Source organism: Eupeodes corollae, chromosome 2 (assembly GCF_945859685.1).
Source record: "Eupeodes corollae chromosome 2, idEupCoro1.1, whole genome shotgun sequence".
NCBI lineage: Eukaryota > Metazoa > Arthropoda > Insecta > Diptera > Syrphidae > Eupeodes > Eupeodes corollae.
Genome location: NC_079148.1, coordinates 83,527,845 through 83,644,236, shown reverse-complemented (window position 1 = coordinate 83,644,236; position 116,392 = coordinate 83,527,845). Strand labels below are relative to the sequence as shown.

The 116,392-nt window shown below is 33.1% G+C and overlaps 6 protein-coding genes and 2 long non-coding RNA genes across 11 annotated transcripts; 5 read left to right on the top strand and 3 right to left on the bottom strand.

Annotated features, from left to right (window-relative positions):
• Positions 1-242: 242 nt before the first annotated feature.
• Positions 243-32,270, bottom strand: LOC129944564 (sodium/potassium/calcium exchanger 3). 3 transcript variants are annotated; one of them, XM_056054090.1, is made up of 8 exons: positions 32,138-32,270; positions 5,606-5,779; positions 5,362-5,549; positions 5,112-5,298; positions 3,872-3,952; positions 1,211-1,588; positions 1,044-1,145; positions 243-972 (listed from the first exon to the last, which is right to left on the bottom strand). In XM_056054090.1, exons 1-8 carry the CDS (start codon positions 32,178-32,180, stop codon positions 635-637), a joined length of 1,491 nt encoding a protein of 496 aa, XP_055910065.1. In that variant the 5' UTR covers positions 32,181-32,270; the 3' UTR covers positions 243-634. The 3 variants fall into 3 exon arrangements, with proteins under 3 accessions (XP_055910065.1, XP_055910067.1, XP_055910066.1); XM_056054092.1 differs by lacking the exon at positions 32,138-32,270 and adding an exon at positions 30,794-30,918; XM_056054091.1 differs by lacking the exon at positions 3,872-3,952.
• On the top strand, positions 32,097-68,717 carry LOC129944568 (uncharacterized). Of its 2 annotated transcripts, none has more exons than XR_008781460.1 (4): positions 32,097-32,230; positions 32,325-32,828; positions 68,360-68,470; positions 68,529-68,549. XR_008781460.1 is itself a non-coding variant. In XM_056054095.1 (4 exons), the coding sequence occupies exons 1-4, from the start codon at positions 67,766-67,768 to the stop codon at positions 68,662-68,664; spliced, it is 618 nt and encodes a 205-aa protein (XP_055910070.1). In that variant the 5' UTR covers positions 67,738-67,765; the 3' UTR covers positions 68,665-68,717. The 2 variants fall into 2 exon arrangements, 1 of the variants encoding a protein (XP_055910070.1); XM_056054095.1 differs by lacking the exons at positions 32,097-32,230; positions 32,325-32,828 and adding exons at positions 67,738-67,918; positions 67,988-68,205 and having other exon boundaries at positions 68,529-68,717.
• Positions 35,352-38,805, bottom strand: LOC129944566 (uncharacterized). Its single transcript, XM_056054093.1, has 5 exons — positions 38,526-38,805; positions 38,354-38,464; positions 37,688-37,995; positions 36,263-36,373; positions 35,352-35,553 (listed from the first exon to the last, which is right to left on the bottom strand). Exons 1-5 carry the CDS (start codon positions 38,613-38,615, stop codon positions 35,388-35,390), a joined length of 786 nt encoding a protein of 261 aa, XP_055910068.1. The 5' UTR covers positions 38,616-38,805; the 3' UTR covers positions 35,352-35,387.
• Positions 42,580-43,600, bottom strand: LOC129944567 (uncharacterized). Its single transcript, XM_056054094.1, has 4 exons — positions 43,372-43,600; positions 43,185-43,304; positions 42,884-43,119; positions 42,580-42,831 (listed from the first exon to the last, which is right to left on the bottom strand). Exons 1-4 carry the CDS (start codon positions 43,504-43,506, stop codon positions 42,696-42,698), a joined length of 627 nt encoding a protein of 208 aa, XP_055910069.1. The 5' UTR covers positions 43,507-43,600; the 3' UTR covers positions 42,580-42,695.
• Positions 68,718-74,783: 6,066 nt separating the features above from the next.
• LOC129945090 (uncharacterized) lies at positions 74,784-75,257 on the top strand. Its single transcript, XM_056054748.1, has one exon. It carries the CDS (start codon positions 74,784-74,786, stop codon positions 75,255-75,257), a length of 474 nt encoding a protein of 157 aa, XP_055910723.1.
• A 9,004-nt stretch (positions 75,258-84,261) lies between these two features.
• Positions 84,262-90,466, top strand: LOC129945498 (heat shock protein 60A). The gene is made up of 3 exons (XM_056055283.1): positions 84,262-84,422; positions 88,185-89,555; positions 89,617-90,466. Exons 2-3 carry the CDS (start codon positions 88,185-88,187, stop codon positions 89,965-89,967), a joined length of 1,722 nt encoding a protein of 573 aa, XP_055911258.1. The 5' UTR covers positions 84,262-84,422; the 3' UTR covers positions 89,968-90,466.
• A 3,821-nt stretch (positions 90,467-94,287) lies between these two features.
• Positions 94,288-96,312, top strand: LOC129947242 (uncharacterized). Its single transcript, XR_008781698.1, has 4 exons — positions 94,288-94,334; positions 94,397-94,504; positions 95,020-95,581; positions 95,652-96,312. It is a non-coding gene; the product is annotated as an uncharacterized LOC129947242 (long non-coding RNA).
• Positions 96,313-97,178: 866 nt separating this feature from the next.
• LOC129948083 (uncharacterized) lies at positions 97,179-98,357 on the top strand. Its single transcript, XR_008781831.1, has 3 exons — positions 97,179-97,649; positions 97,719-98,157; positions 98,219-98,357. It is a non-coding gene; the product is annotated as an uncharacterized LOC129948083 (long non-coding RNA).
• The last annotated feature ends 18,035 nt before the right edge of the window (positions 98,358-116,392 follow it).

The following is a 116,392-nucleotide window of genomic DNA, read 5'->3' as shown; positions in this document are numbered from 1 at the left end:
AAACCAACACTTATTGGTAATAATCATCGAAATCATTGTTACTAACGTCAGTCTCTTTTATATGATTTAGAAGATGAACTTGAAATTGTGCGTATATATAATTTCCTTTCATAGTTAAAAGCTTAAGATCACCTTCACACAATAACTCATATCCGTTATGACTCTATACAGGCAAGAAGTTACTAAATTATGTTACGTCGTAAGCTTTCAACATGTTTTTGTATTATTACTCTTAAATGCAGTTTTGTTTGTTTTTTCCATTTTTTATTTTTTGCTTCACAAAAAATATGTGATAAAAATATTTACATTTTACAATCTTCTTTTTACTGCCTTATCAATTTTATATGTATTGTTCTATTCTATGTGTATTTAAAGTTGTAATTGGTTTACACTGATATACAAAAATCAATAATTACAACTACATATTATATTATAAACAAACCAACAACAACAAAAAGAAACTAAAATAACAGAAAGTAGAAATAAAAAGTAAGGATGCATAGAATTGATAAGGCCTTAACTATTGAGAACTAATCTAAAAAAAAAAAAATTAACATCTCAATACCAAATAAAACGAACAAACAAAAATTTTGTTCTACAGAATGCTTATTAAATGAAGGCCAAATTATGAGCTTTAAGTTCGTCCACAAGTTGGCAGATTCACTCGGAAGAAAACGTTTAATTCTATTAATGAGGCAAACACTAAAAATACCAAATACATGACGAGGCATGCCATTCCCACTTTCTTGTCCAGTTTAAATTTGTTACACGAAAATGTTATGTATAGCAAAAATAATGTTGATAGAAGTGTAATAGCTGAATATTCTAATCCTGCCGAATTGATTCCGACGAAATTTTGACCTGGTTGTATTGGAAAGAAGACAGCTTTGATGAGCCATGGAACACCAAGGCATAGCAGAATGTCAAATGTATTTGAGCCGATTGAATTACATATTCCCATTGAGCCATGTCCTGAAAATGTATACAAAAACGCCAAAATTTTCTAGGCAAATTGGTCTCTCAAAACCTAGCCACAAACTCACCTCGCTTGGCTACAATCACACTTGAAACTGCTTCTGGGACACTAGTGCCTGCTGCCAAAAATGTTATTCCCATTACTGAGTCGGGAATCTTTAACGTATCACCTTAAAGCAAATTAAAATTTGTCAAGAAAACTATAAAATATGAAACAAACCCCAATTTTTGTTACCAATTATAGTTATCATCCAAGCAACAACATATGACAGCGATCCAATCCAAACAATGCACATCATAAAAGTTACTGGAAATATTTTGCTGTTTTTCGCTCGTTTGCAATCGGGTATTGCAATATAAAACAAAAGATGTATTGGCCAAATAATAAGCCAGGTAAATTGGGCAAAGCAGCTCTTGCCCTTAGGCCAGTGAATCAATGAGTAACGCTCTTCCTCTTCTTCTTCTTGAGATGATTCTACTTCTGATACTTCAACTGTTGAAATTTGGTTTGATGTTTGACCGGAAGTTGGTTGTAATTTTGGCGGTTCATTGTTGACACCACCGTTCAGTTGAATAGTTGATATGTTGTGGCAAATGCGGTTTTCAACGATTTCTAAAATAAAGTTTATATTGTACAGTAAATACACAAACATGTATTTATTTTATTTTCAATTTGTGCTCTTGATATAATTACTATGATTTATTAAACGAGAAGAAGCTATAATTACTGCGCTTATTAGACATCATTAGTCATATTTATAAACACCGCACATAGGCCTAAAGTTACACTGTTTCTCTTCTTAACTTCAACATATTACTTATGAAGGTTATGTTTCGGTTAAGAGGCTGCTTAAAGTAACATTATCTGACAATAAAACATTGTACCTATATTGGCTCCAAAGATCTAAATAAACGCTACTATCTATATAAGTGGGTGCACCAATAGCTTAGCTTTTTGATGCTTACTGCAAAACATTTGTTGTACTTAGTTTATTAAATTTAATTACTTTTTCAACAAATTCAACTAATTATAATAAACAATTATATATGTATGTACATATATATAGGATGTTCTGTAACGGATGGAGAACTGAATGAATGAAAGATCAGGTCATGGCCTAACAGAATATTGTTAACTTGTTTGTACCATATCTACCGTTTTTCGATTCACGACTGTTTTCATGAAATTAAAATATATATAATATACTCTCAAAAATATTTAACTTAAAAATCACCAGTAGTCATTGTGCATTTGTCCAAGAACTAGTTTTTTAGTCGATATAAACGCTTATTATTTATGTCGTAAGTCGCATACTTATGAGAATATAGCAAATATTTGATTGAATACTTTATTTTAGAATGTATTGTCTTTTATCAAGATGCATAACATGAATAGTTAAGTTAAATAATTTCTAATGTTGAACCATTAAGGTTTTATACATATTAACATTTGTTTAGTTTAATAGTGCTATGTTTATTTATAGGTTTAAAATTGATATTATAAACAGAAGCAATGCATTGGTGTTCAAAACAATAAGAGTGAATTAATTAATTTGTTTTTTCCATAATTTAGGGGGTTGTTATTCTTATTATATCTTTTGGATTAAAAACCTTAAGGCAAAGGAAATGTACCGACAAATATTCGAAACTGTTTTATGTGAATAGATTTAAAGAAAAGATAACCTCTTAGTTCTTGAAAACGACGGTAATGCAACAAGTACTGAAGTGTTTAGATGATCAATGGTCTTATATTCTTGAAAATGTTGAACAGTTTATTTTGTTTTAGCCTTATATTTAGAAAAGATCCGATTAACTCTTATTTGTTAAGATATAGAACTGAAAACAGTTTTCCTTTTATATCGACACTTGCCAGATTTCTTTGATCAAATATCGCAATTTATTTTTGTCACAAAATAAAAAAAAATATTGCAAACCCGCAAACTAAAATTTACATACATACATACGTACACATGTATGTGTCTAGAAAAAACATAAACACAATAAAAAAGATTTGAAGGCATCAAGCTTATTTGGGATTGACTGAAAGTTAGTAAAGCAAATTTGGAATTAATCCTAATGCACTAAAAATATCTAAGATTTAATTTTTGAGCTTTTAACGACTCTTCGATTTTATTACGTTCATGTACGAAAAAAGTTATTCTACTGTAAGAGCTCTTATAGAAAAAACCTTGGATGGATCAAATAAAGATAAAAATAAAATCTCGTGATTTGCGATACAAGGGTGTATATGGAAACCGTGATTACAACTTGGCAATGACATGAATTTATGCTTTTTGAAGAAATGTTTTTTTTGTGTGTTAAGCGCACACTCTATGGGATATGAATATTCTTATAATGATTAAACACAGTGTGAGCTATTAGGAAGTGAGGATGGAATTAGAAAGGAGATACCGATGCATATTGTTTTCGAATGTATGCACATATTGCACATTATAGTGAGTGAGAACAATTGAGTCAACAACAATTGGAGCACCTGCTCCAATAAAAAAGACCTACTTGCATCGACGGAAAAACACACTAAGCAGCGTTTTTGCCGACTTCATACATATATGTGATCACACCACAAAAGATGGTTTGTGATGCACATATACTTAGAACTGAAAGCTGTTCAGTCTTCTTGGTGCAAGTACCACCAATGCATGGCCATGTATAGTAGCATTGGGGGACAGTAGACAACATTGAGTTTTTAAAACTATAAGTTCTACACGGTTTTTCATTCCCCATTGGACAATTTCACTCTTATTATATTGTAAACCACTACATATGTACATACATATATAGTTTAATATATTTTAATTGAATGTTTGTATAGTGCGTGTTCCTGTTATATAATTATGAATGTAATGTTTGTATGTTTCATGTTCATATGTTTAACCTGGGTCCTTTTCATTGCTTGCTTTTATCTGTATACTGCTGTTTGAAGATCTACTGCGTGTTCTTGCGTGTTCGACACCACCTGCATACATAGAATTTCTAGTGTTAAACGCATATGTTTTTAAGAATGTTGGAAAAAAGGCAAGAGTACGATAACTCAGGGACAAAATTGTATAACGGATTTTTTTAGAACAGTTAAAAGCAAGCATTTTTTACTATGTCTCCAATTGAACAAATTATTACTTAAAATGGAAAAAAAAAGTTACAAAATAACGATAATACTTACAATTAAGTATTATACGTTTTTTAAAGCCAAAATTCTGTTGTAATAACCAGTTTTAAAATCAAGTCAAAACTATGCATGAAAAAAAAATAATTTTAAACTCAAAATTTGAGTAAGAAAACGTTTTAAAAAAATTTCAATTTCAATATTTCATAATATTTTTTTTTGTATAATTTGCTGCTCTTATTAATTTTCAATCAAAAACTGAAAACTAGATGATTTAATGTCTTTTAGTTTTTGAGAAAAATGATAGTAACCACATTTTCTATGTTAATTTATTTATTTTTTTTTTGCTTGAGTAGTGAAAGCAACGGTGGGGTGTGTGCGAGTTAGGGTGTATGCAAAAGTGGGTGTGTGTGAATTAGGATGCACGCAACAGTGGGGTGTGTATGGGGGCATGATGCCCCCTGAAACTCACCCGATTGGGCTCACAATAGGATTTGAGATGGGTGCAAGGTGGCGTGGGTGCAAAGTTTCTTTGGCATTTAAATAAGCTGGATTTAAGAAATAATAGTTTTTTGGTAATTTTCAATTTTCTCAAGAACTAGAAGACATAAAATAAATTAGAGCAATGATAAAGTTTTAAAAAAATACATTTTAAACCTTTTTTTTTGTTGCCTAAGTTTTAAGTTTAAAATATTTTTTTTCAAAAACAATGACTTGAATTAAAAACAAGCTAATAGGCAAAAGAGTTGCCTTTAAAAAATGTATACAACTAAGTTGTATTCCCATTATTTTGTAATTATTTTTTTCCATTTAGCGTACATATTTTTTTAAATTGGTCCTACCGCCTAGGGGGGAGATAGACTGCCCTCCCCCCTTCTATAGAAAAAAAATCTTGTTTTTAACTGTTCTATACAAATCCCGCCATTTAACTTTGCCGTCTGAGTTATCGTACTCTCCCCTAAAAAAATATAAAATATTTCTGTTTGACATTATAAAAAAGACCATTACAAACCTTTTGCACACTTTTGAAATGTTTTATCGAAATACATAACTGCCAAATAAACTGCGTACAATGATACCAGTATGAGAGCTTCATACCATTCTACTCGTTCATCGTGCATTACACAAATTAAAATGGCCACTGTGATTCCATAAGCAATACTATCTCTGGTTAGTGGCCACCAATCTAGAGGTATCGTCTTTTTGAATAAACAAATTATATTTGAATATTAAGTTTTTAAAATACTGAAATATAAACTTACCATTCCCGCCCCAATACCACAACACGCTGCAACAGCTAATATATTGAAGACTGCTGAACCAACAATAGTTCCAACTCCAATATCACCTTCTGTGATAAATGTACCTATTACATTGACAAACAATTCTGGGGCGGATGTTGCAGCTGCCATAAAAGTTGCTCCCGCAACATCATTTGACATATTAAGCGCTAAAAAAAATGTGGAAGTAAATCACAATTTTTTCTTCTTAGTGAATTCAACAAACCCGCGCAGATTTTTTCGACTGCAGGTACGAAATATTCATCACATACTACAGCTAATGCTAGAAATAAATATAAACTGGCTATCACATGAAGTACTACAGCACCGGACTGTCTTTGCGCCTCTGTAAACAAATCTCTGGGGAAATCATCTATGGCGGGTTGTGTACAGTTTATTTCTATAACAAAAATAAAAATTATTTCTAAATATGGAATAATTATTATAGCTTTATAAAAATAGAATAATAATTAAGGATACGTGTTTTTATTACTATCAAAATATATACATACATACTACGCCATACAAAAAATCTTTCAAGCAACCAAATCTAGCGCGAAATCACAAATTTGTCGATTGTTCAGGGTCTTTTTATTTATTTATGTATGAACTTTTTCGTTTTGCTTTAATATCTTTTTTGAAGCTTAGTATGCCTTCATAAAGCTTAAAGGGCATTGTAATTTGTATTTATGAGGAACAATTTTAATCATTGCCTTTTTCATACTTTCTAAGGTTTTTTTTAAACAATTGGGGGCCAGTTATATGTATGTAGCTATCATTGAAATAAATCAGTAAATTTTTTTGAATGTAATTGTGATCAGAAATTCAAAGTACATATGTACTGATCTATCGGAAATCCCCCAACAAATTTTTTTTGGAAAAAAATTTCACTTCGCAGTTGTTGTTCGCTTAAAATGTTGTTTTTTCTTTTCTCCTTCTTCGGGAAAGAAATTAATTTGCCTGAGTCGCTTCTTCTTGTATGCCTTAAAGTGAGACGAATCGTTCCGTTGATTTGGTTTCAATTTCACACCAATGTTAGATTTCCGTCAGAAAAATATGTCGGTTACATTTCAATCAGAAAAAGTTTTACAATAACAGAAATGTTCAATGATCGCTATAAACAACCTGTCAACAAATATCAATGATTGGTATGTATGTATTTTTACTATATTTAATATAAATTTATTAAATTGTTATAACAAGTGCAAATATTACATTTCAAATAAGCTCAACGAAGTGTGCTCAAAAGTTATAGCTAGTATTTTCGCTATTCTTTATGTAATAAAAAACATGTTTGCATGTAAAATTGTATATTTTATTTAATTATTAACTTTGATAAAACTGCACTTATAACATTTTTTTTTAAATAAACACTGCGCTTTCTTGTTCGTTTTTCCAAATCCTTACAGCCTTTTGCGTTGTTCCTTCTCTTAGTTCCAAATTCAGGTAGGCTGAAAAAATAATTGTTGGGTATTTAATCATATACTTTTTATTATTATTATTCAATGCCTTTTCGAAAAATGATAGTATTTTACCATAACATTTAATATAGTCATAATAAGTTAAGGCAAATGGAAATAAGCCCAGAAAAATAAATAATATACAATGTAAATATGAAAAATATTTTATTCCGTATATAGAAGTTTGTTGAAAAAGACCCCTCCCCCCTAATTCTTAACATCAATTCCTTGTAATTTTTTTTTATCGAATAATCGGAATATTTTATGTTAAAGAAAAAAGTGGACATTTTAAAGTCGTATCACGCTAAGTGATTCCAATCTGAACGCGTGTTGTCTATATTTTATTTAAATATAAATAATTTGCAAACTTTCTGTTTGCTTACCTTAGTTGCAATACAGACGGTTGTATCATAGTCTATTTGTCAAATATTTCAAAAAATAACGAAGCTTGCAGTACCCAAGGCGTAATGATTAGTGCGTTGGATGTCATGCCAAAGGTCTTCGTTTCAATCCCCGCCTTTGCAACTAATAATTTTTGCTTGCACGAGTACTGGCTCTTGCTTAAAACTATACGTCCCCTTAATCTTTGGCAACAGTACTCGCACACAGGAATGGTTTAGAGTTGTAAGCCCGAGTTCTCAATGGATTGTTGTTGCACCTAATATTATATAAATATGTTATAAATAATTTTGTTATAAAGAACTGCAACTATAGCCCGAAGTAAATATTATTGTAAATTTTTAGTAGTAGATATTTTGTGTATTTTTTTTCTTGTAAACAAAATTGTTAGCAAAAATATTTTAAATGAAGTCAAAATATTCGATGTGAAAAAAAATATTTGTTTGAATACTTTGCGTAGTTTTCTATTAATCAATTTTAACGAACTAAAACAGTTGTAAAGAGTGATTTTTTAGCTATTATCTTTTTGGCAACATTGGTTTAAACAGCTGACGCAGATTTTGTGTTTTGTGTCAATGTCAAACATCTTCAGTTTGGTCTATAATTTAACCATGAACCGTGTTACAAACCAACAACGCTTGAAAATTATTGCATTTTATTATCAAAATGCGTGCTCTGTTAAGAAAGTTAATCGCGCGCTTCTTCCATTTTGTGGTGAATTTAAACGACCAGCTGAAGCGGCTATTCGAACTATTGCAACTAAATTTCGCACCAAATTTACATTATTGGACATTAAACCACCAACACGCTTACGTACATTGCGAACTGAAGAAAATATCGCAGCTGTATCGGCCAGTGTTAATATTGACCATCAATTATCGATTCGTCGCCCGTTCGCAGCAATTGGGCCTCTGCTACTCAACAACGTGGAAAATTTTGCGGAAGGATTTAGGTGCGATGCCTTCCAAAATACATAGTACCCGTGGCATGATGGTTAGTGCGTTGGACTGTGGTGGCTTCAATCGGCACTTCATATTGGGTAGTCGGGATGGAGTTTTAGGCCTTGGCCGGCTTACATACTTGTTTTATAGTTTCAGGGTTTAGTTTTTAAGTAGAATAGGCACGGTGGCACAAAAAGAAATAGAAACAAAAAATACAAAACAGAAAAAAAAATACAAAAAAATAAAAAAAAACATTAAAAAAACATGGAATAAAAAAATAAACAAAAGTCAACAAAATATGAAAAACAAAAATGTAAGAAAGTAAGATTTGCTGCTGTGGTTGTTCTAGTTTTAAGTAGTTTATAGGTAGAATAGGTAGTTTAAGTTAGCTTTAAGTTTTATTTAAGGACCTAAGGCGCTCGTGCCACCTTGATTTAAAAAAAATTATTTTCGCGGGTACTTCCTCTTGCTAGGAATTGACAAATCCTTCAAGAGTAATTCTTGTCATGAAAAAGTGCTTTCTCAAACTAGCCGTTCGGATTCGGCCTAAAATTGTAGGTCCCTTCCATTTCTGACAACAGTACTCGCAGACTGGAATGGTTGAGAGTTGTAAGTCACTAGGCCCTGGTTCACAACGGACTGTTGCGCCACATAATTTATTTATTTTATGCCTTCCAAAATACAGCGGGTGCAAGAATTGAAGCCGAACGTCCTACTGCAACGTAAACTTTTTGGTGAATGGGCTCTTGGAAAGTTGGCCGAAGATCCACTTTTTTAACGAAATATTGTGTTCAGCGACGAAGCTCATTTTTGGCTAAATGGGTACGTAAATAAGTAGAATTGTCGATTTTGGAGTGCATATATCAGCCAGAAGCATAACAGGGCCGTACTTCTTCAAAAATTATGCGAATCGTGACGTAACTGTGAATGGTGAGTACTACCGTGAGATAATACCCAACTTTTTTTTGCCCAAAAAAATGCCAAACAGCACCCGCATCACTGGACTTATTGAGAGGCGAGTTCGGTGAACATATTATTTCATGTTCGGGACCGATTAATAGTACCTGTAGCGTGATGGTTAGTGCGTTGGACTGTCATGCAAGGGGTCCCTTCCATATCTGACAACATTACTTTCACACAGGAATGGTTGAGAGTTGTAAGTCACTAGGCCCTAGTTCTTGTTGTAGTAGTTGCGCGACCTAATTAATTTTAATTTATTTTATGACCGATCAATAGGCCGACTATATCGTGCGATTTAACGTCTTTAGACTATTTTTTGTGGGTTTTGTTAAAGCAAGCCCGCTTCAATTGATGCATTGAAAGACAACATTGAAGCATTTATTCTTGAGATACCGGCCTAATAATTGGAAAGAATATTTCAAAATTGGACTTAGCGGATGGATTATTTGAGCCATAGTCAAGTTCAACATTTGCATGAAATAATCTTCAAGCATTAAATTATATGGACCGTACTATCGATTCAAATAAAGATTTCATTTATTTTTCTGAATTGTATGTATTTTTTTTTTTGAAAAAAAAAACTTTCCTACAGCTTTTTAAAAATCACCCTTTACAAAAAATTTGAATCAAAAAACAGTTTTTAATAGTGTTTCTTAAAAATATTTTTTTTTAAAACAAAACTTGAAATCGAATATTTCTTAAATTTTAGCCAGAAACGCCAAGAAAAATTTCAAAACATTCAATTTAAGAAATCAGATCGATTCATGAGTTCCTGAAAATTTCAAAAACGGGGGCATACTTTTGGAGATATACAAATATATACTTCTTTTTATTGAAAGAAGCTAAGCTAAGAAAAACCAATTTAGAGAAAATATCAAACATATCTATCGGTTAGTTTTTTGAGTAAATCTAGTTTTCAATTTCTTACCAATAAATTTGTATGAGGACTATTATATTTTTGATCTTAAAAACAAATGGAGAGAACACATAACTTAAAACCTTAGCTTCCAAGATTCAACTAAATCGACCTAATGTTTCAGGCTGTGGGGTCGAGAACAGACACACGGGGCCCATATTTTTCGACTTCTGTACCAACGTTATGATATGTTTTATTAAAATCTCGAGTTCGAAAATTTGTACGAATGCAAAAATTGAAATATATTATATGTGTTTTCTGTACTTCCTAAGTAAAAATACTGCTCTCACGAGTTTCGAAAAAAAATTACTTGTTTACGTTAATATTGAGAAATTAAAACATTATTATTATGTACTGTTATACCTGTTGAAATTTCCCATCTCATGAATCAGTTGTATGATGATTTTGCAAAGAACAAATCTTTGTCTTTTCGATACAGTTTAAATCATTTTAGCATATTACTGAATTTCTGAAAATTATCATTAGTCTTTATTTGATTGCAAATCCGAACTTCGAATTTTAACTACATTTATGTATCTGCTCAAATTTTGATATTGAATAAATTTGAACAAAATTGGTACAATAGAATTTCTTAGAGGATTCCTTACAAAAACAAAAAAAAGTTCCAAACCTTTTTGCCTTTTTATTTGAAATGTGTGGTGTGTAGTGAGGTTCACACACCTTGATTTGCAAATCGATTATTTATAGATCCTTATCAAAGAGCTTCCGAAGTTCTGGCTTATACAATTAAATGTATTTAAAAACCGACCTGAAAAAGAAGCATGGGAAACATTACTAAGTAAATATAAAGATGTGTAAGCACATGAATAAAAAATGTATAGTTCTTAATTTATGATGTATGACTAAGTTAGTTTTGGCAAACTTTTATTTGACATTCATTTTCTAACGAATGAACATACTACAATTGCAGGAAATGCTGTTATTTTTGGCACATTGACTGACTAGGAAGAAGGTGGAAATAAAAATCAATGCCAAAAGAACTCTCTCATGACGCTGGGTTCTCGATTCATTAAGAATTTCGTCCAATAATGTTTGAATGCATTAAACAATTTCAACAAGAATTGTCTTATAAATGTACAGCTTCTTATATGAACTGTATACCGCTTACGTTTTCACACAAAGTATACCGCTTACGTTTTCAAACAAACCTAAATATTTGGGTCTCATCTTGGATTAAAAATTAAGCTGGAATCCAAAAATTCATGAGTCCTAAAGCAGGGAAACCCTCCCACGTTAACCCTAAAGATCTACGACCAATCAGCCTATCATCTTTCTTTCTTAAAACCTTGGAAAGATTGATTAAAATTTACATCAGACATAACTTAAAACCATGTCTCATTTCCATAGCTCAACATGCTTACTCTAAGGGAAAATCAGTAGAATCAGCACTTCATTCGCTGGTACGTATTATTGAATATTCCCTCGAATACAAAGAATATAACTTAGTAGCGTTCAATAGAAGGAGCTTTAAACAACGTCAGTTACCAGGCGATCACAACAGCAATGGATAAGCTGAAATTAGAGAAATCACTCATAGATCTTATAAGTCTCATGCTCAAAAGTAGGACAGTAACTTCTAGCATGAGAAGTTATACTACCACCAGTTCGGTGAATCGAGGCACCCCCAAGTTGGGGTCCTTTCGCTTCTTTTATGGAACATGGTAGTAAACGACCTACTTACATCATTGGAAGCAGAGAGGAAGCAGAGGGTGATTGTCTATGCTGACGACGTTGCAATATCCGTGGCTTGGACGTCAATACACATAAAACAAAATTAATACTCTTTTCGAGACCATATAAGATTTCTCAGATTAGCCCACCCAATTAGCTAAATATTTAGGCCTCATTTTAGACAAAAAAAAAATAAATTGGAAGGCATATATTGATGAAAGAGTAAAAAAGGCTACTGTAGCGCTTTTAACTTGTAAAAAGGCCATAGGATCAAAATGGGGCTTCTCCCCAAAAATACCATACTGGCTATACACTTCGGTAATCAGATCGATACTCATTTATGGAACAGTAACAATACTGGACATACTACTATTCCAGACAGTTTTAGATCTATCGCAGACTATACCACCCCAAAAATGGTATTCGGTAAAAGCTTCCATGTGTCCATCCCTTCAAGATCCTTCTGGGAAGACGATGCGGTACACTTCTACACAGGCGGTTCAAAGACCGATCACGGAGTTGGAAGTGGTATCTATTCGTAACAACTGAATCTCAGTCTATACTTTAGACTTCCCAATCAATGTAGTGTATTCGAGGCAGAAGTAATGGCGATTAAGGAAGCACTATCCTGGCTCATAGCAAACGTTATATCTTGCAAGGATATACAAATCTTCTCAGACAGCCAAGGCGCTCTTAAATCTCTCGTCTGTCTCCACAAGCTCTAGACTTAAAACGGTCAAAAGGCTTGATATCCCTGAGCAGACAAAGTATAAGCTCTGCAATTGGAGTAATAACAAGACACTGCCTACTAGGAAGACATGCTCTGAGGCTAGGGGTCTACACAAATGACTTTTGTAATAGCTGCATGGACGAGGAGGAAGAGGAAACAGTCCAACACCTTCTATGTACATGTCCAGCACTCTCCATTAGAAGGAATTACTTTCTCGGTAATCAATTCTTCGATAATGCCAGTGAACTGGTAACGATTGACACAAAACGTCTCTCTAACTTTATTAAAAGTACGAAATGGTTTGTTTAAGTTCATTACTCTCCCATAAATAAACTCATTAGTGGTATCACAATGGACCCTTGGGGTCTACGTGCATCAATGACATCTGGACAGCCACTCCAACCTAACCTAACCTAATATTCATGAGGGAGTTAAAACAGCCACTGTGGTTTTATTCTCTTGAAAAAAGCCTTTAGTAATAAACGGGGTCTACAAACCCATATTACACACTAGCTACACATCTCGGTTATAAGACAAATACTTGCATATGGAGTAGCAGAAGGACTGCGCTCTACAAAGCAACAAATCGTGACAAGCTCAGTAAAGTCCAACAATCTGCTTAAATATGAGTGGACCAAGAAACAAATGTGCACCCTACTTTATCCGCTGCAATTGATGTTCTGTTCCATCTTTTACCGTAAGATATTTTCAGCAAACAACCGGCCACTAGCACAGCCATTCAACTCAAAGCCTCTTCACAGTGGAACAATAATAACATATAATGTAACGTCGACTACATAACCCGTCATCCACAATTCACCAAAAACTGTCTCTCATTTATTCTTCCCAACCAGTGTCTTAACGTCTTACTTTCAATGTTCATGTCCTGTCCACTCACAAAGACAAAGACTCCCCCTTGGAGACTTTTACTACAATGATTTTCACTACAGTGATCTAAAAAATTCCGACATCTATTGTCTCGAACGCTTTGAAGCCACCTCTAACTGGTTCACAACGGACCAACTATTGGTTTGAGTGTGTTGGTTTTCCAGTCAATAACCTAACCTGTAATGATATGAAGGAAATAAAAAAACATTTTCCAAATAATATTCAACCAGAAATTATATACTAAAGTCTCCAAAAATTGGTAGGAATGTCTGGTCATAATGTAAAAAAACGTACGTAACACCTGGATCACAATGCTCGTTTACAATGAATATGTACATATATGCACTATTTTTTAATTCTTTTTGTTTGCAGCTTGGTTTGCTTTTATTTTGACGGCGTTCATGTATTACTACAATATCCTACTGTATACATAACACGTATTAATAAGTTGCTTTCATGGGCTTAAACAAAACTGTGGCAATATTCTGAACGAAGATCTCAAAAGGATTTTGGGTGTTCGGTAAACAAGTAAGTTTAACTTGTAATTTACAAGAAGAACAAACAAAACAAAATATTTGCTGATTCTCTGATAATTTTTTGAAAAGTTACCTATTGCTTTACATACGAGTATGATGAAAAAGTAAAAACCTTCTTTATCAAAATTTCCTTCACATTCAAGGACTTCTCATACAAACCAAAGCTAATGTACAACATTCTCGAACAATAACATGATTGTGATTCAAACGCCGCCGCCCGCCGCCCGTTGGTGGTGCAATTCTTTTCGTTATCAAGAATACTTTCACTGGTTATCTGATTGACGACTTTCGATCAACAGACATCGAAATACTATGCTTGAAAATTAAAATGGCAACACGACATTTATTTATTGTATTTGCATATACCTCCAAGCACTAAACAACTGTATAGAAAGTATTTATATCCTTTTGGAACCTGAAGACGAAGTACTGGTTGTTGGTGGTTTTAATTTACCAGTTTATCAATTTGAATCTCAATTGGATTCAAATTGACGACGATAACTTCTACTGCTTCTGCTTTTATTAACAGATGACATGTCTTCTTGTGGCTTAAGTCAACTTAACGGTGTGAAGAACCGTTTTGGAAAAATACTCGATCTGGTTTTCTTCTCCGAAATCATATGCTCGAAAGCAGCTGTGATTTCTTCTGCTGTCAAACTTGTGGACGAAGATCGCCATAATCCTGCGCTAGACATAGCACTTTATTTAAACATGGCTATGGCTCATGTGCTATCTAATAACAACAAACTAAAATTTAACTTAAGCAGATGTTATTTCGAAAACCTTATTAACTTATTATGTACGATCAATTGGGATCACTTATTTTATAACTTAAATATTGACGATATGTGTAACATTTTTTATTTAACTCTTTTTGACTGTTTCTACAAAGTGATTCCATTTAAAAAGAATCGAAATAACTTGAGTGTTTCACCACGGTTTGATTCTCACGTTAAAAACTTAAAAAACGAAAAGAACAAAGCTTGGATAAAAAAAAGAACTGATGACGATTATAGGACGTTCATTATAATAAAACAAATTTACACTGACTACTCTTACATGTTCAAATGGTAGACATGTGCATTCAAGAGGACACAAGCGTCCACAGGTTTTTCTCAAAACCCACCACTGTCTATCAACTCCTACTCTCACCTCCCCGCGGTGAACATCGGGTGCCTAGTACCTCAACTGGAGATTGGGTTCCAACCCCAGTGGAAAGTTGTTGGGGGCAGCAAACGAGAGAGGGGGGAGAGGTGTTTCCACTACGGCACCTCTCCTTATCCAGGCGGCAGCGGGGGAATTCTCGAGATAGAATCAACGGTGGCGTCTACAGTTCCAGTAAGGTTGAACTACTTAGTGAACACCTTATAGGGCTTCTTCGACATATTCGGAGCCCAGGCCTGTAAGGAGCGGTTTATCCGGCTCCCCTTCCTTGGAGTTATACTAAGGACCTGGCCCTCCAGGTTGGGGGTTGTGCCGTCGGGGTGACTTCCTGGCCACGTAACAATACCTTAAGTTTCGAAGTACCAACAAGCCTCGGATATGGACGGATTCACTGTTGACAACCCACGCAAACGAAATAAGGACAACGAATTTCCGATATGTACGTGGAATGTTAGGTCCCTTAACAGACCACGTGCAGCTGAACAATTAGCGGAAGCCCTGAACTGCTGCAAGGCAGATATTACAGCCATCCAAGAAGTGCGATGGGATGGACCGGGCAAACGCTGTTCACGCATGTCAATATCCACAAGAGGACATGGAAATCTCCTGATCAATCAACCGTCAACCAGATTGACCACATTGCGATCGACGCACGACACTTCTCCAGTATCCAGGATATCCGAACATTCCGAGAGGCCAACATTGACTCGGACCACTACCTCGTTGTAGCCAAGGTACGGCTACGGATATCCCGATCCAAGCCAAAACAAGGAAGTACTGTGAGAAGATTCGTCGTTAGACGGCTACAATCGCAAGAGACTGCCATGTCCTTTTCCGATCGAGTCTCTAGTAACCTCTTAAGGAGTCCTTTGCTTCCTGCATTAAGTATTGAAAACCAGTGGCAACATTGCCTTTCAGCCATCAGAGATGCCTTCTCTGAAGTGCTAGGTTTCACACGGCCACCACAGCGAAACCCCTGGTTTGACGACGAATGCCGGCAAGTGCACGCAGCGAAACAAGAGGCATACAAAACGGCGCTGCACAAAAGGACTAGAGCTGCTCGCGAGCTCTACGAGCAGAAGAGGAGAGAGGAACACCGGCTTCTTAGATGGAAAAAATGAGAGCATGAGAAGCGCGCGATAGAGGAGATAGAGGGATGTCACAACAGGAATGAGGTTCGTAAATTTTACCAAAAGGTAAAAAAAACCTCCCAAGTGTACCAGCCACGAACCGAAGCCTGTAAAGACGATCAGGGGAACATCGTAGTAGAACCGCAGTCGATGCTGAGAATATGGAAAGATCACTTCTCCAAATTATATAACGGCGACGACGAACCGAATTCCGCTGTAAGGGAGACAGAACCACTCAACCTCGGCGACGCAGATCAACAATTTCGCCTACCCGACCTTGGCGAAGTGAAGATAGCTATATCTAAACTTAAGTCAAACAAAGCTGCTGGAGCTGAGCATCGCTGCCGAACTATTCAAAGCAGCAGGCGATGACTTGGTATGGAGCATGCACCAACTCATCTGCAAAATATGGTCGGAAGAAAGCATGCCCGATGAGTGGAATCTCAGCATAGTGTGCCCGATATATAAGAAAGGAGACCCTCTAAACTGCGCCAACTACAGAGGCATCAGTCTCCTTAACATTGCGTATAAGATCCTCTCTGCCGTATTATGTGAACGTCTGAAGCCATTCGTCAACAACCTGATTGGTCCTTATCAGTGTGGCTTCAGACCAGGAAATTCCACTATCTACCAAATATTCACACAACGGCAGATCTTGGAAAAAACCCAGGAGCTTCGAATCGATACCCACCATCTCTTTATCGATTTTAAAGCCGCGTATGACAGCATCTATAGGGAAGAGCTCTACCGAGCAATGTCTAGTTTTGGCATCCCTGTCAAACTTATCCGTTTGTGCAGAATGATGATGGAGAATGCACTCTGCTCTATCAAGGTCGGAAAAGATCTTACCGATGCATTTGATGTCAAAAAAGGTTTTAGACAAGGCGATGCACTGTCATGCGACTTCTTCAACATCGTTCTGGAAATAATTGTGCAAAACTCAACCGTCAACACTAGAGGCACAATCTTCCAAAGGTCCACCCAATTACTCGGATACGCAGATGATATTGACATAATTGGAAGATCAAAGCGTGATGTCAGTGGAGCGTTTTTGAGCATTGCGACGGAAGCGAAGAAGATGGGTTTAGTGGTCAATGAGGGCAAGACCAAGTATATGCTGTCATCAAAAAAGGACACTGAACGACGACGTCTTGGACAAAACGTCACCATGGACAGCTATAACTTTGAGGTAGTTAAGGACTTTGTCTACCTAGGCACCGCTATTAATGCAAACAACGACACCAGCGCTGAAATCAAACGAAGAATAACTCCTGCAAATCGCTGCTTCTTTGGACTTAGAAGGCAATTGAGAAGTAAAGTCCTTTCTCGAGCATGTAAAATCACCATCTATAAGACACTCATCATCCCGGTTCTCATTTATGGCGCTGAGGCCTGGACCCTGTCAAAGAAAGATGAGATCGTCTTAGGATGCTTCGAGAGAAAAATTCTTCGGGTGATTTTTGGTCCCGTACGCATAGATATAGAATGGAGAAGAAGATATCACGACGAACTGTACGGGCTGTACAGCGACACTGACCTAGTTAGCAGATTTAAAGTCTAACGGCTTAGATGGCTAGGTCATGTAGAGCGGATGGACATCAACGTTCCAGCCCGGAAGGTCTTCGAATCCAATCCAGAGGGACGGCGCAGTAGAGGAAGACCGCGACTCAGGTGGCGCACCCAGGTGGGGGAAGACCTCAACCAACTTGGCGTGCGAAACCGGAGACAGCTAGCTAGGGACCGAGCTGGCTGGAGACGCTTGTTGGTTGAGGCCCAGGTCCGCCCCGGACTGTAGCGCCACCTTAAATAAATAAAAAAAAATACTCTAACATCCTTTATGATGGCTACATTCGAAAAATTGAATTAATAATCCTGATAGTTTTTGAAAATTCGTTAATAGTAAGAAGAAAGCACGTGGGTACCCTAAATTAATGACTGATTCGACATCAAATAGTAATGAGCTCAGAATAATTACGAACGTGTTTGCAAACTACTTCAAAGATGCTTTTATATATAATAATACTATAATTTTTACTAACACATCTACCATTGTTTTAAATTTCCCCCACTTACTAATCTGTTTCACTTTACGTCCTTTTGTTTGGATTTTTTTGAAAAACGGGAACAAGTAGATTGTATCTTTACTGATTTCAGCAAGGCCTTTCACAAATTGTGTCATCAAATATTACTTTTAAAACTATCACAGCAATTTCACGACTATTTCATAACCTGAATGTCCTCTTATTTGCAGGATAGACCTCATAGTGTTAAATTTCATAATGAATGTTCAAGTTAATTTGTTGTGAATTCTGGTGTCCCCAGAGTGGTCACCTTGGTCCTATTTATTTATTTATAAATTAATTGGTTTCGATCATACAAGATTCGTCTGTTCTAATATATGTTTATGCTGATGACATCCTATTTATATATTTATAAATTAATTGGTTTCGATCATACAAGATTCGTCTGTTCTAATATATGTATATGCTGATGACACTAAAACAGAAAAAAATAAACTCTACATCTGACTGTCTTTTCTTGCAAGAAGACTTAATATTATTCAGGGAATGGTGCAATAATAATCGTCTTTTTTTAAATATTGACAAATGTAAAACCATGATTCTTACGCGTAAAAAAAATCCAATCGTTTTTAGTTACACGTTTTATTCTTGTCCTCTAAGTGCCTTTGGTGTTGTCTTAGATCCTAAACTAACGTTTAATGAACATATTAACTTCATAGTTAAAAAAGCAAATAGAGTTCTAAGTTTCCGATACCCATATGTTCGAAAATTACTTTTTGTTTCATTTGTGAGACCAGTCCTGGAATATGCCTGTACAGTTGGGTCACCTTACCATTCAGAAAAGATTTTTGCGTTTTTGTCTACGATACCTTCCGTGGTTTCATGATATTCATACATTACCACCTTATTCACAAAGACTGTCTCACATAAATCTTCCTTCTTTGGCTTTCATTGGACGTACTTGCAGTTTTGTTTTATTGTTGGAATAATAAACTTACAAATTTCATCACCATCAGTTCTTGGTAGTTTAAACTTTAGTTTTAGTTGTTCATGCATAAGACTCCAGAAACCATTGAATACTAATTTTAGCAGATCAACCTATGGTGTACATAGCCCCTTAAATCAATTGATTGAAATCTATAGTAAATTTCACCCTTGTATTAATTCACCAAATGAATACAATAAAAAGTATAAATTGGAAATTAATATTTTTCAACGGTTTAGTTTAAGTTTTAAGTTTTTTAGTATATATTATATTAATTAGAATTGTTAACGTTAGTATTTAACGAATTATAAATAAATAAACAAATTGACAACTGTGGTGCAAACTCTATGCACGCGTATGTAGTGTGAATTAATACATAGATGGATGCCCTGAACGGAAAATAAAAATGCGTATTATATTATATCCTGCACAGTAGTGACTGGGTCAGTAAAAAAGCAACAACAATTGTACTCATTTAGATAAACAATTTCTCAATGTGAATTTCTGAATACTGACTCATAGTTTATAGATGAGCTGCAACCATAGCCTCCTAACAAGCTTGTTTCTCACTTAATTTACTGCTAAAGTATCTTTGGTGTTTGCGAATTCTACAATTTAATATGGGAAAAATTAGTATGATGGATGGATTATTGAAACCATTGTAAGATCTCCATACCAAAACGGAAATTGTAATATAATTGTTCGATAACAATCACAGACTTTACATAATGATACATAATGATTTTGTTTGTAGTGATGGAATATTGTTTTAAATTTAATGTCGCTATTGTCTCTGTGAACTTATGAATTGAATTACTTTAAAATAAATCGTTTTTTTATAATTTTAATTCTTTTTACACCTCTGAAATTGCGGAAAACAATACAATTATATCCTAACGCACGCACAAAATACAAAACATAATTAATATTTAACTTAAACTATTAGAAAACAATGATTTGAATCTCATTTTATTTAGATTTAAATCGATCGATGAAGAGTGTAGGTTATATAAAATTCTCATTCGACTTAAAGCTTCATTCTCCACATAAGTTCTATGGAAGTCCATATGTATAAAATAAAATGTACGCAGGTGATGAGCTTCGCCTCGGTTATTCAAATGTATACAAGAAATTAAATAAGGTGCATTAATTTCACTATTGACTAGTTGAAGAAGAAATATTTAGTCATTAATAACACGCTTTCGATGGAGAGATTGCATTTGAAGAAGCTGTATGCGATGGTATTATGATCATCCCAAGGAAGACTTCTAAGGGCAAATGGAATGAAATTATGTTTCCTATGAATTTCGTAATAGGGAGTCCATACTTGTTAAGCATATTCAATATGGGGACGAACATGGCAATTGTACAAAGAATGAGTAACATAACAATGAACTCCTTTGCCCAGCGTTTTATAATACCAAACAAATAACGTGCTTTATTCAGCCTAATCACGAATTTCATCGTATTTGGAAACTTCTATAAATCCCGAAAATAAAATAGTTAGTAGTGAAAAATCTCATACAATTTTGTATGTATTACGAAACGATTTTGCTATGAGATTTTTCGAAAATCGTTAAAGTTTCCGATTAAGATGGAATTCGTGAAAGGTTGACAATAAAATGAATGGTTTTGTAAATTCTTAGTTGAAATTAATGAAAGAAATTAACACCTTAGTCTTTACAAGTGAGGACGCGACAGAGTTTTTCCTGCGAAATGCAATAATCAAATACACTTTTGATTCGTTTTTAAGCAAACGTTATCATTGAAGGGTTGAAGGAAAGGCTAATTTTCCCACACATTCGACAGATTTTCTGTAAATTCCTTATAACTTTTTTTAAAATGCATTTTTTAACGAGAATTCACGCCTCTTAATCTTGCTAAGCTTATATTTTCGGGTCTGCGCAAGGAAATATCAGGGTTTCTTTTGAGAAGTCCACGAACCCGATCGATACCAGCTTTTTTTCGAGCAACCATGAACTAGGAACTTAAATAATATTTTTTGTTGCATATTCAAAAGCAAACTTTCGAGCCATTGAATACGAAAATCCATCCAATCTGATATTTGGAAAACACTTCGCCGGCTGAATGCTTAAATGCTCCATATACAAAAAAATTATTCCTCAGAAAACGAATTTAAAGGTTTGAATTGAAACATAATTTCGTGATTTTTCATTTGAAAATTTCGACCTTTGAATTTTTTTATAAAAACAAAAAAAGTTTAGAAAAAGTCAAAAATGTATAGAGAACCCTTTCCCTTGGTTTTGTACCTTTTTTGTTTTTATCCATTTTAGTAAAAACAAAAAAAAAATGCTTGAATATTATCGATAAAAACCTTATTAGGAATACTCTAAATGCATTTATAAAGTTTGTGAAGCTGAAGATATAGAAATAGTCTTATTAAAAATATTTTGTTTCCCTTATTTTTATCCTTTTTTTTTAATATTAAAAAAAAAAATATTATGGCCTTTTTTGAGAAATTATCCTTATACAAGCAGATATTACTTCAGCCTGAAAACTATCAAAACCAGAATTGAAGCGTCGAAAAATAATCAATAAATATTTAATTAATTATGGACAGCATTTTTTGGGTTTTTAATTAATGTTTGTATTTAAATTTTATTTCAAAAATGATTTAGAAAAAAAACTAATAATAAATAAGTGATCTCGAAAATGTTACTTCTATTTATACTTTTCCAGCTGATTGTACTTTTGTCCATGGATATAGGGCACATAAGCAGGAAAAATATCACTTGGTTTCAATAGATTGTGAGAGGTTACATGCTCTATATGCCATCTCATGTGGATATGAGGAATTTAAGCATTAAGCGTCTGTTTTTAAAACTTTAATAGAAAAACTGCCCCACTTCGTACAAATTTTGGATATACGGCAAATAAGCACGAACGGAACCGAAAATATGTGGTCTATGGAGCAAAACTGGTTTCTGTAACTTTATTAATAATAGAGATAGAGCAACGGGAATAGCGCCAAACGAAAGAGAACATACGGCGACTTGTTGGGTCGTATATTTGGAGTTGAATGTTGTACTGTGGTGGGAATCGCTGGACTCGGTATTTGGATTCAGTTTCTTAAGTGTGGAAATAAGTGTCGTACGTTTCAAGTCCTTTTTCCGAGCCGCTGACGTGGGTGTCTCTATTTTGCTTAAAATTTCTTCGAGCAGTTTGAAGATTTTTTTCATCGATATCGCAGCGATCAGTCTTCTTCTTATATGAGCGAACCATTCTAAAAAAATTACAGAAATAACATGGGTCACATTCGACTATTGTCATAAGTTCCCCATGTGCTATCGTCCAAAGTGCCCCACACTTAGTTTTTTTTTAAATTAAATTTTTTTGAAGACTTCTAAACATAAATTTAAGAAAATAAACCCACATTTACTTTTGATAATACACTACAACTTGAATTTGGACACCTTTTAAATTCCATTATCACAAAATCAAATATTGCTTACCTCGTGTCTGAGCAACGTTACAAAAAATCACTTGAATATGAAAAAAATACTCTAGACACCACAGCAGTCGAAAGAGAACTGTAAAAATTGGTATATGATGGGAGAGAACAATGTGACCAACAATACCATTGAAATTTTGATTTAAATATCAACTCTCTTCTCACAATTGTAAAAGTCGTATGTGCCCCACCGTCGAAAGTGCCCCACCCTACCCTATAGTAATATGAGCTTAAGGGGTTCAGCTAAAGCATTTCTACACTTTTGTAATACTATCGGGGAATACCATCGGGACCGGCTGAACAATCATCATTAAACACAGATAGAAGATTAAATACCGTACCCCTGTATCACAGGGATATGACTACAGCTAGTTTGCGAAAAGGAGTAAAGATTATGAAATGAAATGAATAATGGAGTATATCTCCATTAACTACTTCAGGGCTTTTAACAAATGACTCACAGAAATTGGTTGCTAAAGTTGTAAAGTGAAGATAACTAGATTCTGTAGGATTTGTAGGATTAAATAAATATTTATCAATATTAGTGATTAATGATCTAGATTCAAGAACGAACTTCAAAAGAAAATAATACATACATACATACATCGAGAATTCGATTTTTTGAGTTTTTAATACAACTTGCTTGCTTTATTGAGAAAAGATAGATGCATTCTTTAACTAAAGTCTCTGATTGCCCTTTATTAGTATTGCAATAGAATCGAAGAACTTATTTAATAGATGAAAAGAAGCTTTTTGCTTGCTGATCTTAGCACACCTAATAGATGAACTACAAGATGTGCTCTTGGTAGAAACTATATCTTGTGGGATTGTAACGGCATCCAGACGAGATATACTAACTTATTAATGTTGGTTTATTCTTATTTGGTTTTGTTTCATTTAAATTGTATTTTTTTATTATTTTGGAGTTCATTTAAATTAAATTATCTTAATGAACCAATCATGCCAGATATATTTTTAATACCAACAAGTAATAATTTTTCATTCTAAAAAGTAAAGTGGGCGTTAAAATTAAATAAAAAATACTTTAGTGCATGGTGAAATTTAATAAGTCAATTATTTCACTAATATCAAAACAATATTGAATTGAGCTACGTTTTTCGCGTTTTGTACTAATTAGCAATCAGCATATTTGACTTCTGCTGATAATCGTTGAGATATAATGAAAAATCTTTTTATTACATTTATTATCCTTAAATCAATCATTATGTGTAACGAAATTGTATTCAAATTAAAACACGGCATTGCATTTTAAAACAGAATGATTTAAAATTTAATACAGAAACATTAAAACTATATTAATGTTAATTTTTTGTTTAATGTTTTTAAAAACGTATAAATACTTGAACTTTGACTTTATTAAATTAATTTAATATGCATTTTGTATTCGCTTTTTAACTCTTGCGATGCATTTAATTTTATAACTATTAATTTTTTAAATATTAAAAAGTTCGAAAACATTTTTAACCATGTACATAAAACAATTTTCTTCAATTTATGTGTAATTATTTTAATTTGGACCATAAACACAAGTACGTCCGTCTATTGATTTATGCATGCAAGATACAAATATTTGGATTTATGTATGTATGTTTGTGTATAAATATGTATGTGTGTAAATATATGTATGCCTTAGATTCGTGTTGACAAGAGGCTAAGTAAATTAAAATAGACGCAAACTCTGGTAAATAAGATAATTATATGACTGCGGATGTTCCAGTCGGATTTTATGTGAGTTTTTTTTGTTGCCTGTGTTATAAATTTTTGTTTGAAATTTAATTTTTCAATAAACTAATTAAAAATTTATCACAGAAAAGCGGCATACGTTTGATTAATTTAATCAATTAATTTGTTCTGATGGTTTTAAAAATATGTACATATGTATGTATATACAGTTTCGGTAATAAAAGCTACTGAAATTAAACTCGAAATATTTTTAACAGATAAAATATTTATGTAGTAAATGTTTTATGGACATATGAAAGCAAAATTGTGTTGTGTGTTGGAAGAGGTTCTTGTATAAAAAATTATTAAACATACTTCATCTTAATTGTCCCGTTTTTATAGCTAAGAAATCCACAAACACACCAATCTATAAAAAGACCGAAAATTGTCTTCCGAGTAGTCAATCGCTTCGAATCACTATACAGAAATTAGTAATGTGGCATTAAATGTATGGAGACTTGGAGACTAATTCACATGTCTGTAATGTGAAGCTATGCGGTTACCAAACACCTGCAATTGTTATTCAATCCATTAATGAACAAATAAGTAATCATAGCTCTATAGCAGTCACCAAAGAAGATATTAAAAAAGTACGGAATAAAACCAAAAGTAAGCTTAGTTACTAAAAACAATTTATTGATATCTATAATATGAATGCTTTCAAGGACAATTTATTGAAAGTGGTAATTATTCTGGTCAAACAACACCGAAGAGCCAATTGAAACTCAAAATTACCTCCGACCCTAATAAATAAAAACAAAAACCTGGGCTGCGACCCACACTGATTACATTCCATCCCGTCTTTGCTAAAAGTTTTGTAGGTTTCGTGTTTTGATAAAAGAGTATACAATATTTTGAATATGATGAAATAGTTTGATTTCAAAATCTATTTTTGTAGAAAGCCATTTTTTACCAATTTTAGTAGTATATTTATTTCTTATATAAACAATTATAAATTGGATGATTGAAATTAATTTAAAGTCAATATCTATTGTTCACAGGACATCTCGAATCGAACATCAATTTGTTTATGAAATGTGCGTACTATTTTTGTAGATTTAATTTTCTTACGAAAAGTTGAAAATTTACTGAATGCTCAAAATCTTACTAGATGTCAAAAACGTTATTCTTTACTGCACAAAATTATTTTCGAGATAAAATAATTTTTCGTTCGTAAGATATGCGAGGTGACAAATATTTTTTTTAGTTTCTTACATTTATAAAAAAAAAAACAGTTAGTTGGAATTTTTTCCAAAAATATACTAGTTTGGTAGCACATTATAATATATAGGTATAATACAAAATTCAATTCAACTCGCTTGGGTTATTTCGTGAGATATTTTGGGTAAACTAAAATGTTCACCTTTTTTTTAAACTGTTATGGTAAAAAATCCGTCTACGCATTTTTTTGAGAGTCCTTTCTGTATCTTTCTTCATTATTAGCTGTATAACAACATTTGTTTGAATTCGAAATCTGTATTGGTCTTTAAGCTATGGACGACGAAAAAAACGTCGGGAACGTAAGGACATACTGTCCAAGGTTCAATCGCTGCAAGAAATTGACAAATCCTCCTAGAGTAATTCTTGTTATTAAAATAACTCGTACACTGGAATGGTTGAGAGTTGTAAGTCACTAGACCCTAGTTGTTACGGTTCAAATCTGATATCCACAACATAGACACTGGTGTGCCCCAGAGAAGCTTCGAAAACCGAATGTTGTCGCAAAAGCGTAATCCTTCCCCAATGCCCCTATCCATGGATGGTACTTGCATCAAGGAAACTGAACAGCTTTCAGTTTTATATATGTGCATCTTGTGAAGTGATCACATATTTGACATGGCCAATTTTTTTGGTTTTATCTGACGATGTAAGAAGTTTTGTACCTTTTCCAATCTGCATAGAATTTCTAAGGTTTTTATTCGTCCAAAACTCGAGTATGCGCCTAATTTCGGAGGTACTGTCAAGTAAAAGGATTCTTTTTAAGCCGTACTACTCTTATGTGGAATTATTTACCAGGCTCAATATTTCCCACGCATTACAATGTGCAGGCATTCAAAATCAATTTAAATCGGTGTTTTCATATATATGAAAAATGTATATTGACATATTGTATATATATATGTAATGCACAATATAAAAATAAAAAAGATCTTACGTGGATACGGTGCTATTTTTTGTCTGCCAAAATTTGTAAACCTATTTTTTATATTATTACTAGCTGACCCGGTCACTTGTTGCTGTGGCTAACGTTTTTTGTCATAGTAGGTAGTCACGGTAGGAGAACATCAAGCATGGGCAACACCATGCTTTTTTACTAATAGATGTAATGTGTAAACAAACATGGCGACCTTCATGATTAATTTTCAACTACCGTTACCCATTATACAAATATACTGGTTTGAGATTTAAAGGGGAAGGACTTTGAACACAATTGAGCAAAGATTTTGTAGAATTGATGCAAAGCAAACATCAATATAAAAAAAAAATGTATTGTTATTTTTACTCAAGTTTGTAAAAAATGAGTAGGTATATGACAAGGATTTTATTAAATAAGATGTGACAGTTAAACTTATAAATGAGCTAAGGTTAGGTTAGGTTAACGTGGCTGCGGATTAAAAAAAAAAATCCACACACTTAGGCCAAGAGAAAGGCCCGTTGTGATACTACATGAATCTAGAGAATTACTTCTAACTAGTCGAACCATTTTGAGCTTTTTATAAAGCGAAGAAGATATTTGATATCCTTTTTAGCTAGTTCACTGGGATTATCAAAAGAGTAGTCCCCCAGATGAAGTTTGCGTCTGAGTGAAAGAGCAGGGCAAGTGCATAAGAGATGAGAGATTGTTTCCTCTTCTTCTTCGTCCATACAGCTCCTACAGAAGTCATTTGAGGCTACGCCAAGTCGTATTGCGTGTCTGCCTATAATGCGCTAATATGAATTCTGCTTTGAGATAACAAGTCTTTAGAGCGCTTTAGGTCCAGTGAAGGCCATATGAGTTTTGTGGCTGCGCATGTTGGTAAGCTAGAATTTGCTATCGCAAAAGCTGTTTCTTTTAGCATAAGTTTACATTATCGGTATACCTATCTTCTCCCTTTCAGGTGAAATAGGTATGACGGTTCCATTTTTAGCGAGTTCATCGGCTCTACAATTACCTGGGATGTGTCTGTGGCCCGGCACCCAACAGAGGTAAATGTTAAATTGCTGCGCCATCTACATAAGAGACGATCGACAATCGAGGGCCGTTAAAGATTTGGTCGAGACACCGTCAAGGGATTTGATAGCAGCTTGACTCTCAGAGAAGATGCGAATATCAGAAGTTGATACCACGTACGTTTCTGTGAACGAAAAAAATGCACTTTCATAACCTAAGTAAACTTTGAATCTTAAGCTTGACCATTAGACCATTGTTCCTAGCTTCGTTCAATTTGTTTCTATTTGTCGCTTCCCTCCAACTTTTAAAGAGACGCAAACAGAGCACATCAAAGAAATTAAGCAGTGTCGTGACCAATAATTGCATAATGGTCGCGATCGTCATCTTTTTTGAACATGCGTTATTTAGAGATGGGAAATTATCTCACTTAGATCTTCCCCTAGCAAAATCACATTTTATATATGATTTATGATTATGTTGCCCACATGTACCGCACCCAGAGTAAAATCACTTTTTTTATTTGATATAAGGGACTATAACTACTTATCATAGCTACTGATGATGAAGGTTTGATATATTGTGCAATGTACAATGTGTTAGGTACCAATATGCATTTCATAGGCATTTGTAAGTACAAATGAACTTTTCCTGTCTTGGTCATCGCTAAAGGCGACTCAAATGTATGTTTTCTCAATTTTCAAAAGAAAATTAAGTGATTTAAATATGAAACCCCCTCCCGTGCATCGTTACTTTTATCATCTTCGTCATCATTCATTGTGGACGGAAATAAACACTTTGTCTAGATCTTTTGTATTGTGTAGTTTTTTTGACATTTAATGCATTCGAAATAGTAAACAAAAATTTAATTTATAGATGTGTACATTTCCCACACCTGTATTTACTAACAATAACATTACCACCTTCTTCCTAAATTAATGCAATAAATTTGCCGCCGCCAGTTGGCGTAAAAAAAAGAGAAACATTTAATTAAAGCAAATTTACGACGGTTGATCTGTTTGCTCCCTAAACACTACTGTTTATATGCGAAACCATACCATGTATCTAGAATTCAAGATACTGTATTGTACATGTGGAGAACTGGAGAGTCTGTCATCCGTAAATGCGTATCGCGTGTATACACCATGATGCTTAAGCTCATGTGGGGATCTGCCTACTATAGTTTCTCGCGTACTGTAAAATAAAATAAATTGTTGTCAAATTAATGGATGAAGCATCGACCCAATCAATTGACCGAATGCCAAGCTCAATTGTTGTACTTGTCGTAATTGGATTATATTGCTATGAAGGGTTTATTGAAGTGAGACCGAACTCATAAATTTTTGTATACGATGCTTAAAAAAATATACATAAATTGATTTCTTTTTTCCTTACTTTATTTAGGAGAAAAAAATACGAGTATAGTAAATGTTGTTTCTAGTATAGATATAGATAATTTTACTTGAACAACATATTTATGTATATGTAACTTTAACAAGAAATAGTTCATCAGTTTTCACATATGTATGTATGTACATATATATGCATATGTGTATGAATAGGTACTTATAACTAAATTTCCCTTAATAATTGGTTTAAGCACCACTGGTAATCTAAGGACGTGGCCTAGTCCAGATTTGTACATGAAGATGGGTTTTAAATGAAAGTTTACCTTTCCTTATTTATTGTTCATAAGAATCCATAGCATTTGGCGATAATATACATATAAACCTAATTTCGGTATCAATCGGTATCTTTAACTGTAGATATAACTGTGTTATCTTAGATCATAATTATTGCTTGGTTTTTTAAGTACTAAGTTCAATTAATTCGGTATTCACATAATTCTTGATTAAATACACGATATGTTGCGTGAGGAAAAAAGTTAGTATGATGATCTATCTGTACAATTTTACCCTCATGGACATACGACAAAACTTCTTCATCACCGTCATTGTTTTTTGTAAATATATTTCAAAATAATGGGTATGAAAGCATGTGAATGTGGAAGCTTATCAAAAATAAATAACTACATATTCCAAACATGATTTCAAAATAATTTCCTTTCTCGAATCCAATGAGACACAATCAGATCAATCTGTTTTTGAAGAGTGCAGATATACTGTATAACAGTTTTTAAATAAAATAAAACTGGCCTTATTCTAGCGTTCGATGTTCTTTTTTTACACTTTTCAGCATTATACTAATAAACAAATAAATGTACAAATACTTCAAAAGAACTAGGAATTAATGTAAATCAATAGTGGTAACATTGAAAAAAAAACTTAGTTTCCACCTTTACCTTTTTACCAAATATTTAAAAATTGTGATTTTAAAAATACTTGTTTAATAATAATTAATAATAAATATTTTATCTCAGAATCAACAAAAAGAAAGCTGCTGTACGTAGACTTTTTGGACTATGTGTATGTATTTCATGTACATAATATGTACATACATTTGTTTGTTAAACACTTGTTCCCATTTTAATTGATGTCAAAAACATGTGCCAAATTAACTATTTTTTATTTAAACAAATAAACCAAACATTGAACGATTTAGCAAAAAGTTTAACCATACATATATTTTTCTTAAGTTAATAAGCTTAATTTTGAACGGGCATCCATGTGCCGAAAAGTTAAAAACTTTGTTGAGCATGCCTTAATCTCTAGTGCTGATGTTCATTATGTCTATTAATTTTTTTTAATGGGATAAGAACATAAATTTGCCAAAAAATAATGAAAAACACTGTACCTAGAGTTTGAAAACTTGAATTCTTTGCATGTACATATCTACTTTTTTTTGTGTACCATTCACTTTTCCGAATTATATTTGTCTATTCTTTTTGTTCTTTTTTTCAGTTTCTAACGTAAGGTCATTCGAAACAAAATAAGGAAAATTTACAATAGAGTTAGATATGCTAGACACAGTACCTTTTATATTTTAAGGACCGTTAGTTTGGTATATCTGCCAATGCCTAAAAAGATGTTTTTTCAAAGTTAAAAAAAAAACGGAATTCAATTTTTAAAAAAGTAATGGACCTACGCACTGGCAAAATTTGTGCCCAACATTTTGGTGCTTAGAATTTTCCAATATATATAGTTTTCGAGTTTATATGTAAGTCACTTTTATTTTAATATTAAAAAAGCAAATTATTACAAGTAACGCACATTTTTTTAATAGAATACTTACAATTGCTCTCATATCCTTATAAAAGATTCATACTTACATGCGTGGTGCTTCAGAATTTAAACATTTAATATCCGTAGCTTATGATTTTTTTTACAAATTGTAGTTATAACACTATACACAAAATTTCCAAACAGTTTATGTACAAAAATATGTACTTATTCATTTTCGTGTGTACATTTATAATTCTTTATTGTGTAGTGTATGTATATGCGACATGCGGATTACACGCAATTTTTATTTCCTCTCAAGAATTATCATTTTAAAACATCGTTTTATTGTATTCTTCATTTTAAATTACTTGCACATACTTAGAACGATGAAATGAAGAGAAATACGCTTCTCTTCTTTATGAATGTAAATACATATGTAGAACAGTATTATTAATATTATCAACTATTATTGTCCGCCATTTATAGAAAGGAATGATGGGGGATGGTGATGGTGTTGTTGATGTTTAATGGGTTGATGTCTTGGCTTATGGCTTATGAGAGAGTCGAAGAGGATGATCTGATTTATACATACATCATGTTCACCCACTCCTTTACAGCCTTTCCCTCAACCCAGTCTTAAACTTGAAAGAAAACATAATACCAAAATATCCTCTTTGCTTTTCTATTATTAATTTTGCTTTTTGCCCATGCAAATCGAATAAAAAATTACTTCCACACGAACACTTGCTCATGTTATACTAAATTTGTCAGCAAAAATTAAAATAGGCATGAGGGGACGTGGTAGGTACATAAATATACTCTTTTTTTAAAGAAAGATGAATATAGCTACAATACATATATATATATGTATAAAGCGAAAATAACAACAAGCCACAAATACAAGTGCGATGAGCATGAACAATAACGCGAGCGTTATACAGTATGTGGGGATATCAATCACGGTAATTCAGTTCACTTTAATTTAATAATCGAATGCTTCTCTTTTTTGACGTTTAGGTTTCGTGTCATCTTGTCCTTTTCTTTTCACTTATTTAATGACAAAGAACGAATGAATTAATAATGATAAATTTTCATCACCGAGGCCACCATTCTTCGTTTGTAACTGTTATAAATGTTCGAGTGCATGCTAAGTTCACTTATTTAGTTTTTGTTTTTGTTAAGAAGTACTTCTTTTTTTTGTATAAGTATCCATAGAAGTCACTCGTATTTTTTTAAGCTATGTATTTTATTTTTAAAGAATAAAAGTAATGTTTTTGAAGATTGATCGAACAGTCAATACTCGAACCACCATCTTTTCGCACCTTCTCCGTTTATTTTTTACACGAATTTCAGAATGACTCAATATACAACCGATCTTAACGTACATTTTTAAAAATACAATGAAACCAACTTATTGTGTACAAGTAAAAGAACAAAAATATTGTATATACCAGTGGTTCTACTGAGACCCCAATAGTCTTCCATGTTTGCCATACGGTGGCCACTACTAAACTGCGGCAACGGACTTTTCAAAAAATTGCTAGGTAAATAGTGATTTTTTTTTAATTTGGTCTTGTGTATGTACTATATATATTAGTTTTTTTTTATTATATTGAATGGATCTTCTTTTTATAAAAGTTTTTTCCGACGACAGCGACGACTACGACGACGATGTTAACGTATCTATAGTCGTTCGAATAATGGATGGTGAAAATAACGACTAACGACTGCAATGGAGTAGGAAAAAGCATCGCAAGCAATTGTATTTTAGTGATATTGTATAGTGAGTTCGGCTTTTATACAATGTCCGTATACCATCAGTTTACTTTGGCTTAATTAAGATCATCGTTCTGACAGACACCGGGGTTGGTCAACCTAAATTGAATAAATTGATAAAAACGAATAATTGTTGTTAGTTCTTTTTGACAAGACTGCAAGACCATACTCTCAGAAAGAAGAAAAGGAAGACAAAGAATCGATATTAAGTTTATATCGATTGTGCGGATAGAAGACGTACTTAAAAATTCACGTAATTTTTCGGAGAGTTTATTCATATTTTCAGTTGAAAAAATAAGAGCAGTTGTATACATCTGTCGTTCTTTAAAGAATATTTGTCTTTGCATATGTCCAAGGAACAAAAAGGTAAATGTTTAATGTCACTCAACTATGTCAGTGAGTTTAAAAAACTTAATAAAACATTAAGGTTAAAATGAATAATGTGGAGCCCTTTCTAAAAAACTCAGTCCTTATAAACGTTCAAACGCCACGTGAATATCTAATTATAAAATTAATTTAAATTCCAAACGTTGAGAAATTTAAAATTTTCAGTTTGACAGATCAAGTTAAAAAATTGACCAAATATTACACACGCGTGCAGAATAAGATTTAAGCCATCTACATAATATTCCATGCATACAAATCTTTATTTAAATTTCTAAATAGTGATTTTAGAACTAAAGACCACTGTGAAATAAATTAAACATTAAATTTAATATTTCAAGCCATCAAAATATATGCAGCCAGATTTTTGCATATTTATATTTAAACTAAAATCCAACAAAGCTCCACCAACTTATCTGCAAAATATGGTCGGAAAAAACAAAGCCCGATGAATCGAATCTCAAAATAGTTTGCCCAATACACAAGAAAAGACCTTAATTGCGCCAACTACACAGGCATCAGCCCCTGAACATTGCATATAAGATCATTCCTCCTGTATTATGAGAATGTCTGAAGCCGTGCGTCTACAATCTGATAGGACCTTATCAGTGTGGCTTCAAAACAGAAAAGTCCACCATTGACCAAATATTCACATTACCGTAGATCTTGAAAAAAAGCAGGAACTTCAAATCGATACCCAACATCTCTTATTCGATTTTAAAGCCATATGACAGCATATAGTACCCGTGGCTTGATGGTAAGTGCGTTGAATATTAGTTTTTTTTTCAAATTTTCTAATAAATACAAAAATAAATAAAATTTAATTGAAGTAAAATAGATCTTATTGCCGAAAGGCATTAGTTCTAAGTGTTATAGTTTAATTTAGAGTGTCCGTATGGGACCAGTAAGTTGTAAGTAATGGTTAATTAGACTAGTTGTATGAATTTTTGTCTAGCTTTAAGAAAGGTTTACGATTGAAGTAATACAAATAAATTTAAAAAAGAGCGTTGGACTGTCATGCCAGAGGTCTCGGGTTAAATCCCTGCCTGTGCCATCTGAATTTTTTTTTCACGACTACTGCCTCTTGCGAGGAATTGACAAATCCTTCAAAAGTAATTATTGTCATGAAAAGTGCTTTCTCAAATTAGCCGTTCGGATGCGGCTTAAAACTGTAGGTCCCCTCCATCACTGACAACATTACTCTCACACAGAAATGGTTGAGAGTTGTAAGTCACTAGGCCCTAGTTCTGTTGCGCCACCCAATTTATATATTTTTACGACAGCATCTACAGTGCAATGTCTAGTTTTGGCAAACTTATCTGTTTGTGCAGAATGACAATGGAAAATGCACGCTGCTCTTTCAAGGTCGGAAAAGATCTCATCTTCAATGCATTTGAAGCCAAAAAAGGTTTTAGACAAGGCGATGCACTCTCAAGCGACTTCTTCAACATCGTTCTGGAAGGAATTGTCAAAAACTCAACCGTCAACAATAGAGTATCCAGATTTTTTAAATTTTGGGCTTAACGACATTTTAGGATTCGGTTTGACCTAGTGTCAAAATCACGAATATTAATATCAACTTTCTTAATAAATATTGATCTGTTTTGCTTAGATTATTATCGTTGTACGTTGTAATAGATTATAAACATCAATTAAATAAACTCAAAGCCAAGTCAAGGTTTTCAAAGGAAAGTTTGTTGTTTTCCAAAAGAATGTAAGGCAGAACCTAGTGAATAAAGTAAGAAGTAAAACAAATACTTTGACCATCCTCACCGACTCACGTTTTCCATGATATTTTAAGCCATAATTTTGACTTTCAAATATCAACGTTTTTATTATGCCTCAGTTTTACTCGTTCTAATAGACAGATGTTTACAATATATATAGAGTATTCTTCTAATGTGTAACTTTTTTTTTGTGCCATATTTTACTATCGTTAGCTACTGACTGACATGATGGACACATGCACACAAACAAAAAAAATGACAATAGCAAAGAAATAAATTAAAGCAATTTTTATTCACGTACTAAGGCTCTCCTCGAGTCGGTGTATTTGAAAGGCATAGACTTTAAGTCGTTCCAATGACGTCGGGCTGACATTAAAAATGTACGCCTTGCAAGATGTTCACAGCTGGATTCCTAATATGCGTTTCAAGAAGTCAATTTGTAAATAGTTAAAACAATACATACTAACTAAATAATTTCAGTACCTAATCGACAAAATAGAGGCTGATGTCGTTTCCTGTATGGATGAACAATTTACTCTTAAAGTGTACTATAATCTTCCCTTGAGAGGCAGTTACGTATGTTCTTATTTAAGTAAATCCAATCGATTGAAACTACTTAAAGTAAATTCAATATTTTTTTTGGAATTTGGGCTATTTGTTTAACAAACAACAACAAAACTTATAACAGAAATAAACGCAATTTTACGTTGTATTCATTTGTGAATGTATGGCACTAACAATTTGTATGCCAAGTTTGATTTTTCTACTATGGAAAATATTAACCTTTCCAAAATAAAAGCTAAACCAATTTCACCTAATTTATTCTCAAAGATTTTATTATATCGTGAACAGGTGTTGATATAAAATCAAAAATATTATCCGGACATTCTTTCCAATATTTTTGGCATCCTCCCTGTTCCCCATCAATTTCGGCTCTATAGTAAGCTTTTGATAATTTATCATTCTTCGATGAACTTGGGCTGCAAAGAGAATAATAATATACATTTATTATAATATTATATATTAAAGCAAATTATTAATATTATTTCAACAAAGAAAATTTATTCTTTGAATAAAATAACATTTAAAATAAGGACAAAATTATAAATTAAAACTGAAGACTTTGATTTATTTAATATTATTAAAACAGATTCTGAATTCAAAATTAAGAATATAAATCTGGTTAAAGATTTCTTGACTTTCTAAACCAATCGCATATCCGTTGCCTATTAATAGCGTTCCCATACTACAAGTCTGCATATAATTTACATATGCATGTAAGGTTTACATTGTTTTTTTGTCAATGCACATTGGTCTTAAATTCTTGAACATTATTATGTTATGGATTTATTTTACCATAAAATAAAACTTTCCATGATTGAATAATATATGAATGTTCGAGCTATGTTACAAATAGTAAGATCAGTTAATTATGATTGTGCGTTTCGAAATAATTAGTAACGAATAACATAAAGTTAAAAAATAATTTAAAATGATAAGGACTACACAAAAGCTATTTTGAAACTAGAGTATGAAAGTAGTTATAAACTAACTTATTTCAATTTGAAAAAGTTTAAGCCAGCTATAATCATCATTTAAACGTTTCAATCTACGTACAATCAATTGGTAATTTTTATATTTTTTCGTTACATGCCCCTTCTACGTTATAGACAATTTATTTTAGCTTACGTAAAAATAATGTGTATCACAGATCCTAGGAAACCGTTATTCTCTCCAATTCTTGAAGCATTTGTCTCACATATCAATCGCAGGAGACAACTTCGACCATTGTATCCGTACCTGTTGAAATAATACAAAAAATGCTGCGTTAAATAAAAGTTTTTTTTTAATAGTAAATTAATTTGATGGATTTTTCATTTTATTAATTTATATTTAAACTTAAGACTAGTTTAACAATTAAATACATGTATAATAAATAGTAATCATTCATTAAATTCATAAGTATGTGACTAATGATACAACAATGGTCTGAACATTTACAATTCGAAACTGATGTTTGGTGATAATCAGCAGATATCAAAATAATTAAGTTAACAATAATGATATTTACTATAATTCAAAATTGTGATTTTAAATATTACATTTTATATTATTTATTACAAATCAAGCAAGATTCTGATACAAACAAAAGAATTTAGTTCAAAATTCTTAAATTATTACTAATAGTTTTCAATCTAGTAAAAACCTACCATGAAAAGCCAGTCATTCACTTTTTGTAAAATTTAAATTACAAAATGAAAGTAAGAGCAACGAACACACAAAAACAAAAAAGTATTAACACTAATGATTCTTTTTTTACTTAACTCAATTAACGTATTTCAAAATCGTTTTGATTCTAAATTCAATACCACGCAAGGGACTGACGTATAAGAAAATAAGAATGGTATATTTAACTCAGAAACTGTAATGTTTCTATCACATGATTTGCGATCTACATATACATAAGAATGCATGCATGTGCATATGTTTGCAACTATAACCAATTTAAAATATGTTTGATAAATTATAATGCTAACAAAATATCTATTGGCATTGTCTTAAAAATAATTGATTCCCGTTATAAAATTAAGATCTGAATGAAATGCAAACCTTGAATCATAAATAGGATACATTGTTAGTTGGAAGTATAATTTTATTATAATATTATTATATTTGAGCAAGTACAACATGACGTCCAATCAATTTGTTTGAAAATTAATTTTTATATTGAAAATTGATGGCACTGCCATTTCAAAAAGTTTGGAAGCATAAAAGTAGTTCAAGGATAATCACACTCAAGATTTTATACAATATACGCATCTATGTACATTGTAAATACATATGTATAAATATAAATCGTTAAAATATTGGACGGACAGTGTCACATTTGAATGCGACTGAATAAATTTTACAGATTATGACTTTAATAATGAGTTGTTTGAATTTTATAATAATTTTCAGGCTCGAAAATAAAACACAACATGGTATTGAATTCAGACTACTTACAATTGTATTTTAATCTAGTTTCAATGTTTTACGGATATAAGAAAAAAAATGTATTGTATTTTTAGATTTCTAATATCCGATAGGTAATTCATTTTTTAATTTACCCACATTTGAAATCTTTGTGTCAGTATATTGTAAAACATCTTTCTAGAGAGCAGTGATCTTCTTTCACGAGATTTGTTCTTTTCATTCTCCTCGTTCGATTCTTCTTCTCTAGGTAAATGTTCTGTAGCATTTACATCGTCAGATGTTTCGAACATTATGAATTTTTGATTTGTTGAGTTATCACCTTTGACATATTGAATTATATCTTGACTTGCTACTTTATTAAGTTCTGTACTGCTTGCAATAGGATTTTTCTTATTTTTTGCACGGATTTGATCTTTCATGAGTCGAGTGTCACCAAATTCTAGATACTACATTTAATAAAAAATTATGTTATTATTGAAAATTTAACGTATGCATATGTATGTGTAATACCTAACAATAAGTCGGTTTAACAGCTGCTATTTTCTTCGTTTTTTAGAATAATATCTTATTCAAAATTATTTCTATACACATAGTTTTCGATAACTTGATTCAAAGAACACAAATTCGATTAAAAATTTTAACATTTATACATACTGTTTATAATATTTCGATATTTAATATAAATTAAAACTCTTTACAAAACAAACAAAAATTACAAGCAGCTGTAATAAATCGGTTGATTTCAACTGATTTTTTATTTTCGACTTTCTGTTAACAAAAAGAAATGAAAAGAAATCAACTCACTGTTGGGAGCTGCCAATTTACTGGCAAATTATAATTTGCTTCGAAATTGTAAGAAACAAAAACATTTCTATGTGGTCCAAGATCCAAGGGAACTGCGAGTGCAGCAAATATCTGTTTGTTTTCAAAACTTAAGTAACATTACTATGTAGATAATTTAATCCAATCAACTTACACCGTATGCACTATTTGAAGGAAAGAAAAACGAACTATTTACAGTTTTGATGTACAACACCATTAAAACTCCGGGGTAAAATATCAACATTTCCACAAACAGTAAATACAAAAAAATGTTTGGAATTATTGAAAATATGTAAATTCGAATACAAAAAGTTCAAAATTTTGAAATCTTTTCTGTTTGAGCGACACTAATGGAATGCTTTAACCGTAAAAAAGTTTACCATGCATAGACGACGCAAAGCTAAACGAATTTAAAAGCAGACAAATGTGACAAAGCAAATCAATTAGAACTTCCTACAAAATTGATTAAATCAATAAAACTTCTTTTTCTATGCCCCATATTTTTATTCTTGATCTCTCATGTTGATAAGATGTGAAAGTATAACAAGTGGTAGTGCGGCACGATTGAAATTATGAATGCTTGGTTCATAAAATGCAGGAGCTTTCATTTTACTAAATATAGGAATATTCTGGTATGGAGTTTTGGTATAGATAGGTCACAACCAGCCCTTGCTACGCGACGCAATTAGCGCCGTTTTAAATAGCATACCCTCGTTAGACCTGTTGACTAAGAAAAGATAATCTATAACCGAATTAACATACCTTTTTAGAAATGAAATCACGTCTTTGATTCTTATTTCGGAAAGTTCATCAAAATTCCCTTCCGATAGTTGACATTCTCGAAATGTCCAGAGCAGGACATTTACACAGAAAGTGAATCCCAGTTTCTCTTAAATGTTGTTCTCCGCAACTACGGCTATAAGTAATGTGAGGGATGAGTGCTGGGGTAAGAGATTGTTAGAACTGTTTTCGTTACAGGAAGGCCATACCTTCCTAAGTATTTAACAATCCGTTGCTGTTCCACCAGCGAATGGATTCTGTCAGAAAAATTGAGAACATTTTGCCCTTCAAAGCTCCATGAGAAATATTTACCCTTTTCGTGAGCTATAAAGGGCCAATCTTTACGGGCCAATTGGACCTCCCGTTCGTTTCCATCAATGCCAATATGACCTGGAACCCAAAGAGTGTCTCGGAGGTTAGATTTTAGGCTGGATAGTTCATCCCTACATTGTTTGCCCAGTATGGAGGATGTTGTAGTCTGCCTTTCAGTGCAGATAGCCGTGTTTCTATTTAAGTATTTAACATGCTTCTCTAATTGCAAGTAATTCAGCTAATAGTACATTGGCAAAAGCAGGTAGCCGAAAAGACTTAGAGATGTTTTAGGACTTGGGGAAAATTTCCGATTCAACTCCATTCTCCATCCAATACTAGTAGAAGGTACAAAACAGCTTTTCAAAAATCTTTAAGGCGCAATATAAGGTCTCTTGTAATGCCGATAAAAGTTCCCCCCGCTACAAGAATTTCTAATAGGGTTGTTGTTGTATTATTATCCTATTTGTGAACTTGTGAGTCAAAAATACACTTCACTAAGGAACTCACAAATTGTTATGCAATGTGGACTGGATCCACAGCTTGTTATTCTTGGCGCAAAAGCCTTTCTGCACCAACAAAATTAGTTCCTCGAACAAAGAAGATATCCCTTGTTGGTCATCTTCGTTGTATAAAATCTTGAAAGCATAAAACGAAGGAGTCCGAATCAAGCTTGTAAGCTACTTCTACATGTACAGCCCTTGTAGTGAGACAAGTGAACAATGCACCCCATCTTTTTTTATGACTTCTACCTACGACAACTATAAATCGACCAAAAAAATCCACTTCAGTGAACGTAAATGGATTGCAAAACTGTTATATCCTTGCACGAGGAAGTGGTGCCATTTCGGGTATTTTGGGTTTTGCCCTATACAACTTATGTACTATTGGAATTTTTTATAATCTAGTTTCAACATGCGTCTTAATTTGGGAATAACATACCTATGGCTGATATAATTTCTTGGAATTATAACTGGCCGCTTTGTATCGATGTCAATTAAAAACGCTGCATCCAGCCGTCCTTTTACTCGAGGAAGTTTATGGTGATTAACATTAGTATGACGAGAGTCGCCTTATAGAACTTGAAGGATTGATTCGAAGTTAAAGATTATTTGAATTTCCATTGTGTTTCTAAGGATTTATAATTTCTTCGTTATACAAGTGTATTTGAGTTATTCTGAATAAAATTATTGCAGCTTCTTTTAGTTCATCACAGGATAAAATTCCATTAGTTGGTAATTTGATATTTAAACAATTTTTTTAAATCAACAAGTGGTTGTTTAGTTTGATGAACACAAAAAAGTTCTTCAGCTACTTCCTTTGGTCCATCTTCTTCCTTTTATACCAAGAAATCTGAACCCTGGAACAATCGGTCACCGTATTCCAGTTAAGGTAATCTCATCCGTTTAGTGGCGTCATCAGCAATGTTTTATTTGGATAATACATTTCTTTGATATCGCCGCAAATACGTATTTTGTTTTTCTCTGCTACGAATCAGCAGACAATACGTATTTTTCCCTGATTATTTGGATTGCAAACCGGAAATATTGACAGATACTTAACTTTCAAATATATTTGTTCTGTTCTTATTATTTTAATTGTTGTTTTACATTTGCACTTAGCTGTTTGTCATCCAAATGTTTTTTAAAACATATCAGCCATCGAAACGCTATCAGTTTGCTATCTGGCAATTTAAAATGTTTATATTGCCACAAAAGTCCAGTTTTATATCATTTATGTATCTAATTGCTAAGAATATATTTTGCTTGATCTTGTTCTCAAGAGTTCTTAATTAACTGGGTTCTACTATGTATATTTTTACCATTTCGTCTGCGGCTTGTTGGCATTCAATGATTTGGAAATTGTTTGTCAAAGTTATCTGCATTTATATTTTCTTTTTTGAAATAGTGCAACTTCTTTTCAAACACAATTGTGTGTTTTCTCCCTTAAGTCCTAGTTGGTGTGCAATTTCCTCATTCAATAAAGGGTTAGAGTACGATCACTCAGGCAACAAGATATTATAATGGATTTTTTTTAATTAAAAGCCAGTTTTAGATCAAGTTAATACTATGCATAGTTTTTGGAAAATTTGAGTAAAAAAAGTTTAAAAAAAGGTTTAAAATGTAATTTTTCAATTCTTGCAGATTATCTACTATTGTTTTTCTTTTAGAATTCATTGGTCTTATTTGAGTTTGAACAAAAACTGAAAACTAAATGATTTTATGTTTTCTAGTTTTTGTGAAAATTAAACAAAACGCAAAAGACGTTTGTGCAGCTCAAAAAATTGTGAGCATTGCCTCATGACCACACCTACCCACTTTCAGGATAACAAAATAATGTAACCTTTCTGCATGTGGCAGAAATGATAAAATAAAGGCATCCTTAGAAGATAATACAAGTTATTTCATTCCTATGTTTTTGTAACATAACTCTTAGTATTTCGGGGTTGCAATTCCCGCAGTCCGAAAAATGAGTCGATGTCAGTACTTCCAAGCACCCAGCCGGAGAGGCTGTCCACATCAGGTTTGCAATTATACTATGGGTAGTCAAATCAATCTTCCTTTAAGTAAAGAAATTATTGTTGTTTGATTACATTTTTTAACATAATGTATATAAAAAAAATAAAACCATCATATAGTCTATAGATCATGAACGGAGCATACATTTCTTCACGAACAGAACTTCGTCAATTCTAAGGTGCACCATCTACCTGGCTTCTGCATTTCAATATCCGAAACTCTATCTTCACTAAAATATTTTAACTTTGTTAGTCCTTATTTACTTCATTGATTCGTTGTTCTTTTCGTTTTCTGTGTCACTGCGATACACTGCATTCACTTAGCAACGCAAAGTGTGAATCATTATGATATGTACATATGTATATATGATACATATAGTAAACAAAAAAAAAATAAAGTACGTATACGTCTGAGAGTTTCATTAAATATTTTCCCTACATGAAGTTACCATGATTTTCAAATTATTCAAATTGTTGTGAATTTAAAAAATAATAAAATGTATGTTTGTATGTATGTACTTTGTACATTGTACATATATAGTACGGTATGGAAATGAGACACAATTTAAGTAACATTTTATTTTACTAATGTGCCTGATAATATAATATAAAACATTAAGATGATATTCATTTAAAATGCATACAATTTATGCATTGATTTTATTTGGTACACTTGCAGATAATTTTATTTTATTTGTGGTTTTTCAAACTGTACATTTAAAGTAATACAGAAATCTTATTTAGAAAACTATATGTGCATTTACTTTCGTAGGTATTACATTTATGTTTAATGCCAAGATCTTCTGCTTTATAAAATGCTTGTGAAATATTTTCCTCCACTGACGAAGTTGGCCTGCAAATAATTTTCTGTTTATATTTTTTATATAAATATCAATTTAACTTACATAAAAAGCACATGCATAATACTTCCTATAACACCATTGGAATCATTAAGGCTTGATTCGGCAACTTCGCAAATGGTGCGCAAAAGGCAATAGGCCCCATTTAACCCATAATGTTCCATGTAACCTATAACGCTTCGATAGAAGTTCTTTCTAGTGTGTAATGAACGCTGCTGACGAGCACTTTCAACATTCGTAACACTATTACTAATATCACTAAACATTCCATTTAAATTCCACTAAAATGTAAGTAAAATATATTTTCAGTTTATTATTTCCTTTTGAAAAATTCATTTAAATGTACCTTTTTGATAAGATTGTAGTGTGTGTCATTTGGAGGTAATCCATAATTGGTTTCTAAGTTGAATGCAACGTAAATATTTCGATCTGGTAGATCGACAGGAATTGCGACAGCAGCTAAGTACTGGTCGGAGGAGGAAAAGATAAAAATGTAAGGTTCTTGTACTAAGTTCGCATAATCAGATACTCACTCCAAATGAATTTCCATTTGTGAAAGCAAGTGTTCGTTTGGAACGAATGCAATTGATAGTGCGAAAAATAAACACGAATGATAACAAGGCCAGAAAAAAGGATGAAAGTTTTACTTTATTCACAGATAACTCCATTCTTTGATATTATTAGTTACAGACTAAGCTAGTGTGTATTATTTTCGCTTGCGTATAGAGTCAAATAGAGGTGCATTCGTCTTAAGTGTGTCAAACTTCAAAGTATACTTTTAGCACTATTACGTTAATAAGACCTAAGATCATGGTAATATTAATATAGTTAACAGTTGAGTTACTGCAAAAGAAATGTAGTCCATATAAAAATTCTTTTAATTTTAGTTTTCTAATGAACGAATTAGTATATATAAAACAAGTTTAATGTATATGTATATGAAATCGAAGTAAACAATGGTTTCAGTAAACTTAATTAAGTATTTTATAACAGAAGCTGTCTTTAAACTACACATTCATGTATATAGTTTATTTGACCATTAACAGCTTTAAAGTAACCCAAACTTCGTTGTATGCCCATCATATAAGCGATCAAAGTATTTGTTGTGAAATACAAATGCCGGTGCTTATTCTTTTTAAGTTGTTTATTTAAAAAAAAAATAGTAATTTTACAGAGTATTAAAAACTGATATTGAAGTAAAAAAAAATTGTTTTAACAATTTACGTATATCGCTATATTTTACATATTGAAGGTCTTTCTTTTATTTCAAACTTTTTAAACAAAGTGTTATAAAAGGTGATCAACAATAACCATCTCGTGTTATTTCGTGGTTTCTATCGCATTTGGGCAAATTAGTATCAACGAGTGATTGTTGAAAAGCCAATACATTCACAAAGAGCGACTGTTTGGTGAAGTTTATGATCTTCCGGGAAACAAGTAGCTATACCGTGGAAAGTGTTCGCTGTACAGCGAGCTGATAACAGACTTTCTTTGTTTGTGGCCTGGAATAAAAGATTTGAAACTAGTAACAGGACAGTTCCACTTGCCAAACAGCCAACAAAACAATGGCTCGTTTATCTCACGTCGTCGCCGTACCGTCGTTGTCTACAATCAGATGGCTTGACAACGTTAAACTTCTTTCTTTAGATAGGTATATAAAAAAGGAAAAGTGTGAGTCAGTAAGCCAAGAATAATTCTACAAGAAAATATGGATAGAGATAAGCCACCAAGCAGTGGTCAGTATTTAGCCAATATATTTTTTTTTCAACTGTACTATAATTGTTATATACATAGATCTTAATTCCCTAATAAATCTTTGCTTTATTTACAATTATCATACCCTTTATAACGGGCGCACCATCTTGTTGGCAGCGCACAAAGTATACATTAATATTCAAAGCAAACATTAATTTAGTTGTTGACGTAACGTGCCTGTAGCTGAAATAATTGTTCAAAACGAGTACAGTATTATTTATTTGTGGCGAAAAAAAATGGTTATCATCGAACGATAGTTTTAAGCCATTGTCACCAATTAACTGCTATGGGTTCCCCTGCACATTCTCAATGGCAATGGTAAGATCTTCTTTCTCTGATGAACGGACTGCGGATAGCCAAAAACCCAATTTGTAAACAATTTTTCGAAAACTAGTGCCGAAAGAAAGATTATGGCTTCCAAAATATGCAAAGCCTTATGTTGTTGAACGTTACAACTCCCCATAGTGAGGAACAACATACCTTCCTAGAAATGATCGTAACTCATTAAATTCGGTTGATACTTTCCTACACATAATATGAAAGATATACTCATTATAATAGCGTTTCTAATTGCCATGATCCTGGAGTCTGCACAAACGATTCTAAGACAGAAAGATAGAGGATGATTTTTTAAAAGCTGTAGGAAAGTTTTTTTAAAAAAAAAAGCACATACAATTTTAAAAAATGCATACAATTTTTATTTTAATCGATAGTACAGTCCATATATTTTAATGTTTGAAGATTATTTCATGTAAATGTTGACCTTGACTGCGCCTTAAATAATCCTTCGGCTTAGTCCAATTTTGGCATACTCTTTCTCGGTCAGTATCTCACGAATAAATGCTTCAATGTTGTCTTCCAATGGGTCAATTGAAGCTTACTTGTCTGTATAGACATGAGCTTTAACATAGCATCAAACAAATAATCCGAAGGCGTTAAATCACACGATGACATAAAATGTTCACCGAACTCGCCTCTCAATAAGTCCATTGTTGCGCGTGCTGTGTGGCATGTGGCATACGGTCCAATTATGCCACCAGCAGCACCAAACTGACTTTTTCTGGATGCATTGGTATTGGTATGGTATTGGTAGTTCTTACAATGCTTTTGGCAGATATTCACTCCCAAATTGACAATTCTGCTTATTTACGTATCCATTGAGACAAAAATGAGCTTCGTCACTGAACTCAATTTGAAGGCGATGAACTTTCCTAACAGAGCACTCATTTTGACCATAAAATTCAATAATTTCCAAGCGTTGTTTGACAGTGAAACAAAACACGAAACATGCGACAGCTATTTAAACCAGTGTTGCAAAGAAGATAATAGCTACAAAATCGACCTTTATTAACATCCAATTTTAAACAGTCAATATTCCCTTGGACAATGTGACTACATAAAAGTACTATAAAATACATATACAATGTATATGTACATTCGCAGACATTACTTGCGATTTCTTAAATGTATAGAAAAGAATATTTGCACCTTATGAATTATTTTAGAATACCAATCTAACGAAAATCCTTTCAAAGGACTTAAATCTTCAGCTTTTATTTATATTGCTGCATTTTCATCTTGAAAGTAATTTTCTATATCAATTAAAAACTATTTCCCGAAACGTTTGCAATATACATACGTAATTATCCTCATAACAAAAATTACATGCATCATATCAGACTCTAGAGCTTGCAGGACTTTAAGATCTGAATGCATTTTTTGAAATTTCGCTGATAAGTGTTTTCAAGAAACAGTGGAAAAGTTGCATTGAAATCAATTGCAAATCATTTTTACACCTTTACTTCTTTTTGCATTGTTGCTGTTTTCTTAACTTTTCTTCATACCTAGCAAAACTACCAAACAATTACCCTATAACAAAAAACATATTTTTATTGCTTCCCTCCCTTATTCTCACAACAAGTATTTGGAGATCTGCCCAGTCCTTCATTACTCTTCGTGAAAGTGTTATTCCAACGCATATACGAGTAAGTTAATCAAAGTCCTAGCTTATTATTTGAAAAAATATTTTTTTCTACAGATCAGATTGCTCTGACCTTTATTGATTAAATTGAATTTTACAACGAATCTTAAAAACAAATTTACACTAAATTGTTTCTTACTTAAATGAATAAATGCAACTTTGCAATACATCTTAATGCTTGCATTCCCACAATATTTGTAACCTTGTTGGTTTTCTATGGAATTTTTTTCCAGCGAGCCAGACGAATCATCAGCCTTTCGTTGTTCTGTGTTAACTCTTCCCCTCTTAGAAACGATGGTCATCGGTCGTGAGAAGTATGGCAGTTCATTGAACTCAGAGTTGTTTAGAATTTGGATAGAGTTCATTTCAAGCATAGGAAATTTATCCACAATTGCTACTGGTGTCGGCGATTTTATAAAGATTTTCGTGTTGTAACATTTTGTCAAGGACTTCCATAGGAACAAAATTAGGAACAAGGATGGAAATGAAAGAATTTGTATGTAGGTTATTGATTATAATTATTCTTTTCTTGTAGAGGATGAATTTTTTTTCAAATCAAATGGGGTGGCGCAACAGTCCGTTGTGAACCAGGGCCTAGTGGCTTACAACTCTCAACCATTCCTGTGTGCGAGTACTTTTGTCAGGAATGGAAGGGACCTACAATTTTAGGCCGAATCCGAACGGCTAGTTTGAGCAAGCACTTTTTCATGACAAGAATTACTCTTGAAGGATTTGTCAATTCCTCGCAAGAGGCAGTACCCGCTAAATTAATTTTTTTAAATTAAGGTGGCACAGGCAGGGATTGAACCCAAGACCCCTTGCATGACAGTCCAACGCACTAACCATCATGCCACGGGTACTACGATGAATTTTTTTTAGTGTTGTTAATATGAAGATCCTTGATCATTTCTAGCGAGAGTAATTTACGGTATTCTTTTTCCTTAGGATTTGTTTGGAATATTGCTTTAAGAGATGTTACTATAAAACTTTTTTTGGAGATATGTGGGAAATTTGACTAAAAATGTTCCGTTTAAGTTGTGAGTCGTATTGTCGAATTCAAGAGTTCCGATAACAATATTACATCTGGTGATATTTCGTCTATGGTTGGAATGTGGTGATTATTAACTGTGTTGCAGGTGGCTGGTAGACTTTTTAACAAAATGGGAATGCATTAGTCGTTTGTAATATTTACAAATTGATAGATTATTTAATGTTTTATATTTGTTGTTGTTCCATGCAATTGCTCGCTATTTCTTAAAACTAAGTTAAATAAAATGTCAGTTATAGTATTTTTCTTTTGTATTGGTTTAATTAATATTTTTTTTCGTATATTTCTTTGGTTGTTAAGGGAATATTTATTATATAAAGGATTGATAAACTTTTACTTATAATTTTAATTTCTGCGAAATCTTACGCTTCTCCTATTGCTGTGTAAGGCAACTGCTGTTCATTAAATACTTTAGTGGCTAAATCTATTTTTGACAATATACAAGAGTTTATTGTTCCTCGTTCAGCCCAGGCATAAATTATGTTCTTTAATTCTTCTTTTACAATTTTAACTCTATATTTAGGATTTGTAATGATTTTAAAATAGATTTTATTATTATCTTTAAATAAATTTTGGATTTCATTTAAGATTTTCTTAATGTTATTAACTCGTTCATTGTATAACTCGTTAATTATAATTTGTTTATTATTATTTTTCAAAACATCTGCAACCGTTCCTTTTATTGTTATAAAATAATCATGTTCTGGATTGCCAGCAATCCATTTCCAACTTTTGCCTATGAAATCTAAAGAGCGTTTATAGTAGGGGAGCCCAGGATGCTAAATCGGGATTTACTCGAGCGTCAAAAAGACCTATTGGATTGCGAAGCTTAGATGATAAGAACAAAAAAATGTTATATCATATATACACTTTCAACGGTGGGGGAGCGGCTATTAGCATTCAAAAATGTAAAAAAAAAAAACAGTTGCATGGACATACTCGAGCGCGTCAGATATTAATAGCATCCATGTTCTACGTATTTTTCAAAATATACGTATGTTAATCTGACCGGTTCCATGATGGGGGTGGTCGTACGTAAGGGTTGAAAACGGTAAAAAAAAAAAATTTACCGAGCGCGTCAGATTTTCAAAGGGGATGTTAAGTGAACCTAAAAAAACGCTCTTATGTAATAATCTGACGATTTGGATGTGACCCAAACTAGCGGCCATTATTAGAACTTGCAAAAAAAATCGCCATTTTGAAATACTCGAGCGCGTCAGATTTTGATATATATGGTTCATATATATACCCTAAACGTGTTGTCCCTTAATCTGACGATTATCTGGAGGGATTCGCCCAATCTGACAATGGAAACATTTTTTCTTCAAATCTTTCAACAAATTGAAGAGCTAATTGAAAATTACAAAAAACAAATTTTTTAATTAAATTATTTTTTCCTTGCTTGAGTACTTGAGATAAATTAATTTTCTTAAACCCAGCTTATTTAAATGCAAAAGAAACTTCGCATGCACCCCATCTTGCATCCATCGCACCTTTCAACCTCCCCACCTTGCACATACTGCACCTTGGACCCAATCCAAATCCTATAGTGTGCCCAAGCAGTGGGGTTGCAGGGGCCAGCATGCCCCCATACACACCTCGGAGTGGCGTTCATCCAAACTTGCACACACCCCACTGTTGCATACACGCACACTCACACCTACTATTATTACTATCAAAATAAGACCACTCAAAGAAAAAAAAAGAAAATAGTAGTTGGTGTTATTTTCAATTTTCTCTAAAACTAAAAGACATAAAACCATCTAGTTTTCAGTTTTTGATCAAAAACAAATAAGAGCAATAAATTCTGAAATAAAAACAATGGTAGATAATCTTGAAGTATTGAAAAATTACACTTTAAACCTTTTTTTTTAATTTTTTTACTCAAATTTTGAGTTTAAAATTAAATTTTTGAAAAAACTACGTATAGTTCTGACTTGAATTAAAAACTGGCTAATAAAACAGAATGTTGGCTTTAAAAAAATGTATAAATCTTAATTATAAGTATCACCGTTATTTTATAATTATTTTTTTCCATTTTAAATAATATTTTTTTTTTTAATTGCCCCTCCCCTCACTTCGGCTAACGGAAATCGTCAGATTATATATTATTTGTGAACTTTGAATTATTACCTTCAAAATAAAAAAAATTTAGCCACGCTATAGAAAGTCAAGATGACGTTTTTTTTTACTAGTATGTAACCCGCCTACTTCTTATCGTCAATCGAAAATTGTCAGATTAGTGGAATATACACTTTATAGCATATAACTAACTTACCCTACCTTAATCTTACGCGCTCGAGAATTTCAGATGATCAATTTTTTTTACTAATGTGATCTTTTATCCTTGACGCGCGGCCACATATATATAGGGCTTATACTTGGTGGAGGTATTCAATGGGGTACTAGGTACCTCCCTGTATATTAATCTGCCGCGCTGTAGTAAATCCCAAAATCCCTTCTTGGGCTCCCCTACTATTACTTTTAGTTTTAAGGTTATGTAAGAGACTGCCGAATTGTTGAATTTGTGTGTGATAGTAAGGGAAAAATAGTTTGATTTTTAGTTGTTTAAAAAGTGCTTCTGAAAAAAAAGAATAATTAATTTCTTATAATATTTACTACTTTACCAGATTCAGTTAATATTGTGGAGTTCTTATTTTCTTCCACAATTTCTTGTCTATATCTACTATGCAATTTAGAGCCTATAAGTTTGTTATTTTTAACATAAATAACTTGGACTATTTCATAATCTTTTATAGATTCCTTCTTTTTGTTGTGGTATTTAGTTTGTCTAAGTTGAATTGTCTTGTTTTTTTTTCAATTTCGTCAGGGTTAAGTCTAAGGATTGTTCCATAGAATAGTTCAATAGGTTTTTTGTTTGTTGCTGTATGTATGGTAATTGTAATGTATTCGTTGACAGCTCGATATAAAAGTTCTTCAAAGGTCCATCTAATTTTAAGCATCTCATTATTTCTGATAGAGAAGAGTGAAAAACTTCACTTCTAACATTGAAGTTATTAAAGCTGAATTGAGAGAAAATAGTATGTTATTTGTTTACTGCACTAAGGATATGGAAAAAATGTCCATACGCACCGAGAGTCCGGGGTAGTTAGAAATTGGTGTCGGAATTTAAAATAGTTTGTTAGGATGCATATCACATTTATTTTCTTTGCAAGTTAAACAGCGGTTTTGATTTTTGAAGCCATTTTAGGAAATAGAAGTTTTCTAACAGTTGAATTCGGTTTTCATCAGCATTGCGGTGGGCTCGCCTGTGTATCTGTGTCTTCAACAATGTTTTTTGTGAATTAGATGCGATAGTCTCTAAAATGTAAAGTTTAAATTTCTTGTTTATGTCCCATTGTCATTTCATCTGTATAGTATTTGGGGTAAGGTATCTTTAGAAGATATCAATAACGTCATTTTTTGAGTAGTCTAGTCGAATTAGGATATGTATGTTGACTGTTTTTTGATAGAATTTGATATCTATTGTCGTTTATTATTTTTAGTACTAGTTGATTTCGGAAGATACATATTTATGGGGATTAGAAAGAATTAAATTATGCGCTGAGCTGACAGCACTGTGTTCGGTTGGGGCTATTGAATTACTTTCTATTTTCCGAAGTCTAGAGAGGAAGTCGGCAACGACATTATCTTTACCTGCTTTGTATTTAAGCTCACAGTTATATTACTCCAAAATAGCCCTCCATCTTTTAATTTTGGAGTATGTATTTTTGTTACTAAGAGTATAAGTAAGAGATAGGTGGTCGGTAAAAAATATTAACTTTGCGGGATAAATTTCTTAGAGAGTTGAGTGACCAAATTATTGCCAACATTTCTTTTTCGTTGATTGCATAATTTTCTTCTGATTTGCTCAATGTTCTAGACAGAAAAGTTATCGGCTTGTCATCTTGGGAAAAGATTGCACAGATGGCGCGGCGTAGTCGGAGGCGTATGTTGTGAGTTGAAAACTCTTTTCGAAGTCTGGGTATTGAATAATGACTTTGGATATATGTCCGTCTTTCCCTCTTAGAAGGGATGTCAGGTGTTTCGTCAATTTTGCATAATCTTTAACAAAGAGGCGATAATAACGTGACATTCCGAGGAAGGATCGCAGCTGTTTTAGGTTTCGGGGAATGGGTCGATGCATTAATGCATTAACTTCTTTCGAGATAGTTTTTATACCATCCCTACCGATAACAAAATCTAAAAATTCAATTTCATTTTGGAAAAATTCGCATTTTTTAATTGAATTTTCATATTTGCTTCCTCTAATTTGTTAAAAACATTTTTAAGATTTGTGAAATGCTCGTTTTCGTCTTTTCCAAACATGACAATGTCATTAATAATTGTAGACAAAACAACATTTTCCGATAAGGTCTCTTACGATGTCAACTAAGGCTCTCTAAAAAATAGATGGAGCATTTTTGAGACCAACTGGAAGGCGGGTGAATTATAATTTGCCGTTGTTCACCGAAAAGGCAGTCTTTTCTATAGTTAGGTAGATAGATATATAATTTTAATTTCAAAAAGATTTTACAAAAAAATCATATGATGTATGATGTATGATGTATGATGTATGATGTATGATGTATGATGTATGATGTATGATGTATGATGTATGATGTATGATGTATGATGTATGATGTATGATGTATGATGTATGATGTATGATGTATGATGTATGATGTATGATGTATGATGTATGATGTATGATGTATGATGTATGATGTATGATGTATGATGTATGATGTATGATGTATGATGTATGATGTATGATGTATGATGTATGATGTATGATGTATGATGTATGATGTATGATGTATGATGTATGATGTATGATGTATGATGTATGATGTATGATGTATGATGTATGATGTATGATGTATGATGTATGATGTATGATGTATGATGTATGATGTATGATGTATGATGTATGATGTATGATGTATGATGTATGATGTATGATGTATGATGTATGATGTATGATGTATGATGTATGATGTATGATGTATGATGTATGATGTATGATGTATGATGTATGATGTATGATGTATGATGTATGATGTATGATGTATGATGTATGATGTATGATGTATGATGTATGATGTATGATGTATGATGTATGATGTATGATGTATGATGTATGATGTATGATGTATGATGTATGATGTATGATGTATGATGTATGATGTATGATGTATGATGTATGATGTATGATGTATGATGTATGATGTATGATGTATGATGTATGATGTATGATGTATGATGTATGATGTATGATGTATGATGTATGATGTATGATGTATGATGTATGATGTATGATGTATGATGTATGATGTATGATGTATGATGTATGATGTATGATGTATGATGTATGATGTATGATGTATGATGTATGATGTATGATGTATGATGTATGATGTATGATGTATGATGTATGATGTATGATGTATGATGTATGATGTATGATGTATGATGTATGATGTATGATGTATGATGTATGATGTATGATGTATGATGTATGATGTATGATGTATGATGTATGATGTATGATGTATGATGTATGATGTATGATGTATGATGTATGATGTATGATGTATGATGTATGATGTATGATGTATGATGTATGATGTATGATGTATGATGTATGATCTATGATCTATGATCTATGATGTATGATGTATGATGTATGATGTATGATGTATGATGTATGATGTATGATGTATGATGTATGATGTATGATGTATGATGTATGATGTATGATGTATGATGTATGATGTATGATGTATGATGTATGATGTATGATGTATGATGTATGATGTATGATGTATGATGTATGATGTATGATGTATGATGTATGATGTATGATCTATGATGTATGATGTATGATGTATGATGTATGATCTATGATCTATGATGTATGATGTATGATGTATGATGTATGATGTATGATGTATGATGTATGATGTATGATGTATGATGTATGATGTATGATGTATGATGTATGATGTATGATGTATGATGTATGATGTATGATGTATGATGTATGATGTATGATGTATGATGTATGATGTATGATGTATGATGTATGATGTATGATGTATGATGTATGATGTATGATGTATGATGTATGATGTATGATGTATGATGTATGATGTATGATGTATGATGTATGATGTATGATGTATGATGTATGATGTATGATGTATGATGTATGATGTATGATGTATGATGTATGATGTATGATGTATGATGTATGATGTATGATGTATGATGTATGATGTATGATGTATGATGTATGATGTATGATGTATGATGTATGATGTATGATGTATGATGTATGATGTATGATGTATGATGTATGATGTATGATGTATGATGTATGATGTATGATGTATGATGTATGATGTATGATGTATGATGTATGATGTATGATGTATGATGTATGATGTATGATGTATGATGTATGATGTATGATGTATGATGTATGATGTATGATGTATGATGTATGATGTATGATGTATGATGTATGATGTATGATGTATGATGTATGATGTATGGTTTAAAATTAGTTTTTACAATAACTTTAAGTTGCCTGTCAGGTTAAAAGGAAATATATAAGCCTAGTAAGTAGATTAAGTTACATACATAAGTTATTAAAATTCATTTATAATTAGATTGCGATATTTAATTGACTCTTTTAAGAACTAATATAAATTTGAGTAACAGTAGCCATTGAGAACGTGGAAAAGTTGAGAATGAAAAAGCATACAGCGTCAAAGAAATATTCTTCTACACGTTTTGAACATTGGCCAGGTTCCAATGAAGTGCATAATATTTTCCGATTCATCCATATCACATATTGTAGATATTCCATCTGTTTCTCCTTGGAAGGCTCTTCCATTGATATTAAGGAGCCAGCAGCGAGCTTTAAAAAATATGGAAATCACATCACGTGAATTGGAGTCATCAAAGTAGTTCGGTATGCTAGAGTACATCAAGTTGAAATATTCATCGTGAAACTAAGACTGTGTCGCACTAACTGTAAATTCAATCCAGTGTTTTTATTTCAAATTTTTCAAATTTGATTTGAAATTTAAAAAAAATAACATAAAAAATATTTGATTAAAAGACCAGTTACATAATATGTATTATACTGAAGAACAAAACCTGACAGGCAATGCGTTGCTAATTTTATTAATATTTTTGTGTTTAATTTTAGATACTGCCACATTAACAGTATAGTCTAGGTTGGTTTTGCTTAAAAAAATAACTTTGTAGGTCTTATCGGCTTCATTAAATGAAGTGATAATACGATCTTTGTTGCATTTCTATTGACGTCCCTCAACTGATAGTGTCCAATGCTTAATCTCTGGTTTAAGCCGGGTATCCAGTTCCAGCAGCACTCTCTGCAACTGACGCAGATTTAAACATTTAGATCGTTCATCAATGTAAGGCCTTTATTAACTCATATTTTGGTGTTTTTTAAACGGCTCAATGAAGATAAAATGGTTTTTACGTCGTTTCCATTCCAAAGTTCAAAAACATATGACGAATGCTGTTTTTTCTTTCAGTGGAATCTGTTGAAAGCCACTTTTTAGGTCTACTATAGAGAACCATTATGGTTTTAATAAGGTTTGCAAGAATTTTATAAATTTCAGGAATCGGGTATTTGTCAGCTACAGCAGTTAATGTGTTAAGTTTACGGTAGTCAATTACCATTTTTTTGGGACTACCCAAACTGGAGAATTATAAGGTGATTTCGATATCCTTATAATACCATCTTTTAATAATTTTTGGATCTCTTTTTCAACATCATTTTAAAGTGTCATAGGATAGGAATAGGATTTTGATTACACGGGATCTCGAGTTGTTGTTCGGATTTCTCCTTTGATAGTGGAAGTGTAGGTAAATTTTAATTCGGTTAAGAAAAAAGATTAGGACATTTATGAATGGTATTTCATATTTATAAGCTGGGTACATTGATTTTTAGTCATTTAATCCGTCCTTTTATTTATATTGTTAACAAACTGTGACAGATGCTCTATAAGAGGAATGGCAATTCTCGGGTAAGATGAATGGACATATAATTCATATTCGTATGGATTATTACATTTAGTTGCTTAAGAGTGTCGTGTCCTATAATTCCATCAAATGAAATAAAACTGGGAAGGATGATCAATTTTAATTTATCACTTTCGAGTCCAAACAGTTGATTAAGTGAGTGGTGTATTATTTTGATGCTACATCCAATAGAGTTAGCATACAAATGTTTTTTTAAACGTGTAATCAATAGATATCGATTTGGTGGAAGGAGTCGTTGATTTGGTGGAACTCTTGTCTGTTTTTGCTATTTCTACCTAGATTGGTATTACACGTTAATATTAAACTGTGGTGATTGAGGAATCTTGGGGTTATTAAGTTAGTGAGGATAAGACTCATTGGTATTGGTTTTGGTTTTTGAAAGTTTTCCCGCCTAGGAGGAACTAGATGTTGTTGTTGGTAATTTCTTCTGCTGGAACATTGTGAATTGTTAGCATGCTGTTTTCTAAAGCCTACATTTTTAAGTTTTAATCATAAAAGTAAGGCCTGGGGAAGATCTACTGGTTCTCTTATACTGAGTAACGAAGGTAAATCTCCTATAAGACCTCTGACAAACATATCTAAAGCTTTTTCACGGTAGCATTGAATCATATTTGTAGTACCCGTTACATGATGGTTAGTGCGTTGGACTGTCATGCGAGAGTTCTTGGGTTCGATCCCTGCCTATGCCACCTAAAGTTTTTTCACGGGTATTGCCTCTGGCAAGGAATTGACAAATTCTCAAAGAGTAATTCTTGTCATGAAAAGTGCTTTCTCAAATTTTCCGCTTGGATTCGGCTTAAAACTGTAGGTTCCTTCCATCCCTGACAACAGTACTCGCAAACAGGAATGGTTGAGAGTTGTCAGTCACTAGGCACTAATTCTCAAACGGACTGTTGCGCCACTCAATTTATTTATTTCATTGAATTATATCGTTCCTAGAGTTCTAATTCATTTCGATAGATCCTAATTTATTGAAAATCAAAGATATGTGGTGATAGACGACGTGATAATATTCAGGGATCGTACTTTTACCTTGGATTATAGTAGTCATCTGATCTGATATTCGAGGGTGCCTAAGTCTCTCTTATCTGCATAATGCAAAGTAGGGCATTTTGAGATTTTTTTCCAATTAAGGGGCGTATTATAAGAACCTAAGATCACGTCGTAGGCATTAACTGTTATTTTATTACGAATAACGGATTAGATGGTTTTCACTGACAAGTGAAGGAATATTTTATGGCCTAATGAATCCAAAATTACTTCATATGGAGGTAAAGGCTCCCATCAGTATGTAAGGCGCCCCCTAATACAGAATATGTTCCCAGATACACTATTAAGACGGTGAAACGTGGCGGGTCTAGTATTAAGGTCAGCAAGATAACGATCCAAAGCATACGAGTAAGTTGGCTAAGGAATGGTTTCACGGCAATGGAATTGAGGTTATAGATTGGCCAGCTCCCCTGACCTCAATACAATAGAAAACCTGTGGGCAGGCATTAAGAAAGCAGTATGAGATGCTATGCCAAAAAACAACATGAAAAGCCGTTATCAAAAATCATGGTCATGTTACTAAGTATTATACGTTCATTTCATTTTTTTTAAATATACCGCTATTTTTTCAAATAATGTATTTTTAGTATCACATCACTCTTTCATTGCTGTTGAAATTCTAGTTGTATCATATATTAAACAAAAAAAATATAAATTTGCGAAAAAATAATTTATTATTTAATACATTTTGTATTTAATTTATTATTTAAAAACAAAATAGGTACACATATATACTATCTTTGTGCAACAGTTCATGTTAAAAAAGCATTTGTATTTTAACCAACTTATACTTCATTTCACTACCCACTACTATTTCATTGCTCGTAGCGTATTTGAAATTATTACGAAATTTCAAGGTGCGCCACTTTTTTTGTAACTCAGCGCATTTAGTCTGGAATGAAAACAAAATTTACCTCTTTATAGAGAATTAGAAAATAAAGTTCAGTGTCGGATCAGTTTTGTTTATTTATATTAACTTCCCATAGGTTGTAAATTAATTTAAATATTTTAATTTAATTATTAGTTTTTGCTTGAGTGGTCTTATTTTTATTGTTATATTTTTTTTTGGTAATTTTTAATTTTCCAGTTTTTAGTTTTTATCAAAAACAAATCAAAGCAATGTATTCTAAAAAAAATAGTAAATAATAATAAGGTTTTGAAAAATTACACTTTGAACCATATTTTTAACTTTTTTTTACCAAATTTTGAGTTTAAAATAATTTTTTTCAAAAACTATGCATAGTTTTGACTTGATTTAAAAACAAGCTAATAGAAAAAAGTGTTGGCTGTAAAAAAAAGGTATAATACTTAATTGTAAGTATTACCGTTATTTTGTAATTATTTTTTTTCCATTTAATATACATATTTCTTTTAATTGCCCCTACCGCCTAAACGGGGGGAAATAGAACCCCCCTTTCCATGGTAAAAAATGCTTGTTTTTAACTGTTCTATACAAATCCGTCGTTAAATTTTGTCGCCTAAGTTATCGTACTCTCCCCAAGCAATACTTCATACTTTGTATGTAAGTCTATTTAAATCACATTAATAAAATTAAAAAAAATTTATTGAATATTATAAAAATCTAAGCACTCAAATTCAAATCAAAGTTTTAAAAAGTATCATGATATAGTTCGATATCTGACCATTTAAATCAATTAAAAATTTAGATAAATTGATTTTGAACCTTCGATCATTTCCACGCGTATGCCTGTTTTTTAATTTTTAAATAACATATTTCATAAAAATGGCTAATCCAAACATTTTAATGAGACAACAAATACAAAATCAAGTGCTCCTGGTCCCGCTACCCCTGTTCAACCAGGTCAAGCTTTTAATATTAACCAAAATGAATTAGTACAGCTTATCACTAGGCTAGTGGCTGACACCCTACATATTCAAGGACGACAAATATTCAACTCAATTATAAATTCTGCAGCGGACATCAATAGTGAGATAGACCAACTAATACATTTAGCTGACAATAACTTTAATGACTTAGACAAAAACAAAATATAATTAGAAAAAAGCATCGATAGAATTTTAAAAATCTATGAGTACCTTAAGGTTACTGCACTTGTTTACTTAGCCTCACGTTTAATAAAAGTATTAGTTTTTTTTTTATTTTTATTTTTTTTTCTACAGAGCAAATTGTTCCGGCCTTTATCGATTGAATTGGATTTTAAAACTAACTTAAAAATACAATTATACTAAATTGTTTCTTGCTTACTAAATAAAGAAATGCAACTTTGCAATATTTCTTAATGTTTGCATTTCCACAGTATTTGTTACCTGATTGGTTTTTTATGGAATTTTATTTCAGAGCCAGATTTATTTCAAGTCTCTAACGTCATTGGTTCGTATATATGTAAGTTTCAACTATTTGGCTTGAAGCTTCGATAATGGAATAAGAATGATTCCAATAATTTGATTGTAAGTTTCAACTGTTTGGCTTGAAACTTCGATGATGAAATAAAAATGGTTCCAATAATTTGATAAAGACACAAGTTGATGCAGTAAAGAACTATATTTTATAATTAAATTAACAAATAAAAACATTATTAACAAAAACATAATAACAAGAATAATATTAATAAACATACTTAAATCAACAATTATGTCGGCTTTGATATCTTTGATACTACTTATTGAACAATTTACATACGATTGAAAATTAGTATAAAATAATAAAATATTAATATTGAAAAGTAAGATCCTAAATACTAGATGTAAATATGTACAGTGTTTTAGCAAAGTGTCGAGTCAGTAGAAGAGACTGGCAAAGGTAGTTATTAAGGTGGCTAAGTTTGAATAAAAACTAAATCATTTTCTTTGTAATCGATTTCTTTAGTATGTTTATCATAATACTGTTTGTTTATGATATGTGATCTGTTTGCATTTTGTATTGCTACAGATCTATTGAAATTTAAATTTTTGAGAGTATTTTTATTTAATTCTATTGGGATAATTGAGTTCTCTACACCTGTTAATAAATAATTCGGAGAGAAACCCGTTGAGGAATGTATGGTGTTATATTCAAAAATACACTGATCAGCAATTACTGACCAGGGTCTATTCTTATTCTCATACATTCTACAACGAATTCTATTTACTAAAGTTTGATTTGTTCGCTCACTCTGTCCATTAGAAAATGCACAGTCTATTGCTGTGAAAATTAAATTTATATTTTTGTTCTTTAAATAATTTTTAAATTCCGAAGAATTGATTCCTGGGTATTGATCATCAAAAATCGTCTTAATGTTGCCTTTATTCTTAGTTGACTTTACAAGATTTATAAAATCTTTTGCTGACTGTGTTTTTGACGTAGAAATAAATGCATATCTTGTTAATTGATCTACCATCAAATGTAAATACTTTTTTGAGGATCTGTTTCCCGAGAAACCTCCTATTGTATCTAGTGATACTATCTCTAATGGTACTGATGCTGGACCTAACTGCGATAACGGAGCTTTGAAGTTACCGAATCTTGTTTTATTTTTAATACATGTTTCACAAGTCCTACAAATTATTTTTATATGTTTGTGCATATTTTTGAAGTAAAAAGTTGGTGTAATTGTTAATATCATTTGTTTGAAACCAATATGGCCTTGCGAATCATGTATTTCTTTGAGTAATAAGATACCATATTCCTCTGTTAACCATACTTTCTCTCTATTATTTAAAGTTCTGTACATAATGTTATTTTTTATTTTATAATTTGTATCACACGTTAATCTCTTTTGATCATCCAATATATTTTGTATTGTAAAGTGATTCACTATTTTTATTTGTGAATAATCATTATTTTCATTTTCTTCTGATAGTACAGCTTCTAAATTGTTTTTACCCGGATTGTAATGAATTTCAAATTCGAATTGAGATATGTAATTTAAAATATGAAGTAATTCTATGTCCTTGCAGTTTTGTATGTTGAAATTACGTAATGGCTCATGATCAGTGAATATTTTGAATCTTATGCCTATTAAATAATATTGCCAATATAATATGGCTTCTTTTATTGCCAAACATTCAATATATATTGCTCTTTTTGTTTTCTGAGATTTGTTAAGTTTTCGTGAGAAATAAAAAACCGGTTTAATAGATTCATCTTCTTGAGGTTGTTTCAAAATTGCACCAACTCCTTCTATGCTAGCATCCGTATAAATGTATATTGGTTTATTTGGATCGAATATCGCTAAAACAGGTGTTGTACATAAATATTTTTTTACTTTTTCAAAGCTGTCTTTACATTTATCTGACAATACAAATTTTACATCTTTTCTTAAGAGGTTATGTAAAGGTTCTAGAGTCATTGCAGATCTAGGAATATATTTTAAATAAAAATTTACTTTTTTGCCCAAAAACTGTCTTATACGTTTTCTTGTTTCTGGTTCAGGGAAATCGTTTATAGCAATTAAATTATCGTTAATAGGTTTAATACTATTATTTGATATTTTATGTCCTAAATACGTTACTTCTTTTTGTACAAAACTACATTTATTTGTATTCAATTTTAAACCGTGGTCTTGTAAAGCCTGTAATGTTCTTTTAATATGGTTTAAATGGTCAGAATAGTTATGTGAAAAAATTAATATATCATCTATATAATTAATTGCAAAAGAATCTAAGTTATTATTTCTAATTATACTTGATAAAATTCTTTGAAATATAGCAGGAGCTGATTTTAAACCAAAAGGTAAACATGACCATTGCCAATGACCATGGTGTGTCACAAAAGCGGTTTTGTATTTATCTTTAGCTCTCAAGGGAATAGACCAGAAAGCTGAATTGATATCTAATTTCGTAAAGTAAACACACTTTCCTACACAAACAACAAGATCATCAATTCGAGGAAATGGTTGACCTTCAGGAACAACTATTTTATTAAGCTCACGATAGTCAATACACAATCGTGATTTTTTTCCCTCTTCCTTCTTATAAACTAAAGTCACTGGGGAAGCATATGGACTATATGATTCTTCAATAAGTCCTGCTCTCAATTATTGTTTTATTTGTGATTCTATTTCTATTTTATCCGGAATGGAACATTTATAGGTTTTCTCGAAATATATCTGTTTTCAGTTAATCTTATCGTTGCTTCGAAATTTTTTACGGTACCGATATCAAATTTTTCTTTCGCAAAAACAAGATCATATTTGTTAAGGATATTATTTAAATCATTGCTCTTATTTCCAAACGTTGAAGTCAAGCTCTGATTACATATAAAATTTTCAGAAATACGAATCAAGTTTTGAGTAATTTCTAAATTTTCATTTTGACATAATCGAAACTCTTTAATACAATTCAGACCGATTAACAAATCTTCTTAAAAAAAATTACTTTTTATTATTACAAATGAAAATTGTTTTTGTATATTAAATATTTTTAAAGAAACAGTTACTTCGACGTGGGCATCTGTAAGACCATTCATTGTTTTGATCATTTGAATCCCGCTTATATTGTTATTCAATTGTAATTTTGAATAAAATGTATAATTAATTAATGATATATTGGCTCCCGAATCGTAAAGCGCAATTGCAATTTGATTATTAACTAGAACATTAAGCTTTATAAGCGGGATCATATTTAGTTTTTTTGACTCTGAGAATCTTATATTAGCTGGTCTTACTTTATTTCTGCATACGCTTTCTGAATGAAATCTATTTGGAAAACCAGCTTTCTCACAAATCTGACATGATACGAAATTCAGTTTTTGTCTATTTATGTCTGTTTTATATTTGCTAGGTTGTGTATTATTGTTTGATATAGGATCGAGTTGTCGCAAACTCGACATAAGTTTTTCGATCGTTGTTAATTCTTTTTTATTTAAACTCGATCTTACAAATTTTGGTAAAGCCAATACAATAAAATTAACTCGAGAATTTATGCTAAGATCTGGATCGACATCAATAAGAAGATTTATCTTTTTAAAAGCAAAATCCAAAAATGGACCATTTAACCAATGAAAAGAATACGCGTAATCAATTTCACTCCATGATTTATCTCCAAATGTATTTAAAAAAGATGATTCCCAAAAATCCCAACGTTTATTCATTGAACCCGTTTTATATAAAGATGAGAACCAGTCTAAAGCAGGTCCTTCCAAATAAGATTTTAATATTTCCGGAAATTGTTTTTCATTTAATTGTAATCTCTGACATTCGAGCAAAAATAAATTCAACCATGACCTTGCATTTTGATTTTTACTTGAAAATTTTTCTAGCGCCATATTATTTGACATAGATCGGATTGGATTTTCAAAACTAGACAAAGGGTTATTGGTAGTGGGTTGGGGGGTTGTGCTTATTGCCTCTAAATAATAACCACCAAAAACTACATTACCTTCCTCATCCAAATATAAACTTTGCAACTCTTTCTTCAATGTAATAGTAATATTTCTTAATTTTCCTCCTGTACTAAGGCTCTTCACAGCTCCCTTGACAACTTAGCCAATTCAACATGTTTTTGGATTGGTTGATATTCAGTTGGAAAAGAAAAAAATGTCTTCTTGATTCAAAATTTGAATAGTTTTGACGTTAACAATAGTTTGTTTTTCCCGAATTTCTGAAGTTAAACAGAATTTAACTTTTATTTCTTCCATCTTAATTGTTGATTTGTAAGTTTCAACTATTTGGCTTGAAACTTCGATAATGGAATAAGAATGATTCCAATAATTTGATTGTAAGTTTCAACTGTTTGGCTTGAAACTTCGATGATGAAATAAAAATGGTTCCAATAATTTGATAAAGACACAAGTTGATGCAGTAAAGAACTATATTTTATAATTAAATTAACAAATAAAAACATTATTAACAAAAACATAATAACAAGAATAATATTAATAAACATACCTAAATCAACAATTATGTCGGCTTTGATATCTTTGATACTACTTATTGAACAATTTACATACGATTGGAAATTAGTATAAAATAATAAAATATTAATATTGAAAAGTAAGATCCTAAATACTAGATGTAAATATGTACAGTGTTTTAGCAAAGTGTCGAGTCAGTAGAAGAGATCTGGCAAAAGTAGTTATTAAGGTGGCTAAGTTTGTGAATAAGATGGCAACAAACTTACATATATATATATATTTAAAAAAAACCACCCACGCAATTTTCTTCAGAGCCCTTTCTGCATTATTATCTGTATAACGAAATTTATTTAAAGCTATGGACGACTAAAAACGTAGCGTACGTACCTACTTTATTTTCAAATAATAAATTAAATACAAAATGTATTAAATAATAAATTATTTATTCACAACTAGATTTTAAAAACCAATGAAGTAGTAGTGTGACACTAAAAATTACATTATTTGACAAAATAACGGTATATTTCAAACAAAAAATTAAACAAACTTAATACTTATTACATGACCATGACTTTTGATAACGGCTTCACAACGCCTTTTCATGGAATTTACAAGGACTTGACATCTCTCCAATGGTATATTCTGCCACGCGTGATGAACTACAGCCCAAAGTTCATTGTTGTTTTTTGCCTTAGAGATTGAGCTGGCCAATCTATAACCTCAATTCCATTGCCGCGAAACCATTCCTTAGCCAACGTATATGCTTTGGATCGTTATCTTGCTGACCTTAATACTAGACCCACCACTTTTCACCGTCTTAATAGTGTATCTGTTAACATATTCTGTATCAGAGGGGCGCCTTACATACTGATGGGAGCATTTACCTCCATATAAAATAATTTTAAATTCACCAGTCTATAAAATATTCCTTCACTTGTCAGTGGGCCAAGTGAGATGTTCTTTGACATATTGAAAACGTCGGGTTACATGACTTTTCTTCAAAAGTGGCGCCTTGCTGGGGCTATATGTATACTCACGTAGACGTCTGCGTACCGTGTGAACACCACAGCTAGGTATAGCTCGTCGAGGATTTCTATAGCGGACATTGCTGGTCTATTTTTAGCACAACGAGTGACCTGTCGAACTGTATAGCCTCTGAAAGAATCCGCTTTTTACCACGTTTTTCATTTCTTTTTTGTAGGTGATCGCATTGCGTATCATTGGGGCTGAGCAGCCGACGAGTTTTTTCAACTCCCTGTAGGCCTTGCCTTGTTTTATTAGTTTTGAATCAAAGTTCTTATTTCTTCGCTACAATGTTTTCCTCGTCCCACTAAATTATGAACAGTACAATACTTCGCACATAGGAATGGTTGACAGTTGTATGTCACTAGGCACCGGTTCTCTATGAATTGTTGCGCCACCTAATAATAATAATAAAAAAAATCGGTAAAAGATCCTAAACAGCATTCACAAATTTCTTTTATCCCCTTACTATACAAAATATTAAGCCATTTTTGTTCCACTTACCCGTTCTTCACATAAAAGATAAAAAACAATTCGCGTAGTCAACAGACATTTATCTTCTGATAGAGAACAAAATAATATTTACAAATTTTTCGAAACCATTGAATAATCAATAGCTTTATGGAAAAAAAGTGCCAACAACTACTCTGAAGCAACAACACCACAGACAAAATAAGAAGCTTTTTTGCAGGGCAAATTTTGGGGCAGTGAAATAAAAAAAAATTAACCCAATGACGAATGAATGAAAATTTCTAAACTTATCCAATAGCCATCACACGCAAAAAAATACACAGATATATAATCGCCAATTCGAAGTGAATTCGCTTAAGTGACTTGCCACTTACCACATTTGAGGGGCCGGTTATAGCTATCAGTAAAATATGAAACAGGAGTAATATGAAATGTTTTACTGATGATTGTCATTAAATGTTGTTTTCTTCCGATCATAACATCGAGCTTCGCGCCTCAGATAATTTGTTTATTGTTTCTTTCATTAGTAAAAGGTTTAATGATGTGATCGGAAGAGTAAAAAATTGAAACACCAACAGTAAAACGAAATGGAATGTGTGGCTTTTGGCAGTCAGCTGTTCAGTAAAATGAAATTCTATCATTAAAACAAATATAATGGACTTATAAATTGAATAAAACTTTAACTGCATTGTTTCTTTTTCAAAATCATCAATCTTTTGCTAAAAATAAATCTGTAACATGTTCAAAACAAAAATTTGACTGATGGATTTTACTGATAGCTATAACCGGCCCCTAAGAAGCGTGCTCAAAAACCCCCATGGAATTTATCCATTGAAGAGAAGAACAGGACTAAGCCAACCGATGAAGATACATTTATAATGCTATTTCTGCAGTCAATTATAGATAAACTATCTCGTATAGATAAATCATATTGTAATGGAAATTTTGGATGACAACTGAATCAAAAACAGACTACTACAGGATAAAAGAAAAAAGTCATGCAACTAAAATGTTAAAATATTTGGGAGTTATACTCGATCCTAAAATAAACTGGAAACTAAATATTGAAGTACGGGTTGAGAAGGCCTGTGTTGCCTTCTACGCCTGCAGCAAAACTTTCGGCAAAAAGTGGGGGCTTCAGTTGAAGATGACTTTATGGACGTACACAGCCGTAGTACGTCCAATCTCCTATAATATTGATAAGCTAAAGAAGGTTCAGAGAACAGCTTGCGTGGGCACCACAGGGGCCATGCGTACTTGCCCAACGGACCCCTTAAACGTTATTTTGGATCTTCTACGAACCGACGTTTTTATTAAATACATAGTTTCCTGCAGCGCTATTAGGCTGAAGGAATCAAACAGCTGGTTGTCAAAACCTTATGGTCACAGCAACACAACGAAATTGATTCCCTCAGATATTATCTCGGTAGACACTAGACTACTGCACTCCTACTTTGAGCCTTAGTAAGGGTTTTAAGGTTATTTCCCCATCCAGAATAAGATTGGGAGGATGACATCGTGTCAATAGGTTTCGACACAACCATCTTTACTGTCAGCTCAAAGATGTAGTGCGGAGTTGGTTCTCGGATCTTTTCTGAGTCCCTAAATGTAGCTAAATCCTTTAGGCTTCCTGACTTTGCTAGCGTTTTTCAGGCTGAACTGCTGGCAATAAGGGAGGCATGTAAGATACTAAAACAAAGCCCAAACCAAAACCGAAATGCGGCTATCTTTACAGACAGTCAGGCAGCTGTCAAAGCCATCAACTCGGTCTTATCCTCATCTAAATTGGTCCAGAAATGTCACGATGAGCTTGCGAGCCTGAATATTAACCTCGCTATCACCCTGATCTAAGTTCCGGGCCATAGTGGTATCGTGGGAAATGAACGGGCTGACGAGCTAGCCAGGCAAGGATCGGCCCTTTATAGCTCACTTGCGGAAATGGTTAAAATTTCTCTTGGCGCTATGAAGGGTAAAATCTTTTCTATCTACCAAACTGAATCAAACCGAAGGTGGAGCAATTTACCCAACTGCATTATATCTAGAAAGATATGGCCCACCTGTAATAAAACCCGTACATACGATCTTTTGTGCAGGCCAATGAAAGACATAGTCAGGATTGTTGCGGTTTGTACCGGACATTGGCCTATAGAAGTTCATGCGGAGAAGTTGGGTATCTCCTACAACACCTTTTCTCTTAGTTGTAGTGAGAAAGTGAAACGATAATCCATTTCCTCTGCGAATGTCCTGCTTTGGCAAACACTAGAATGAAATTTTGGTAAAGCATTGTTTCACGAACTTGATGAGCTATCTGAGACAAATATTAGATACCAAATCTTATTTCTCAATGCGTAAAAATGGCTCTAACATAATCGCTATGAAGCTTCTCTATAAATTTGTCCCTTTTTCACAGGTCAAACGAGTTTTTGGTATCAAAACGGCGCGCGCGCTACAGCGCTAATTGGATCTCAGGCTAGGTTACCTCGAGATTGCCATTTCTATCTTAGTCCCTTGCAAATAAGAAAACCGCAAATTGGCTTTTATTTTAACAAGGCCATCTAAACACAATATTGAAGTATTATTTTTGTTAACTCAACCAAAGAATACTGTTTAATGAAGGTATGCATAAGAGAATAAGCAATACATTTGATTAACATGTTCCAGCGAAATACTTCAATTTTGCGGAAAGTCTATTGCAAAACCATGAAGAAGTGCTTCTATTTTAGTTTAGTTTGTTCTGGCATGGGGGTCGTACAGTTATTATTTCTATCTCTGCTGTTGGGGACCTTAATTGGAGTTCTCGCAATAAGTAAACGATATTTACTATTCCCCCGACAAGCACCAACTAGACACCAGGTATTTAGCTTAACACTTTGCATTTGCATGGTGTTAATATTTATTTTGTTTTGTTCATATTTCAAATAGTTTATTGGTGGAATTGGTATACCTGTTGATCTCGAATATGAGTCCTTAGTTGTGGGATATGTATTGAAAGCTATGTTCTACTTACCATGGAATGCTACAACATTTAGAGAAAATCCATTTGTTCCAGAATATCAAAGCTATCTCCATACAGCCAAGGAACTGCAGCATAAAATATCAAGATGGAGTGTTTACGAATCTATTGAAAATGTTATCAATAAGTAATGTTAATTTGTATTTATTCCTAATTAAAAGGATTCTTTTTAGCTGTAATTAAAAAATTAAATTTTGAAAACTATGAATATGCCTTAGACCTTAGCCCTCTTTTAGAAGCTAAGATGCTTTTAAAATTTCCTATATTTTCTTACTTTTCAGCTACGGTTACGACGGCCAAGAGTGTCTCCTGAAAGCGGTTTGTGAATCCAGTTTTTTTAAATTCTCAAATCGAGCCTCTGTCTTGGGTGAACTTATGCATATTTTACTAACGTTAGATTTGTATAACTTACTCGAAAGCATAGTTGATGTACTTCCTTTTTCCTTACAGGCCAACATCCACGCATGATACATCTGGTAAGAAAAATCAAATCTATCTTGATGCCGAAAAATCTGGAAAATCTGGAAAATGTGAACACTTTAATTGTTCATTTTCAATAATGAAGCGGGTTTCGGTTATTTTTTAAAAAATAAATTTTTTAATTTTTTTTTTAATTTTTGTTTTCAATAACATAAAAAATAAAAAAATGTTAAATAGATAAATAATACAAGACTCAGTTTTTTTCTTGCACCTTCCTCACCCACAATGTAGATAATCAAATAATTTTGAGTTTAAAACAATTTTTTTCAAAAACTATGCTTAGTTTTGACTTGATTTAAAAACAAGCTAATAGAAAAAAGTGTTGGCTGTAAAAAAAAGGTATAATACTTAATTGTAAGTATTACCGTTAATTTGTAATTATTTTTTTCCATTTAATGTACATATTTTTTTTAATTGCCCCTACCGTCTAAACGGTAAAAAAATGCTTGTTTTTAACTGTTCTATACAAATCCGTCATTAAATTTTGTCGCATAAGTTATCGTACTCTCCCCAAGCAATACGTCATACTTTGTATGCAAGTCTATTTAAATCATATTAATAAAATTTTAAAAAAATGATTGAATATTATAAAAATCTAAGCACTCAAATTCAAATCAAAGTTTTAAAAAGTATCATAATATAGTTAACCTAATGAACCACACAAAAAATAAATAAATCAAAAACAATAGATCGAAATCTGACCATTTAAATAAATTAAAAATTTAGATAAATAGATTTTGAACCTTCGATCATTTCGTATGCCTGTTTTTTGATTTTTAAAAAATATATTTATATAAACTTATTAAAAGTTAAAACAAATTTTATAGAAATGGATAATCCAAACATTTTAATGAGACAACAAATACAAAATCAAATTGCTCCTGGTCCCGCTACCCCTATTCAACCAGGTCAAGCTTTTAATATTAACCAAAATGAATTAGTACAGCTTATCACTAGGCTAGTGGCTGACACCCTACATATTCAAGGACGACAAATATTCAACTCAATTATAAATTCTGCAGCGGACATCAATAGTGAGATAGACCAACTAATACATTTAGCTGACAATAACTTTAATGACTTAGACAAAAACAAAATATAATTAGAAAAAAGCATCGATAGAATTTTAAAAATCTATGAGTACCTTAAGGTTACTGCATTTATTTACTTAGCCTCACGTTGTGCGCCAGTTAATAAAAGTATTAGTTTTTTTTTATATTTTATTTTTTTTCTACAGAGCAAATTGTTCTGGCCTTTATCGATTGAATTGAATTTTAAAACTTACTTAAAAATAAAATTATCCTAAATTGTTTCTTGCTTACTAAATGAAGAAATGCAACTTTGCAATATTTCTTAATGTTTGCATTTCCACAGTATTTGTTACCTGATTGGTTTTCTATGGAACTTTATTTCAGAGCCAGATTTATTTCAAGTCTCTAACGTCATTGGTTCGTATATTTATATATTAAAAACAACCACCCACGTAATTTTCTTGATAGCCCTGTTTAGAAATGCCGTGTTTACTATTTCATCCTAAATTATCATTTATCTTAAATTTACTAAATTTATATCTGGAATTGTTAATAAGCATCTTACGATGGTGCAATACAAAGAATCGATCTCTTTACAAGCAACCATCATCGAGACAACATCAAGTCCAAAACAAAATTTGTCTTGTTCCAATAATATTTAATTAAATACATTCCTTATAACGTGAAAAAAGGTTGTATTTTATTTTGAATAATTTTGATTTCTAAAAATTATTGCTGAACAAAGTTGGTCCTTCGTAAAGCCGAATTTTTTTTGAAAATTAATATTGAAATAAATTCAAATAAATTTAAATTGACTTTTGAATCTATGTATGGTGGTTGCTTGGAACTTTTGGATTGCTGGAACTGCAAATATATTTGGTAAAATTGTATCGAATTATTTATTTTTTTTTGCTGTTGTCTGCTGGGTTGCTGTTGCTGTTGCACGTTAGCGTTTTTGGAGTGCTGTTTGGAAATAGGTTGCTACTTTTCTTAAAGAAACTTGTGGTGAAAAGTACATGGTTGGTGTTACTATTTCATTGATTTGTTACTCGTGAGTTTCGGTTTATACAATTTTGGTTTTAAGCATAATAATTGCAACAATCATGCAGACATTAAGGCAGGCTCGTGGACATTTAAAGGGTTCGATAACGCGTGCGCATGCTTATATTCTAGAAGTAGAAGATGAAGATATAGACAATTTAGAAACGCGGTTAGAACGGTTAGAGGAAACTTGGAAGGATTTTTGCGCTAATCATAATGAGTTTTTTTAATTTTCCGGTCAAGAGGTATACGGTGATCCCGAAATTGATTTTATTACTACGGAGAAAAAATATCTTCATGCCAAAAGTGCATTTGTAAAAGCGATTAGAAAGAACACTCGTTCAATTCCTCCACTCCTTCAATTCCTCCCCCTCTTCCACCACGTTGGATGAATCTTCCAAGCAACAAGCCGCCTTGTTAGAGACTCTTTTACGCAATCCGTCGGTTTCGAAACCATCGAGTGAAATTGAGTTGCCAAAGTTCAAAATAACTCCTTACGGTGGCGATTACCGCGACTGGCCTGAATTTTGGGACATGTTTTTAGGCATCGTCGGTTTCAAGGAAAAACTTCCGGGTGCTCAAAAAATGCGTTATTTAAAATCGTTTTTGACTGATGAAGCTGCAAAACTTTTAAACGGGATGGAGATAGCTGATTGCAATTATGAGCTCAAAAAATCAAATGGGGTGGCGCAACAGTCCGTTGTGAACCAGGGCCTAATGACTTACAACTCTCAACCATTCCTGTGTGCGAGTACTGTTGTCAGGAATGGAAGGGACCTACAATTTTAGGCCGAATCCGAAGTTTGAGAAAGCACTTTTTCATGACAAGAATTACTCTTGAAGGATTTGTCAATTCCTCGCAAGAGGCAGTACCCGCGAAAATTATTTTTTTTTTTTTAAATTAAGGTGGCACAGTCAGGGATTGAACCCAAGACCCCTTGCATGACAGTCCAACGCACTAACCATCATGCCACGGGTATGAGCTAGCGTGGGAAAAACTCGAGCGTCGGTATAATAAGCCGTTGTACATTATAAACGCGCACATTGAAAGTTTTATGAAAATGCCAACGGTGGTCGTAGCGGACAGTGGACATTTACACCGGTTATCTGATAAATCAGATGAAGTTATTCGTGGTTTAAAGGCTCTGAAATCCGAATGCAGAGATCTTGGGCTGATTTATCTAATGCTAAGTAAGACAGACTCAGATACGCGTAAAGCTTGGGCACTTCATAATGACAATTCGGAAAAAACAACAGTTCAGGAATTAATCGATTTTTTTGAAAAAAGATGCGATGCTTTGGAAGCTTGCACAACCAAATCTCATGATTTGAAAAACCGTGGTAATAAAGTAACAACGCGTTCGGGTATGACGTCGAATAATATTAAAATCCTTGCCGTATCAAATTTCGTGTGTCCAATGTGCAAACAAAATCATAATCTGCCACAGTGTTCTCAATTTCTTGCCTTGCCCATTACTGCTCGTCGAAGCTTTGCTAGGGATCAAAAACTATGCTACAATTGTTTAGGAAGCAATCATTCTTCATCGAGATGTCGATCGAAAGCTCGTTGTCCTTATTGCCGTATTCGTCATCATGTGTTGGTTCATCTAGATTCGCTATCCTCGATTAGTGAAGCTAACAATTCAAATGGAGCAATTGCCTCGACATCTCAAGCTTCCTCGTTGCCTAATGTTAGCATCCAAATTTAAAACGATATTCGTTCCTCCGGTATTTCGCCAACAGTTTTGCTTCAGATTCCAGATATCTTTGGTAACAAACATCTTTGTCGCGTTCTACTCAATACGGGATCTCAAGCTTCCTTTGTAACTGAAAATTTGGTAAAAAGATTACATCTTCGCCGTCGTCTTGCTCGCGTTCCTATTTTTGGAATCTCTTCGCTTGAAGCTGGTGTTACAAAGGGTGCCATAACCCTAAAGCCCAAATCTTGGTTTGATCCAAATGAAATGGATGTCAAAGCCTTCATTTTGAATCAATTAACTTCGAAAACTCCTCCTTTGCCTCTTGACCTTGATAGATCATTATTGTTGAATGAGCTGAGATTGGCTGACCCAGGTTTCAACGTCCCAGGTCCTATTGATATTTTGTTAGGATCTGACAAGGCCTGGAGTATTTTGTTTGATGGTCGTCGCCTTGATAACAACTGTAACTTGATTGCCCACAATACCATTTTTGGGTGGGTAATCACCGTTAAATGTCCAAAGGAGGCAATTGTTTCCTTAACAGAAGGGATTATGCAGGATGTTGATGTTCTTCTGAAATCGTTTTGGGAAATTGAAGAACTTCCACAAAATACCTATTCATTGGATTCTGGTGATTTTGCAGACTCTCATTTTTGCAAAACTTTCTCTCGAGCGCCTGATAACAAGTATGTCGTGGAGTTGCATTTTCGTCAAAAGGAAGTTGATCTTAGAAACACTCTTTCAGGAACATTGTCTCGGTTGTTTCGCCAAATTTGGGTGGATAAAAAACATCGTGACTTTCAACGCATTGTGTGGCGAAAAAGTCCTGATCAACCTATCAAACACTATCGACTGTGTACAGTCACTTACGGAACTTCTCCTGTCCCATTTCTATCGATGCGAGTTCTGAAACAACTTGCCATAGATTATGCGGATAAGTTCCCTGTTGCATCACATGCTATATTGCATGATTTTTATGTTGACGATATCATGACCGGTTCGGATTCTATATCAGGTATATTGGAATTGAAAGCAGAGTTGGTTGAATTGTTGTCCTGTGGTGGTTTGCAGTTGAGCAAATGGAGTTCCAATTGTTGGCCAGTTTTGCAGGGGTTAAATTGTGAACCTATATTTTCTCTTGATGTTGATAGCGCTGATAATTGTACAAAAGTTCTTAGACTAGTTTGGAACCCTCATCGTGACATATTTACTTTCAAAATTTCGTTGGAGGAAAAATCGCCATTGTCACCCACTAAACGAATGCTTTTATCAGAGATTTCAAAAATCTTTGAACCCTTAGGTTTCTTGGCACCTGTCACCATTTTGCTTAAAATGCTGTTCCAGGAGTTATGGGTGCATGAATCAAAGATAGGATGGGATGATCAACTCCCAAGTGAAATAGCTGACAAATGGATTTTCTATCGAAAGGATTTGCTCTACTTAGAAAGGGTCGAAATTGTCAGGAGGTTTACGTTAAATTCAAAACATTTTGATCTGATAGGGTTTTCAGATGCATCCGAGAAGGCATATTTCGCAGTCGTCTACGTTCGCAGTTTGTCAGAAAATGGAGAAATGAATGTAAAACTTGTTGCGACTAAGACCCGTGTTGCGCCTGTTAAGCAGTTAACAATTCCACGCCTGGAACTTTGTGGGGCGCTTCTCTTGAGTCGTCTAGTAAAATTGATTTGTTCTTCTTTGGATATAAAACCCTCCCAAATCTTTGTTTTTTGTGACTCTTAAATCGTTTTAGCCAATCGTACCGCTGAGATTCTTGATGTTCTTCCCCGAATGGAACTACATTCGCTCAGAAGAAAATCCAGCTGTTGCAATTGGACATTTGGTGGAGAGGCCCAGATTGGCTATCTATAGATTTTAATTTATTGCCGATTTCCGCAGAAAAAAAAGGATTTTGAAGCATTTTAAGAAAGCAGCCTGTTGTTGCCAATGTAATGTGTGTGATGGAATCACTTTTTGCCAAACGAGTCTCATCCTGGTTTAAAGTAATTCGAATCGTTGCTGTTTTTGTTCGCCGTGCGAGAAATCGTAAATTTCCTCCACAGGAACGTATAAAAGGTTTCTTGCGATCTGAAGAATTGCTTAACGCTAAACGGAAATGCCTTTTATGGGCTCAAAAAGAGTTTTACGAAGAGATACAATCCTTAAAAACAAAAAATTATGTCTCTATACGATCTAAACTGGCATCCTTATCACCGTTTCTGGATGATGTTGGGCTTCTTCGCGTTAGGGGAAGAATTTGCAATGCTGTCAATGTTTCTTTTAGCCTTAAACACCCTATAATATTGCCTAAAGGTCATCCGATCTCCATTTGGATTCCACAGGATGCTCATATAAAATTTCTTCATGCAGGTGTATCGGAATTGTTTTCTCTAGTACGGCAGGAGTTTTGGATTTTTGGATGCAGAAACCATATAAGAAAAATTGTACATGGTTGTATGGCATGTTTTCGACAACTTCAAGCTACAACAACACAACTCATGGGAAATTTGCCTTCTTTAAGACTTTCCCCATCTTTTGCTTTCTACCGAACGGGCTGTGACTATGCTGGACCAATAACTCTTCGAATCGCCAGAGGTAGAAATCCAAAGTACACGAAAGGATACTTCGCATTATTTGTTTGTATGGCGACAAAGGCTTTACATTTGGAAGTCGTGAGCGATTTATCTACGGACGCATTCATAGCGTCGTTGAGGCGATTTATTGCTAGAAGAGGAAAATGCAGCATCGTTTACTCCGACAATGGCACCAATTTTCAAGGAGCTGCGAGAACCCTGTGTGAATGTATCAAGTTGGTGCGTTCTGAAGAACACAATCATCTGGTGTCTTCAACCTTGACAGCTGAAACATCAAATGGGAGTTTATTCCTCCACATAGCCCTCATTTCGGGGGCCTTTGGGAAGCTGGTGTAAAAAGTGTCCAACAGCACCTCCAGCGTGTAGTAGGGAATAATATTCTCACTTTTGAAGAAATGTCTGCTTTGCTTTCCCAAATTGAAGCACTCCTAAATTCCAGGCCTCTTTGTGCTATATCAGATTTAGACTTCCTCTAACACCCTCTCTCTCATTTCCTTATAGGTAGACCATACGGCGATAACGGAGCCAAGCTATCAAGATGTTAAAGTTAACAGACTAGGAAGATGGCAACTTATTCAAAACATGTTGCAAGGTTTTTGGCGTCGATGGAACTTTGAATACCTAACTTTACTTCAACAACGTCCCAAATGGGAAAAGAAGACCAAACATTTTAAAGTTGGTGACCTGGTAGTCATCAAAGAGCTAAACTTGCCACCATCCAGAAATTTACTAAAATTAAATCTGGAATTGTTAATTAATGAATTCTTTAAAACTTAATTAACTCTTAATGAAATATTAATATTTTGCAAAGTTGCCAAACATAGTTATATAATACCCTAGGTTTTATTACCTTGAATTTTGTTTTGGCTTTGTAACTTTTAATGCTTTTCACCTTTGTTTTTCTATATAATCTTTAAATCTTAATCCCTTTAACAGCTTATACATATATATGAATAAGCATCTTGCGATGGTGCAATGCAAAAAATCGATCTCTTTACAAGCAACCATCATCAAGACAACATCAAGTCCATTAAACAAAATTTGTCTTGTTCCAATAATATTTAATTAAATACATTCCTTAGAACGTGAAAAAAAGGTTGTATTTTATTTCGAATAATTTTGATTTCTAATAAGTATTGCTGAATAAGCCCTTTCTGCATTATTATCTGTATAACGAAATTTATTTGAAACTATGGACGACTAAAAAACGTAGCGTACGAACGTACATACACAGACATCTTTCTTAAAAATCGTAAAAAGTTCATTACAATAACTTCCTATGGGGAGTTAATATGAATAAATAAAACTGATCCGACACTGAACTTTATTTTCTAATTCTCTATAAAGAGGTAAATTTTCAGCCTTATTCTGAGATTCAAATGAATAGCTCATTCGATAGAATAGATCTATTCATTCGAATGAACTTCACGTATTTTCACATTCGAAAGAAAGATATTCATTGTAGAATGTGTTCACAAAATGAACTTAAATGAATATTATTTTTGAAATCAGCTGCTTGTAATTTACTGACATTTCGATTGTATGTAGTATGACCAAACTGATTCTTTTGCAGACTATTTAATTTTTGTTAAAAATGTTCGGAAAATTAATTCTACATATTCCAAAAGCATAAAGCGAAATAATGTTTTGCTGGAAGCTGGGATGAGTTAATTATTTTGAAATGCATTAACGAAAACATGAATTTATTTTTTTTGGAACCGTAATACAAGTTTATTCACATGAAAAAGAATAAAATTAACTATAAAACATTTGTCTAGTGAAATACTAGAGTTTGATTTGACTATTCGAGTCATTTTTATTGAATTTTAATGTTTATTCAAAGATTTTTAATCACTCGTCTGAAATCATCAAAATAACGTTCGCGTATTAATGGTTCCACCATTTATTTCACACACATCTGGTCACACCTGTGAATTTTCAAATACAAAAGAAAATCAATTTGAATTTGAATTTGAAGTAATGTTTTAGCAACAAAATGGCAATTGTTTTATTTATGAGCAGTGAAAATGGTGAGGAACAGATTATTAGAAGAAGGATAAGGGATGCATCAAATCCATTCGAGTTTGAAAGTTCAAAGTAAGTACAGATATGTAAATAGTTTCCTTTCAGTTCCCGTCCTTATATATGAATTTTTGTTTTTGTTTCTTTGAAGATTTATTAAGAATTTTCGATTAAACAAAAGTGCTTTCAAGTACGTGTTGGATGAGCTGAACACCGAAGTTGAAAGGGGAACATCTGTGTCTATATCTCCAATCATAATGTTGGCAACCACGTTGCGATTTGTCGCAGAAGGTGGATACCAATTTGGAGTAGGCAAGGACGGTGGTATTAAACTTTCTCAATCGTCGGTGTCAAAGTGCATAAAAAAAGTGGTATCTGCATTAGAAGCTAAACTATGCCCCAAATGGATACATTTTAAAGCTAATGACGAAGAAAAGGAAGCAATTAGGGGACATTTTTACCAAAAGTTCGGTTTTCCAGGAGTGATCGGTTGCGTTGATGGTACGCACGTTGCTATTAAACCCCCTCCACCAGAAATAAGACATTTGTTTTATAACCGAAAGGGATTCTACAGCTTGAATGTTTTAATTGTAAGGCTTCGAATTCAAGTAAATTTTTGCATATAACTTTTAGTAACATTACACTCAATGACAGATCTGCGATCAAAAGATGCAAATAAGGTATATAGATATGCCTCTCAACCTGGTGCAACACACGACGCGTTAGCGTGGAAGGTATCTTCCGTGCGAAACTATCTTTTGCAACAGTATACTGGAGGAAGACATACAAACTCTTGGCTGCTAGGTAAGAAACAATAATCATTTTTGGAAACATTGATGACATTGATTGATTCAGGTGACGCAGGCTATCCCCTAGAACCTTGGGTAATGACACCATATCGTTCACCAATTACCGGAAGTTCTGAACGAACTATCGGCTTACTGAAGAACAGATTTAGGTGTTGTCTTAAGGCTAGGCAGTTGCATTACTCAGCAGAAAAGGCTGCCCAAATAATAAACGTTTGCGCAGCCTTGCACAACATCTGCATTCATTTCAAAGTTGCAGATAATGCTGAAAATTTGCACATTGAAGATCACACTGAAAATGCTTTTAGTGACGTGGATGAAAGTGAAAATAGTCACATTCTTGAAGCTAGAAACGTTCGTGACAGAATCGCTGGTTTATTTTAATTAAAAGAGTACACAATTTACATATTGAGATATCACTATATCAGTCTTATTTATTTCATTTTTTTAATTCAAAAATAAATTAATTAAAAACTAAAACCATTCACAACAAAAAAAAACTTAATTCAAAACTAAAACCAATCACAAAAAAAAAAAACTTAATTCAAAACTAAAACCATTCACAAAAAAATACCCTGGCACTTATGCCTTCAACGGACTACTTAAGTGAAGTGATCCTGACAATAGCTTCCTCGAACTCCGTTAGGGCTACAAGATTGTTGTCATTGAATCCCGACGGTTTCCTTTTTACTTTATTTTCCACCAGTTTCTTTTTTGTTTTGGATTTAAAATCAGCCCAAACCTTGAAACCAAACATTTGTTACTATTCACCTTTTTTGTTAAAATTTAATTTATAGACCTTTTTCCAATTCGCACCGTCTTTAGAAGGAGGTCCGTAGCTATTCAGCTTCTCCGCAGCATCTCTCCAAAAGCGATCGATGTCAACCCGGTTTGTTGAAAATCCCTTGGCTATTTCAGGATTTTCTTCCATCAATCTGATGAGAATCTCCTTCTGCTCCCGGTTGGTCCAATTGGAATGCGATTGCGACCTTTATTTTAAAAAAAAAAAAACACAAATAATTCATAAAATATTTTTATTTTATCTATTTTTCAACACAAATATCAAAGCTTACATACATGTTTTGCGGATCTATTCGCCAGAAAAATTGAACGCTAATGAAATGACATTTGTTTCGAATGATTAGAAAGTCAAACTTTGCTTAAGTTTTGAATTAAAATGAACTTTCGAATCGTTAGAAACTGAAAATACGTATCATACGAATTCGAATAACTTTCGAACGAAAGAGAATGTCAAAATAAGGCTGTTTGTTTTCATTTTAGACTAAAGCACTGAGTTAAAAAAAAAGTGGCGCACCTTGAAATTTCGTAAAAATTTCAAATACGCTACGAGCAATAAAATAGTAGTGGGTAGTGAAATGAAATATAAGTTGGTTAAAATACAAAAGCTTTTGTAACATGAACTGTAGTGCTAAAAGATAGAATATATGTATACCTTCTTTGTTTTTAAATAATAAACTAAATACAAAATGTATTAAATAATAAATTATTTATTCGCAAATTTATATTTTTTTGTTAAATATATGACACAACTAGATCTTCAAAACCAATGAAGTAGTAGCGTGACACTAAAAATTACATTATTTGACAAAATAACGGTATATTTCAAACAAAAAATTAAACAAACTTAATACTTATTACATGACCATGACTTTTGATAACGGCTTCACAACGCCTTTTCATGGAATTTACAAGGACTTGACATCTCTTCAATGGTATATTCTGCCACGCGTGATGAACTACAGCCCAAAGTTCATTGTTGTTTTTTGCCTTAGAGATTGAGCTGGCCAATCTATAACCTCAATTCCATTGCCGCGAAACCATTCCTTAGCCAACTTACATGCTTTGGATCGTTATCTTGCTGACCTTAATTCTAGACCCACCACGTTTCACCGTCTTAATAGTGTATCTGTTAACATATTCTGTATCAGAGGGGCGCCTTACATACTGATGGGAGCATTTACCTCCATATAAAATAATTTTGAATTCACCAGTCTATAAAATATTCCTTCACTTGTCAGTGGGCCAAGTGAGATGTTCTTTGGCATAATGAAGACGTCGGGTTACATGACTTTTCTTCAAAAGTGGCGCCTTGCTGGGGCTATATATATACTCACGTAGACGCCTGCGTACCGTGTGAACACCATAGGCTAGGTATAGCTCGTCGCGGATTTCTATAGCAGACATTGCTGGTCTATTTTTAGCACAACGAATGACATGTCGAACTGTATAGCCTCTGAAAGAATCCGCTTTTTACCGCGTATCATTGGGGCTGAGCAGCCGACGAGTTTTTCCACCTCCCTGTAGGTCTTGCCTTGTTTTATTAGTTTTGAATCAAAGTTCTTATTTCTTCGCTACAATGTTTTCCTCGTCCCACTAAATTATGAACAGTACAATACTTTTTGTACCATTAATGGAATATTTTATGTTAAATTCAATATTTATAAATTTGTATGCTTGTCGCTACTATTTTATTGCTCAAATCAAGAGATAAAACAAGCAGTGAATAATAACGGTTAAAGTTTGGCACCTGAAAATGCAAAGTCAGGGTTGTCACACAAGATCGTTAATGAAATAATGCATAATGGAAACCGATATGGTGCTCAGGACGCGAAATATGTAGTAGAATAAATTCAACTAACAGGCACTACTATTTCATTGTCCGTAGCTGTACGTTAAAAAGACTTTTCTTTTTAAATTCAGTATTGTTTATTAACATTTAATATTATAAATGTATGAAGGAACTTAACAAATGGAAAGAACTTTTAAATAAAACATACAATAAATGAGTTATTTTCACTGAGGATTGGGTATTGCATCCCCTTACTCTATCAAAGCTTCGCCTTGGCATACCTTGAATAAGGTTTCTTACGATCTCTTCGTCTCTTATTCCACTCCTTAATCTGACTAAATCTCAGCCCACTTAGTGTCTCAGCAGATCCCAAATATGTTTGATGGGATTCATGATACCCTCCTCAGAAATTTTCCTGCTGGGCAACTGTTGTCGAATTGTATCTTCCACCTGATCTTTTCCACTCTCTTTTACGTCCATCTGGTGAGCGTAGACAAAACCTGTACTTATCGGTGAAGAGCACTATACCCTTGTTGGTCTCGGTTCAATCTTGGTGAAGACGTCCAAATTCCATTCGCTCGTGCTGTATCGTGTGTCTTGGTATACGACCAGATCACTCTTTATTAAACGCCGCCCTAGCGTTTAAGCCTTAACAGTGGTCCCTCTCACTGAATAAAGTCTATGAGATACTTCCACCGCTGTTTCGTGACGATATCGACTCGCTTCGTTTTAGCTGCGAGAATTTCTTTTGCGCTCAAGTCATCTTTTTACTCCGTTCTAACTTGAACTTGAGAACCACCAATGTCTACCAAAACAAAATGTCGCTTGACCAATTCGTATAGATCCTCCTCGCACTCGCAAATCTGGAAGTTACCATAAGATTGGTAATCGCTTTCGCTACCACCACTGATACACCAACCCAATCTAGTTTTCAGAGCAATTGGTTCATTCCACTTGCCTTCTCGGACTTTCAAGGCCAAATCCCTTGAGATGATGAAACTTCTCTATAAACTCTTGTGACAAGGATTGTGATGGCAGGGCAAGTGACTTGACTGTTCTCACCCTCGAAGACTTCTCCTTTTCAGCACCTTTTGCCGAAATCGGTAATGACACAACTTCAGACTCTTCTTCACGGCGAGTGGAATTGGCTGTCCATCTGAGGCACAACGGTTTAGGAGTACCTTTCAAATTTAATTTTTGCGCTATTGCTTCCTCTAGCAGCGTGCAGGAAGACCCGCTACCCAAAAGGGCATACGTATGAATATCCTTTCCATTGCCATGCAACACCACTGGCGAAATTCGGAATAGCATTCCCTTTTCTTTGTCGTTCTGATGAGATTAGCATGCACCTACATCTTTACCTCCTCCAGAATGCAACAGCGCATGATGTTTCAGCCTACAGCCTACCACACTCTTTCATATTGTTGCACCTTACTCGTTTCGAATGCTTAAGGCACATGCACAGTGCCTTCTCTGAAACAAGCTTCTGACGATCTTTATATTGTTGCACCTTACTCGTTTCGAATGCTTAAGGCACATGCACAGTGCCTTCTCTGAAACAAGCTTCTGACGATCTTTAACAGAAAGCGTGTTGAATGCATCGCAATCTAATATTCGATGACTTTGTCCACAAACGTACTTCGGTCTAGATCCCTTTAGCACATGCAGCCTCAGGCCCATTGTCTGCCTGTACATGCGTGTGTACATGTCCCGAACGCTTGTCCATCTTATTGCCATGGTCTGCATACTTCGTTACCACAGCTGCTGCCTCTGCCCTCCTGTACATCCACTCACCAAATCCTCTTATATTTTGCTCAACGTCGCTTGCCTGTAACCCCATGGCCCACTCCAATTTCATGTCTGAAGGTAGCTTATCTATTAGCGTTTTGAGCAATAGTTAATTATTCATGTGGTCTGTCAGGTCAGACGCCTCCATAGAGGAACTCAAATTCTTAACTGCCAGAGCATATGATATAATTGTTTCCAGGCGCTCCATTCTTGGGGCTATAAAAATCTTCACCTTCTTTATAAGATCCTCAACAATATACTCTGGCCGACCAAATAGCAGAGTGGACAAAACTGTTGGCACAGATGCAGGAAGCATTAACTGACTGCTCACTGCTTGAAACGCTTAACCCTTCAGCGCCTTTGGCAGCCACAGTGCAGTGTTGTTTCGATAGCAACTTATAAATAGAGGCCATTCATCTGATTTACCTGAGAAGAAAGGCAATTCCCCGGATATACTTTTCCTTGACGCTATTTGATTAATTGTTATGATAATAATTTGCTTCACGTAACTTTATCATTATCGTCTCGTTCAATCGTTTTCAGTATAAGTTCGTGGAGTATATACCTAATGTCAAAATGAACTCAACGAAAGGTAGTGCTTGTTCAATAACTTAAAAATGTTATTAAACTTGGTTTTCCTCTATGGGAATTTTTTGAAAATTTGGAAAAAACGTATTGTTAATAAACATGCCAATTATTTTGTGATGTTTGTTGTTATTGTCACTTTTTGTGTTTTCATTTGTTGCCGCCGAAGATAAAACAATAATATGAAAATGTTTGTTCAATGTCTTATATTTTTGTAAATCAGCTGCAGTAATAAACCCAATTTGATCCAAGGGAAGGAAGTGAAGACTTCACTTTATCCACATTGCACATAACTTGGCTTCTAAAATATTTAATGTTTCCAAAACTAATTTGGAGTAGTGCTTTGTGCAAGACCGATACAAAAATCGTTGCCTGTCGAATATATCAATTTTCCTACGCCCCAAAGTTTCAATAGTTACAACAAATTTGAATATTGATTGTATATACAATTTATTGTTTATAATATCATTATAAAGTCCTCTTCTGCAATTCCAATTGTTTTATTTATTAAACAACAATTAAGAGAGATTAATAATGGTTTGTATATAAAAAAATGAGTAACCGAATTCATTGTATTTTTTTGAGTTTTTATTTTCATTTTGTAACAAAACTAAACTACAACGAAACTTTTTTGCTTCAATTTGCTTAGTTGTCAATGGAAATTAATAGCAGACGATACCTACTTAGCTATCGTGCAAACGCTATCGTTTTGACGATATCACTTTGACGATTATCGTCTTACGTGAAGTGAGACTATCGTCGAAACGATATAGTCTAGCGATTATCGTTCTACGGAATGGCCCCCCTGGCTAAATCTGACTTGCATTTAAGGCAGAACCATTTACGTCTCTTTACCGAATCGTCAACTCCTGCACATCCATAATGCACCCAGATGTCGCACATTCATACGTGTCATTAAAACCACGAAAGTGGAAGCATAAGATTTGAGGTATGTCTAAAATAATCAAATGAAGATTCATAATGGCTAAATCAGCAGCTCGTGCCTGTTTTGCCCAGCGTTAATAATCGTTTATGTTTCAAAAACAGCCTGATAAGAGCCAATTGTTTTTATTTAAAATGTTAAAGCTCGGCCAAACCAAACGAACGCAAGTCTGTGGTTTGGCTGTAAATTATCTCATACTTTATAAGAACCTGATATGTTGGAAAATTACTAGGCGAGATTCAGTATTCAGGAAAAAAATCCTTATAGTAAGCAAAACTATATTTTGTGGACCAATTTTACGCATCTATTTATCAATTTAGTTTACAATTTTATTTGCTACGATGAATTTATATTTTGCTATACAACATATTTTCAATATTTTCCTCATAAAATTGTATGTCTTTTCATTATTTGTAAATATTTCTAAAACTCAAAGATAAACATCTGAAAATTGTTAAAAAAGAGAGTAAACAAGGAGAGCAGTAATCTAGACAGGCACAATTGTTTGCTTATACAGTTTTAAACGCACTCATTTTAAGCTGTCATAATTCAGTCTCGCCAACCTATAAAATAAAACCAACTTGTCGATATCGAAAATCTAAAAAATTTCACCCCAAAAGTCAATTCTCATCTCATTTCTCATTTCAAATCACGTTTTCCTTCTGCATAGACCGGCAGTTGTTGTGAATTTCTATTGGTTACCATTATTTTAATTTTTCTTTGTGAAATAAATTCAATTAAACAGTAAATCAAAAATATATTCCAACGTAAGTCTTAAATTATTTCTTTATTATGTTTTTATTCAAGTCTTCCGTAATTTTGTTTTGTAAAAAAGTGAATAACCTCAAACTCTTATTAGTGAAAGATTTAGATTGTTCTGGAATGTGTTAATCCGATAAGACGAGGCTAAAGTCAAGTCATCAATTTGGTAAAAACAACGATTAATCAATGCAAAATGTTTTATATTTTTATTAGTTACTAACATATAAAGTGTTATATTTCAAGATTAAAACTATGGGAACAGGCATGTGATGAAAAGAATCAATGTATCGAAACCATTATTACATGAAAGCATGTGCTGCATTACTTAAACTTAATTTTTAAGTTGAAGTTCAATTAAATTCAATACCAATTACTTTTTCATTGATCCAAGACCCTTTGAATATCTGATACATTTTCTTGGTTTGGCTTATACACACAATTGAATATTATTTCATCATGCAAAGAGTTGTTATATAATACTGGAAAAGGAGTTTCTTGTGTAACGCAAGTCTATTTGGTTAATTGATTAAAAAGTTATTTCAATCCATAACTATTAAAGGTGATCTATGATAAAACTAAAAAAAACATGGTTTCTACGATTTCTAACCTCTACATTTTCCTTTATTTCTAACGAAAAACGGGAATGCTATTCCGATAGCGAGTAACAATTATATATTTGTAGATAATTCTTTCGTTTTGCGTTTTTACTACCTACTATTCCACTGCTTCAAAAACATTTCAATTGTGTTCGGATTGGCTTTAAACATAATTTTATTATTTGTGGGGTGTACCCTGAGAATACGATAGTTATATGTACATAGGTATACTCATTAAATATTTTGGCTTAATAATTTTGATATCCATTGAAAAATGTTTTCGTAAGCTTCATATAGGCTTAACTATACTCCTGCACTATACAAATTTTGAAATGTGAGGAGATTAATTCCTTGAAAAATTATTTTGTGCTGCTTGCAGGCAAATACATTTACATGTTTTGCACCAAAATAAAACTCAAAGGCTATTTACTAAAAAGCATTAGAATTGCTAGTTCTTGAATATTCCGTTACTGAAATGTATGTTTTATTAAGAGGTAACGTTAATCAAAACGTAAAACTAAAACAACCAACAAAATTAATTTTCGCGGGTACTGCCTCTTGCGAGGAATTGACAAATCCTTCAAGAGTAATTCTTGTCATGAAAAAGTGCTTTCTCAAACTAGCCGTTCGGATTCGACCTAAAATTGTAGGTCCCTTCCATTTCTGACAACAGTACTCGCAGACTGGAATGGTTGAGCAAAAGTGCTTTCTCAAATTAAAATTGTCGGTCCCTTCCTGGTTCACAACAGACTGTTGCGCCACACAATTTATTTTTTAAACGACAGTTAATGAAGATCTCAAATTTTGAACATTCTTTCGTGTAAATGTCTTCCTTCAAAATGGAGATTGGTGTTACGCGCCCTACCCTGCAGTAAACTTAATTCAATTGCGCTAAATTCTCGACGAATGTTTCCTTTGTCTCTTTGAGGTATCCCCATACAAAAAAATCCGTTGGGGTGAAGCAGGGAAAGCTTCCCAAAGCAAATTCCTCGATTCTCTAGCCGTATGTGAGATCGCACCATGTCGGATGAACAATGGATGAGCTTGTAGTTTCGACAAAAAGAATTGCGCTGTCATGCGTCGGTAGTTATAACTATTGACATTTGTCCCTTGGAAAAAAATGATCCAATGCACCAAACAATTACCCTGGGGCAATGGAATAGCTTTTGGTTTTTCAGTCGAGGGTTATGGGTTCTTGCATCCCAATAACGACAGTTTTTTTTTATGAACGTGGCCATTTAAATAAAAATGAGCCTAGTCGCTCCAAAAATGGGAATCACAGTATTTAAACGCTCTTAAATCGTCTCACAAAAATGTTTGCTTGAAACAGAATCACTTTCTTTAGTTCGTGAAAGATTTAAATATTAAATGGATGGAATTTCTAATGATTTTTAAAATTGTCAAGAACAATCTTTCTTGGGAGTCCCATTGAGGCTACCCTTTTCCGTATTGAAAGTCGTGGTCCTTGAAGATCAACTGGGCCAATTGCGCGGAACCCTTGCACCCATAAACGAATTAAATTCACACTAGGCCCATCACTTATTTTTCGGATATTGATGTGTGAACAAAATTGTAGACGCGCAATTACGTACGAATCATTTCTCTTGAAAAATGTGTCGAAGGGAAACGCGATGCACACTTTTTTTTGTAAATAAGTTTTTAACTGTCGTCAACAAAAAAAACAGTACAAAGAAAGACGTTTCTAAAATACTTAAATCAAATTATTAATCTATTTTCTATTATCTTTCAAAGCTAAAAACAAAAATGTTTCCACTTATATTTTTAGCTGGACGTCATCTCTCATTTGATACAAAACTTTATCGTATGCACCCTTAGAATTTTGCATTCCCTTTATTATTCTATTATTTATAGATGTTCAGAAAAAAAATTCCTGCATTTCAGTTTTTTAATTGTCGGTTCAAGTGAGTTTTTCATTTAATTAGCTTTTGTAATAAGTTTGAATAAATTAATACCTGAATACATTATGAAACTAAATAAATAATTTTATGTTCCATTGACACGAGCAATTAATTGAAATTTCATTTTATTATTAATTTTATTACATAATTCGCTCAAACCAAAAATCCTACACATATTGGAAATCTTACACGACTTATTGTACCTTTAAATTAATTTTGGTAATTCAGAACTTGTCATCTGGAGATACTTTGAGACACTTAAGTTTTTTTCATAAAAAGAGCCCAATAATAAATTTAAATAGGGGAATACATTTTTTTTGCACATTTAAAAACTAATTCTAAATGTGTTTAATTTATTTTTAAATTGGACCAATATGTATTATGTTGAATCAATAAATGTTTAACTAAATCATGAGAAAAATACATACAATTTATTTGATTACACAACTGCATGCAAAGTAACATATATTTTGTATTTGAGTTTGTTATTCTCACTTTCTAACAAATTTAACGGGAATAGTACCTATTGTGATTGAGGCTCATTTTACGTAAATTTGGTTGTCTGTCGTTCATCAATATTTTTTAATGTGTGTTTTTGCATTTTCTTAATTAATTCAGATATTCATTAACAATGTATATCTTATAGCAATGAAATAGTGATTTTTCAAGTTAAGTCAATTTGGAAGAAAATGTGTTGTGTTTAATTTTTAATTTTCATTTTTTAAATATTTTATTTGGAGGAAAAAGCTCTCTATATTAAGTTTAATGCCCCTCCAAGACAGAGTTTAAATCTCGTTACACAACTAAGAACTTAAAATATGGCGGGTGCTATATTATTATATAGAGCTGTTTTTCTTACTATGAAGTTGGATTTATACCCTTGTCTAAAATATCATAGATAAGCGCTCAAATGAAAAAAAAAAAAAACTACAAAACATTATGCGTCCATACACAGAAGGTGAAATATGGCTATTCCAATAAAATAGGGACTCAAAGCACAGAAATAGAAAACCAAAGTAATAGTTTTGAAATTAGAACAATGACAATATTTAACGGTCAGCTCAGTCTCTCGACATAAATCTAATAGAGAATCTGTGAGCAATCAATGCCTAATCGGTTAAGTAGGTTTTAGAAAATTAAAATTTACAGGAGTATGTTATAGGATTTTTAGGCGTAAAAAATTTTCAATATTGCCATCAAATAGTTTGTAACATATCCATAATTTTTAGCTTTTCAATGTTTCCAATTTTAGATGTTCCGCCTGCCAGCAACAATTTCTCGGCTCTCTATTGCTCGCCAATATGCTGTACGTCAATATGCCAAAGACGTTAGATTTGGACCAGAAGTGCGCGCTCTGATGCTCCAAGGCGTGGATATATTAGCCGATGCTGTAGCCGTGACAATGGGCCCAAAAGGGCGTAATGTAATTATTGAACAGTCATGGGGTTCACCAAAGATCACAAAAGATGGTGTGACTGTAGCTAAGTCCATTGAATTAAAAGACAAATTCCAAAATATTGGCGCAAAATTAGTGCAGGATGTTGCAAACAACACCAACGAGGAAGCAGGAGATGGAACTACTACTGCTACTGTTTTAGCTCGTGCTATCGCCAAAGAAGGTTTCGAAAAGATTTCTAAAGGTGCTAATCCCGTAGAGATTCGTCGAGGTGTTATGATTGCAGTTGACGCTGTCAAAGATAACCTAAAAACTATGTCTCGTCCTGTGAGCACACCAGAAGAAATTGCGCAAGTAGCCACAATATCTGCTAACGGTGATGTTGCTGTAGGAAACTTGATAAGCGAGGCCATGAAGAAGGTTGGACGAGATGGTGTCATCACCGTTAAGGATGGAAAAACTTTGACCGATGAGTTGGAAGTCATTGAAGGCATGAAATTCGATAGAGGTTATATTTCGCCATACTTCATTAACTCTTCGAAAGGTGCCAAAGTTGAATTCCAAGACGCTTTGGTGTTGTTTTCCGAAAAGAAAATTTCCTCTGTTCAATCCATTATCCCAGCTCTGGAACTTGCAAATGCACAAAGAAAACCTTTGGTCATCATCGCTGAAGACATTGATGGAGAAGCTTTGAGTACCTTAGTAGTTAACCGATTGAAAATTGGTCTTCAAGTTGCAGCTGTTAAAGCACCAGGTTTCGGTGACAATCGAAAATCCACTCTTACAGACATGGCTATTTCTTCAGGTGGTATTGTTTTTGGTGACGACGCTAACTTGGTTAAATTGGAAGATGTCCAAATAGGTGATTTGGGAAAAGTTGGCGAGGTCGTAATTACAAAAGACGATACACTTTTGTTGAAGGGCAAGGGCAAGAAGGAAGACATTGACAGACGGGTAACCCAAATCAAGGATCAAATTGAAGAGACTACTTCTGAGTACGAAAAGGAGAAATTGCAGGAACGGCTCGCTCGTCTAGCTTCCGGGGTGGCACTTTTGCGTGTTGGTGGTTCAAGTGAAGTCGAGGTCAATGAGAAGAAGGACCGTGTCCATGACGCTCTAAATGCTACCCGGGCAGCTGTTGAAGAAGGAATTGTTCCCGGAGGTGGAACTGCATTGTTGCGTTGTATTCCAAAATTAGACGGTCTCAAAGGTGCCAATGAAGATCAAGTAAATCATTTTTAAACTTGAGTACTAATTATCATGTTAACGATTATTTTCATTTTAATAGAACATGGGGATTGATATTGTTCGTCGTGCCCTCCGAATGCCATGCATGACTATTGCCAAAAACGCTGGCGTTGATGGTGCCATGGTTGTAGCAAAGGTTGAGGTTAAGGAAGGAGATTTCGGCTACGACGCTTTGAAGTCCGAGTACGGCAATCTTATCGAAAAAGGTATCATCGATCCCACCAAAGTTGTTAGAACCGCACTGACCGATGCTTCAGGGGTTGCTTCCCTACTTACGACAGCTGAAGCTGTTGTCTGTGAAACTCCTAAAGAAGATGGTGCACCAGCTATGCCTGGTATGGGTGGAATGGGTGGTATGGGAGGCATGGGTGGAATGGGCGGTATGATGTAAAAACGATAATGAATGATTGTCCTGCGCATCACTGCTTATTTTATACATAAAATGTTCTCCTTGTTTAATTTTTCTACTTTAAATTTTTGTTTGTATTTTAAAAAAACAAATTCCGTTTCTTCATTTAAGTTACTTCCATTTAATTTCTTTTTCTAAATAAATGTATACATATTATATATGTAAAAACCGAACAACTTAATTTTTGTTCTTGAGTACTTGTTGCACTTAAGACTTGTTATTTTGTAAATTATGATTACCATTAAACTACACACTGATTAAATATGCAAATCTTATATTATATTTAGAAGAGGATTCAAATCATATTTGATTCAGTGTGCAAGTAGTAGTCAGTTTAAAAAAATAATAGATTTTAGTTTATAAAAAAATGTAAACTTGTTTTTAGAAAGCCTGTTAAATTGCATTTATTTTCACAGGTTTTAAATAAATTGTACGTCTTATTTTGGGGACAGAAAATATATATAACTTTTAAAAATAAAAATTATATTGTTTTATAATTGTTAACGAAAATATTTTGAATTTATTAACTTCCAATAATTCGTAAAATGAATGAAGTTTTTTTTATATTGGCTATCAACAAAAGTCAATCGGTCCGAAAGTTGTAAATTAAATATCGTTTTAATATTTGACGTTTAATCGAACAAATAACATGTTTTTAAATATTTTAAAGCTTTATAAAAATTATTTTTAGCGACTTAAAAAAATAACAACAAAATCAGGACCATTCCCCCGACACCTCTTGAATAAAATTAGGTTTTATTTTTGTTTGTAGAAACTTTCCAATAGTAGGTAACTACATACACATTTGAACATAGAGCTTAAAATTCTCAGAAATAAATTTTAAATTATTTAAATATAAAACCCATTTGATTCACCTTCCATATTAAAAAAAAATCAAATATTTAAATCTTAGTACTATACATTTTGTTTTGTTTTATCATTTTTAAATTGTTTAAAGTAAAAGTCAAACCAATTATAAAGAAATCAAAAATATCATCAAACCAAGGCGTTAGAAACGTGATAATAAATTAATTTCAAAGGAAAATGTCAAGCTGTCCGCATTTTATGAAAAATAGAATAGGATTACTTTAATGAAAGAGTGATATTTCAGAAATAAATTTTAGTTTGCACAAGACTTGAAAATTAATATAATATCAGAGCATTTCTGCATCTCTATTGTGTATCTACCTTACTAAAAAACTAATATTTACTTTGCGCTGTGTTGCCATGATCGTTTAATTACCTAGTTTTCTCAATTATTATTCAGCCTTATCACCATAGAGGAAATATATTCAGGCTTATTCCGACAGGCGTTTTCTTTTAAACGCCAGTGTCGTTTGTCGTGGCGTCTCGTTTTTTCTTTGGTATTCCGTAACTCAAACGCCGGACTTTCTTTCGCTCTTACATTCCACATACGATCCACTACAACAGCTGACATTTCAAACTTCAAAATTGTTTTTAAATTGAATAATTTCTTTTCTGAAATTTAATTTGTAAAATTTGTTTAAATTTCTTGTAAATACAAAAAGAAACGGAAAAATGTATAGTGTAGCAAGTTATTTTTCGTGGATTCGTAGTGACGACGAAGAGGAAGAAAAAAAAAAGCAAGATTTGATAGTGCATAGAAGATATATTCGATCTAAAGCAAATCCTTTTGATTTGCCCGATTCAAAGTATGTAATTAATTAAAACAAATAAATATATGTATGTATTATTGCACAATGATTTTATCGTAATCGTTAACAGATTCAAAATGTATTTTCGTCTGGACAAAGAGGCCTTCAAGTATCTTTTTTGTTTGATCGAAGACAGTTTTCCTCAGCAACGTTCTGTGGCAATTCCAACGATTTTGAAACTAGCTGCTACCCTTAGATTTTTCGCCGGAGGAAGCTACCAAAAAGGGGTTGGAAACGACTTCAATTTGGGATTAGCGCAGCCTACTCTTAGCAAAATTCTTAAGGAAATGTTAAACTATTTAAACTATTTAAAATCTCAGCAACTGACTCCCACCCCAAAGACTTTTCATAACCTCTTTTGTAGTTTTTTGCGAGGTGCTCGTTTTCCTCCATGAGCTCGACCATCCGTCGCATTTGGATTTGGGTTGTAATTTTTACCCTAAATGAACAATTTTAAATTATAAAAACTAAAATAAATTAAAAAAAACTTACATTTTTACTTCTGGCGTCAACAAATTTTCCGACGATAACTTTTGACGTTTTTTATTGTTTTTTTTTAAGATAAACGCCTACCGGAATAACCAAAAAAGAAATGTGAATGCGTTCCACAAGAGAGAGTCGATAAATTGACTTTTAATTGGCGTTGAACGCCTTACGTAATACCAAGTTCGTTTTGTCGTTTTTTTTTGGCGTTCAACGCCTTACGGAATAAGCCTGATTATCTAGAGTCCCGACTTAATGGGTTTGCTAAATTGAGACAATTTTGCCCTTTATCATAAGCATTCACCCTTATTTTGAGATTCGTTTTCGATAGTTATTCGAGAAGATTTTATTTTGAGATTCGATCGATTCGAAAATTTGCTGATTCAATCGAAGGTTCATTTAAAAAAAAAAATAAGTAAATTTTGACTATCGACTGATTCGAACCAAATGTCATTTTTGTGTCGTTCAGATATTTTCTGGTGCATAGTTGAAGAAAGATGTAAGTTTTAACAATTTTTATACGATAATTAAACGAAATTGGTTATATTAACGAGTTTTTTTTATTATTTCATAAAGCGCACAGTCACATTCAGATTGGACAAATAGGGAACAAAAAGAAATCCTGATAAGGTTGATGGAGGAGAATCCGGAGGTAGCGAATGGTTTTTTTGTAAACCGTATAGATGTTGACCGGTTTTGAAGAGATGCTGCAAGCTCAATAGCCATGGGCCTCCATATAAAGACGGTGCTACGGTATGGACAAAGAAGTTCCCCCCTGTATCTCGATGGAAAGCTCATCCAAGACATATTTAAATGGCCGTTTTTTGAGGCGAAAGTTCCTTACAAATCTACAAAACAAAATCAATTTAGTCACCAGGATTTATTTCTGCAATAGAAAAAGTTCACATCAATTTTATAGGTACTTACTTTAAATCGTCAAACTCAAACGGATTTGATGCTTCCATAATCCTTCTTCTAAGAACATGTTCTCGTTCTTCGCCATAAAGCCTAGTACATACTTGTGAACCATCTCGTGAACCCATACAAATTTCAGTTTTTGGTTCACCCGTGAACTTGCTCGTGAAGCTGAGTGGAGAACAAAGTGGAGAGTTTTCGTTCACGGGCAATTCACGTCCAAAATGTACGGGAACTGTTGGTGAAGCTGAAGTCAAATGTTCACAACGTGTACTCACAAGTGTGTACCAGTGAGCAATGTCAAAAGTTCACTTTCTCCACTGGCGAACGTTCACTTCACGAGGAAGTATGTACTAGGCTTTAGAACTAAGAAACAAAACTATTGCCATTGTTTGCTTTCTCCAAAATAAGAAAATCTACATCGATTTGAAGTTTATAAACTTTTATTGTTTTCATTTCAATTGATAGTGTGACCATGTGTGACGAATATACATAACATATTAAACGGTATAAACACAACATGAAAATTCAAACCAAAATCGTTACGTTAGTTGAAAAAATGTTTAATTTCATGTCTTGAATGTTTTTCTTTATCACTTTATTAACTTTATTTTTCAATTCAGAAACTGTTAATCTGTGACAAACTCTGAATTAAAAATAAGACTCTTCGAAAATAAAAATTTAGTGTGGTCACACTAAATCAAATCAAAATGTCAAATCATTTAGAACAGCTGATCTCCAAAATACTGTTCATTTCGGTTCATTTTCTGCAATGAATATTTTTCATTCGAATCTCAAAATAAACAAAATTCATTCGAACGAATAAATATAGTCACTCGAATCAACGTTTCGTTCTAATCTCAAAATAAGCATGATTGTTAGTTCTCCAGTGCATTTCTAATGGGAAAATCCAGATTCTATGTAGTGGGAAAACAATATGAGGTGGGGTGCCGTTCATAAAAGAAATCCGTTGAATTCAAAAATGAATGAAATATTTTTAGAAAAATGAATTTTACAACTTCTTTTTAGTAAAAGCAGTGCTAAAAATAATATTTAAATGCTTTTGGCACACAAATTCTATGGATTTTTATGAAAAATTTCGCTAAAAACAGAAAAAATCGTGCTGAAAGTATAAGCTCGCCCTAGAACTGTAGTGCGAACGTGGCCCAATTTGAGTTATGTCAAGTTTTGACAGATGAACAGCGAGGTGCGTATTTTGACAATTCTACGAAAATGTAAACAAAACAAAATTCAGTATCAATAATGCAAATGAAGGTAAAACAAAAATATTAATTTATTGAAATAAAAATAAATAATGAATTTAATTTAATCCTCAGATAAAGAAGAAACCAAGGATAATATTGCAAGAAGAAAAGTGGAAGCCCCGAGTAGGAAGCCAGCAACGCCGACATATTTATTCTGGAGTGAATAGGTACAAATTGAAGGTAAATGTGTTCATATTACTGCTTGAACAGAATGAGATGCAGATGTAGCTAAGAAAATCGCTGTAGTATAAGCTGCCAATAAAAACGCTCACTAATGTAGCAAAGGTCGCCCACAATGGTGTATCACAGGAAATTTATTCGGGCATGTTCAACGCATATGAAATTTATATTTGAACTGAATTTGTATGGTAGCATGCTATAAAAAAGTTACAAAACCAGAAAAAAATCTCAAATGCATTGAACGCTCCCAAAAAAAAGTGAAAAGTCAAAGAATGAAATGGGTTTCCCCCATCTGTCATCTCAAATGTAGCTTGCAGCGTCGCCAAAAGTTAAAGTTGAGTCAACTTGCGCTGCAGCTACTGCTACAGCTACAGTTTCTCATTGTGTCGATGTATACCTACTATTTTCGTATCTTTTAACTTTGACAGTGCTACAGGCTACAGCTACAGCTACACCATTCTGTTCAAGCAGTCAATTTTAAACTCAAATTATATGAATATTGTTTTGTTTTTTAGTTAAAATTACACTTCTCAACAAGACTTTGTTCCTGGCAATCAAATCGCTCTATTCTGATGGATTATATACTAATTTTTAACCCTGTAGGAATGAGAAGGGCCGATTACAGCGAAGGGATCGATGTCGCAGAAGACTGAAAAGCTTTGCTTTGCAACCTATCTGACATGCTTCATTTATTTGAGATGGATATGCAAGTCGAGAGTTGCTATGAAATTGAGGAATCTCTTGACATGCTGGTCATTCATAACCAAGCCAACTTGAACAAATACAAGTTGAATCAATTGCAGCGTTTGACAGGAGCACATTCACGTCATGTGTCACCATCTGTGCAATGCAAAGCACTTCTTTCAGCCAGCTACGGATAGGCGAAAGATTGCAGTGTATGCAAGTAATTCCTCATGATGTGAACAATAGTTAATTTAATCTAAATCAGTTTTTCAAGACAGTACCTACCACCGAGGATTGGCCAGTTGATCTGTTTCACTATTTTTTTTTTTTTGCAGAAATTCACATTTGAATATCTTCCTTTTACATTTTTGGGCGTACTCTGTGATGTAGTTGGTAAAGATGTGTTTATAAATAATAAAATAAGAACTATCTTAATTTTTGCTTTTTCTAATTTAAATTGTAGGTCTCTGGAAGTCAATTGAAATACCTTCCTTCATTTATGATTTATTGCTTTCGATGCCGTCAACATTTTCAATTCAATTCAAACCCGAATCCAGAATTACTCTACCAATTTAAGCTCTTGAGATATTATTTTGTTTGTAATTCGAAAGCAATTATATATATATATACAGAAAAGGCTTTTTGAAGCTATCAACTTTATGAAATAGTTTTATTTTCAAAAAAAATGTTTGATGATTATCAAAATATATAATATCTTCCTTCAATATTTTCTTCCTTTACAATATTTTCCTATTACGAATTTGTAGTCTTGAGATTATAACATCATATAACATATAACTAATAAGAAATTACAAAAACCAAGTGAAATAAACAAAATTATTTGAACTGGAGCTAAAAGCAAAGATAATGTACTTTGTAAAATCATCTTGCAGTTTAAAGTTAAGAGATACGTCATGCTTTACCGGTTTTAAAAACCGGATGTAATAGAAACATTTTAAGGTGATGTTCAAAGTCCGGATATCTTAATCCTCTCAAAAAAGAACGAGTTTCTGATTAATGCTATTGACCACATGAAATCACAAAGAAATACATACGAACGTACTGAATCAAAACATAGGAATAGGATTAAAAATATTAAGTTTTTAATTTAAACACATGTCTGAATAAAAAGAATAAAATCTGCTTAAAATAGCTTACTTGTTTTTTGTTTGTATTATTATTTGCTAAAAACCAAACAAAAAATAAAAAAGGTCTAATACACTATAATAATTAACCTGAACAGATCAAATTTAGGAAATACAGAAAGTAATATTTTTCTTTAAAAAAAAGTACATTTAATATCTTTTTTATTTACTCAAAAACTAAGAAGTTACATTTTAACATCCAGATATTGTTTATTAAGTGAAAATACATTATTAGCGTTGAATTTAAAACAATATTAAACTATAATAAACCTGAACCGTGAACCTTGATTATTAACGGATGAGATTTAAAGCATGTCGTCGACTGTAATCATCTTCACTTCAGGATTTGTTGCAATACCGCTTCGATTTGTTGCTGAAAAGAAAAACACATTAATTAGGTAGTGCTTTCAAAGTTTGTGGTTTATGTGAAGCTTACTTTGAAGTAGTGTTGCCATCATAAGCCTTCTGGTCAGTAAAAGCACAATTAAATTGTAGCAAGTTGATTGGTTTATAATTATAAAACTCCCGCTGCTAATTAGATCCGTTGATTAAAAAAGAGGCTGGGATGCGACCCACACTGATAACTTCCCATCCCGTCTGTCGATTTGTCCTGCTTAAAAGTTTATCTATATGTATTCGTATCAATTTTTACCAAGCTTGCGTACTATTTTTTATAGATTTTATTTTTGATGAAAAAACGGACTGTTGGGTTTTTGTAAAAAAATTACTGAATATCCAAAACAATATTTTCTGTGAAATAAAATAAGCTTGAAGCTAATATTTTTAATTTTTGAAAAGCTATTTGAGTTGAAAGTAAATTTTTAACAAGTTTTAGTAATGTTTTTTTTAGTTTTATTTTTTGTAAAAAAACTGTCAATTCGATTTTTTTCAAAATTTTATCGAATGTTGAGAACAATATTTCTTATAAGTAAAAATTAGTTAAAAGCTATTCAGGCTTATTCCGATAGGCGTTTTGTTTTTAAACGCCAGTGTCGTTTGTCGTGGCGTCTCGTTTTTTCTTTGGTATTCCGTAACTCAAACGCCGGAGTTTCTTTCGCTCTTACATTCCACATACGATCCACTACAACAGCTGACATTTGAAACTTCAAAATTGTTTTTAAATTGAATACATAATTTCTTTTCTGAAATTTAATTTGTAAAATTTGTTTAAATTTCTTGTAAATACAAAAAGAAACGGAAAAATGTATAGTGTAGCAAGTTATTTTTCGTGGATTCGTAGTGACGACGAAGAGAAAGAAAAAAAAAGGAAGATATATTCGATCTAAAGCAAATCCTTTTGATTTGCCCGATTCAAAGTATGTAATTAATTAAAACAAATAAATATATGTATTATTGCACAATGATTTTATCGTAATGATTAACAGATTCAAAATGTATTTTCGTCTGGACAAAGAGGCCTTCAAGTATATTTTTTGTTTGATCAAAGACAGTTTTCCTCAGCAACGTTTTGTGGCAATTCCAACGATTTTGAAACTAGCTGCTACCCTTAGATTTTTCGCCGGAGGAAGCTACCAAAAAGGGGTTGAAAACGACTTCAATTTGGGATTAGCGCAGCCTACTCATAGCAAAATTCTTAAGGAAATGTTAAACACTCTCGAGGAAAAAGTTTGCCCCCTTTGGATTAAGATGAATCTCTCAGATGAAGAAAAATCGGAAGCAAAAATACATTTTTTTCAACAAGCTGGAATTCCAGGTGTTATTGGGTGCGTCGATGGAACACATGTTAAAATTTTCGCGCCTGAGAAAATAGATCAACACAGATATTACAACAGAAAATAATTTTTTAGTATTAACGTGATGCTGGTAAGCAAGAATTGCCTACACAATAACATATATAAAAAACATATCTTAACATATGTTTAAGGTCTGTGATAACAGAATGCGTATAAAATACGTAGATGCAAGACATGCTGGAGCTAGCCATCATTCCCTAGTTTGGAATGCTAGCGAGTTTCGAGGGTTTTTGAAAAGGAATTATGATGGAGGTGAAAGAAATACTTGTCTTTTGGGTATGAGATCGTGATAAATATTTAAACATTTAAAATAAATTAGGAAATGCTGGGTATCTTGAGCCTTTTCTTTTAACTCCTTATAGAGCCCCAGAAGAAGAGAAGAAGGCAGTAGATAAAGCCTGTTTAACAGCAAACACTCCAGAACAAAAAACATCATTGAAAGAACAATAGGAGTATTAAAGAATCGGTTCCGATGTCTGCTTGGTGCAAGGCAATTGCACTACACTCCGGAGAAAGCTACGCAAATTGTAAATGTTTGCGCAGCTTTGCACAATATTGGTGTCCATTACAATTTGGTTCCACCTGAAAATATAGTTATATTTACGAATGATAACACTCCAAATTTAGGAGACCAATTAAATACTAACGATGACCATGCAGCAGTGCAAATGCGCAATGATATTTTAAGCAGCATTTAATAAAATATTTTAACTACGTATCTTATGGCAATTGATTTATTTTGTAATTCACTCTTTTGTATTTTATTAAAATATAAGTAAGTATTATTAAACATAAATATATCATTTCAGGTAACTTGAGTTTGCAGTCTCTTGTTTTTTTTTTATTTAACGATAACTTAAAACTATAAAAAAAAACTCAAATGGTAAAGAACTTATATATTATTATTTGTTTCTAGAAGCTCCAGTTTACGTTCCTCGAGTTCAAGCTGCTTCTTTCTAACTTCCAAGTCTTTTATTTTTAAATTATTCGATTGTACTCTTTGCCTGACATCGCGCTCCATTTGTATCTTAACCATTTTAAGTTTCTCTTCTTGGAGATGAAAGTTTTTCCTTTCATATCTCGCACATTCATTAAGATGCTTTTCGATGCCAAAAATCGATGTCACATTGTCTCCCAGCTTTTGATTTATTTCTCTCAAGGTTTCTTCCATTTTAGAAAATAATTTTTCCTGAACCTCAGTTTGTTTTTTCAACATAGTTTCAAAAACATTTTCCTTTTTTGTTGGTCTGGGCCTCGGAGCTTCATCACACAATTCTTCATCATTTTCCTGCTTCTCAAATTCGCCCAAAATGTGTGTCAAATCATCATCGACCCCGCTAATTATTTCAATAGGCATATCATTTACTGGGCACGATGATGCATTTGTGGCTACTGTAATATTTGAAACATTTGCAGATTTCAGCTTGGTCGATTGGGCGATTGGGGATCGGGACCCAAAACGAAATGAACCACCTGCGGCGTATCCTGTCGGATTCACTACCAAGTCCAACGACAATATCCTTATTATGGCTTCGTCCAAGTCATTAAATTTTTTTTTGTAGGGCCCTCCTCCTGTAGCTTCATTTTCTTTTTTGTTAAACAAGAGCTTTTGTTTAAATTTGAACTTGGCGTCAAACCAGACCTAAGGACAAAAATTAATTTTAACTTAAGTTTAAAAATTTTAAATTCATATACCTACTTTCTGCCACTCCTTTCCTTTTCTCATAGGCGGCCCAAGACTATTTAAAATCTCAGCAACAGATTCCCACCCCAAAGACTTTTCAAAACCTCTTCTGTTAATTTTTTGCGAGGTGCTCGTTTTCCTCCATGAGCTCGACCATCCGCCGCATTTGGACCTGGGTTGTAATTTTTACCCTAAATAAAAAATTTTAAATTATAAAAACTAAAATAAATTTTAAAAAAACTTACATTTTTACTTCCGGCGTCAACAAATTTTCCAACGACAACTTTTAACGATTTTTATTGTTTTTTTTTTTTTAAGATAAACGCCTACCGGAATAACCAAAAAAGAAATGTGAATGCGTTCCACAAGAGAGAGTAGATAAATTGACGTTTAATTGGCGTTGAACGCCTTACGTAATACCAAGTTCACACTGTCGTTTTTTTGGCGTTCAACGCCTTACGGAATAAGCCTGATTATCTTAAATTTTTGAAAAGGTATTTCAGTCAAAAAACCAAATTTTACCAACTTTTAATAATTTTTTTTTAGGTTTTTATTTTTTGTAAGAAAACTGTCAATTCGAATTTGAAAACAATATTTCTTATAAGGTAAATTAGTTTGAAGCCAATATTTATATTTATTTTTTTTAGGTTTTTATTTTTTGTAAAAAAAACTGTCAATTCGATTTTTCTCAAAATTTTACCTAATGTTGAAAACAATATTTCTTATAAGATAAAATAAGCTTAAAGCCTAAATTTCAAGTTTTTGAAAAGATATTTGAATCGATATTCAATTTTTACGAACTTTCAGATGTCAAAAACATTATTCTTCGTTGCACAAAATTGTTTTAGAGATGAAATCATATTTCAGTCGTAAAATTTTGAAGGTGACAATTTTTTTTTTTCAGTTTTATTGATTTATAAAAAAAAAAACGTTATATTGATTTTACACACGCACGCACAGACATCTTTCTAAAAATCTTTTATTTCGACTCTAGGGACCTTGAAACGTGAAAATTGTTTTGCGAGGCTAATTCCAAAATTCCAATCGGACCTTGTCATAAATGCACAATTTCCGGTTGTATTATTTTTGGAAATTTTCGGCATGTGAAGGTTGCGGGAAATTCTTAAAACATCATTTGGATAGTTCCTGTGTCGATGGTCTTCTATGTGATTCTAGTTAGTTGTTTTGGTGATTTAATAAGCATTTTGTATTTAGGTATTCGGCTTCTTTTTTTTCTGTCCAAATAAGAAAATTCTAAAATAGTACATATGAAAATGATTAGATTTTCTTTATTCAAAAACTAACAAATGATTTTTAATTTCCCGTCATTTAGGAAGTGTTCTCCCAACAGGTTGCTTCAATGTGAACATTCATTTAATCATCTACGTGGTCTGCGTCGGCCTAAGTGGCAGCAGTAGCCGATGAATCGATCAGCAGTGTCCTTACCGTTCTTTAGTGAGATATTTGGAGTTACAAGCATCGATTTAAATCTAGAAGGTGAAGATTAAGCAAGTTAATCACGATATGATTGTTTCCATTTGTACTTACACAACTGTGCTGTTGCACTCCATGGAACAGGAAGATGTTGGTTTTTTTGGTCGGCTTGTACCATACTTCTGGCAGCTGATGAATGGGCAAAGGACGTTGGAAATCCTAAAGAACCATAGAATTTAAAATATATTGTCAAGATTACTCGTAAGTTACCGAATGAACTTACCTGATTTGCCTGCATACTCTGCCGTTGCTATTGCCGCTGTTAAGTCATTCCAAAACTTGGCGGTCGACTACTACAATCCCTTGCACCATTGAATTGAAATTCACCTGGGGACTATCGCCCTTGTTTTGAGTAAGCCTTCTAAATTTCTTGAGAAAAATTGCTTTCTGTATCATGGTTCGTAATCGGCAGCACCCGAAATTAAAATACTAAGGAGATGATAATAAAGTTGATTTTTATCCTTATGTACATCTTCTTGAGTTGGTAGTAAAGTATATTATTGGAGCAATCCATAGCTGAAACAAAGCAACATAAGTATTCTTTTGTTTACGAAATTCTTTTTTTAAACGTACCTACTTGAGCTCCGAGTAAAGTTAATCTCATTGTTTTCTTCTGGTTCCTGGTCTATTGTTTTTTCAATTAAATGCACTTGTTGCTCTTAATCGTCAAGGTTTTTAATCTGAAAAGAAATAAATTCTGTTGAATGTTTAGACAAAACAAAATAATTTACAAAAACTTACTTGTACAATCTCAAATTTAATGTTTTGTTTTTGAAATCGAAATTGTGGAACTGTCATTTTTGACAAGAATTCAATCTGACATTTTGCCTTTTTTCCACCAATCACATGTATGCACCGATACGGAGTTTGAGAGAAAATTCGAGAGTTCGTGAAAAATGGTATCACTAGCCCCGAATGAATAGGAAGTTTGGCAGTTTTTTCTACGAACAGATTTTTTTTACTTACATTTTGTCATCATGGATGTCAAATGGATTAAATGCATCCCTTAAAATTTTCCTTTGTATTTTTAATCTGCATTTTCGTTGCAAACTTTCTTCATTTATTGCAAAAATTGCGATTGCAAATTAATCCATTTTAAAAAATACACAAACAGCAAGATCCAAGATTAAATTTCAATTTTGATTTTCACATTTTGACTAGCTGATTCCGAATAAATGGTTTCTATATAGCAATGCTTTTTCACATTCTTTCGGGGCCTATGATATGAATTTGTTCGTATTCGTAGCGGAACGAGCTTGTGACAAGGGTGATTGAGTCTGTTAAAGCATCCCACATTCATATAGTACGACTAAGAAAATCTCTGGGGGCGACTTTCCATTACCGCAGCACGAATTTCCTTATGACTTTTTTTACAGTTAGGTAGGGGTCTCAATAGAACATGTTTTAAATATTAGGGCGAGGAAACAACTTTAAGTCTTAAAAAAAAATATTTTATTTTTCGGACTTAACCCAACTTTTTTGTATTGCCTTTTTTGAACCTAAAACAAGTTTTTTTAATTGATAGCACGACGCACGTACTAACAGCTAGGTATGTAAGGGGGACCATGCTGCCCCCCTGCAACCCCCCACTATCACTATAGGATTTGGGGTGGGTGCGAGTTTGGGTATATGCAAAGTATTTTTTCATTTGAGCACCAAAATAAAAGAAATCACCAAGAAAAAGAAACAAGTATGGCAACACTGAACAAAAAACAGGGAAGAAATGTCAAAATCAACCATTTTTGTGTGTTTTTTATGAAAAAAGTGAACTTTAAAAATTAATTAAAAATAGAAATAAATGTTTCCTCGCTCTAAAATTGGTATGGTTATTATTTATTTGCACATATCTATCGAATAAAAAAAACCGCGAGTCGAAATTCGTGCTGCTGTAATGGAAAGTTTGTACTTTACAGTACGACCGAAATTGGGCTCAAGGCTAAACTGATGGGCATTCTTAAAAGAACGAGTATTACGGTTGAATTGTTTGAGGGGAGGAATACAACTGGCTATTTCATTAGAGCATTGCTTATGGAAGTAGCGATAAAATAATGAGAGACATGAAACCTTACGACGCGACGGTGCTCGAGAGATGCAAAGGTTTCAGTTAGACAACGGTCACCTATCACTTTTAGAGCTCTCTTTTGAATTCTGTTCAAGAGACTCAGGTGGGTTATAGGAGCACCTACCCAAATATGGGAATTGTACACAAGACGAATATAGGCTTTTTAAATTATAGCCAGATCAGAAGGGGTAAAAGGCTTCTTGCATCGTCAGAGAAAACATAAACACTTAGCAGCATTTATGGCGATGTCACATATGTGATCACTCCACAAGTGGTTTGTAATGCACATATGTACCTAGGACTGATAGCTGTTCAGTCTCCTCGATGCAAGTACCACTCATGGATAGTGGCATTGGTCACGCTTTTGCTTCAGTAGACAGCATTGAGTTTTCGAAGCATTAAATTCTACATGGTTTTTGATTCCCCATTGAACAATGCTGTCAAGATCAGAATTTAATGAGCTTATCATACGCTGCCGTGGTAGTCCACATCCAAAGAACAAGGATGAGAATCTAAAAACGAATATGAAAAGCTGAGGGTACTGTCATCCGCGAAACAATTTAGTGGGTTAGAAGTTTCAGACAAACGATCATTTATAAAAATGAGGAAGAGCGTTGAAGACAAAATGGAGCCCTGGGCACACCAGCGTTTATTTTGTGAATATCAGATTTGAACCCGTCCAATACTACTTGAATTGAACGGTGCGAAAGGTAATTTTTAACCCAACGAAGAAGGGATTCAACAATACCAAATGCACACATTTTCGATACGATAGCTTGATGCCAAACTCTATCAAATGCTTTTGAAATATCAAGTGCAATAATCTTACTTTCTCCAAAACGAAGTAAAGATTTGTTCCACTGTTCGGTGAGATAAACCATGAGATCACCAGTGGACCTATTGGTAGGTAGTTAGTTTGGCAGTTTTAACAACGAACGGTTATTTTGATCGGAGTTCAATTGAAAACAAAAATAAAATTGTGAAGATAAATTAAATAAAATCCCGCAATGGATTTCAAAACGGATTACAATCTGCTGATGGGTGTGATTGAACTCGAAAACTTGCAAGCGTCGTGTTATTGATCCAGGATTTCCAATATCCGTTACTGGAACAGTAATAAACAATTCTATCCCTATTAAAGCTGTATTAAACCCAAAAATAATTTGTATATCTCATCTAGACCCACTAACAACGCCAGAAGATATAACTTCTCACTTATTAGTTTCTACCAGTGTTGGGCATTAATTAATTAAAATTTTAATTATCTTAGTAATTGATTGAATAATTAATTGCAATTAATTGCAATTAATTGCAATTAATCTGTTAATTGCATATTACAATTAATTTATTTAAATTTACGCATGTTAATTGCGAGACACAATTCTGGGATTCGCCACACTATGTATCTTCGCTTGCGTCGTGGTGCCTCCACCATCCAGTCACTATTAGGTATGTGCAAACATTAGTCAAGTGCAGCCGTGTCTATATCGCTCCTAATTAAACAAAGTTCGCTTCGTTGTTTAAAAATAAGCCATACAAATTTGTATAGAAATAATCATTATACAAAGTGTGTAAAAGATAATGGATAATGATATTCAGGACGACGGTAACGTTTTAACGAGTATGAGTATATCGGACAATAATCAAACGCAAGACCCCGTGTCGTCCTTATCGCCAAGGGCGTCAAGGTCAACCGGCATTGGCGATGATAATACCACTGCTGCTGAGTCATCGCGTCAGTTGCAGCTCCTTTTACTTGATGGTACATATTTTAAGCACTTGCCTGAAAAATCATCAGGCAACAAAATAATAGCTAAGTGTATGAAATGTCCGGAAGATATGATGATAAAAGTTAAAGGGTATACTAATTTTACGTCTAATTTTTTAAGCCATTTGAAAAGAAAGCATGGACAACAATGCATCGAGGAGTACAAAACATATGTAAAGAAGAAGAGGTTAATTGAAAAAGAAAAAAGCGAGAATATTGGTAAAACTAGGGTGAGGAATATCAAGAAATCTGTTAAAAATAAGCCGACCCAAAATCAGTTCGACGAAAACATTTTAAAATATTTTATGCATCTATGATTCCGTTACGTGCAATAGAAGACCCTTACTTTTTAAAAATTTTAACTGATTTAGAAATATCTACAATGGACATCACCCTTATGAGTCGACGTACTCTAGGGCGACGCATAGAAAATTACTACGAAAAACAAGTGGCGAAGATCAAAGCCGAACTAAGTGAAGTTGATTATGTATGCACAGCATTGGACATTTGGTCAAGTAAGAAAAGAAGTTTTATTGGCGTCACAGCGCACTGGATCAAAGACGATTTGCGCAGAACTTCAGTGGCGTTAGCCTGTCAGAGATTCAAAGGTATCCACAGTTACGATCGTTTATCAGAAATCATTCAAGAAATAAATGCAAGCTTTAGTCTTAATTCAAACAAAATTGTTGCCTCGGTGACCGACAACGGCAGCAATTTTGTAAAAGCATTTCAAACATTTGGTGTTAAATTATCCAACATTGACTGAGCAAATGAATTCCCATGGTTTGAATTTGCTTCCGGTACATTTGAGATGCTGTGCACACACATTGAGCCTTTGTGCAACAACAGACGTACATAGAGTTTTAAACGAACCAAATACTACATTGTCGGCTATGCATTCTGTTGTCATGAAGAAATGTAATGTTCTATGGAAGGCTGCAGCACGTCCAAAAAGTGCGGAAATCATTAAAGATGTATTGCAACACACCCTAAGCTGGCCCGTTGAAACTAGATGGAATAGCTTGTTTGACTCTCTGAAGCAAATACAGAGCATTAAAGAAAAAAACTTACTTCTTCATAGATCTTTGAACATTAAAAATGTAATAAAAAAAAATGAATTTGAATACATTAAAGAATACTTTATCTGTGCTGCACCTGTGGCAGAAGCCCTCGACATAATTCAGAGCGAGACAAACACATACTATGGTATAGTGATGCCGTGTCTTTTGGCCTTACGCAAACAACTACATAAAATCGAAAGAAAGAATACCTTTAATTATTGCAAGCCTCTGATCGAGTCCTTTAGACAAGGCGTTCAAAACCGATTTTTAAAATTTTTCGAAGTTACCACACCTGAAGCAGAAAATGCAGCCATAGCTGCCCTATCATATCCTCGGTTCAAAAACAAGTGGCTGACGTGCTTGGAGCTATCAGACAGAACTAAGATTCTTAACATTTTCAAGACTGCTATTTCTAAAGAAATAAATGAAAACGAAACTGCAATCGTCGCAACAAGAATGGCCAACAAAGAAAACATATTTTTCAATTTTGATACTGACTCGCCCGACTCTGACACATCCATGACGAACACAAACTCTTCTGCTGTACCTTTGACTAAGGCTGAATTGTTAATGCTGCATTTTTTTGCCGAAGAAAGCCAAAATATTCAGCTCCTAAATCGATATCCAGAGATAAAAGCTTATTAGATTTAATACACCATTGGCATCGTCAGCACCAGTAGAGCGTCTTTTTTCCTTTGCAACAATGACTAATTTGCCAAAAAGTCACAAGTTGTCCGATAGTATGTTTGAAAAACGGGTGGTGTTAAAATGCAATCTGAATTATTATAAGCAATAGATAATACTTGCGATTTAATATAATTATATTTTATTATTTGATGCTTTTGCTTACTTCATTTATAAATAAAAATATTATCAACAACTCATTACTGGCTTTTTTTTCTATTTACGAGAAAGATAAACAACACCATCAAATCAGCTGAAAGATGTCCATTGTTGTATTTTTGGTATACTAAATCCTAATAACTCCCTAAAAGATTGACTTAGCGCAGACTGTAGCTACTCCTCCTTCTTATATTATAATCAAATTTATTTGCGAGAACAATTAACAATTGATTAATTGTTAATTGAAAAACTTACAACTAACAATTAATTAATTGTTAATTGAAAAGTCACAATTAACAATTAATAAATTGTTAATTGTTATATCACAATTAACAATTAATTAATTAAATAATGTTATTTTTAATTGTACTTTGCAATTAAATTTTGCCCAACACAGGTTTCTACCAAGAGCATACCTTGTAGCTCATCCATTAGGTGTACATACTAAGATCAATAAACCAAATAGCTTTGTTTCTTCTTTTAAACTAGTAACGAATACCACGTTCTTCGATTCAATTTGCAATAGAAATATATGGCCCGCAGAGACTTCAGTCAAAGAATTTACACAAAGTCAAAAACGAACTGTTTCTTTGAAAACGAAGCCAAAAAACTTCTTCTACCTAAACGTAAGGGGACTTCGTAGTAAGACTGCTGACATTTTTCTCAACTCCCATAATCATTTCCACATGACGTATTCGTTTTGACCGAAACTTGGCTTTGTTCAAGCTTTTTCGACACAGAACTTTTCAGCCAAGAGTTCGAAGTTTAATGAAATGATCGTCGTAACAAAAGAAATAAGGCATGGAGAACTTATCTCAAAGCTCTGTCTTCAATCAACTTCTCTGTGTATGTTGAATTCTTTTATGAGTTTAAGTCGCTTTCTAATTTTGTATACGCTTGTTATGTTACTGATATGGGAACCTCTTTGAAAGAGAATCCTAAAAAATTTTGGAATCTTGTAAACTTAAAGAAAAAATCAGATGCCTATCCAGTTAACTTCACTTACAAGAACCTTTCGTTAGATAAAACTGTTGATACCTCTAATGCTTTTGCAAAAAATGTCCGTGAGTTGTTAATAGCCCTCAAGTAGTTGATGAAGTATATTTTCATAATCTTCAGTCCTAGTCATATCCCTGTGCTACAGTGTACGGTCCTTGATCTTTTATCTGCGTTGAATGATGACTGCTCAGCCAGTCCCGATGGTATTACCCGGATAGTACTACAAAAGTGTAGTAATGCTTTAGTTGATCCCCTTACGTTCTTATTCAAACTTTCTCTAAAAACAGGCAAATTTCCCAGTATATTGAAGAAGTCATTTCTAACACCAATTTTCCATAAAGGTAGCAAGGCGGATATAACAAACTACACGCCCATTGCAAAGCTTTCTTGAATTCTTAAATTGTTTGAACAAGTTGTTTGTGAAATTGTAGCATTTTTTAGTAAAAATCTTATTTGCGAAGACCAACATAGCTTTTTTGAACATACATATGTTCAAACGCTTTAGAACAAGGTTATGAAGTTGACTGTGTATACACTGACTTTTTTAAAGATTTTTTTAAGTTTTTAGTTTAGTTTATTTCATCAAACAGTGTACTCTGTACTCAGACTACTTTAACAAGTCAATATAATAATTAATTTAAATATAAGTATATGTACAAAAATAAAAATAAATAATAATAGTAGCAATAGATACATCTTAATTACAAAACATATTGCGATAACAAATTGTAATTGCGAAATATCAGAAAAAATATCTATAACCTCAACAACAGAATTCGTTTCTCTTATGCAACGTGCAAACGGTTCGTTTTTGCTATAATTTCTTCTATGAAAAGTCTCTCGCAAATGAAAATTAGAGCGGAGAGTGCTTGATGGAAAGCAGAAATGTATTCGTTCTAACAAAAAAGAACATTTGATACGATTGCTTATTAAATATTTTACAAACATTATTGAAAAATATTTTTTCCTTACTTCCATATTCCAATTTAATTTATAGAAAGCATACCTAGTAAAACCTTTTTGAACCTTTTCTATTCTAGAAGAATGAGTGATATAATAGGGATTCCAAATGCTGCAATATTCCAGTACCGATCTAACAAATGCAATATATAATGATTTGATGGTGTGGGGGTCGGAAAAATCCCTAGAGTTTCTTCTGATAAACCCTAGCTAGCATCCTATTAGCACAGATAATAAATTTATACAGATGTCTCACCCCAGCAGGAAAAAATTAAACTTTTTTTTCTCTAAACAGACAAACCTTAACAGACAAGAGCTTTTAAAAATAAAGCTGAGAAAGCTCTTTTTGCCTTGCATATTTTTTTCGTTTAAGAAACTTTTCTCTTCTCATTTTGTTTGCCAACGAATACAAACACAAAGTTTGGTCCGTTGCAAACAAATGTATATCTTTTTTTAGGCGCGTTGGTGCGTAAAAGAAGAATGGGGTGATAATGTTGGATCTTTTTTGTGAATGTCGATTGTTACGTACGTGTGTACGTACGTTCGCGACGTTTTTCTCGTCCATAGCTCAAAACCAGAAGAGATATCGACTTCAAATAAATTTTGTTATACAGATAAAAATATATTTTTTGAAAAAAATCCAATTAAAGGTTTGTTTTATAAATAAAAAAAAAACTAAACAAAATTTTGTCACCTAAAATTTTACGAATACAAAATTATTTTATCTCCAAACCAATTTTGTGCAACTAAAAATAAAGTTTTTAACTTCTGGTAAAATTTTGAGAAAAAATCTAACTGATAGTTTTTTTTTTATAAAAAAATAAAAACCTAAGAAAACATTACTCAAAGTTTTTAAAAATTGATTTTCGACTCAAATATATTTTCAAAAATTTGAGATCATGGTTTCCAACCAATTTTAATTTATAAGGAATATTGTTAAACAAGAAAATTAATAAAATTTGGTAAAATTTGATTTTCGACTCAAAACAATTTTGAGAAAAATAAAATTGAAAGTTTATATTTATTATCTGTGCTATTAGCTTTACTGAATATGTAATCGATGTGCTTTTTAAACGAAAGCTTTTCATCCAATATACATGTTCGATAGCTCGACGAAGCAAAGCTAAAGTGTGCTTCAAGAGAAGCAATTCCAAAGAAAAGAAATAGAAAAAAATATAATGTCTAAGAAATATTTATTAAAAATTAGAGTTTATTTTATAAAGTGTTACTTGCCTGGTTGACGGTAGAATCTCAAGTTAGAGAAAGAAAAATGAAGAGGAATGGAAAATTGGATGAAAGGACAGGTGAATGGATCGTAATTTGAACATAAACTTGTGGGAGTTTTGAAGAAAGTAATAGATGCTAGGTGATGCCAAATTTAAGTTAAATTTAATATTGAACATACCGCCAGCCAAGAACGACTGTTATTAATTAAGTTTTAAAGTTAACAATTAAAATATCAATAATAAAAAAGTTGGGTGAAAGAAATAAAAGCATTTCCTCCGATATAGTCGTTGAGATAGGGATCAGGTTTTTCAGCGCCTGATACTCGCTGCAGGAAAAAAAAATCAGCTTTTAAGATGATAATGATGTATCCATCGGTTTGTTTGTAGGAATCCAGCATAGTTTTGTTATGGGGCGTTTATATTGTTTCCCATTCCATAAAAGCGTAACTACTCTGCAAATGTCGTCTTGTCCTGGATGTACTTGTATAACCCTTGCTAATGGCCATTTTGCTGGAGGAAAACTTTCATCAGTAATTAGCACAATATCGTTAACGCGAAAATTCCGTTTAAGTTTCGAAAGCTTATTGGGTCTGTTTTGAAGCCTGGTCAAATATTCCGTTCTCCATCGATCCCAGAAATTTTGGAACATTTGTTGAATCTGGTGCCAACGTTGAAGATGGTTCGTTTTCACATCCAGTAGTGAAGGTTCAGGTACTATGAAAGATGGTTCTCCGATGAGAAAATGAGATGGGGTAAGAGCTCTGGTATCGGATGGGTCATCGTTCATTGGGCAAAGAGGTCTGAAATTAAGAACACATTCAATTCGAATTAACAGCGTATTTATTTCTTCAAAAGTTAAAATTCGATTAAATAAAATTATTTTTAGGTGGTACTTAACTGATTTTACTCCGGCCTCCCACAGCCCTCCAAAATGGGGTGAGGCAGGTGGAATGAAGTGCCACAAAGTTCCTTCAGATGCAATGGTCTCTCTTACATGTTTTGGAAATAGTTCGTTGAATTCTTTATTCAGCTGACGAAGAGTTTTGTTAGCACCGACAAAGTTCGTCCCATTGTCGCTATATATGTTGCTGCAGCTCTCTCTACGTCCAGTAAATCGTCTAAAGGCAGCTAAGAATCCTTCTGAAGACATGTCTGACACAAGCTCAATGTGAATCGCTTTTGTACCCAAGCAAAGAAACACGCAAATGAAACCTTTATACGTTTTTGGTGATCTTCCTTTTGAAATACGGATGTCGAATGGACCAGCGTAATCCACTCCAGTGTGTCGGAAGGGTCTGGTTTTGTTAACTCGTACTTTAGGGAGTGATCCCATAAGTTGTGTTGAACGCTTATGGTTAAAACGATGACATAAAGTGCAGTCATGAAACTTTAATTTTGTAAGATTTCTCAGATTAAGAATCCAGAATTTATTCCTTATGTATGACATCATTAATTGAGGCCCACCATGAATAGTTTTAATGTGCGCATCCAATACAATAATTTTTGCTAGATTGCAATGATTTGATAAGATAATCGGGTGCTTTGAAGTCTTCCACCGACTCGCAAAATTCCCTCATCGTCGGTGAAAGGATAAAGATTACTAATTTCACTCTTATTTGAGATTTGTTTGTCTGATTTTAAATCTTTTATCTTGTATGCAAAATACTGAGATTGGGATAAGCGTATGAGGCAAGAAAAGGAATTTTGAATTTTATTGGGATTGAGATATTCCTCAAAAGTATCCGTCATTTTGAAATTGAAGAGACGTTTTATATAATTTTGTTACACGAAGAAGTTTGTTTAATGAAGAATATTTCAGTAGTAGATCAAAAGTAGGAGTAACATTTGCAGACAAAGAATTAGCATTAGCTTTTTTCTCTAGTTCAGTTTGACAGTCTGAAACTCGTTGGTTTGGCCATTTAGAGAAAGGAAGACTAAGCCACTTAGGACCATGCCACCACAAAGCATGATTTTGTAAGTCATAAGGTTGAAGCACAATCAGCTGGGTTATCTTCTAAGCGTACATGGTACCAGTCTGAGATGTTAGTCATTTCTTGTACTTCAGTTACTCTGTTGGCAACAAATGTTTTCCAACGTATTGGTAATGCATGAATGCAAGGACAACTTTTGAATCAGTCCAAAAATATGGCTTTATGTTTAGTGATTGACTTTCAATTGCAGTCATGGATTTTTTGAAAAGTTTTGCTAATAATACAACAGCACATAATTCAAGTCGTGGTAACGATACTTGCTTCATTGGGGCAACCTTAGTTTTAACCGTTATTAGATTGATAGAAATGTTATCATCCTTTATGCAGCGATAGTAAAGTACTGCTGAATAGGCCGAGTTTGAGGCATCAGAAAAAGAGCTGGTAAAAGTTCCTAACCATAGAGAGATTTACGATAGTTTTCCCAATCATCCTTAAGTGGAAGGGGAAGAGGGTCATCCCATCCTATGCCAGCGCACCACCTCTTGGGCCAACCACCCAAGTGGATCAAACAGCTTAGCAGCATCAGACAATAGAGTGCGTTTTGTAAGCGAACTTCGTATTGGGAGTGTTATTTTAAAGAAAAAGTTATCACAATGAGGGTTCCAGAATAGACCAAGAGCCTTAATCGAAGAATCGGAATTTCCGTCAAAATTAAATGATATTTCACAATCTTCAGATGGTAGATCATATAAAAGTTCTGGTGAGTTTGAAGACCACTTTCTTAATTTAAATCCACCAGATGTGAGAATCTTTTGGAGCTCTAATTGAATCTTTTTAGCTTTGTTTATGTCATCAGCTCCAGAAATAATATCATCCACATATATATCTCGTTTAAGAATCTCAGATCCAATTGGATATTTACTAGCTTCATCATCAGCTAGTTGCTGTAGCACTTGTATGGATAAAAATGGTGCACACGTTGTACCATAGGTAACGGTAAAAAGTTTGTACAACTGCAGAGGCTTAGCAGGGTCATCCCTCCAAATAATTTGTTGAAACTTAGTTTCTTCAGGATGTATCAGGATTTTTCGAAACATTTTCTCTATATCCGAAGTAAAAACAACGAAGAAAGCAAGCCATTGTAATATGACAGAAGATAAGTCGTTTTGTAAAATAGGACCTGGTAGTAATTCTTCATTAAGTGCCTTAGAAAATGGAGGCTTTGATGAGCCATCAAATACTACACGCAATTTGGTGGTAGAACTGCTCTCTTTGCAAACACCGTGATGCGGAAGAATAAAAAGGTTGCCAGACTCAGAAAGGTCATTAAGATTACATGAGAGTTCCATGTGGTTAAGATCAATGTATTCTTTTATAAATTTATAATATTCATTTTTAAGCTTAATATTTTTTGGAAAAGTTCTCTGTTCCAAATGGTCGAATCTTTTTCGAGCATTGTGACTAGAGTTTTTAAAATTTGGGTAGTCTTCGCCTAAGACTTTTGACTTAAATGGAAGTCTCACAATACATCTTCCAGAAGAAGAAAGATAATGTGTTTCTTGGAAATAATTTTCACAAGCTTTTTCTTCAGTGGTTTGCACACGTTCTGAAGATACTTCTTCAAGTTCCCAGAATTTTCGAAGAGTGTTGTCTATATTCACCTGAGTGTGAAAAGTCAAAATATTTTGAATATCTCTGTTCTGAGGATTCGAGTTTTTAATTGGTCTTGAAAGGATCCAACCTAATTGAGTTTGTTGTACCAATGGGCCATAAGTAGTCTTGATAATATCGTCAAGGATGATTTCATGTAACACATCTGCACCAAGAAGTATATCTATGCGTCCAGGCTCTGCAAACTGAGGATCTGCCAGAGTTAGGTTGCCAATGTTGAAATAAAATGAAGAATTAAGTTTTGCAACAGGAAAATAATTACTTATTGAAGTCATAACCAAAGCCTTTACAAGTAGTGTAAATTTGGAATTGATGCACGAATTAAGCTTGAGCTCAACAAAATTTTTACACACATCGGAAGTCATTGAGCCAATACCGTCTATAACACAATGAATAGGATTTTTTTTGAGTCCCAATGTTTGAACACAATATTCTGTAACGAAAGAAGAAAGATAATGTGTTTCTTGGAAATAATTTTCACAAGCTTTTTCTTCAGTGGTTTGCACACGTTCTGAAGATACTTCTTCAAGTTCCCAGAATTTTCGAAGAGTGTTGTCTATATTCACCTGAGTGTGAAAAGTCAAAATATTTTGAATATCTCTGTTCTGAGGATTCGAGTTTTTAATTGGTCTTGAAAGGATCCAACCTAATTGAGTTTGTTGTACCAATGGGCCATAAGTAGTCTTGATAATATCGTCAAGGATGATTTCATGTAACACATCTGCACCAAGAAGTATATCTATGCGTCCAGGCTCTGCAAACTGAGGATCTGCCAGAGTTAGGTTGCCAATGTTGAAATAAAATGAAGAATTAAGTTTTGCAACAGGAAAATAATTACTTATTGAAGTCATAACCAAAGCCTTTACAAGTAGTGTAAATTTGGAATTGATGCACGAATTAAGCTTGAGCTCAACAAAATTTTTACACACATCGGAAGTCATTGAGCCAATACCGTCTATAACACAATGAATAGGATTTTTTTTGAGTCCCAATGTTTGAACACAATATTCTGTAACGAACGTTACTTGAGACCCTTGATCTATGAGGGCTCTAAAAATAAAGTCACCAGTAGCAGTGGATATTTTTACTTTTGCTGTTGCAAGAAGTATTTGCGAAGTAGAATTTGAACCCAAATAGGTTGATACCAAAACCAGCAATTGGATGCGCAGCAGTGTCATTTGATGAATGATTTGAATTCTCAATATGCATAACTGTTTGTGCCTTTTATTACATTTTCGGCATGTCAACTTGCTTCGACATTTTATAGCAGAATGTCCTGGCAACAAGCAGTTTAAACAAAGATTTTTAGATTTTTAAAAATCCATCTTACTTTCATGAGTAAGTGATTTAAAGTTTGTACACTGATAAAGAAGATGGGGTTCATTACAACTTGGACACGAACTCGTATTATTGGAAGCATGAAACGTTTTTACATAATTTACTCGTTTATTGTTTGGAAATTTATCCCTTGTTTCATCAAAAATTGAAGCTGGTTTAGAGTCAATTGCCTCTAATGATCGAAAAGAATCTTCTAAAAACTCATAAAATTCTGAAAGTTTTGGAAGATCATAATCTTCAGAATCTATTCCAGACTGATTCGATTTAGAAGTTCTATTTTGCGGGTTACATTATCAAATTTCTGAGAAAGAATAAAAATAATTAAAACATCCCATGATTCGGTTTTAACCTTTAAATTTTGGATTGAAGTCAAACAATCCTTGGTAGTATAAAGAAGTTTCTTTATGCTATCACAAGAGTCTCTTTGCATAATAGGTTGTTCACATAATGTTTTTAAATACGATTCAATAATAAAACGTTTTTTTATCAAACCTTTCGCAAAGCATTTGCCATGCAGAATCATAATTTGCAGCTGAACATGGAATAGAGTGTATAATTTTCTCAGCTTCACCTGAGACACATTTTTTAAGATAAAAAAGTTTTCTAGCACTATCTAGACCCGATTTATTATGAATCATTCCCGTAAATAAATCCCGAAACTGCATCCAGTTCTTATAATCGCCATTGAACTCGGGAAAGAAAGAAGAAGAAATTACCTTAATTCTATCAACAATGTCGGACTTAAGGTGTAAAAACATGTCTTGAAATACATCATTATGTTTTTCAATAAAATATGTAGTGTCCGGTTTATCTTTCTTTTTCTCTTTGTATAGAAGAGAAAGCTTAATATGATTTTCACGAAAAGAAATCATGTAACTTTCTAATATTTCTAGGCGGCCATTAAGATGACTGGCCTTAGCTAGACGCTCCTTAGGACTCTTACTAAAATTAGTTTTAAAATTAATTAAGTCATCAATCAAGTTCTGTTGCTTTATGAAAAGAGTGTCTAATGTTTCTTCCATTTCAATATTTTAAGAAACCAATACGCAAGAGAATTGAAAAAGAGAAGAATAAAAAGTATTTAAAAATATTTATATATACATAAAATATTCACTTTTAATTGAAATTAATAAAAAAAAAACCGCACACCACCCGTACACGATTATTAATTAATTCTAAATTGAATAATTATTATTAGAATCCGGCTCGAAGGACCAATGTTCGATAGCTCGATGAAGCAAAGCTAAAGTGTGCTTCAAGAGAAGCAA

What these genes read in the sequence shown, in the direction of transcription:
- LOC129944564 (XM_056054090.1), bottom strand. Translation starts at nt 32,180, where the DNA reads ATGGCAAACATGGAAGACTATTGGGGTCTCAGTAGAACCACTG. An exon ending in GGGTCTCAGTAGAACCACTG is followed by an intron (nt 5,780 to 32,137) that starts GTATATACAATA and finishes TTTTTGTTATAG; the next exon opens with AAATAAACTGTACACAACCC. An exon ending in AAGCAATGAAAAGGACCCAG is followed by an intron (nt 1,589 to 3,871) that starts GTTAAACATATG and finishes ACTTTATTTTAG; the next exon opens with AAATCGTTGAAAACCGCATT.
- LOC129944566 (XM_056054093.1), bottom strand. Translation starts at nt 38,615, where the DNA reads ATGTTGATATTTTACCCCGGAGTTTTAATGGTGTTGTACATCAAAACT. An exon ending in TAAATTGGCAGCTCCCAACA is followed by an intron (nt 37,996 to 38,353) that starts GTGAGTTGATTT and finishes TATTAAATGTAG; the next exon opens with TATCTAGAATTTGGTGACAC. An exon ending in CTGACACAAAGATTTCAAAT is followed by an intron (nt 36,374 to 37,687) that starts GTGGGTAAATTA and finishes TTATTTCAACAG; the next exon opens with GTACGGATACAATGGTCGAA.
- LOC129944567 (XM_056054094.1), bottom strand. Translation starts at nt 43,506, where the DNA reads ATGGAGTTATCTGTGAATAAAGTAAAACTTTCATCCTTTTTTCTGGCC. An exon ending in CAAATGGAAATTCATTTGGA is followed by an intron (nt 43,305 to 43,371) that starts GTGAGTATCTGA and finishes TCCTCCGACCAG; the next exon opens with TACTTAGCTGCTGTCGCAAT. An exon ending in ATTATGCATGTGCTTTTTAT is followed by an intron (nt 42,832 to 42,883) that starts GTAAGTTAAATT and finishes AATTATTTGCAG; the next exon opens with GCCAACTTCGTCAGTGGAGG.
- LOC129944568 (XM_056054095.1), top strand. Translation starts at nt 67,766, where the DNA reads ATGAAGAAGTGCTTCTATTTTAGTTTAGTTTGTTCTGGCATGGGGGTC. An exon ending in ATTGAAAATGTTATCAATAA is followed by an intron (nt 68,206 to 68,359) that starts GTAATGTTAATT and finishes CTTACTTTTCAG; the next exon opens with CTACGGTTACGACGGCCAAG. An exon ending in CTTATGCATATTTTACTAAC is followed by an intron (nt 68,471 to 68,528) that starts GTTAGATTTGTA and finishes TTTTCCTTACAG; the next exon opens with GCCAACATCCACGCATGATA.
- LOC129945090 (XM_056054748.1), top strand. Translation starts at nt 74,784, where the DNA reads ATGGCATGTTTTCGACAACTTCAAGCTACAACAACACAACTCATGGGA.
- LOC129945498 (XM_056055283.1), top strand. Translation starts at nt 88,185, where the DNA reads ATGTTCCGCCTGCCAGCAACAATTTCTCGGCTCTCTATTGCTCGCCAA. An exon ending in AAGGTGCCAATGAAGATCAA is followed by an intron (nt 89,556 to 89,616) that starts GTAAATCATTTT and finishes TCATTTTAATAG; the next exon opens with AACATGGGGATTGATATTGT.